Raw genomic sequence first — 118,379 nt, forward strand, 5'->3', positions numbered from 1 at the left:
GAAACATCTCTCAACCGTGTTCCTAGCCCGACATAATCGCCGATCAAAATTTCGATGATGTTCTGCAACCGCTGACCTCCCGTATGGCTTCATAAGCCAAGGTCGCATGGGGTACGCACCGTCAGCAATAACGAGTGGTGGGACCAAGACACCTTCCAAGTTGAGGCACGGATTTCCTGGGACAAGTGACCCGGCGTCCATGGCCAGACAAAAGGCAGAATGAGAGAAGACAAAGGCGTCATGATTTTTGCCGCTCCAGCCCACCTCTGCATCAATGAAACGTCCACTGGCATCTACAGTTCCCTGAAGAAGGATAGATGAAAAGTTTTTGCGGTTTCCATATTGGTCAGGACGACCTCCTGGAGCGCATATCGGGATGTGGGATCCATCGATGGCACCAATGCAGTGCGGAAAACCCAAATTCCGAAATCCTTCCATTACCTGTCAAAAGAACAGAAAGAAAACACAGAAGTAAGCAAATGACAGTGCTTCACATTGATTCCATCCTCGCAGCGACCTTGAGGAACATGGACTCCGTAAAATTTTTAAACGGTTATTTTTGGTGAAATGCCAATTGCTATGAGCCCGTGGGGCCACGGGTGAATGTGTGGTCTGAAATTGAGAATGTAAGTTAGAAATTTGGTTTCTGACAGGCGGGGGCAAAGAAAAGGAAACAGTCAAATCCCAGTACTGCCTTCATTGTGCGCCGAAAGATTCTCTGGCAAGCATGTTGCTTTTTAAAAGAATGCCAACATCGGAAAGACAGCCAGCCAAAACACACTTCAGAGAAAAAACTGATGGCCGTGGACTCGCACAGCTTGCGTCAACCACCCTTTTATTTGTGGCCTGCATATCTCGCCCATCATAAGGAACAGCAAGCTTAGAAGGGGCAAGTGTTGGCCGAAACGATTCGGTGGACGGTATAGCGGCAGCACAGCACAGTGGAAAAATAAAAATTCTAAGCACTCACCAACCCAATGTCGGGACCGAGACAGACGATTTTGGAAAACAGCTCTACCTCCACGGCAAAACAGAATTCCATCAAGGAGGCTGCCACTGTGGAGCGTCCTATCCCAAACAGGTCACTGGCCACTTGAAAGCTGCAGCCATTGGCAAGACACCAAACCGCTACTGCAACTCTTCTTTCTACCGAGAGAGGAGCGCGCATGGTGGTGGTCTGGCGCTGGAGACGAGGGCGAAGAACCTCCACCAGTTCAAGAAAGGTCGCCTTTGTCATCCTGAATCGCATCATCCAAGCATGGTCATCCCACTGTTCCGACACTATTCTGTCCCACCAATGGAGGCTCCTTGGGCATACCCAATGCTCCCTTGGCTCCTCCAGCTCCGCCAAAACATACCAGCGTCGTATCTTGTTCCTAGGAGGAGCACGGGCCAGGCGACGGAATGTAGAACGTCGGTGGCGAAAGAAAAGAAGCATTGCTGCCGCACGTCTACGACGGGACATGTGCCACCTGTGAAATAGCATCATGGATGTGGTGCATCGCAGCATCATCAAAACTACCTGTGCCATAAGGAACAGGATGGTTTCACGAGGAGCCATGATGTGCAATCCGAAAACCCACCTACTACCCACAGAGATGAAAACTCCACGGACCCAATATCAAAAGACATTTCAAAATTGCCCGCCCAAACAGGGGACCAATCACTGCAGACTATCGATGACGGGAGGAGAAAGAGCCAATCAGCGCCAAGTACTGGGGTGCGGTTTCGACAGGATATGATAGTATCGTGTCGGTATACCGACTGCCTAACAAATTTTTTTAAAAAAAAAAAAAAACCCCGACTTTTCAGAGCAGAACCACGCCCCCAACCGTTCATTGCGGGTTTTATTGAGGGGATGTGAACAAGGTGTTGCGCGAAAAAAACGGAAGTCGGAAGGTGATGTGAACACGCGCGTGATTGTTGCGACCTCAGACATGGTGCAATGATATCGGAAAACAAGCGGGAGGTAAGGTAGTGTGGAATCGACCTTAGGCTGATTTCATCCACAAAGTCAAACACACGGGCTTCTTCCCTCAGTACTTCACTAACAGAATAATATTCTTCTTTCATCCTCACATATACAGATTTCCCCACAGACTTCTACATACAAACTCACTGAACAAGACTGACTACTTTCCCTCAGCACTCTGACTAGAACTCCAGTTCACTCTGTCCCCCAGGGTACAGCTACTATCCAATCTGAACACACTGCACTCACCCATCCAGCCCCCTTCCTTCTTACTTCAAGGGCCTGCATTTCAAACAGGAGTAACAAATACTTAAAACCCCCACATTAACCAGCAGAAACAAAACATGAACTGTACATATGGCAAAACATTACACTGAAGTATTAGCGCAAGCTGATAAATGGTACTATATATTTTTTATTTACAAAATTTATACCTTGCCTTTCTACCCTTATAAGAGGCACTAAGGTTATAGGCAAAGCAATCTAAGAGAGGGGGTTGAAAGCACTCAGGGAGTCAACTTGCCTTAACTAGAGATGGGCACGAACCGAAATACAAACCAAAATTAAGCATGAACCAGGCTGGTTTGTGGTTCGCGAACTGCAGTTCGTCAGATCCCATTTCTGCTGAATTACCACGAACTTTTAGGTTCGTTTGGTTCATTTTTTGGTTTGTGACTGAAGACAGCCTGGTGCCAATCAATCAATTTCCTAGGCAACAAGGGATGGATTTCCTGCAGACTTTCTGCTGACCCAGAAGTGACCTTCTGCTGACCCGGAAGTGACGTTTTCTGACCCGGATGTGACATTTTCATAAACCAAATGAACTGGTTCGCAAACTAGGGGCAGGTTCGTGAAAGTTCGTGGTTCGTGAAATTTGACGAACAATGAACCACATGGTTCAGTTTTTTTCCAGTTTATGCCCACCTCTAGCCTTAACTCTAGCATATCTTGCTGTTACTTTGACATAAGCCTGAGTTATGCCAGTGCAGCTCTCTGGCACTGCCCTGCCTGGCTTCTGCTTTGGTTTTGCCATGCTACAGCTGGCTGCCAGCAGACCTTGAGCATAAATCCCTGTGCTGGCATGGGAGTGGGTGGGCCTGTGGCTGGGCTTGGAGTTAGTCAACTTCCCAAGCCACTCTAGGCTGGTTAATGCCCCTAAACTGTGTCAGACAGTTACACCGTGAAAAAAGGCAGCATAGCACATAGGTGCCTACCCACCAGCATGGTCCCACCCAAATGGCCAGGAGGAGCACAGGACACTGACTTAGGGTTGCTAGGTCCCCAGGAGCCCAAACTGGGGAATCAGCCCCGCATGGGGGGCCTTCACTTCCTTGTCGCATCAGGAATGACATCATTCCTGGTGTGACAAGGAAATCCTCTTGAGTATGCAGGAGAGGCTTCTGGACCCATTCCCTGTGCCTTTCCCTCCCACCGGCCAGGAAAGAGATGGGGGGGGGCAGAGGCTGGTAGTGGGGCATACCCTGCTGCACCAGGGGAATGGGATCCCTACACTGATTGTGTAGGGACTGCACAACTAATCACAGCCTGATGGCGGCACCCAATCATGCCCCTTCCCACTCTACATGCTCATGAACTCAGTAAGGAGGGCACACGGCAAGGAGTTCTGTCTCAGAGCTCCCTGAGCACGAGGCACCTCAGTGGCAGGAAAAGCACAGAGTGGGCACTTTGCAAAACTGGGTGAGCACTTACATCCCTAGGGGAGGGCAAAGTTCATAATTTTGACTAACATATCTCATAGCAGATCCCTAACATTTACCCTGTCTCCAGAGGTTCGGCTCAAAGGGTTGAAGACACACTGACAGGTAAGCAAGAGCAGGGGATCTGCCCACCATGGCTCTCTCATCCACATCCGTCTTCCCCATTCCCCTCACATGGCATCAGGTGCTACCCTCACAATGGTGGCCTCCTCAATCAAAGCCAGGAGCATATTGTGGGGGAAGCCTGATCCCCTCCCCTCCCAGGTACCATCGCACACGTCTATCCAAGAGGCAGGCTCCCAGGGAAATTTACTTGACAGAGCCACCCCAGGCAGTGAGGGGGCAGGCATGCTTGCAGCTCCACACAGGACTGTTTGCACACTACATTAACAGGAAGATCCCCCTCAAAAGCAAGGACTGGGGACAACTTTGGGTTGGGGTGACTGTTAGCTGGCTCTGTATTTCCCCGTTAAGCTGTTACCAGATTTCGTCTCCTTGCAAGTAAAAAAATTTGTGGGGGAAATAGCAAGCAAGGAAGACAGCTATGCGAGAGGCCAGTAACTATGGGATCTTGTGCGCCAATGTCTACAAAGATCCATTCCTCTAGAGAACCCTTTCAATAAGCAGGCAGATATTCAATCAAAAGGGGTTTTTGATTGAATAAGCAGGCAGATATTCAATCAAAAAGGGTTTTTTATTTAAAATATTACAGATCAATTGCACACAAAACACACAGCAAACACACACAGAGCTAACTAGAAAAAAACAGGGAGGAAAGTTGCAGAGAGTTGCAGAGTTGGTTTTATAGTTACCAGGTCCAGAAGATTGAGAGTGTCCAAGGGAGAGCAGCTTCAGTGACCAGTGCTTCATGGCAAGAGGGAGAAGGGTTCAGACATGCCATCTGAGGGCATGTGGAGGGTCCAGAACACATACACACTGAGCACATGGCAGGACAGTCATATATACTGTGTAACATGCCCTGAGGCATGCCCTAAAACAATGCCTTAATGGTTCTTTCCAGGGTGAGACAATAAGGCTGGCAAACTATCTCCAAGGTGGGACAATGAACTAGGAAGGTTTGATTAGGTCGTCCTGGGACCTATAGGTGTAAAAAGATTATTTGATGACCCACGATGGCTACAATAGGAGAGTGGGTAAAGGGTAGAATTGGCAGAGTGTGTGAATGGATTCATCCAAGTACCTCTGGAGACCTCCATTGTTCTATGGTTATGCACAAACTCCAGGGGTGTGGGACTAAGTTAGTCTTACTTCTCACATTCCAGTACTTTCCCATCTCCTGCCTAGCCAGGCAGGTTGTCTGTGTTTTAAACACATGAGCAGAGGGGGCTTATGATATTGCCATATTCATAAGCCTTACTATCGTGAGGGCAAGTATGACCACTTACAAAGCAACCCTGGGACCAATTCCCTTGCAGGATGAAAGCCCCAGGCAGGAGCAGCAGCGGGACCAGCAGTAGGAGAAAATAAATCTGTCGCAGTCACACAGTAATTTCTTGCTGGATGGATAAGTGTCATTTGGATGCCAGCAGCATCTACCTTTGTCGGGTCTCCTGGCATGCCCCCCAGCCCCCATATGAGGCTGTGGTTCCTGCTGGGAACCATAGACTTGGCTGTGGCTGACCCCAAGGCTGTGCCCTTTGCAATGCAGCATGTGTCTCTTTTTCCCTTCATGCAGATTGCAATCCAACCACGAGACCTGCGTGCACGGCTATTGCAGTTCTTTTGATTATATATTTTATTTCATTTTCCAAATATGCAAACATACACACTAAAATATACACTATAATCCTATAAATCATAAATAAAAACTACTTACATACATTTAAATGTAGCTTACTTAAATCTACTTTAAATATTTCAATTCTGTTTAAACATTCTATTTTTACCATCTTATTCTATCTTTACCATCTGTCTTCATATTTAATTTTATCAACTGATAACATTTTGATTATAGACATGTATTAGCTAACTCTTTCCTTCTATCATTCTTTTTTAAGATTAATTTTTTCTTAGTTTTCAGCTGTATAAAAAAAGCTTTCCATTTATCTTGAAATTCTAAAGAAGTCTGTTATGTATAGAAGTGGTTAATTTTGCCATTGTCGCATATTCATTTAATTTATTCTTCCATTCTTTCAGGTCTAGGCATTTCACCACTTTCCATTTTGCTGTAAATATTACTATTGCCACTGTCACCATATACTTAAATAGTTCACTGTGTATTTTTGCAAATTTACTTGGTAAAATATGTAATAGCATATTTTTCTGAACCATCAGAAACTTTTATTTTAGTATGTTTTGCATTTCTTCATGTATCTCTGTATCCAATATTTTCTTGCTTCCTTGCATGTCCACCACATGATAAAATGTTGTGTCTGTATTCTGACATTTCCAACACTTCTCATTATAGTTTTTGCTATATCTTTTGGGGTAATATACTATGTGAAAACATTTTGTACAATTCTACCTTAATATTTGACATTCAGTAAACTTAATTTCTTTCATCCATAAATTTTCCCACTGACTCATGTGTATGTTTTCTGCAAAGGTTTGCACTCATTTTATCATACAATCTTTTACTTATTCTGTTTGTGTTATATTGCAATAATGTTTTATAATTTTTCCTGATAAGTGTCTTAAATCTTTGGTGATTGTTCAAAGATGGTTTTATTTCTTAATCATCCCCCTTCTTTAGCTGCTGTTGCAGTTCTGGTCACTCTGCTTAAACTATATTTCCATCCTCGCTGCTGAAGCACCCTTCCTCAGGCAGCAGTTCAGCCTGGGAGTCTACTTTGCTCTCCAGCATGCAATACTAGGAATGGCTGAATCTACCTCCATAAGTTGGCAACCTGGGTCCTGGGACCCCCTTCATTTTATTTTATTCATTTATATTTCAATTTATATACCGCCCATCCCAGGGGCTCTGGGCGGTGAACAGTTTAAAATCGATAAAAACAAAAAAAATACTAAAATCAATATACAAAACAATAATGAAATAAATTAACCAAGTGCAATGGTGGGGAGAACCCTTCCCCACCCCAAAGGTGGGAGGCCGACATGACACCGCCCCCTTCAACCACCGAATGCCTGGCAGAACAGCTCTGTCTTACAGGCCCGGCAGAATGATAATATGTCCCGCTGGGCCCAGGTCTCCATTGACAGAGCATTCCACCAGGCTGGGGCCAGGACTGAAAAGGCCCTGGACCTGGTTGAAGCGAGGCGGGCTTCCTTAGGGCCGGGGACCACCAGTAAACATTTATCCGCTGATCAAAGCAGTCTCCGGGGAACGTACAGGGAGAGGCGTTCCCGAAGATATGCCGGTCCCAACCCGCTCAGGGCTTTAAAGGTAAGAACCAACACCTTGAACCTGATTCGGAATTCAACCGGAAGCCAGTGCAGCTGGCGCAGGACAGGTGTGATATGTAACTGGTAAGATATACCAGTCAGGACCCGCGCTGCCGCATTCTGGACCAGTTGTAGTTTCCAGATTAGGCCCAGGGGTAGCCCCTGCAGTCGGCCTTCTCTATGGCCAGATGTAATGTTTTCCCCTCTATGGTTGTTGGGGGACGTTACTAAAAAATTGCAATGGCAGAGAGGGTCTGTCCCTGCAGAGCAGTCTTAGTTGAGACTATAGAACACACACTGCTTCACCGCAGTTTCTACCAGGAAGCATGCAAGAAAATTTTACATCCCTTCTTTAGGATGTTTCCCCCTGCTCAGATTTGGAAATCACTAAGAAGCTATTATCTGATGCAACTAGAGGCAGGCACGAACTGCAATACAAACCAAAAAATGCACGAACCTGGCCGATTCATGGTTCGTTAACATGCAGTTCATGAGACCGCGTGTTAACGAACCCCCACAACTTTTTTGGCCGGGTTCATGCGATTTACGAGCAGTTTGTGACCCCAGACAGGCTGGCGCTGCTGAATGGTGTGTGAAACTGACAGCCCCGTTCCCCTGCTGCCAGTGAGCAGCAGGAGAAGGGGGCTGTCAGTTTCACACACCTCACGCCCATCGGCTAAACCCAGTGCGGGGTGAGTGAAACTGACAGCCCTGTTCTGCCACCCAAATGGGAGGAAAACGACAGGTGTCAGTTTGACAGACCCTGTGTCGGGTTCAGCCCATGGGCTGAGGCCGGTGCGGGTTGAGTGAAGCTGACACCTTCCCCTGTTCTCTTGCCTCTCAAGGGACAGGAGAAAAGGCTGGCAGTTTCACTTACCCCACAATGGGCTGAACTCAGCACGGGGTGAATGAAACTGACAGCCCTGTTCTCTTGTCCCCTGAATGACAGGAGAACGGGAGCTGTCAGTTTGACAGACCCCACGCCGGCCTCAGATCGGGCAGCAGAACAGGGCTGTCAGTTTCACTCATCCTGCGCCGGGTTCAGCCGTTGTGGGGTGAGTGAAACTGACAGCCCTGTTCTGCCGCCCGAGCGGGAGGAGAACGACAGCTGTCAGTTTGACAGACTCTGCGCCGGGTTCAGCCCATGGGCTGCAGCCAGCACAGGGTCTGTCAAACTGACAGCTGTCGTTCTCCTGTCACTTGGGGGACAAGAGGACAGGGCTGACTGTTTCACATGCCCCTCGCAGGCTTCACTCGATCGGATGAAGCCTGCGTGTGGTGTTTTGAAACTGACAGAAACTTCTCCTGCTGCTTCGGGGCAACAGGAGAAGGGGGATGTCAGTTTCAAACACCCCACACCAGCTTTAGAAGCCAGTGCTGGGTGTTTGAATTCCACGATGTACAAACCATGAATCGATTCGTGACCTGGTAGAAGTTCATGGAAGTTCCTGGTTCCTGGTTTGTGGAATAGCAACGAACCATGAATCAGGTGGTTTGGGTTTTTTTCAGTTCATGCCCATGTCTAGATGCAACTCCACAGTTCACATGGGCTTACGCTAGATTCCTTTCTATAGCACTTAGAACATGCAAGGATCAATTACTGAGGGCATTGGACACATGATACTAGAGTCCTCTATGTTTTATTTCTTTCTCTGAGCTTGGCTTTTAAATTTTAAATTTTTAAATTTTTAACTTTAAATTTTATATTGTTTTTATATTTATATTATTATATTTACATCAGTAAATCCACCTGAGTCAATTCATCGCACAAAAAACAGGGTTAACATACCTGTAACTTATGTTCATCAAGTTCTTCTGTGCTGACACACATGGGGACTGTGCAGGCACAGGCCAGCCACTGGAAGATTTTTTCTATCGCTTTCCTCAGCTCCAAAGGGGCCATTGGGCGCGCGCTTCAGCGACCGTTTCCCGCCCAAACGGTCACCTGTCCAACAGCGACCAACGGCCCCTTCCCTCAGTTCATCCTTGCCGCCGCTATCCCATACACAAATTTAATTCTCCTTGTAATAATTCTTAATTTTTTTTTTTTTTTTAGTAATAGGAGTTCACAGCAGGGCAGGAAGGAGGGATGTGTGTCAGCACAGAAGAACTAAATGAACATAAGTTACAGGTATGTTAACCCTGTTTTCATCTTCGTTCTTCTGTGCCTCCACACATGGGAGAGTACCAAGCTTCACACAATAAGGAAGGTGGGGTGAAATCCAACTCAATTTTATTATGTACCAAAAATATTAGCACAAGATAAATACGTTGTTCAAAAAACATTAGAGTTGTTCAATAAACTATATACGTATATACATATACAAAGTTTCATTCTCCATCATTGGAGCAAGGCATTCAAGTGTATCGTTATGAAAACAAGGAGTGGAGGACAGCCTTGGCCACAGCAACATCTTGCTCAGCATTAACATCCATAGCATAATGTTTTACAAACGTGTCAGCAGATGACCACGTCGCCGCTTTGCAGATGTTAACCAGCGGCACACCCCTGACCAGCGCTGACAAAGCTGCCTGAGAGTGTGTGGAGTGAGCACTGACCCCCAGTGGACAATCCACCCCAGCCAGAGCATAAGCCTCAGTAATGGCCAACACTATCCATCGGGACACTGTTTGGGACGATGCCTTGTGACCCCTGTCCTTACTTCCAAAGCAGACAAAAAGATGGGGGCTGCTATGGAAGTCCTTTGTCCTGTCAAAATAAAAGGCTAAGGCCCTCCTCAAATCCAAAGTGTGAAGGGCCTTTTCCCCTTTAGTAGATGCATTCGGAAAGAACACAGGTAACGTGATCTCCTGCGACAGATGGAAGGTGGACACCACCTTGGGTAGAAACTTAAGGCACGGTCGCAGGACCACCCTATTTTTATGGAAAAGAAGAAATGGGGGGTCAGCCCTGAGTGCTGCTAACTCGCTAACCCTTCTAGCAGATGTTACAGCCACCAGAAACGCTACTTTGTAAGACAGTAAGTCCAAAGGGCATGTAGCTAACGGTTCAAAGGGAGGCAGCATCAACCTAGATAGCACTAGGGAGAGAGACCACTGAGGCACTGGTGGTGACACAGGCAGGTAAAGTTTAAACATCCCCTTTAAAAACTGACAAGATTTATGGTGTGAGAACACCGTACAACCGTCAACCTGCTCGTGAAATGCGGAAATAGCCGCAAGGTGTACCTTTAGGGAGGTAACCCTAAGCCCTTGGTCTTTCAAATGACATAAGTAATCAAAGATGAACCCTAAGGGGCTACTAATAGGCACTACTTTCCTTGAAACTGCCCAAGCCCCAAACCTAAGCCGCTTAGCTTTGTAAGCCTGTCTAGTGGAGAGTTTCCTTGCATTTAGCACGACTTTCTCCACTTGCTCAGAATAAATCACAGGCGGAGTAGAATCCGCCAGACAGACAGGTGCAACTTCTTGGGCTCGTGGTGGAACAAGCTCCTGTTCAGCAGAAGATCCTGCTGGGGGGGGCAGACTCACATATGTCCGATTGGACATCTGCAACAGTTTGGGGAACCACACTTGTCTCGGCCAGAAGGGTGCTACCAGAATGCAATCTGCATTGTCGTTCTCTATTTTGCACAACACCCTTGGTATTAGCGGGAATGGTGGGAACATATAGTGCAACTTGTGGGTCCACGTAAATTGGAAGGCATCCCCAATAGAGAGGGGGTCGCTCCCCGCCCTTGAACAAAATATCTGGGCCTTGGTGTTTGCTGACGTTGCAAATACATCTATGCTCGGTTGGCCCCACATTTGGAAGATCGGCCCAAGGTACTTTACGTTTAGTTCCCACTTGTGGTCCAACATGTGCACTCTGCTCAGGGCATCTGCCCGAGCATTGTCTGATCCCGCTACGTGTATAGCCCGAAGCATCACACCATTCTGGATCACCCATTGCCAAATGAGCGTGGCCTCCCTGCAGAGAATCATAGATGCTGTGCCCCCTTGCTGGTTTAGATAATACATGGCAGTCGTGTTGTCCGTCTGCACCAACACCTGACGGTTCTGCAGAAGCGCTGCAAGGGACACAAGTGCAAAACGAATAGCTCTTAGTTCAAGAACGTTAATCTACAGGTTTCTTTCCCTTTCCGACCATACATCTTGTACGCACACAGCACCACAATAGGCACTCCATCCCTGCAGGGATGCATCAGTGGTCACTGTAACCTCAGGATGCAGATAGCCAAACAGGGTCCCCTTAAACAAGTTGGCATCTGACAGCCACCAGTCAAGGGAGGATAGAATGACCCTAGGTATGGATAACTTGAGAGACGGAGGGTAGCGTATAGCATTGTACCTCCGCACAAACCAATTTTGAAGTGGACGCATACGCAGTCTTGCAAAGGGTACTACTGAGGTAGCAACTGCCATATGGCCCAGTAAGCATTGTATCATGCGCACAGATTGGAAACGATTTCTCTTAAACATGGAAACCAATCCCTTCAGAGATGCAGCCCTTTCCTGTGGAAGTAGCGCTTTACCCTCAACTGAGTCCAATACTGCACCAATGTAAGAGACCTTACGGCTGGGTACCAGTTTTGACTTATCCAAATTTACCAGCAGACCCAAACGTTTGCATGTGCTCAGTACTAACTCCACAGCATGCAAAATCCCAGCCTCAGAGTCTGCCACGATGAGCCAATCATCGAGGTAAGGAAAAATGGCACAGCCTTTCTCCCGAAGGAAAGACACCACAGGAGCCACACACTTGGTAAATACTCGTGGCGCCGTGGATAGGCCAAAGGGAAGCACTCTATAATGGAACACCCTTAGCTTGTAAACGAAGCCCAGAAACTTTCTGTGCTCCTCTAGTATTCCAACATGGAAATAGGCGTCCTTCAAGTCAAGGACAGCAAACCAATTCCCTTTCTTTAGCAAGGAAATTACAGCAGACAGTGTGACCATCTTAAACTTTGTCACTTTTAGAAAAGCATTAAGACCCCTTAAATCTAGAATGGGACGTAAACCCCCATCCTTTTTGGGGACCAGAAAGAAATGAGAAAAGAAGCCTTTCTCAGACTCCTTGTACGCCACCTCCTCCACAGCACCCTTGGCCAAGAGAGATATGATCTCATCCTCTAGCTTAGCCATGGTATTATTCACAGCCCTTGATGGTGAGATACACCTAGGCAGTTCAGTGAATTCCAGCCCATATCCTTTATTCACAATTGGTAAGACCCATGAGTCAGATGTTATCAACTCCCATTCGAATAGGAAAGGCTTCAGCCTGTCTGAGAAAGTCAGGGCTGTGACTGGTTCATTCCATCAGAATTGCCTCCCTGCTCCTTGCAGATCTTTTTGCTGAGCAGGAGGCTGAGATGGACGGGGCTTGAAAGGCCTACGCCTCTTGGGTTGCTGCGCAGGAGTGTAATGGCGCTGAGTAGCAGGATATTGCTGAAAGTAAAGACGTTGCTGGTATCTTCCATGGTACTGATACGGGTTGTATCTCGTAGGGTACCGTGGCTTAAAAGCAGACCTGTCTGCCAAGGTCACTCCCAACGACCGAGCCGTCTGCCTATCCTCCTCCTTCTTCTTCAGCGCTTCATCCGTGGTGCTTGAGAAGAGAGAATCCCCTTCAAATGGCAGATTCTCAATTTTGGTTTTCACCTCTTGTGGGAGAGCTGTTGACCGGAGCGAAGAGTGCCTCCTCAGGATCACTGCTGAAGACATACCACGGGCCGCAGTATCAGCTGCATGGCTCCCTGCATTTATCTGCTGCTTCAAAAGGCGAATGGCTTCATTCTGCAGCAGGGACACCACCGCCTTCTTATCTGCAGACAAGTCAGCGAATAAGACGTCAGCTTCTCCCACAGGTACAGCTGATAGCCAGCCATGATGGTTTGGTAGTTGGCTATACGGAGGGCCAGGGCCGAGATGGAGTATTGGCGTCTGCCCAGGGTGTCCATCTTCTTCCCCTCCTTGTCTGGTGGGACGGAAGAGGAACCTGACCGCCGGTGCTGGATTTCATCAGCCATCAGGGATGAAGGTGGAGGATGTTTGACAAGCGATTGCCACGTGCCTTGCTTGATTTTGTACATCGGCTCAATCCGTTTCGATGTAGCCGGCAGATCCGAAGGCACCTTCCACACCTTCTCCACTATCTCTTCCATGCCCTCCAACATAGGGAAACCCACCGTAGCTGGGTTGTCACCATAGATGCGACACAGGAGTTTGTCCTTCATCTTAGGAGTGGCTGAAGAAATATCAATTTCCAAAGCCTTTGCCATACGGGCCATCTGGTCGGTGTAGATACGGAGATCGTCATAAGGGGAACCCGTATTGGGGGCCACATTGTCATCTGGAGATGGTTCTGACAAGGAATCAGAGCAATACTCATAGTCAACAGCAGCCTCCTCCTCATCAGAAGCAGGAGCCGACACCTCATCAGCTGGAAACGGTGGAGGTAGCCACTCCCGCTGCCTGGATGTTGATGGCCTCGGATCCGAGGAGCCATACCCCACAGGGGCCCCCTTCCATTGGCAATGGTATGCAGGTGGAATATAGGAGGCCTGCCGGTGTCATGATGCCAAGGAACGCTTGGAACCGACACTTTCCACATCGGAGAAAGGGCATCGACTTCGAGTGGAGGAAACCGGGGACACGGACGAATGCTCTCTGGGTGTGCATCGGATCCGACAAAGGGCAGCCGGGCTCGGTTCCAGTGACGGGGAACGATGCTCACTCGAGACCACGACATACGCACCCGGATCCAGCACCTCCTCCTCCAGAGCAGAACAGTCTGGAGAGTTCAGATGAGGTGAAGGCGTGCGTGGAGATACTAGCACCACCTCATCAGCCAACTTGCGCCATGGAGACCGAGAGTGCTGATGTTTGGACTTCTTCGGCTTCTTCAACGGCAGCTCCGAGCTGGCTCTCAGATCCGACGCCCTCTTGGTGGAAGACTTCTTGCCAGCGGTGTGTGGTCTCGGAACTGCAGTAGCCTTCGGATCCGGCGTCGGAGTCGACAGAGAGGTAGGATCCGATCCCTTTGGATCCGATCCCGAAGCCGACTTCTTCGGATCCGACTTCAACGATGCCTTTTCTCTTGGCGATTTTGGGGACATCGCCACCTGTGAACCCGTTTTGAGACTGCTACACTTGCCGGTCGAGATGTTGACACCGACTTAGCAGATGCCACAGAGCCCGCTCGTGAATGCCGTTTGGCCGAGGAGCTAAGGGCAGCCTTTGGAGAGGACAACGGAGTTTTCCCCACCACTGAAGGAGGTCTGGGAGTCTCCTCTCCATCCAACACTTTCTGCCACAGCAATGCCTTCAAGCGCGCAGACCTCTCCTGTCTGGCCTTATGGGTAAACTTCTGGCAGCTTTTACACGCTGGGACATTATGACCCTCCCCAAGGCAAAAAAGGCACAGATCATGCCCATCTGTTTGGGCCATCTTCATGTGGCACTGAGCACAGTGCTTGAATAAAGGCCTTGGAGGCCATTTTTCAGGGGATCAGGCAAAACGTGTCGTCAAATAACAGTCTGAGTCAATACACACCGAGTCCAAAATCCGTCCAAATCAGTCAGAAGAAGAGTAAGCGATGTCCGAAATCCAAGTCAATACCGAAATAATCAATCACTATAAAGCACAGAGCTGCGAAGCAGACGTTCCCTTCTAGCGGCGGCAAGAAGAGAACTGAGGGAAGGGGCCGTTGGTCGCTGTTGGACATGTGACCGTTTGGGCGGGAAACGGTTGCTGAGGCGCGCGCCCAATGGCCCCTTTGGAGCTGAGGAAAGCGATAGAAAAAATCTTCCGGTGGCTGGCCTGAGCCTGCGCAGTCCCCATGTGTGGAGGCACAGAAGAATGAAGATGAACCAAAGATTTTTATAGCCTATGTTGTTTATGTTCATTTCAAGCTCTCTTTGATACTGACATGTTCTTTTATGTACTTTGTAGATTTATTTAGGTTGTTATTGTGCTGGTTATGTTCCGCAATAAACATTTTGGTTTGGATAAAGTCTGAGTTGTTCCATACCTCTCTCCCTATCTTTTTTTTTCCGGAACAAAGGGGTACAGAAAGAAGAGGGGAGGATAACAGGGTCAAAGGAACAATAAGATTTTGCCCTATAAGAGTTATTAAAATACAGAGTACACAAAACATATCTTAATCAGAGTTCATCAGCTTCTGTGCATTTTCACATTTACCTTCATCCTCATCTGTTTTCTTGTCTGCAGATGACACTAGCTCCATGCCCTCTCTGCTCCAACTCCCCCCCCCCACAGGTCACTTCCCCATAGAACTGCTCCTTCACACATCCTAGAGTCTGGGCTCTGGCTCAGGGTTGATAATGGTGGGGTGGTTCCAATAAGTTTTCCAGGTATCACTGGACTTTTGTTCTGTTGCAGTACAGAGCAGTGGTCTAATGACACCTTGGAGGCTGAGCCCACACTTAGGGCCCCACCCTTCTTCCATCTCACATACACTGAAGAGTGCTGAGTGTGACTTGGAGAGTAGCCCAAGACAGTGTGTTGCAGCCCTGCGGTGGGGGGGAGCTGTAAGGGGGTCCCACACTCTCTCACAGCACTGCTAGCATCTGATAAGCCATGAAGATTGTTATCATATGGGAGGGATCCAAAGTGGGATTCCAGGGGGCTACTGCCATGGGTGCAGCAGAGGGGAACTGTGGAGCCACATCCTGGCCAAAATGATGGCTCTCTGAGGTTCCCCATCAGCTAGGCCATCTTGCTTTGTCAGAATGCCACAAACGTGGGGTCTTTCCACCCTGTCAGCTGGCTTTCAGGGGGGGGGAGTGGCATTGAGAGGCAGCACCTGTGTTCGCAGCCAGGGATCAGCTCCACCTGTAGCTGCCACTCACACAGCTGTAGTGTGATTGATGGATGCTACTTGAGTTTCTATGGGGACTGGAGAGCTTGCTCTGTTGCCCGTGCATGGTTGGGTTCATTCATTGGCACATCTCCCTGTCAAAAGTCCTTAGGGAGCAGACGAGTGCCACTGAAGTTATGTGGGTATCTGTACAACTCCGCCACAGCACGCCTTAAGATTGTGTTGTAATAAATTAAAAATATTCCTAGTAAAACTACATCTTAAAAAAACCATTAAAACCAGAAAAAATCATTTAAACAATTTAAATCAAAGCTAAAATATCCATACAAAAACATAAAAGCAACAATTAAAACTTTGGGCACAAAGTAGAAGGACTTCCCTGCTTGAGAAGTCAAAAAGATAGTAGTCCAAATTTTGAGGCCTTTGCAATTTACAATCACAACCAAGTAAGCACAATACAACAATTATGTAAATATGTATAATTTATGCATTGAATTTACAACGGCATTTAGGTTTTGTTCTTCTAACATCTGGGATCTTCAGGAACAGAATTCCAGACCCATGAGATACGGCAAAACATAATTTTTATGTTTTCCTATCTCATTTGCCTTCTTTCTTTTATTTTCCTCACATTGTGAAGAAACTTTTCTGTTGTTACATGCAAAATATAACCCCAAACATTTTATTAAACAACAATTGATGCAACAGTAATAATTTCATGGCTACCAATGATTAATGTTTAATTATTTCTTTGATTCCAAAAAAAATTAATTCAAATCTGCTTGCGTGAAACAAACAATTTATTAATTTTATCTATAATAATCAGTCATAATTTAATCTGTAATAAGTCCAATTTTATCCGTAATAATCAGTCATAATATTCCCACATGAAGCCTCAGTATAGCTGCATATCAGGATGGGTATATTGAAATTTGATTGCGAAGGAAGAGGTTTCCTACAAGATATGACAAAATGAAGATATAACAGCATCCAGCTCCACTGAATTGCTGAATTCTCTGCAGTGATCCAGATATTAACATTTGTCATTCCTTACTGTAGGAAGAAGCTAACTGGTGAATTAAAATAAATTTACAAAGTTTTAGGTTAAAGATCTGATGATAAAAATTTGGGAATACCCAAACATAATACACTAACTAATAATATTATATATTCTTCTTTCTAAAATTGTTTTGGGGCAAATTATGCGGTAGCATTTAATTCTAAGAATGAGAATGCTATTAATATTTGCTGAAATATTTTATTAAGACTTGGAAATATGAATTGATAGTGTTAGGAAGTTATTGCAGTTTATTTTTTTTCAGCTGTGAAAAGTGAGATATCTTGCAATATGCTTTTTTTTCAAAGCTGGAAGGAAGTATAAATCCCAGTGATTCTAATTAGAAAAACAGGGTTGATGAATGTTACTTTTTGTTTTCTCCATGGATGAATAGTGGTGAAAAAATTAGCCTTAAAAACACTATATTGGAATGCAAAATATGGTTTCTGACAGATTCCTCTTCTGTGGGGAAAAAGTTATTATGTGAGAATCATCTCCATATAGCACAGTGTTTCTAATGCCAACATCTAAATAAGTCTTGAGAGTGTACCTTCTTAACATAGGGCTGTGTTTGATGATTATATATATATTGATGATTATATATATTACAAATAGCCCAATCCCACAGTCAGTCCAAGGTGGCTGCCTGAGGAGCTCCTTCTGGTGTCTATGTGTTAGATAGGGGGTACCATGCCAACACTATAAGAAAGGTAAAAGACTATGAAATGCTAGAACAGTACTACCTACTGCCAGGACATTCCTAGCAACTGCACAGGTTCCTTAGCAACTGCAGTACTTAAGCATACTTAATTAGCAAGGTCTCCAACTCGCAATTATTCCTCAGGAGCGCCTATATCTCTGATTATTATGAGGAATAAAAAGTAATAAAAATGTACTTAAAATGCACTGCTTTTTGAAATTGAAAGTGGAATACACTTAAGAGCAGCCTAGTGTGTTTTGCTATAAAGTTTGTTTTCTTATTAATATAGCATCTTGTTCAAAGCATTGTCCTACTGTGTTCTACAGTTTGTGAGATTGACTCAAAGTAAGGATGCTGCAAATTTTGCATCAAACATGTTTAACAGTCAAGTTATCCTTGTTCAACTGTGATGACCAGACACAAGTTGATCACTGAGTCTGTTCAGTTCACACAAAATGACTCAAAGACTTGCTGAATGGTTGCATCTATTTCTCCCCCAAACTGTGCATGTGCTAAAATTCTGCTGATCAAACAGAATAGCGTCCATTAACTAAAGACAGTTTAGACAAACACCATGCAATCTTTTACTCAGTGTGTTTATTTATGACTTGGTTGCTAGGAAAGCTTTGAGGGGGCTTGTTTAAAAAAATGGCAATGGCTATTTCACTAATGTGAAGTAATGTTCTATTTCTATGCTCGAATAGCTTCTCTGAATTCTTCCCTTTAATTTTTTTTTAAAGTAAGCATCTAGCCCTTTTTGTTGCAGACATATAAGGGCTGGAGACTTACTTTTTAAAAAGTGAAAGCTAGAAATTCAGAGAATCTAATAGAGCATGGCTATAGATCATTAGAATATTAGTGCAGTAAGGTAAAGGTGCAAGCACTGAGTCTCATCACTGACCTATGGGGGATGTTGCATCACGACATTTTCTTGGCAGACTTTAGTGCAGTAGCAATTGCCAATTTTAAAAAAGCTTGAAACAGCTGTCTGATGGTAATGGGGAAGCAACCTATTTAAACAATTGCCTGCTGAGCATAGCAGTAGTTCAGCAGGGAGAAAGGAGTAAAACTCAATCAGATTGCATGGAAAAGCACATGCTTGAAAAGCTGATTGTACTGTACTGAGTGGTTAGGAAGGAATTTGGGGGAGCAACCTGTCAAACAGTCACAAATGGCCTGAAGCAGAAGCCAACCCCATAGTTTACCACAGAGTTGGATGGCTCCATAAAAAGCTTTCGCTGTGTGTAAAGTGCTGTCAAGTCACAACTGACTTATGGCAACCCCAGCAAGGGTCTGTCAAGGCAAGTGAGAAGCAGAAGTGGTTAAACAGCTTTCTAAAGATCCGAAAATTAAATGAGGCACATTAAAGAAAGAGAAGGGGGGCTGTATAACAAAGAATGAATATAAACAAATTTGCAGTGCTTGAAAAGAGTGTAAGAAAGGCTAAAGCTCAATATGAGAAATACTAAACACAACAAAAAAGGGTTATTTGGTTATGTTCAAAGCAAGAAAAAGGAAGTGATAGGCCCAATGAAGGGAGAGGAAAGTAAGGTTTGGATAGAGGGCAGAACTGCTCAGTTTCTGCTTTGCTTTGGTCTTCCCTTGCAAGGGGAACTGTGCTCAACCTGACCAAAAGAGAATACATGATAAAGGAAGGGAATTGGAGCCTAGGATAGACATTGGAGTGGTACGTAAACACTTAGCTTCTTTAATTGAAATCAAGTTCTCAGGGCCAGATGAACTGCATCCTACGGTACTAAAGGAACTTGCTGATGTACTTGTAGAGCTTCTGTCTATCATCTTTGAGAATTCTTGAAGAAAAGGTGAGATTCCAGAAGACTGGAGGTGGGCAAATGTTGTCCCCATCTTCAAAAAGAGGGAAAAGGAGGTTCCATATAACTATTGACCTGTCAGCTTGATGTCCATACCTGGAAAGCTTTTGCAACAAAACATCAAACTGTCAGTCCTTCAGCATTTAGAAAAGACAACTGTGATTACTAAGAGCCAGCACAGGTTCCTCAGGAACCAGTCATGTCAGACTGACCTTATCTCCTTTTTTGAGAGAGTTACTACTTTGGTGTATCAAGGGGATGCTGTGACATAGTTTATCTTCATTTCAGTAAGCCTTTTGATAAGGTTCCACATGATATTCTTGTTGACAAGTTGGTAAGATGTGGTTTGGATCCTACTACTGTTTGGTGGATTTGTAACTGGTTTGTTAGCAATCAGACTTGCCCTCACAATATTAAGAAGGCTTCTGATTGTGGAATATCATAAGCCCCTCTCCTCATGTGTTTAAAACACAGACATGCTGCCTAAGCAGGCAGAAATATGGAAGCCAGATCCTGGCCAGAAGACAGACCGTTATTGGCATGTGAGATGATAGGCAAGGCCAGTTCAGCCCCCCACCCCCCAGAGATGTGCTAAGGATCCTGATACAATAGGGCCTTCCCAGAGTTTCTGAATTAATCACCGCAACACACACTATCAATAGATTTCCTATTCTTAGGCAACTCAGGAAACTGATAGCCTCACCCATCCATACTTAATGGGTCATCAATCATTATTGATAACTTTAGTTCCACCCAAGAAGACCTAATCAAATCTTCCCAGTTCATTGCCACACCCTGGAAACAGTTTGCCAGTTCATTGTTCACCAGCTCTCTGTCTTGCCCTGGAGACAACTTCTCAGTCCTTTGTCCCACCTTGGGAACAACCATTAAGTCTTTGTTTTGGGGGCAGAAGATGCAATCTTGCTCTTGGGTATGTCCCACAGTATAATTAGACTGCCCCTCTGCCATAGTTGTGTGCTTGCTCTCAAATGCAGCATCCACCCTCAAACCTTCGTTTGAGTTCTTCCACCTTGACATGCTGGTTTCTCAATGCTGTCCCTCCCAGACACCCTCTTCTGGATGGTAAATATCAATCAATCCCTTAAACTCTACCCAACTTTCACCACAACTTTCTAGTTAGCTCTGAGTGTATGCTGTGTGTGTTCTGTGTGTTGTTGATCTTTGTTATTTTCAATTAAAAAAACACCCTGGCTGCACTGAAAACTGTCTGGTCATTGAAAGAGTTCTCTAGCTGGGATAATCCTAGTATACACAGGTGGAGATACAAGTTACCCCCTCTCACTGCCTCTCCTTACATGCTAATTTCCCCAACTCACAAGGAGACCTTCCCATTAAGTAACAGGTTGACAGATTGTGCCTAGAGATGGGCACGAACCAAAATACGAACCAAAATTCATGATGAACCATGCCGGTTCACGGTTTGCAAACCAGCGGTTCATCAGATCCCATTTCTGATGAACTGCCACGAACTTTAGGCTGGTTCATTGGGTTCATTTTTTGGTTCGTCACTGCAGACAGCCTGGTGCCGATCAATCAGTTTCCTAGGCAACAGGGGGTGGACTTCCTGCAGACCTTCTGCTGGCCCGGAAGTGACGGTTTTCTGCCCTGGATGTGACGTTTTCACGAACCAAACAAACTTGTTCGCAAACCGGGGGCAGGTTCGTGAAATTTGACAAACCACAAACTACATGGTTCTTTTCCCCCCCAGTTCATGCTTGTAAATGGTTCCTCATCTCTTGCAGAGGATTGACAAGTGGCATGCTTAAGGGATCTATCCTGGGCTCTGTATCATTCAACATCTTTATAAATGACTTGGATGAAGGAATAGAAGGGATGCTAATTAAATTTGCAGATGATACTAAATTGGAAGGGGTTGCAAATACAGTAGAAGACAGAATCAAGATTCAAGGTGACCTTGACAGGCTGGAAAACTTGGCTAAAACTAACAAAATGAATTTCAACAGAGATAAATGTAAAGTTCTATATTTAGGTAGAAAAAATCAAAGGTATAATTATCAGATGAAGAAGACTTGTCTTGGCAGCAGTACATGTGAAAAGGATCTAGGGGTCTTAGTAGATCATACACTGAACGTGAATCAGCAGCATGATGCGATAGCTAAAAAGGCAAATGCGATTTTATGCTGTATCAACAGAAGTATAGTGTTGAGATCACATGAAGTGATAGTATTGTTTTACTCTGTTCTGTTTAGACCTCACTTGGAGTACTGTGTTCAGTTTGGGGCACTACAGTTTAAGAAGGATATTGACAAGCTGGAACATGTCCAAAGGAGAGCAACAAAGATGGTGAGAGGTCTGGAAACCAAATCCTGCGAGGAAAAGTGAAAGGAGCTGGATATGTTTTGTTTGGAGAGGAGGCAACTGAGAGTCAAGCTACAAGTGACGCCTGACACAGGTTGGACACTTGTCAGTTTCCCTCAAGTTTTGATGGGAAATGTAGGCATCCTGGTCTTGCAGCTGTAATGGAGAGCCAAGCTGTAAAACCAGGATGCCTACATTTCCCATCAAAACTTGAGGGAAGCTGACAAGTGTCCAACCTGTGTAAGGCGTCACTTGTAGCTTGGCTCTGAGAGGTGATATGATAGTCCTGTTCAAGTATTTGAAGGGCTGTCTCACAGAGCATGGAGTGGAGTTGTTTTCTGTTGCCCCAGAGGGCCAGACCACAAATAAGTTAAAATGAAAGCAAAAGAGGTTTCAGCTAAATATTAAGAAGAACTTCCTGGTAGTTAGAGCAGTCCCTCAGTGGAACAGGCTTCCTTGGGAGGTGGTGGGTTCTACTTCCTTGGAGGTGTTTAAGAAGAGGCTAGATGGCCATCTGACAATGATGATCGTATGACTCAGTATAAATGTATGCAGATCAGGAGAGGGAGGGGATGAAACGATGAGCCAGTGCTAGGCTCCGGTGACCCTTTCTTACATGCCCAGAGTATTACTGATTGCCACTTTGGGGTTAGGAAGGAATTTTCTTCCAGGCCAGATTGGCCAGGTATCCTGGAGGTTTTTCGCCCTCCTCTCGGCAAGGGGTCACTGGGGGAGAAGAAGGTGGGAGATAGCGGTGAATTTCCTGCATTGTGCAGGAGGCTGGACTAGATGACCCTTGGGATACCTTCTAGCCCTATGTTTCTATAGTAAGCTGTTCGTTTAGACTTAATTCAGACTTTTAAACATTTTATATATGCAATGTACTAAGATAAGAATTCTTCCTATTCAGACAAACAATGCATAATTTTAGTCTTCTTCAATACAGCCATTAGCTAAAGCTTCACTTTTCATCACGTGAAACATAAATATTATTTAAGTACCCCAAGAAGCATTTATCAACTGGCCTCTTCTTTGGAAGCTGCTAAGCAAATTAGACAGGTCACTGCCATGATTTGGCAATACAATGCATAATTTTTGAATTGAGATGTGCAGAAGTTCAAACTAGCCTGGAAGTCATCCCCTTTGAGTAGAATACCCTTCCAGATAATCCCAGAAGTTTGCCCTCCCCATGCAGATAATGTTGTAAAGGATTCAGCACATGCTTAGAAGCATTTTTCCTATTGTTTAACTATAAAAGGCTCTTATCAGTTTAATGGGTCGAAATCCCCCCTTGGAAATAATCCCATTTTCCCCTGCATGCACACTTTGATTCTTTACTCTTGCAAGCTCCTCCTTGACCACTGCCCTCTCTGCCTGGTCATCTTCTCAGTGCCAAAGTTTGATCTTCTCTAATGTGGCTCTTGCAGAAAGTATCAGTAGACACTCTGGCTCTCAGCTTACCTGATGCCACAGAATGGCTGGATAGCCTGCAGCCAGAAAACTGAATTTATCAGGGGACTGGGAAGAGATAGAATCTGAATTCCAAGGTCAATGAACTGCTCTTGTCAGATTTAAACACTTCATCTTCCAAAAATGTTGATACATATCAATTTGAGTGTTACCAAAGCCAGTAAATCATAACTGACAGTGAATGTTTGGTACATATCCATAGGATATGTGATATATATATATGAAGACAAGCAGATGCTCCTTGGAAAATCCTTTAAACATTTGTACATTTTGATTTTAATCTGTTTGAGAAATATTACAATTTTATTAGGGCGCGCACTGAAAAAAATTCCATTGCAGTTTTGGATCTAGGGTTTCCAAAGGAAATAGGTACAATTATTGTTTTTTTCCGATTGCAGTATTGCTGGCTCGGATCTAATCCATCTGGGTTTTTTCATTATCATGAGCATCAGCCTTGTTCTTTGCAATGAGGGTTTCCAGGCTGTTTGAGGCAGCTATTTATGCACTTAACTGTACCAAAATCACACAGAACACAGTCCTCCCTCTAAATCAAGGATCCACGGATTTTTTCCTGTGTTACACGACACATACACACAACAACAACAACAACAACAGACCCTGAAGAAGACAAGTGTCGGAAGGTGCAAACTATAGCGGGAAACTGGCTGGCAGAGGGATAGCAGGGCAGCAGCAGCATTAAAAATAATTCTGCTTTATGTTCACTTTTTTCTTTTTCTAAACTGCCAATAAATTCTTACTTTTACATCCTGCCATTTTCTGTTGGTGCCACATTTCCTTGTGTTTTGCAGTTTTGATCCAACAATGAGGGGATGTTCTTGCATTAATCACCCCCAGTATCCATCATACAAGTGTGCACAGGTAGGCAGCATGATTGTCTGAATCCCTCCCACCACCACCAAGCCTAAACAGACATGTATTTTTCCATAAGTTTTAGTTTTCCTTTTGCTGTGGGCAGGCGGGATTGTTTTTGAAAGGGCAGAGCAGAAAAATGGCTTACAGGATAGGGTGGAGGGCAATTGTAAATAGGGCTATTCAAATGTAAATCCCATGTTATTCAATAGAGCTTACTCCCAAGGTAAGCACTCCCAGGTGCTTACTCTCCTAATCTTTATAATTGCAGTCTACAACTGAAGTTTTCCAGGGCTTTTATTGAGTTTGATTGAACAGACCACTTGCATTCCCTGCCCAGTGGCACTTTTCTTCACAATGACTGAATGTCCAAGTGCCCTTGATTGGGGTGGGGGAGACAGACCAGCGCGCCCAGGTAGCACTGCAAAACAAACCCCTAAACAGAGGCAAGTCTCCTGAGTTATTCAATAGTGCTTAGTCCCAAGAAAGTGTCTGTAGAATTGCATCCTATGATTGAAGTCTGCACATTCCCCCTTCCAAACATTTCCAACGCTGATAGGCATGGAGGGGGACTTCCCTTACAAGGAACTGATTGCCAGGGAGATGATGCCATTGCCCAGGTAGTGATGGAGTAAAAAAGATGCACTCAAGCACATTGCACGTATTCCTCCTTGCCACCAACAGAGTTAATTAATAATATAAGAGCTCTCTCCCCTTGAGATCTGATTGGTGAATGCGGTTAAGAACAAGATGCTGCTGTGTGGGCACAGTGCTTACCTGCTGCTGCTGCCACTGTGAAATAAGAACCAAAACACACACACTTTTTGTGGAAGGGTGTTGCTATCATTTGTGTCAGGCTTCGCCATCTGGGGGTTGAACCCTGGGGGAATTATTGCCCTCCAAGATGTCCTTCCTGTCAGGGTTGCCAGCAGGAAGGTCTCAAAAAGGGGAGGAAGAGGGTTTACAGAACCACACACCATCTCTCCCTTCAGAGCAGCCTGGCTTCCTCTATCTGGCTCCCGTTGGCACTGTCTCCAGCTTCCTCCCCAGCCTCCATTGCCTGTCCTCTGTTTATAGAGACTTCCTAGGTGTGGCCCATCCCTCAGGCTCCGTTCCCTCCCAGGCTATTCCTCACTCCTTCTGGGGTCAAGTGGCAGGCCCAGGAGCCTATCCCAGGGCCCTTGTGCCTCCCCACTGCTGCCCTGCAGCTGTTCCTGGTTCCCCTGCAGTGTCGCCCATCACTTTCAAGTCTGCTCTGCGGGCATCAACAAGCTGGTTGAGGCTGGTGTTGTCCCACATTCCTCTGGCTTACCCAAGGCCACCTACAGAGTTCATGGCAGTAGTGGGAATCAAACTAGCAGAGTGCTGATTCACAGCCAGCCACTTAACCACTACATTACAGCAACTTTCTCTTCATTTCATTAATGAAATGACACAGTGATCTCTGGCTGCTTTTCTAGCTCATTTGTTTTGTTTTGCAGACCCATAGATTTTATATTGTTTGATAACAGATTCCCTGTCATTTCTTCTTCCTTTCAAAGAACCTTAAAGATTGTAGCTGAACAAGGTGCTGAAAATTTTTGTTAAGAATTCGTGGTCTTCAAGATTAGATAAGTGATGGTTTCTTTGTCTGAAAATCATAGCACTCAGTGGCTTCTTTAGATGCATTCCAATTTATTATATTCCAAAATGGGCTAACTAAGAATACATTCTTAAATATAATGATAGAGCCATTGACCACATTCCAAGAATTTTGTACATCAGCTTAATCTGTAATCAAGACAAAGTTTTATAAATTTTAATATATTGCAATAGTTAATGTATTAATATGACCTCTTCTTTTCTCAGATAGTTAGAAGAGTAACAGTTTAATTTTCTTCTTATCACAGAGGACTGGAGACTTTAACAGTGCCATCCTACAGGGGTCTGCTCAGAATTCTATTGCACAGATAATGTCTTTATAATATTTGTTTTATATGCAAATATACAAGCAGCAAATAAGGACAGGTAAATAGTCATTCTGCTAATCCCGAAAAAGACTTTGTCCCCCATGGTGATTCACCTTAAATCTGAGGTCCTCCCCAACCTTTCTGAGCCTGTGGGCACCTTAGGAAGTCTAACACAGGTTGGTGGGTTAGCATAACTATAGAATGGCTGCTGCAGGACACCACAAAATGGCTTCCATAAGAGATGTCAGGGAGTGAGATCATGTATAATTCTAATAGTAATTCTTCAGATTTCAGCCATAAATTCTATCAGAATGCATTTTAACATGAACATATTGTTTTAAAATATTTTTCTTCCATACAGACAGCTTACCTTCAATCATGCAACAAAGATCCTTATGCTGTGGTGACAGCTTTTTAAAAAATCTACACAGCCAATCAAATCTTTAGTGGCCAGTCAGATTCTCTGCTGGGCAAAAGCTGTATGTGGCCCCACCCACTCTCTAAAAACACTTGGCCTCGCCAAGAAAGGTGTCAGGAGGTGCCATGATTCCCAAGGGCACCATATTAGGGACCTCTGTTTTAAACTAACTATCAGCTCCCATCCTGTCTCTGACACCATCTCTCTAAATTCAGAACTGTAGAACTGGCCCCCAAACCATTTTCTTCCATTAACTCTGAAGGATGTCACATTTCAAACACACACTCCGCCTACACTCATCAACCAGTCACCTCACTCACTCATCCCTCTCTTTCATCCCCACTCTTAGGGCAAATCCACATGCCCTCGGTGCGTCCCGGCATTGCGCTAAATGTTTGCTAAACACCCGGAAGTATAGCGTCTTTCTAGCGATTTCGTGCTAGAAAGACGCTATACTTCCGGGTGTTTAGCGAACATTTAGCGCAACGCTGGGACGCACTGAGGGCGTGTAGATTTGCCCTTGATCTGTATCTCACTAAACATTTAAAGACACACTTAAAATCATCACACCATCTTTTCTAGGACTCAGTGTGTCACCTGACAACTGAGAGCCAATCATGGCCAAGCTGTTAATTACTGATCGTTTCCACACGTCCCGGCATAGTGCTAAACTCACGCAATGAGGGCGTCTTCCTGGCACAATTTCTGATGTCCTCGTTGAGTGAGTTTAGCGCTATGCTGGGACATGTGGAAACGACCACAGTTTTGTAGGCCATCAGCACCCATTTAGAGAATATTAGCCTATCATTCCCTATCAGTAAGCAACTGACATAATAAAAGGTTTTCATAATATTTGAGGATGACTCATTTGTACTTGTACATTAGATTTCTTAAGTCTTGTCCTTGTTTTCCCTGCAGCACAATATGGCACATTTTGTATTCTGAGAGAGATACTTTGGGTAAAGTAGTGTAAAAACTATACTGCATTTTTATGTGATGAGGTACAGAATACAAAAAGTAGCTCTGTTTCAATAAATCAGATTATTTCAATTTGATGTTATTTACACTAAATTAATATCAAATCACATACGCTACAATAACACTTTTGCTACTGACACCAACAGATGGTACTCAAGCAAGCTGCATTTTATGTTGCAGCAGATGTTACATGCTGTTTTTTAAGAGTAAAATAATAAAAGGTGCAGCTGCACCATCATTCTTTAAACAAAGTGCTACAGCTCTTCAGCTGTCATAAGCAGTTCAAACACACCTTTTTCTCTTCAGTGTTCTAAGAAAGATATGTATCTGATGTTTCCAGTCTTCTCAGTATTTACTTACCACTTGTGTATGTGCCTTTTCTCCAAAGAGTTCAGCAATATAAATGGGGTTCATTTTTTTTATTGCTCAGAGATTGCCTCTCTGGTCAGCTTTGGCCCTGTCTACACTATCAGCTGGAAAGTCAAATCCTGCTTACTGTGGTGGAATGACTAATCAGCAACAAACGTGCACTATCAAAGTAGACAGAAGACAAAAAGCCATGGGTGACTGGCTTCTCAGACATCTGTACCAACCCTGGAATATAGGCTTCTCAGTAGTGGGCAATCCCCCAGAGATTGCCCCATTGCATACCAATTGCTGGCAATCATCACTAGGTGGTAAGCCCTAGAGAACGCCTGCCGGTGGCAGGCAACCTAGGAAAGCACACACCAGGTGAATTCCCAGTGGGGCATGACAGTGTTGTTGTGCCAGGAGTGCACAAAAACAAACATGCACAAGGTACGAGGTGACAGCCCCCGCTCCCATTCCGGGATGATATTGAGGCCTGGCAACCCTACTGGAATATGTCAACAAGGCTGGGTCTGGCATTAGGGTTGTTGTTGCCATAGCAACTGATTCTGGGAGGCTGGAATAGTTTGTGAGGCCTAGAAGGTGGTGGAGTTTCAGAGGGTATATAAGCCTCCTCAGCCCAATCAGGACATCTTAGTTGGCTCCTATAGTGCTCAGAGAGAGAGAGAACAGAAGTGATTTGGAGAGAAGAGGAGGATGTGAGGTAAAGTGTGAACCCTGCACTGAGACCCAAGGAGCCAGGAGTCCAGAACCAAAGGAAAAAACCCTTGAAAATACCTGTATTAATTAAGATATGTATATCTTGCCTTTCTTTGTAGGTCAAGGTGGCTTATAATTCATTTAATGAAAACCCAGCATGTTGACTAAAATCTTTTAAAAAAGGAAACCTCACAAAATGCCTGCAGCTCAATTAATAAAAACCCTAATAAATTTTAAAAAGCCTCCACAGATGGCATCTCTCCCTTATTGCCTTAGCATAGCCATTCCATAAAGTGGGAGCCTCAACAGAAAGGTTGTCCCCAACCACGGCATGGTAACATCGAGACTTGACTACTGTAACACGTTCTACCTAGGTCTCTTCTCAAAGTCAACTTAGAGACTCCAGCTGGTGCTCAAACGCTGCAGCTCAATTATTATCAGGAGCTAGCAGAACATGCATATTATACCTATTTTGAAATCACTCCATTGGCTACCCATCAGTTACTGGACTCAATTCAAAGCGTTGATTATCACATACCTCTCTTCACGTCCTATGCTACACCACAACAGATCCACTCACCTGAACAGGGCTTTTTGTGGGTACCACTCTGCAAATGGACAAAATCAGCAGCTGCCCATACATGCACATTCTCTGTAGTGGCCCCCCACCTTATGAAATGACCTCCCTGAGAGGTCAGAAAAGCTCCCACACCCCTGGTTTTCTGCAAACTGCAAAACTAAATTGTTCTGGAGGGATTTGTTACACAAGTAATAGGGCTGTGCTGTAAGAAAATGGTTCAGAGAGATGCATTGTTAGAGGAATAGGAACTGTAGACTATACTACTGTGTACTGTCTGTTGCTATAAGTATGGTCCTATGGATAGTTCTCTGCTGTCATATCCATCTGCATGTTTTGCTTTAGCATTGTTTTTCAGTTCTGTATGGATTGCTGCTTGTTTTCAAATTTCTGCTAACCGTACTCTATTTTATTGTTATTGAATGTCCCAGCTGTTGATTGAGCTGACTTAGACTATGTAATCTGCCTTGAGTCTCAGTGAGAAAGGCAGACTATAAATAATGTAAATAAATATATAACCATCGTAAAGTAGGTGTGTGATTGAAAGATAGGATTTGTCCAAGGTTATTCAGTAAGTTTCATGGCTGAGCATATACGTTACACTAGATCTCTACAGTCCAAGTCCTCTATTATACTGGCTATTCTGTATCAGAGGAAAACACTACAATTGCATAAGGAGGACCCACAGTGCACCTGTATGTTTTTACCCATCAGGTTAGTAGAAGTTTGAGAGGGGCAACTTAGATTAGGAAAACAGTATGAGCAGAAAAGTAAACACACAAAGACACACACACCACAGTGTCATTGCTCTGATCAAACTAGAAGCCCCTCACAGCTGCAATAAAGGGATGGGGGTGGGGAACAAGCACTGAGAGATCGCCTGCATAAAGACGTTTAGCCCAAGATTTTGGTTTTCTGTTCTATAGACAGATATAAACTGAACAGACGTGACTTCCTTATGCTGAGTCACTGGCCTATCTAGTCCAGCCTTTTCTACTTCGACTAGCAGTAGGTCTCCAGAGTCTTGGACAGGGATGTTGTTGTCCTACAACCTAGGCTATTTTATCCGGAGATTCTGGGGACCAGATCCAAGACCTTCAACTAAGGTATGTGCCTTCTTTCCTAAAGTTTTCTAGCTACAGGCAGTAGCTCCCCCATGGCCAAGAGAGCAGTGAAAACTGAATGTAAGCAAATTACAGCAGAAAGATAAAAAGCATTTCCAGAAACTGATAAATGTGCACATTTTAAACATTTTATTCTAAGTATTTATTATTTACCATAAACAGTTTATAAAACAGCATTTACACTTCAAGATTCAGATGTCATGAACACACCACCATTTGTTTGTGGCATACATGAGCCTGAAGTCCTTGGACTTGCACATTCCCTACCAGGAAGTCTTCAGCCTTAGCAGAGAGTGCAAGTGGGGTCTTCCACTCTGGGCCAAGATTGAAGACTTTCCAGTTTAGTAGGGTCCCTAGGCCCCTATACCCTCCCAGCAGGAGGGTTTTTTTTTACTGTTCTTTACTAAGGATCTTCTCTTTGCACAGGTGTGCGCTTCCAGTGCCAACACAATGATGTCACTTCCAGAAGTGACATCATCATGCTGACTGCAGGAATGCTCCTGTGCTCTGCACAGGGCAGATTCTTTGAGAATTGGCCCCAAACAAAGTGCAGGAGCACTCCCGTGGCTAGCACAATGACATCACTTCCAGAAGTGATGTTATCATGTCCACCAGGATTGCCCACTGTGCATGTTCCTGCGGTGCCTACCGGTGACATGCAATTTCCAGGCGGCCTGAATCCTCAGATAAACTGTCAGGAGCTTGCCCACCACCTGTGGGCACCTGGTATCCCTACAATTTAGGAAATCTTTGATCTAACAATAATTTGTTGGGATGTCCAAATTCATGCACTTTAACAAGTTGGAAGTTACTCCATGGAAGGATTCGAAACCATTATTTATTTCTGATACAGAATCCCAATTTGTGGTCGAGAAACAAACTGCAATATTTTTAATGAATTCAGACATTGCAACAAACTGTGGCTTGATCAAAGATCTCCTAAACCAAGCCACCTTTAGTCTTCATTCTACATGTGAGAAGAGAGGGGACATACAAATCTTGGAACTTCATGTTCAACCATAATATTAACAAATTGTGGTTTGTTTGTGACATCTGACTGAAATCTTTAGGATCATCCAAACATTCCAACAAATAATGTTTGCTAACCAAAGCAGAACATTTTATTTTGTGTAGAAGAATAATATAATTCCCTTGACTCACTATTGTTTTTAGCACCATAAAACAGTTTCTGCTAGCTGCTCTTTTATATCTGCATTGTCCCAATAGCTGTAGACCTGCTTGCTGAATCTTGCAGAAGCAAACTATTCAGTAATAAATTCAACCCCAACAACAAAGGCCCTGAGGAAAATTAAAAAGATGATTTACTTAAATTTCACAATTATTTACAGAAATAATACACTGTGCTAGCATTATTATATTTCATAACATAGTCTTGGTAACCTTTTTCATTTTTAGTTAATAATGTACCTCCGTGAGATAAACTTTCAGAAGCTTTTAGGCAAGATTAACATGGTTGTTGTGGGTTTTCCGGGCTGTATTGCCGTGGTCTTGGCATTGTAGTTCCTGACATTTCGCCAGCAGCTGTGGCTGGCATCTTCAGAGGTGTAGCACCAAAAGACAGAGATCTCTCAGTGTCACTGTGACACTGAGAGATCTCTGTCTTTTGGTGCTACACCTCTGAAGATGCCAGCCACAGCTGCTGGCGAAACGTCAGGAACTACAATGCCAAGACCACGGCAATACAGCCCGGAAAACCCACAACAACCATCGTTCTCCGGCCGTGAAAGCCTTCGACAATACAAGATTAACATGCTTACATTAATGCACTCATTTTGTTATTACTATGTTCTCATGCATGTGTGTGAATAATATCTGTTTCCTTAATTATAGAAGACAAGTAAATTGCTCGTATTATAAAATGTACATTGCCCATCATCTAATAGCAAGTGATTGCAAAAAAGAGGCAATGCAAAGATGAGAAACCTGAATCTAAGGATGTTCGGGGCCAATAATTACTTTCAGAAATACTGCTGCTGCCTCATTCCCCCCGCCCAAGTTGTAAATGTTCCCTGGTGACTGTGAAACATTTAATGAGTCTATAAATCCCTCTGATACTAAGAGTATGTCAAACGAATAATCAGAATTTATCTTTCAAATGAAAAGCCAGTAGCATTTGTGTTAAACTCGCAATGATAACTGCTCGTCATTCTAGAGTCGAAAATGCTGTTCCAGTGCTTCACGCTTGTTGGGTATCTGTGGTTAGATTCAAGTGACTGTTATGTTCCAAATACATTAGTAGCGACTTAGTATTTCAATATCAAAGTGACTTACGATATCATTCTTCCCTCCTACATTTTATACACTGAGGGGGAGTGACTGGCCCAGTGAACTTCCTTTGTAGAGTGGCATTCCAAGCCTTGGTCTCCAAGATCCTAGTTGGACACTCTCTAACCACTACATCACATTGGCATGTGAGCATTGTCAAATCCACGTCTTTTTGTACAATAACGTTCTTTCCATATTAAAGGATGATGGAAAGGGAAGAGTGTCAGCAGCCTTATTCATAGCAACCAGAATATCAATAGGAGGAAGAAACACAAGTATGGCCCATAAAAGAAGCAGAACATCCTACTAGCCCATGTTTGCCCACACAGCTTTAGATGTGGTTGTCATTTAGAGCTTGTAAGGTATCCTTTCACAGATGACACTGGCACATCACCTTTCTATGTAGTGTTGCCAGATTTTTTAAAAAATAAAGCCTTGGCTTATTTATATACAAAGAAAAGTGAAATCTGAATTCTTTAAAAACAAGAGGTCAAACAAACAAACATAGCAGACTGTTTTAAAATAAGTTAGGTGGCCACTCTACCTGTTCTTATGTGCAAGTGCTACTGAAGTCAGCTGCACCAGACAATGTGCTCATGCACGTACAGGAACTAAAGACCATGCTCCAGTGTGCATGTGCTTGGAGTGTTGTAATTAATTCTCTCCAGTCACTTGGCTATCAAAATACCAAGACAGAAGTAATCTTAAAACTGGATTCAGAGCATAAGGTGTAAGAGAAGGCAGCTTTAGCCGTGGATTGAATAGAAGAGATTAAAGATGGCTCAACTGCTATTTTTTCTGGCTTGAATAGAAATGAAGGTTTAATGAACAGAGGAGAACGACAGTGAGAGAAGGCAGCAATGTGGTTACTGAGGAAACTTCTCAGAAATTGATTCTTCTCCTCTTTTGTCACATAAACCAACAGAACTTTGGCTATGGTGGGCCAGGCACTCTCTGTTATAAAAGTGAGCACACTCACTGCAAAATCACTGTTCAGGCCTAGTAGCAAAAAATGTCCAGACCCTCTCATATGACACTTTGTCTGGAAAGGAATTGAGGTATGCAGTGAAAGGTAAATTATAGGCCCACATGTCCCTACTTCAGATTGTGGCTGTGAGGGGAGGGGAAGGAAAGTTAAACCCTGCACTACTCACCCAGTCAGAATTTCACTAAAGCCAAACCTCTACATTCAGAGATGTGCCAGAGGCAGTAAATTTCTAAACCAGTGCTAGGAGACAACTTTAGGGGAAGGTCTTGGCCTTTCTTTGTTCCTCTTCCAGAATAAAGCAGGAGCGTTGCTTTTCAAGAGGCACTGGGATTCAGAAAGAGAAGGCCTATGCTATCTTGGCTGTTGAGCTAAACTTGCTCCTTAGCAACTGAATCCCTCATAAGGAAATGAGGCATGTTCAGAGCCTCCCTCCTCTTTCTCAAGGCACAACCACAGGCCCAAGTACCCATACTTCTCTTGCATCTTTCATTTAAAAGAACCCTTCAAAGTACTTTACAAACAAGACTTCCAATGCAGAACCACACTTTCTAATTTGTAGTATCAGAGAACAATGTGAATTGTTGCTGCATGTCAGATTTCAAGACTTTTTTTCTGGGAAAAGAGGTGGTGGAACTCTCAAGAGGGAAATGAGGGAGAAACACAAAATGGCCATTTCCTCCAGGGGAACTGATCTCTGTCCGGAGATCAGGGGGACAGGGCCATTGGACACAAGAGGTGCCGGAACTCTGTTCCACTGCATTCCCGCTGAAAAAAAGCCTGTGTGTTACCATCATTACCAGAAAGAAGATTAAGTACATTGATAGTAGTTTAGAACTGTGATTCATATACTCAAGCCAGAGCAAAGAATTTTAAAATCAACAAAAAATTGTATAATGGGCAGCCTTATAAACAGACCCCCCCCCCCACACACATACACATGATTGATCAAGGGAAAAAGAGAGCTGCTCTGAGAGATATCTGAAAGGGTATTCTTTTCCGCACATGCCTTCTGAATTTCACAGCAATAAAAAATCACTTCAGGACATTTGTTCTGCAGAACTGAAGCTGTCATCACAATGAACGACACTAACAGGAACAGCCAAATTCATTCTCTTTGGCGTCTGGTGGAAACAGAGATTCATGTCTTGACCACCCAGGATCTCAAGAATCTAAGTTGATATAGCTCTCAAACCATGTAGTGCCATCTTCATGATTCACAGTCACTGTGTAAATATAATTTAAAAATAATAAAAATAATATATTGTAACTTTTGAGTGAAAAAATTTCTAGCAATTTATTCTATGTAGTTATTCTTGAACTAGACAGTTTTGATGCCATATTGGTTCTGCAGAATGAACAAGATAATGTGTTTTTATTGGACTACATTCCATTGATATATGAATATACACATACTTGCGTTGTATAGAATTCTCTTTAACAACAAAAAAGGGGTTGTTACATTTCTTCAACATAAGTTGCCCTAATCATAAAATGTCTTTCTGCTGCACTTATGATTTTGTTTGCTTATACAATCCTGAAACAGCACACACTGGCAGAATAACAGTGTTCCCTATCCAAATCTGGTTTTTCCCATAAGCTCTTTCCAATTTTGCCAACAGCAATGGATGATTCACCTTTAGTCCACACATAGCTCAGATCTCAAACGCATAAGGCTGCTTCTATTACCCAGTCAAACAATTAGCTGCTCAGCACACCAATGGCAAGCAAGAGGCTAAAAGCTTATGGACTTTAAAGACAGGGAGGTATGTAGGGTGCTTGCTTGCTTGTGTGCTGTACTTGTTTATGAGACCTCACAAGCTGTGCCTGGGCAAGCTGCAGTCTCTCACCCTCACATATGCAATATGGACTTGCTTTGTCTCCTTGAAAACTAGGTTATGTTTCATGAAACAATTTGTGCTGTTCACGAGTGAGAATGACAAAACTGTACTTTGCTTGAGGTGGCAAAATACCTTGAAATGCTACTGCTGTTACAATGTAATGTAATGTAAGTGATTATATGGTCTGAGGAGCTGTTGATTTTTTTGTGCCCCATTCAACAACCGTAGAAGCTACAACCTGGACTTTATACAATTTTCCTTCATGCCTCCTCCATATTCTTTCTCCTTCTCGCCACTTGCCTCTTTCTGTTCCATTTGATTTCTCCTTGGACCAGGTATGCCTCCTTCCCTTTCCCATAATCAACTTAAGGTCAATATTTCCTTCCATTGGATACTTGGCCATGGTCTCAAATGGTCCCCCCACCCCAATTCTATTTTCAAAGGCTGGAAAGTTGAAATTCTCCAGATTTCATACTGAAGCCTAAACCCCTCTCGACATTCCTACCACCAAACTAATTAGACCAAACCTTGCATGACAGTCTATCTCCTTATTCTATTTGTTTCTTATAACTAATAGTTCCCTCTTTCCATACTTTTCTACTATTAAATGTTTCTGGGGAGAATTTTATTGACTTCTCACATGGAATATCGGTGTGACTACAGAAGAGCAAATGGAAACTGCAGGTTAAAATTCCCTATATGTAGCAGAGACCTTTGTTTACGTGATATTGTCTGTCTTAGCACAAAACACCTAATCCCAGTTTAATGGAATAAATGACACAGGACTAAAATATTGTCATCATTCATAATAAAGGAGAGCCACCTAGTGGTAACAATAATTCTTCTTCCCATCCACCCCCTTGGCCCTCTTATCTACATAGTGCATTTTCCAGAATGATTTATCCAAGTTGTGCATGTCTCTTGGAATGCTGTAGCTGGAAATGTGTTAAATGGAAGGTAAATTCATGGATCCCTCTTTCCCCTCAAAAACATGGTGGTGGTTTTAATCACTATAAGAACTTTTATGACTTGATGGAGTTACATTGAAAGGGAGAATTTTGAAGACGAGATTTAAAGGGCAAGGCTCACAGTAAATTTTCCTTACAGTAGACTAAATCAGAGTATGGGACGACCTTTTCTTTTTTGGAGCGAAACAAAAGATATTTGCTTTTGGCATGTATACCTGTTTGGGAACCAACTGGCTGGCAAGAAATGTAAATACTCATGAAAAATAATCTCTTAAAAGAAGAGATCTTGAATTTTCACAAGAGCTCTGTCAGTGTGAATCTCACCACAGAGACGTAACAAAATCTCACGGCACCATAAATATTAAGTGATTTATTAAGGACTATGTATGAAATATGAGATGGGAGTTTTCTGCCTCCCTGACACACATGGCCCCTTCTCTACTTATATGACTCTGTTGAGCAGGGGGAAGCAGCTTCTGCCGCCTTCCTTCTGCCATTTTCACATCCTCAAAACTACTTGATGGAGCTGCTAATCACAAGCCAACAACAGTTTCACTGAGCAGTTTAAGAATATGAAAACAGCACAGGTGGAGAGATGAAACAATCCATAGGTTGCGGTCGCAAGCAGAAAAGGGCCAGCATGTTCCTGGTAGGTGCAAAACTCCTATCACATGACTGATACAAAGTCCTTGTGTCATACAAGGACTTTGTAATGTGAAGACTGGCCCCAGTGGGATTGAAGTTCTTATGGGTATCTAACCTGTGTTAAGAAGATGGTTGTGTCGTAAAATATAATATAAATATAATATAGATTTTAGAGTCAACAGTAAAGCAGCAGAGACCATTGTTCAATTTGAGATGTAAAGCTGCCTGTGACCTTTTCAGAAATACAACTAGAAGATTGCAAGTACCTGGTGTTGGCATTCCAGTCTTTTTCTTCTTTCACAGGAGGCAGATATTCACATTCAGCTAAGAAAAGATTGTAGACAGTGAAACTATTAGCCTTGGGAATTTTCAGAATATGGATTTGATTTGAATAGCAATGACTGCATGGCAGACTCCTGGAGGACATCATTTTTTATTTTTAATATTATGTCTGCAGCCATTAGCCCATTTAAAAGTCTTTGTGAATGTGTCGGAAGCCATAGTAACCTTTGTTTTATTTATTTTAGTGCATTCTGTGTATATAAACACCACTCATCTCTAACACTTTGCCTTTGTCACAAGCTAAAAATAAAATGGATAATAATAAATGACCCATCATACAATTGTTTATTATCACATCTGTTATTCTGCTGGATTATTCCAGCTGGCAAGTATCTTTATTATTATCCTTTTAATGCTGTTGCTGGGTAGCACCCATCAAGTAGCGTCAACTGAGTATTGAATGCCCACTTTGAAGACCACTGGCAAGGTCAGTGTCCCTGCCCGTCATTCACCACATATAAAGAGCAGTTTGAAGGCTTTGGCCACTTACTGGGGTCCTTTGTAGCATTTAAAGGGTATTATGGTGAAAATCCTAAATGCCACTGGATGGATACTGACATCATATGAAACAAGGGTTAATTAACCATTAAACTATGGTTAACTTAGGCTACACCACTATGGTTGGTTAAAATGCATCCGTCCAGGATCTGAAACCAGAGTATGAAGTTGGTTTGTTAACACAGGGCACTTTTAAACAGGTTTTTTAATTGGTTTCACTGCCAAAGTACAGTAGCAGAGGTTTGTACCCTTCTCACACAACTTGCCTAATCACTTTTCTTTCTGTGTGTTCTCTGTTTTTTCCAATGCTTTTTCAAACCACATTGGATGCAACATACCTGTTGTCTGACTTCCCAGACTGTTCCCTTATGTAGCATTGCCTCTGCTAACCTGAGCTCTCTTTGTAGACCTTGTCTCCTTCCGACAAGTAAATTGTGTGAAGGGGCTGCTTTGCCTCTGCAGGAATACCTGGGACTTTTGCAGGGCATTCCTTTTAAGGGCTTACTCCCCCTATCCCTCAACCTTCTTTGGAATGCCATCTGAAATTTCCATTCCCACCTGGCTTCAGAGAAAGAAGAGGCAGCAAGGAGAAAAATTGGGATAAGGTAGCAGTGTTAACTCTTAACTATGGTTTCACATAGGGTTGCCAGATGGGAGCATTTGGGGAGTGAGAGCATTTTAGGGCAGAGACTGGGGGAAATAACATCATGGCATCAGCAATGTGCTAGGAATTCCTGCAATATCTATGGTAAAAGAAGAATCCCTACAGTATCACATTATATGCCATCACCTCCCCCTCCCCCATTTTTGCTCCCACTGCTTCATTGAGCACATGGATAAAAGGTTGCCTGCTCAGTGGGGAAGATGATAAGGCTAATTTCACATGATGTACTGAGTGGGATTTCACCTTGTCCCTTGCCACAATGCAAAGTAATTTAATTTAACTTATTAGATTTATATTCCGCCCTCCCCACACCAGCAGGCTTAGGGCGGATCACAATTTACACACAAATTTAAAATTACATCAGATAATACATACTGTTTAAAACTATAAATTATAAAACATCCAAAGATTAAAATACATATACATATACATATACATATACATATACATATACATATACATATACATATACATATACATATACATATACATATACATATACATATACATATACACAGGTCATTTCATAGAAAAAGAGCTGTAGCAACTCATTAGCATAACTCATTAGCACAACTCATTTGCATATGCCCCACCCGCTGACATCACCTATCCTGGCTATTTTAGACCCAATCCTGGCCATACAGGGCCGAAATTGGGCCCATAATGGCAAAAAGGGGCTGAAAATGGCCCAAAATGGGCCCAAAGTGGTCAGGATTGGGCTGCTGCTGAACGGAAGAGTGATCCACCACCACCGTCAGAGGCCCAATCCTGGCTGTTCCGGGACCAGTCCTGGCTGTTTTGGGCCTGATACTGGCCATTTTGGGCCCATATTGGGCAAAACGGGCCCAAAATGGCCAAAAATCAGGTGGGTGGAGCCACCTGACATAAGACCTTTTTTGGAGAACTACCGGAACTGCGTTCCTGCATGTTCCCCTTCAAAATGAGCCCTACATATACATATACATATACATATACATATACATATACATATACATATACATATACATATACATATACATATACATATACATATACATATACATATACATATACATATACACAGCGGCACAATAAAATACATTATACATATGCACAGAGAACAATCCTTTAACCAGCACCAGAGCATTAGGGAGGATTCAACAGATGGAGGTTGTTAACCAGTGAGGAGGGCACAACCCATACTTGACCAGACTGGGGGGGGCCTCCGCCTAGCATCAACCATACACCTGGCAGAACAGCTCTGTCTTACAGGCCCAGCAGAAAGATAACAAGTCCTGCCAGGCCCTGGTCTTGTTAGATACAGCATTCTACTAGGCTGGGGCCAGGACCGCAAAAGCCCTGGCCCTGGCCGATGCCAGGCGGGCCTCCCTGGGGCTAGGGACCTTCAACAGATGTTTACAATTAGAGCGAAGAGTCCTCTCGGGTTCATATGAGGAGAGGCGGTCCCACAGATATGCCAGTCCCAGTCCGCATATGGCTTTATAGGTTAATACCAAAACCTTGAATCTGATTTGGTACTCCACTAGTAACCAGTGCAGCTGACACAATACCAGCATTATGTGCTCACACCTTGGTGTTCTAGTGATGACCTGCACCGCTGCATTCTGCACCAGCTGTAATCGCCGGATCAGGTTCAAGGGAAGCCCAGCGTAGAGCGCATTACAGTAATCTAACCTAGAGGTGACCATTGCCTGGACCACTGTAGTCAAGTCACGGGATGAAAGATAAGGGGGCAAGCTGCCTGGTCTGTCGAAGGTAGAAAAAAGAAGACCTGGCAATTGCAGTGACCTGGGCTTCCATGGTCAGGGAGGCATCCAGGATCACCCCCAGGCTCCTAACTCTCAGGGCCAGTGTAAGCATTGCCCCATCGAGTATAGGAAGCCGAGGTCCCAAATCCATGTTTTCGCGACTCGAGTACAGGATCTCCATCTTCACAGGGTTTCGTTTCAGCCGACTTTGCTTCAACCATCCAACCACAGCTTCAAAAGCACACTCCAGGACATCCAGGGCTGATCCAGGGTGACTGTCCATCAGCAGGTATAGCTGGGTGTCATCACATATTGGTGACACCCAAGCCCGAAACTTTGCACCAACTGGGCAAGGGGGCTCATATAGATGTTGAACAATAATGGGGAGAGTATCGCCCCCTGTGGCACACCACATATTAGTGGCCTACAGGATGATAACTTCTCCCCCAGCACCACCCTCTGTCCCCGGCCGTGAAGAAAAGAGACTAGCCACTGTAGTGCCATCCCTTGAATTCCCTTTATCAGCAAAAAAGCTCACAAAAGCCTCACAGCTTATAATCGAATTAAAATTTTGGCAGTCTTCACCTGAAAGGGAGACCAATGAACACACCACATTAAACAACTCAGCTGGGCGTGAGCTAGCTGATGCAATGGAAGCTGCATAAAATTCCTTCTTCACAGCTTTCACTGCCATCTCATAGGACTTCATAAGCAGCCTATAAGATGTTCTTGTAGGAAAGCAGTTGGGACTCTGCAGCTGAGGGAGGGGGAAAGAATGAAGGCAATAAAACCCAGCATTTTTTTTGAGCTAACCAGGATATAAACGAGCCAAATTTTGCTTCACAAACTAACTATACTCTCCAGTTATGTGCCACTGAAAGGCACATAATTAATTCCATTAAGTCTTTCTTCTGCACTGTTGAAGAGTGAGTACTTCTAAGCAGGACAGTTGTTGGTGATACTTAGTTGGTTTATGTAGTGGATTTCTACAGCGTTGTGAAGGCTTAGAGTTCAGCCAAATATATCCAGTGCCACATTAGCAGGTCTCCAGACCTCTCAAAATCTAGATCTCTTTTTCACGCTTGATGTGATTTTAGACTTCAGTGTGGATATTTATGGTGTAATTCTAAACAGACCTACATGTTCCTAAATCCATTCAAATTAATGGACTAAGAAGGCTGTAAGACTTCTTTCTGATTTGTATATATACCTTCCCCCAAAATGCTAATCATTTTGTGACCGTTTTGGACAAACATATCAACAGCACAATCCACAGTGTCAAAGAGCTTGCATGTAATATGCAATGAATGTGGCAAGGAAGCAAGGAGGTCAGGATAAGGGACCAGGAGTCACTATAAGCTTTAAGAATTATTGGGCAGGCAGAATCATCGCTCAAACTGGACAATAATCACAATTATCCATCTGCTGAACAAAGACGCAAACAGTTGCATCATAGGTAATGGAGGGTAGGGGGCCAATGGAAAGACTGAGAAAAAGGAATGGTGGTCATAGCAAAATGCCTGTAGTATCATCCTGGTCACTGAATAAAAAATGCTATGAGGTGTTAGTCAATTTTTTCGACCAACACCGTATACCACGAATTCCTAAATACTAAAACATGCAATGGCATTGAAGAAGCTACACTGTACATTTAAAATAACATCAAAATATCCTGCAGTATAACAAACAGTCATCTTTTCTGATTAATACTTGCCTTAAAATAAGTATCCTACATAATATTTAAAAAAAAAATTCCTTTCCTGGCATTTGCTTCTGTAACTATTTTAGTATTTCAAACTAAATTATGTTTTTGAAAAACCAAGCCAAGCCAAGGCAAAAAATTAAGACGATTTCACTAGAAAGGAAAAAAGGACTGCTAGTAAGATAGGATACATACCATTTTGTTTCAAGCTGTTCATCCATTTATCAAGTTCTTCCATCTCTATTTCCATTACAGAAGGAGTATCTTCTTCAAAAATAGGACTGAATTAAAAAAACACAGCTACGTTTTGGATCATGTAGTCAGAACTATTTTCATTCAGACAGGTATTTTCAATATGGTTTTTATGTCATCTACATATTTAGAGTGAATCTTAGCATTTGGCTGTTACTGCTAGTTTTATAAGAGTGCATCAACTGTTATGCAAAGCATAATACAGCCAATGAACATAATTAGGCTACTAATGAAATGAACATGAGACCCAGTAGGTCTCTCAGTGGAGCAGCAGGAGCAAAATTGGGGGGCATCATACCAATGTGGTTAAAAACCATAGAGTTTGGGGGTGAATCCTAGAGCATCACTCCAACATGGTGCCATCACTTCAGAGTTAATGTCTGAAGTAAAGTTGTGTTGTTGGCATAGTGCTAATGATCAGGAACCTCCCCCCCCCCAATCTCTCAGGGATTGCCATCACTGGACTGGCAACCTTAGGCCCCAGCTTTACCCACAGTCCTTGCCACATGGCACAAGCTTCTACTAACACCCCAAATGGCACCCTGTACCAATAATTCAGAGCAGAGCTGAACATCTCTTTTCAGTTGACCTTTAGTGTAGGCTTACAGTACTGTTCCTTGCCACTACATGACTGAACCTGTACTAGAGCTATATAGGGCAAGAGTAGGTCTCCCAAACCAGTTAATGGTTTCTGTAGTTTTCCTGATTAAATTTTAGCCTGCATCCATATAGGGATTTTCCCCCACTATGGGCAGGAGGAAGCTCCTACATTAAACAGGAAGCTCCACATGGTTTTGAGCCCGAAGAAAGCATGATTCATTTGGCTCCTGCGCTTTCAAAATGGCATGGTGTCATGGACCAACCCAGCCCAGCAGAGCAGAGAGACACAGAGGACTCTTCTGAGGAAGAGGCAGCTGGTGAACCTGACCCAGATCCACAGCCAGTGGCAGAGGCACTGCAGGAGGAGGCAGTCTCTGAAGGCTCAGACATAGATCCACAGATAGGTGCCAGCACATCGGCCCCTCAGCTTCCCAGCCCTGGGCTGGCAACAGAAAGCCAAGCACCAGCCAGCTCTCTCCCTTCATCACCAGAGCCTTGGGAGCGCCATCAGAGGAAGGCTAGGAGAGCCCTCCAAGCCAGAAGGTGCAGTGCCAGGCTAGCGGCACAGCACCAGCCCAGCATCAATAGTGATGATGAGTGCTTGCAGGAGCAGGACTGAGACAGCTGGCAGGTGCATGGTGCAGCACAAGTGGCTGAGCAGTGTGAGGCTTAAAAGCAGCAGAGAAGGGAGCGACTGCATGGAAGCAACATGTCTGCTTACTACTGTGTTTGGAACGGATTCGCTTGTCTCTGACCTCAGCCTGTTATTGTGGACTTGTTTCTGGAATACCCCTTTGGACTTGAAGCTATGAGTGTTGTCTAATCGGTGCCTGAACCTTGGAACCGTGATTTGTCCTACTCTGACAACTTGGGAGTTTCCCCTTGCCTGCTGCCTGTGTGAGTCTGCATCGGACACATGCAGCAGTTTGGCAGCATGTGCCGTTTCTCACCCCTTTCTTGCTGAGGCTCTTCCCCTTTCCCTGCTGAGCCACACTTTAGCCTTATAAAGTGGTACGGTAGGGAAACAGAAAGTGAGAAGAAAGGAGGGTTCCAGGCCATGGGGGGGACCACTGAAAAAGCCGCTGTGTCTGCAAAAGGTGGGTCATAGAACAGGGGAAGGAGCAAGGATGGGGGAGTGGCAGACAGTGTGTAGGATGTCGTTCTTGCCCTGTCTCCTGCTGCCGCCACAGCAGGGGCATGTTTTTTCACTCCTGTGTACATACAGTTTTACATTTTGCCCTGCAGTTCCTGCATTCCACAGCCCCTTGCCCTGCTGGCTGTGTTTTTGTTTCCTACCGCCTACATAAAATTACAGGACAATGAGGGTCCACTTGTGGCATCCAAAGAAGGGGGATCAATCCTACAAAAGCTTAATGCTGTAACAAAATTCAGTCTGAATATCTCTGGACTATACAAATGATTCACAAATTAACAAGAGTATATCAAATACTAAAGAACAGAGAGAAACCTATACATCTTACCTTTTACAGTTTTCACTTCCTAGTTCATCTGAAACAAAATGAAAAAAGGAAGAACCTGTAAATAATTTTTTATTTAAATATGGAAAAACAAAGAATTTCTAGACTGATATGTAGGCATCACACTCCAGACATGAGTTCATTCCAGGGGCCAGTGATTCCATTTTGCCTGGAATGTGTAGTTTTCAAAGACAGAGTTGCCCAGGCTCACTGGTGGGCGAGACGTTGGACCTGTGGCTGCCATAATGTCTAGTTTGGCCCTCAAACAGGTTAAAACCATTGGGACGTGGGTGCAATACTATGGATGGGGAAGTCCCATAGAACTCAATACAGGCCTGTTATTTAACACACACACCCCTGCTCACTGATCTGAGTACATGGTTAAGCTGAGCATTGCAAAAATAGGAAGTATGTGCATGCCTCTCTTACTTCCAGAGAAAGGAGTGGTGGGATTAAACACACATGCGTGGCTTTCAGGAAAGTGAACCCCCCTCTCTCTCTGGTCTTGAAATCCTGACAGTGCATTCCTAAACAGAGCTGCATCCTTCAAATTACACTGAAGTCTATGCATATAGAAGGGCATGACTTTGCTTAGGATTGCACTGTGAGTCTATGTATTCACTGACACCTTCTTGAGGTGATATTTGAGGAAAATGGGAGGCGGGGGAGAGAGAAGTTCAAATGTAACTGAATCAACCTTCATTGAGTATAGCGATAGACAAAAATGGAAGAAAGCGGGGTCAGTTTCAAGAATGCAATGCAATGAAATAAACATCACACAAACCTGAAAAATACAGTTGAAAATTATTAAACTATTCCTCATGGTAAGTGGTTGCATTTGACTAAATATCTCCACCCACAGCTAGTCAAAGCAGAACCCTCCCAAAGAAAAGAAAAGAGGGAGGAGAGAGGGGAGGAGACGAGGGGTTACAGCAGAAGCAGTAAAAGGGGTCAGACTGACTGGACAAGGGTGGGGAGGGGAGAACTGGCCTGGAGTGAATGGAAAACAGCAAAAGGGGCAGAATGACTAGGCTTTGGGGAACTGTAGGAGAAACAGACTGGATGGTCAAACTAGGCTAGTAAGAAGAGAGCACGAGAGAAGCCATACAGTGTTGGCCAAGACCAAAAGAGAGGCGGGTGGGGGGACATATTGCTGATGAAAAGCAATTTCCCTGGTAGGTCTATATTATTCTGTATGTTCCCTAAGTAGAATGGGAGGTCAGATTATTGTCCTACAGGCACTGGTCATTCACTTTGGTCTGGGTGTGGGGAGATCCCCTGGAATCATAACACAAGCCCTTGATGAAGGTGTGTGGCAGTTTTTCACAGCAACCTGCTTGCCATGAGATAACACTTTATTGCATTTAATTGTGATCAGTCCTTGGCTTGATCCAAACTGGAGTCTACCTATACCTTCAGAGGCACCTAGAGTGTAAGGGAGGGAGGAGAGAGAATGCTTTCCATATGCTGACCCAGTTCTCCTTCCTACTCATACTCAGAAAACAAGAAATTTGAATGGTGAGCTGGATGCAGATGTGGAAGGTACACATGGACCTCAGTGCTCTCTCATGCTGCCTAAGCATGCACCAGTGAGTTCACTTTGGTGGGGGCTGAGGAAAACAATGAGGGACTCCTCTCTGCAGAGGCATTAATTTTGAACATTGTCTGTACTCTATAATATGAGAAAGCTCTGATGATTTTTACATTTTCTTGGGCGACTATTAAGGTCAAAGAACATAAAATTAGGCATACAGACAAGAAGCCAGGAAAATAGTGAACTGAAATCCAAAAAAACATTTAACCCAAGTAGAAATGAGTTACTGAGGTAAATTCCATACTGCAGCTCTTGTGCATTAATATTCACAGCAAACAGGAAACTGCAAGCAATGAATTCCTTGAGGCTACCCAGTTCCAACAGCGAAAGCAACATAATGAGAAGTCAACAACTGCTATAAAAATTGTTTACTTCAACATAGTCTTATGCTGAACATGTGCAGTGGACCTGTTTATGAAGAGATACTGCAGGAGATTGCCGAGAAGGGGCAAGGCTTTAAAAACTTCAAAGTCTGGAGAGGATTTAAAAATAATTGATATTGCACAAAAACCTGATTAGAGATTAATCGCCAGGGGAAACATGAGTGGATGAGACACCAGATGAGATAAACAGGGGCAACCACATTCAGTGTTGGTTAGGACATGGCATTACAGATGGTCACTGTCTTTGAAAGAACAAAAAGGAAATTATTTATACCTAACACTGTATAAAACAAGAAGGAAAGAGGAGAATGTGTCACAGGTGACGATTGAGTACATCTTTTCCTAGCTGATACAACTGATTTAATCACATATAAAAAGTTCCACTAACGATGCATGGAGCTTAAACCGCTCTAGTAGTGTAGCTGGTCCTGCAGTGGGAGCAGAGGATTCCCCGCTTCCAGCCTCCACACCCCGCCGCCACTCACCTGGCTAGTGGGGGTGGGGTGGGAGAATGGACATCCTGGGATGCACTTCCCACACAGTGCAATAACATCACTTCCAGAACGAATAATCCAAGCTGCAGGAGTGCAATTGGAGGTTGCAGCCCTAACTACCATTAAGACTCCCTCTGAGAGCGGAACTACAAGTGACAAAAGACACAGGTTGGACACTTGTCAGCTTCCCTCCAGTTTTGATGGGAAATGTAGGCAGCTTGGCGGAATGTTGGACAAGTGACAGTTAAAAAGTCCATTGGACAGCAGTCAGAGAGCCAAGCTGCAAGACTAGGATGCCTACATTTCCCATCAAAACATGAGGGAAGCTGACAAGTGTCCAACCTGTGCCTTTTGTCACTTGTAGTTCCGCTCTGAGTCTCTGATAGGTCAGTGGATCCGTAGGACTCCATTGACCACAGGGTTGCCAGCCTCCAGCTGGTATATCACACAAGACAAGCCTCCCCCAAACAAAAAGCTAGACAAGCTAGACACCCTGCCTTCTCCAGGCTTCACCTCCCAAATCTCCAGAAATTTTCCAACTTGGAGCTGGCAACCCTAATTGATCAGGCTTATCAATCATTCTTTCCCAGGAAGGAGGTAGGGAAATAAAAAAATGACCAATCACTGACTTTTTAAGATGGAGACATTTTTCTGGCTGAGGAGGCCCTAATGAACGAGAGCCAAAACACACGTTAAGAATTACACGTGGTTGCGCGAGTGTCAGCGCTCCTGTCTGTTTTGGCCCACCCGTGCCCATTCCAGGAGTTTTGCGCGTGTCCTGCCCCCACCGAACCTGTGATTGTGTGTCCGCATCTAATGTACTGTTTCTTTAAAGCCTCTTACACCACCAACACCCCTCGCATCAGACCTGTACAGTACAATGAATCCAGGGTCAGTGTGTTTTTATTATATAGGCCCATTTCACTCAGGGCATTTAGTCATGCCCCTCCAAACCCAGGAAGAGGAAGGCAGATATTTTCTGTCAGTAAGAGAGGAAAGCCTGGAAGGAAAATTCACACTGGTATATATCTTGTAATGAAATCTTGCTGCTATAGAATGAAGAGAGAAGCTTCTCTCTTATTGAGAGAGGAAAAATATTTGCAGCGTTCCCCCTTGCTTTTATAGGTTCAAAAGGAAGGGTTATGGAAGATAACCTTCTCAGTAACTTAGTTGTTGACTTAATGTGTACCTAAGGGCAAAGGCTGAAGTTTCCTTTCTCCCAAGATAAGCTTCCTTGCTCAAAGAAACCTCTTTCAGGCTTCCTATAATCATTGGCTTGGGAGTGAATCTTATTGCATATAGGAGGGTTTGCTTGACCATGCATAGGATTGCTCCATTAGTGGTAAATTAAAGGCACTCTGCACATGTTCTCAGTCTTTATTTTAAACTAGAGCTGCTGAAGGATGTTACCTTCAGAAAGAAAGCTGCTGGGACTCCTTGAAGTCTCTTTTCTGAAACCAGCAACCCTTAATTTGGTTGGGTTGCCTCTATGTAGTCAATTACCCAGTGATGAGGGAAAACCTTGACCTCTACATGTGGCCTTATGCCTCCTTGCTTTATGTTATTTTACAACATAGAAACTAAATTCTTGAGCTAGGGATTGAAGAGTGGATAAAACTGAGACCTTCCGTGTTCTTATTCTTTGTCTCATAAACCTTCTGACTAGTGGGTTGGGCATGGGGTTTTAGGAAAGGGGGGACATGTGGCAGGATTATTGTTCTTTACTGGGTATGCCTACTGTTATAAACACAGGTGTAAAAGGAAAGGTTGCATTAGATTGGTGCCCTTGCAGGGACTGGTGTTCTTCTTTTGTACAACTGGAGAAATGTTTCTAAAATGCTATCTTCTTCAGTGTTGCAAGGAAGGAGGATGGGCACAAAACTAGAATTAGTTGAGTCCATCTACTGTTGATTCTAGCCTCGCTGATCACCCTGCCCCGCCAGCTCTAATGGGTACTAGCGGCAACTGAACACAAACTCATCCAATGAGTTTTGTAGCCAAGCAGGGATTGGAAGCTGTCTCCCCCCCAGTCTTAGCTGAACTCTCTAATGACTGTACCAAACTGGTTCTCAATGCCACCCTGAAACTATACTCACAGGCACTTCCCAACAAGGGAAAAGTTTCATCAGCTCACTGTTTCTTTAGTGTTTGACCCTTGTGTTCACTTGCAGGCTGTCTCATTTAAAATGGCCCTTTTATGCTTCACTGCATACTTTCTAAAGGCTCTGCTTGCATTTGCTTTCTTTTGTATCACATGACAGAATCATTTGAATGGGAAACTTGTGGTTTCTTTGGCTGTATTCTTCTTCAAGTAGATTGCAGGCACACAGTCACATGATTCTCATTTAATATTATTTTGATGGTAGCAAGTAGCAATGGCAGTCATCACAGTTACCCTAGAAGACCATTGTGAAAATGTTAAGAATAAATTTATTCTAGTGAGAATCTAGTTTTTGCTTCTTTCTTTATTGAAGAAGCCCTGCATAAATCCAATATTTACTTAATAAGGACAAATCATGAAAAATGGTCAAAGTAAATTATGTATGGCCCAAAACCTTTAGCTGAAAAGCCAGAGAATCCTGGTACAGCTGTCCTGGGTATGAGAGATAAGCAGACAGCAGTAAGAAGCACAGTCCAGCCAGGTTCAATGAGATCTTCTGTATATACTGGAGTTATGTTTAGCCAGATAATTATTGCTAGAGGGCTGTAGGTGGGACAAATTCAGCAATGTGTTTGGCTCTAACTACACTGCTCTGCATATAACCTTCTAGGCACTGAGGATCTGGGAAAGATTACAAAGTTCAACAGAAGGCTGGGAGCATCTACTTATCTCCCATGGTGAAATCCTAAGCAGAGTTACTCCCATCTAAGCCTATTAGACTGTGGTAACTTTGCTTAGGATTTCGCTGTTTGTTGCTTATCTTCTTTCCTTACTACAGTCAATGTCCAAGTCTCTGCCTTTCATGTTAGGGTAATTAAAGAGAAACCCATAATGGAACATTGCTTTCTTTACTTCTGGGGATCAGAAGGTGGCTGTTGACCATGGAATATTCATGACATGCTATAGGTGTGTGCAAAACCATTCAGAGGCAGTGCTAGAGCTAGCATGGTATACTGTTTAGAGAATCAGACTAGGATCTGGGAAAGTTCTGGTCTGCCATAGAAACTTGCTGATTGGCCTCTCTCTTATCTTAATCTACCTCACAGGGCTGTTACTATGAGGATAAAATGGATGAGAGGAGAATGCTGTTGTAAGCCACTTTGGGGAGAAAAGCAGAGTATACATATATGTAAATAACTACATTTTAAATTTGGGGAGAAGCACAACTATTCTAAAGGATCTGTGACAGAGGGTACTCTTCTAAGAAAATAAATATACCTGTGAGCTGGAGAGAACATGAAGCAAATAACAATCGCAATATAAATGGTTAAAGACAGAGGAGAAAGTGGTGAGGATTCTCTGTATGGCAAAAAGTAGATCCAATTTAAACATGATATTGGATGGATTTGAGCCTGCTTTTCCCCCATGTATGGTCCTTCTCATGCCTCCCAAACATTTTACCTTGTTTGCATTCTTTCCGTTTGCGACATTTTATAACGAAAAAGATCAGAAGAACCAGCAGGACTAACACCAGTGCTGCAGGGACTCCAAATATCAAAGCAGGATGAAGACCTCCAATTTCCACACCACTCGCATCCTCTACTTCTGTGGCAGCAGAGCTTCCAGTTTCAGTTTTTGTTAGTGTGGTGGCAGTTTGCAAGAGCTGGTCACCATTTGTCAACAACGCAACAGTTGTAGAGGGTCCCAGTGTTACCTGAAGAGTCAGTGTTAACATGCCATCACCTGAAGGTTCATCATCTGCCAATCCGGTGGTAGAACCTGCCAAAGAGATGTAAACAATTTACTGCATTTGGCGGCGGGGGTGGGGGGTTACTTTTAATAACATGCTGTGTGTGCAGTCAGGAAACCCAGTGCATGCAGCATACTGGGGGAGGGGGGTCCCATGCTGCCCTTCCTCCAAAAATGTCACCAACACTTGTAAAATGATTAACTCCATTTATTCTGTGTTTGCTTACAGGTCTTCCATTTCTGCAGTCTTGGTCCCAAAGTTGAGGAGAACAGTTCCTGACACTTCTTCCTCATCTTTCATCTTCAAGCCCACTGCCTCCTCCATCCACCCTAGGGTCTGCCTGACCTGGCCTTTAGAGCCCTCCTCAACATCCAGACCTGTCCCCATGCTTCTGTCTGTTCTTCCCCTCCTTTCCACCACCAAGCCTTTCTCAGTTCTTCCCTTCACCAATTGTAGCTGCTACTGTCAGGCAACTCCACTCAACCATGTGGATCCCTGGCCATGCCATGCCTACCCTCCTGCCCAGTCACCCTACACTCTTCCCCTCTCCTGTCATTCTGGGCCGCTGGGTCCCTTCTTCCCACTGCTCCATGCCACTCCCAGCTAGGAGGGTGGGGACCACAACCACCCCCCCCCCAGCTACCCATGCAGTTTTTCAAAATTGGCTTTTTCTTATTTTCTGCTGAAGTGCCGAATCTCCATGTCCACTTGGCCGTCTGAGAACAACAACATGACCACAGCCTGATTGTCCCCTTGCCACTCTCCAGATTCTATCATCATTTGTCCCTCATCTTTGGAGCTAAAATTATTTCCATGAAGACTTGTATTGGGACCATTAAATATATACATAAATAACCTTTAGAAATAGGGAAATCATGAAGAGCCCAGGGCTGTAAATTACGTTCTAGTATTTACAATAATTAAGTCCAAAACAGACAAGGCAGAACTCCAAAGGGCAGTGGCGCAGTTGTCGCTTGAACACTAGTAAGAGAGTGGCTGGGGGCTTTTCTGTTAAATAACTACAAGGTTACATAGTGAGAAAGAGTATCCCGACAAGTCATATGCAGAGCTGTTTCTGGACTTAACTATTTGGGCAATACTTAGATAATGGAGTGATGGCGTACAATTCACTGAAAGTATCAGCCATAGAGACCCCGAAGTCTCTGAAAAGGGTTTTTTCCCTAACATCTGAAATCAACCTGAGATGGCCTATCTTTTGTACCGCAGGTATTTTTGATATATGGTGGGAAGCAGTCTTCATCAATTTGATCTTGGGCAAGTGATTGCTTGCACTTGCCTGCTATCGGACTGCTATAGTGCTATGTCTAGCACACAGTGATTCCAGAGGGATCCTCAAGATGACTGTTTGGAGACTAATTTCTGCTTTACCCCTGCCGCCTCTGCTGGTCAACGGGCTTAGCAGGGTGTAGCTCTATTTAAGACGGCACTGAGAATATACTGACACCTAACTAAGGTAGGGATGTGAGGAACTCTTGATGGAAAGGCTAAAGTTAGGTTTGTAAAAGAGAATGGCAGATGTCTATGGGCTTAATTACCGTTGTAAACTTAGTTTCTTCTTCAAAGGGTTCTGAAACATTGCTGCGTCTTAGCAGGGTATTTTTAGGATAGCCTAACATGTCATACAACAGAAAACCCATTCTTGTTCAGGAAAGCTAGCAGTATGCTTCTGACTTTATTTTTAGCAGTATTCCTGTATATAGAAAAAGGCCATAGAGAAAATGCAAGCATTCCATTAATACAAATGTATATGTTGTAGATTGTCTTACTAGAAAATTATTGTTTCTTGTTGCGTTTTCTGTGCACTTGTACAGTTCATGCTGAAATCAGGCATCTTTTGGGAAATTTTTTTTTACACAATTGGTTGTATAGACCAGTTCCCTCTCAAGTATCGTGTTCAGAAGGCATTCCAAATGCTTGATGCAATGTTGGCGAGATGTAAATATTTGTTCCTGCCTTCAAGAGCACCACATATTTGGGACACTTTATAAATTAATTGCTCCCAAAATAACCTCAGTCTAAACCATTTCACTCACCCAGTTGTGCTGCCAGACTCCTAGAGAGGGAGGGACATAGGAGGTATTAATAAACAACAGTTGGCCACAACATGCCAATATTATGGTTAAAGAGCTCAGAAGTCTGCAGTCTGCATGCCTATGCTGGCATCTTTCTCAGCCTTTATTGGACAGTGATGTCATTGTGTCAAATGAGGTCACTCAGAAGTGCAAAAAATTACTATAGACTCTTTTATTGGGGCTCACTCTAGTAGGATTTTGTCACAAACCCTCATCTAACTCAGGCTTGGGCTGACCTTCCTCTACCTTGAGGTAAAACTTCTCCTCTCTAAGCCTATGAAGCTGAATACTGGGCTGGGAAATCTTTAGTAGTGTGGTTGAGATTTAGCTTCAACTTTCATTCTTGTCCCACCCTTCAGGAACATATAAGTGGCATGATTACCCAGCCAAGTCCAAGTAGGGGAAAGATCAGGGGTTTGTGCTTCCCTTAAACAGAAACTGGCACACAAGGCTTGTGAAGATTCAAAATGAAACAGAAGGTTTATTTGCAAATAGGTAAAATAAGAAGGCATGTAGGCAGGTGTTTAAAACTGAAGTAACTTAGTTTTATAAACTGAACACTTCATTGGTGTGAGGCACAAAACACTTGGTATGGTTCTTAAGTTGCTGGCTTGTATGAGAGATGTTGGAGTTATCAGACTTAAAAGTTGATACAGTAAGCTCTTTCTGAGGTTGGCACTCCTTCAAGTTAGGTACTCCTATTTTCACACACGCACGCACATGCACACACGCACAAACATACACACAGCACGACTTCCCCTTTTCTGCAGACCTTAGGGTACTCCACTGAGTCAAACCCTTTCAAGATACTGGGCAGGTGTTATAGTTATGCTCCAGCTATAACCCTGTTCCTGTGGCTGAAGAGGAGACTCCTTTCTTCCCAATGCCTTCATCCACTACAATTCCCAGATCTCTTGTGTCTACACAAAAATTAGTGCTGTCTTTCCTACTTTAGTCCAAGGATAACAAGTGCTTCATGAATGTAATGATTTTTCCTTCCCCTTCCTTCTTCACACAGAGGACACTCTGGCTGACCCTCTCTGGGGGGGACCTATCAATCGTCCTCCTCTCTTTACTGCCCAGCAATCCCAGCATTTGAAGCTAGGTCCGTCATAGATACATTAAAGCCTGGTTTATACTTACAGCAGAATGAGGAGATAATGAAGAGGCAGAGTGCTGGACTCTGCCATTTCAGGCAGCAAGTGAGGGACTACTCCTCTATCAATAATTCCCCCTCAGCACAGCTTACAAAGGGCTAAGCTAGAACCCTGATTTGCTTTATAGGGTGGGGGAAGCATCAGAAATCTGAATCCTAAACCCACAGGAGTCTTACCAGTCTGGTCTATCTATTTAAATAAGTTTAAGCTTTGTAATGCAGTATAAAGCAGTTGGGGGAAAGGACTCTCTCACAGTCAGAGACAATCCCAAAACATTCTTGCTTGCCCTGAAGCGATCAGTTAATCCTATACTGTAAACAACCTAATACACACACATGTTAATATCCAAATAAATGACATGGATATTCCATGGATGACATGGAAGATCATGAAGTAACAGGAGTAATACCCTTTTAAAGAGTATTTTGTGATGGATAAATGCTGACTAGATGTAGGCCAATGTATTTACAAAACAACCAGAGACTATAGGGCCTTGCTCCATCATTTTTAACATCTCTCCCAGACAGAAAGTTTGCTGTTGTCTTGGGAGAGACCTTGAATAAAGTCTTGCATTAGCATAGGGCCAGGTAAAAAGTACTGATCATTCCCCAACTTTTTTGTGGGAGTTAGCAGGACAGGCTGCAAAGCAACTAATAGCCTAATACAATCTGTGGAAGTAGCAAACAGTTTTCATAATAGGCAATTTCAATGCCCATACTTGGGGAACAAATTTAGAAACACTTTTTAAAAGAGACTCCTTGTGCTACCCTTACTCTAGTTCCAAAATAACACTGGAATCTGAAGGTATACGTCTAAAAATATATGGTGTTATGTAAAAGTGAAAGCAGTATAAGGTTTAACTATCACTCCACAGGTTCAAATACATCAACAGTGTGTTTTTTCCTACAGGCAACATTTGCTTTCAGCTTCTGTTGTTAATCTTGTTTTCAATTCTACTTCCCATTTTTCTTTAAAGATTTTCTGCTGTCTTCTGACAGACTTTTTCTCACTTTTAGACGTACAAAACTCCCAAAGTATTTCCATGTAGCAAGTTAAGACCTGCTTCAGAAAATTGACTTTGCAGCCTTACCAACCCCAAATCATCTGAGTCACATTGTTGAGAGGTAGAATGGAACACCTTTTTTATTGCAAGACCAGCACAAGAATATAAAGTCTGAAACAAGAGAGGGAACATGGGTTACAAAGAATGAGCTTTGCAAACCCCTAACTGGTAGAAGTTTCACTCTGAATTTAAGTGGGTTTTACAAAACAAAACTTAAAATAATTTATAAAAAGTTAGCACAAAGAAAAATAATTAAATAATTTCACAGTCAAAAGCATGAGCTGCTGGAGTCTGACCTCATGCCTTCCGGTTATCAGCCTCCAAGTGGAGTTCTCCTGGAATTACATCTGATCTCCAAACAGCAAAAATCCATTCCCATGAAGAAAATGGCAGCTTTGGAGGGTAGACTCTATAGTATAGTACCAATCCCTGCTGACCTCCTCCCCAGATACTAACCCTAAATCACCAGGAATTTCCCAGGGCCGTTCCCAGACGCTATCTTCTGCATTTTTTTCGCGACATTCCGTGGCGTTCCGGATGAAGGTGAGTAGTGTGGAAACGGCCCAGGCTGGAAATTCTATGAGATGAGCTAAAATCACTCTGTGAGCCACATCTTTTTCCTTGCAAACTTCCAAGATTGAACTAGCTGTGGGCCAAGCTACACATGACGAATGACACTTGAACGGCAAGTGTATTTCTCCCTGTTCACTTGCCCTCCACTCAATCCACTTGCCGTTCAAGTGTCATTCATCATGTGTAGCTTGGCCCTGAGAGAGCGCTGGAAGAGCTGTGAATGATCCAAGGTCACCAAGCTGGCTTCAAGCGGAGGGATGGGGAATCAAACCCACCTCTCCAGATTAGAGTCCTACTACTCTTAATCACTACATCAAACTGGGTCTCAGATTCTAAGACTGCTTCCACATAGGTTTGTCTCCACTTAAGCTACCAAAGTGCAGTGCTGTTAAGGGAAGCATCCACACAAAGCATGGTCTAATGGTGTTCTGGTTTTCTCGTCCCTGTCGACAGCATGCTCTTTACCAAATACTATCTTTTTGGGAAGGTGCAATCTAAACATATTATCAGGTCTGGATGGGAAAGGGCACATTATTTAATATCCCACCTGTATCAGTACCATTTTCCTTCTTTCATTCCCATGTGACTGCCATTTTTCCACACTTGGTTTAAATCTTAGTTGCAATTGGCATTCCTAGACAGTGTGGCCGTTTCCACACTACTCACCTTCATCCGGAACGCTGCAGAACGTCGCAAAAAAAATGCAGAAGATAGCGTCTTCTCGTGCGAGTTTTGCGCGATGTCGTGCAAAACTCATGTGAGAAGACACTATCTTCCGGGGGGGGGGGTTTGCGACGTTCCACAGCGTTCTGGATGAAGGTGAGTAGTGTGGAAACGGCCACTGTTAAGCTATGATCCTAAACTAAGCATCATATGTGGAAGTATAGCCCCTATGAAATTGGCAGGCTCTACTTCCAAATCAATTTTTTTAGGAATGACCTGCATGTTATTTTTTTAAGTAGAACATCCTTAGTAGGAGGTATTTTAAGAGTTTTTATCTCTGAGGAGTTAGGTGTCTTCAGTTCAGTCTTGACTGATAGTCTGGATTGTTTGGTTTTCGTTGTTATTATTTTATATGGTATGTTTTAATTGTTTTGAAAGGAATAATATTCATAAGCTGCCATGGCTGAAACAGCAGAGTGCAAATAATTTTAGATAAGTATTCAGAGATCACCTAAATATTGTCATGCTTCTGATCATCACAGTCAAGGTACACAGAACATCAAAAACATTATCCAAAACTATAGTCAAGAGACCTACTTCGGACTTCCCAGCATTTGGCTGCTTCAAAGTGAGACATTTGTTTGCAGTGCTCAAAAACTATTTCTGTGAAAAAAGCTAATCTGTTTTGTCCAGAAGATGAAGCTTGCATCAAAGCCAAATACATTTATATTTTGAAATTCAGTAAAAACTGTCTTTTTTTGGAACTTGTCCCAGCAAGAACCCTTTTTAGGGCTTCATTTGCCTTTAGAGCATCTTTCACAATAAATCCTTTCAAAAGTTTTGAAAGCTTAAATTGTGTCTGAATAATTGCCTGAAAGTGGTGATAGCAACACACGTAGGTTATTGACCTTCACAGCTGAGATCCTATACCTGATGAGCTGCTTTGCAAATGCTCTCTGATTACTAAATGGAGAAATTCTTCAGTGATAGATTCCATAATTATTAAATCGTTTGCTGTAGCTGGACTGTCCTGTTGTCAAACATCCAGAAAATAGGAGTGTTTATGCTGCAAAGCCATTAATGGAGACTTTGTGACTGTTGATGGTTTAAATGCCATTCTCCTGGAGCAGTTCTTCTTGTGTCTCTCTTGAGCTTGCAGGATTTTGTCCTCCTAGCCAGTTTCAGTTTTCATTAAGAGGTTCTTATCACCTAAATATATTTTTTCAATATGCAGCTTGGTGTCACAAGAATTCTACTAAGATATACGTTATATTCATGAAATCTCCAAGATGGCTTGTTAAGTCTCAGGTTCCATTTTATATGTCATGTACTCAGTTTACACGGCACAAGCAGCATTTACATGACTACAAATGTTCCATCTATCCAAGCATGAGCAAATATACTTTGTAATCAGGGGCTGGCTTGTTTTTAATTTAAAGCAGTGAAAAGCATGGTGATGATTGGACTAGGAATCCTTTTTAGCACAACCTCTTCTAGAAAAAGCCTTTTTGCAGACATCATAACAACCAGAGATCGGAAAATTTATTGTGAAACCAAAGTTCCTTCTTCATTAAGAGGCACACTTGCTGGATTGAATTGCAATATGTTGAAGTTAGTCCTTGAACAGGCAACTCTTTTAAAACTAAAAGCAAGCAATAAATAACTGCCAGACTCTCTATTGTACAAAATGTCTGAGTTAACATGCCATCCTAAATATACGAGATAAAATTAGGAATGAGGAGTTCCCCATTGTTTTATATGGGGTGATCACATCAAAATACATTTTCTGTTGTGCCTTTGCAAACAATACATTATTTGGACTATGCTGTATTTTAAATAGGATATATATTTAATGCTTTTTTAATGCTGCCTTTCTGCTCAAATAGGACCCCCAAGGCAGCAATTGATTCTTTGTGGTCATCTAATTATTTAGCTATGGTTTTCACAGATCCTTAGAATGCCCACTTTTCAATTTTCCCATGAAGTATTAATATTACAGTCTGATCCTTGCATTTCCACTTGGAAGCAAATCCCACTAAGTTCAATGGGATTTATTCCCAAATAACTGCCTCTAGGATTGCAGCCTTAGAAACACAGGTCTTCAACAATTCAAACATATCAAATGACTAAAATCACAAGCACTGGGACAAAAAAGAATGATTCATACACATCTTAACACACCTTGAGTTTGCAGCTTAAACTGGAGATCCATGAAAAGGAAAGCCAGCAAACAGTTGGAAAGTAAAGCTGAAAGAAACACATCAAAGTTTGCACAAACTGCATTTACAGGGACCAGATTTTCTGGGTGTAACACTTCAAAACAGTTCCTTTGCCTCGAGCATAAAATGCGTCTGTATAGTTCCTCTTAACAACGCAAAAGGCATGTTACTACTTACCACAGCAGGCAAGTGTTTCACTGAGCAACAGAAACAAAGACAACATGAAGTTGCGTTCCTGCATGTTAGCTTCTCTGTGAGCAGGTATGAGACTGCTGTCATTCTTCTTCAGCTTAACAGTACATGTACATTTCCTGTTTCCTGCATTTGTGGTGGCTGTGTAAGATGCCTTAAGGAGATGCATGATTGCTTTTAGGAAGTGATGTAATTCTGTTTGGGCCTGTCAAATGAGCAACGATTGCAAAGGTTGCTTTTAAGGCACTGATTCTACTGACGCACCAGTGAAATCTGTCTGGGAGACTCTCGCTATCCTCTTCTGTTTTTAAGGACAGATCATCTCTTTCCCACTATACTATCATAGCCAAATAGCTTTCTGTAACAGAAAATAAAAGAGATTTGCTTAGTGCAGCAGACATATCATGAACCAGTTGAGATATAACTCATAAGTAAGAAGCACTTCTAAGAGCACACGAGGGATCCATTGTCCTTTCTAGCTGTAGCTCTTCACGCCACATCAAATATGTGCTGGAAGGTTGCCTGACCTTCAGAATCAGCTTTCGGATAGGATTAGGATCCTGGCCAGAGGTTTTTTTTTCCCCTTATGTCATATTAACTACTTCTATGGTTTAATAATATGTAGCTTTTGTATCACACTTTTGAGTGTTCAGTGGCCTTTGAAAATATTCACGCTGATACTCATAACAATCCTGTTAGAGGTAGGTGAAGATTATCCCTATATGCAGTGGGAAGTATGAAAGTGAGTGACATGGTTCAGGCATCGTACAAAACCTTGGATGAATTAAATTATGGTTAGCATGACTGTCCAAACTTGGGTTAGGTACATGCATCTAGGATCTGAAAGAATGTCTTGGAATTGATTCATTAACCATAGTAAATTTCAACTATGGTTTCACCCAACATACAAATACAGACATCCTGGCTTAATATTGGCATGTTCCCTGGTGCTGTCCTTGCCATAATGCAGTGTGCAATACCAGGGTTTCAACGGGGAAGGTGGGAGAAAGGCCAAAGGTGACACAGGCAACATTTGTCAAGTAAAACCAGGATTTAAATAACTGACTGTGAGCTGAAAACCTATTTACAGTTTAACTGAATCTGAAATATACCATGCTTTAGTTAATGCCTGCATCAAGCCAACTGACTTGCTTGACACCTGATTTCATCCTGGAGGTAAACTTTGAACCAGTTTACAATTTAAGCAGTGTGTTTTAATTTTGGAAGGAACATTATCTTTTTAAAAAAAATTGTGGTAGCATCCATCACTCTTAGAGGGAGGGCAGAACTCGTACTAAAAAGAAATTACCCCAGGCCAAACAATGACACTGTGGCAGATGGTAAGGTCTAAGCTACAAAACTATTTACCAGAGGCAGCTTCCTTCTCATTTTCATCAGGTCTGGTTTGCATTTACACCCTTATTACAAATCAAGCTTGAAGAAAGTAGGCATGCAGAAAACTTCACATAAATATGCTGTTCACCGGGCAAACAACCCTTATGTAGAAATCCCAACCCCGGCCATCATGCACCAGGACCCAGTTTGGCTTAAGTGCCTTCCTTTGGCCTCAGATGGTGAGACTTGGGGGTTGGCTACCACAGCCCTAACCCGCCTCGTATCCTCTAGCTCTTCTCCATTTTGAGCTGGGGGCAAGTGCTAGAATGTTCTCCTTGACCTCCTCCCTTAAGCCTTTTGTAGGCCCAAGCCAGGCTGGGGGCATGCCCAATAGTCTCCATCTACCCAGAAGCCTTATGTGGGTGGGGCCCAGCTTGTGAGGGACCAATAGTGCCTTCTGAGCAACTTCTGACCTGTTGCTCCCCTTCCCTGCTTCCAGGGTAGAGCTTCCCAACAGCTGATTGTCACAACAGTTGGCAGTCAAAGGGGCAGCTGTCAGTGGGGGCCTGACTCTTAAAGGGTCAGCTGCCATTGATCAGCTGGCTGGTGTGCAGCTCTTTATAAGGTGCCTCAGCCAACCTGGTGATCCTGGTGGCTGTCATGCTTGACCCTGTGGGGGGGCTGAGCAAAAGGGGGCATGGTCTCAACCACCCTCCCAACTCCTCATTTAAATTTCTTCAGTCTGATCATTTCCTCAGTAATCTGGTCAGGAGCAAGGCAAGCCCCTTTCAATTTTCCTCAGCACAATTAAACTCAGAACTGTGCTGAGCTGCATAGCCGCTCTTGCAGCTTGTGGCTGCTTTTGTCCAGCCCAGGAACTGATCAATCAACTTCTTTGTCAGCGAGAAGCTAGTATCCTCTGTAGTCATGGTCATTCAGGTCATTAAGTAGATGGACTTGTATAAAGCACAGAATCACGTAAGGTCCATCACCTTTTTGCACTTGTTCTGCTGAGTGCATTCTTTAAGGACTGACATCAGACAGAAAGACGTTCATCTGCATCTATTCAAGAAGTGATAACAAGAACTGATTACAAGATTAATTCCTAGACAGATAAGGCAGGCATAGACAGAAAGCAGTCACAGCTCAAAAATCTCTAACTTAATTTTATTTTGTCATTTTAATATATGCCTTTTAGAATTGGGAGGCAATGGTGGTTGATGAGTGACAGAGGTGGCTACTACAGAAAATCCATCTAATCATAGAATAAATAAACATAGATGCACCCAAACTGCTCACTGAATGGTCAGTTCCCTGCCTACAATTGACAAAGAGGGCGTAAATTGAATGAATAGACGTTTGAGCATAATTAAATCAAGCACACACACAAAGAAGCGTAGTTTCAAGGTTTTATCTTATGTATTAAAATATTTATATCATGCTGACTGCCAAAGTCCCAAGGTATCCTCCTCCCTTTGTTAGGGCTCTGCTTCTCTGGTTTGCCAGAGAACTGGAAGACACAAGGTAAAATAGCTACAGCTTCATTGGTAGAAAACTCAAGCTGAATTGTGCAGAAGACACTTCAGAAATCATTTGCAAGTCTTTGAAATGGTGGAGGTGACAACAAAGAACATGTTCTTCTGTGCTATTCCACCAATAAAACACATTTAGTATTCAGGGTTGTTTGGGGGATTGTTGTTAATCTGATAGCTCAATGAACTCTAATTTGGAAATTAGTTGTGATGATTTTGCTAGATCCTGTAATGATGAAGTCTTTCTCCTTCACTCTGACTTAGAAGTCATTCAAGAGTAGATTCTAGGAGCTGATTTGCCATTAAGCCAACTAGGAAAATTTCTGGTGGGCTGATGATTTACAGGGCCACTCCTCACTGGGGCAACCCCAGCCCAAAGAGAGTGGTGGGCATGAGTCCCCACCGCCATGAGCAAGAACAACAGGAAAGGAGGTGCCCAGTTTGAACTCACTCTGCCCAGCCCAGGGCCTGGCTCTGGCCTTACCACAGTGAAAGCTGTCAAGAAACTGGCCTTGTTTAATCCGTTCCTTGGTTTTTTAAAGTGTTTGGTTTAGGCTTTGGGGACCTAGTTAACTCACAGAAGTCTCCTCTCTGGAAAATTACAGTCACTATGGTTTTGCATTTCTCAGAGAAATAAAGATGGGATGGAACTGAAGGACAGGTGTGTGATCAAGAGCTTCAAGGCTGAGAGCTAAGAGAGAGTTTTGTATTCACATTCCATCTCATTAACACAAGGAACCCTGGAAATGGGTTGAGTTGCTCAATAAATATGTGCCATCTACAGAGGGACAGGATCTAGACGTGCCAGCCTCCAAGTGGTGGCTGAAGATCTCCTGGAATTACAACAGATCTCCAAGTGACAGAGATCAGTTTGCCTTGAGAAAATGGCTGCTTTGGAGGGTGGACTTTATGCCATCATATCTCACTGAAGTCCCTCCCTCCCCCACACCCTGCCATCTTCAAGTTCCACCCCCCCCCCCAATCTCCAGGAATTTCCAAGACTGGAGTTGGCGACTCTAATATGGTCACAAGGCTTAGCAACACTCACTGATTGGTCAAGCAGAATGTTAAAGGATTTTTAATAGAGAAGCCAAATCTTCTCCATTTTGGTTCACTTAGCTACAAATTAGAATTGGCCTTGGGTGTTACTTTCATTCAAATACTTTTGCCCTCTATTTATAGTCTTTGTGTAATCTAAAGGGGATTGTGTGACACAAGAAAGACCACTCTACAGAGACAAAAGGGATTGTTTAGGGTAGTCTGTTTTTAGCAGATTCCAAGGATAAAGCCTTGAAGACTATGAATTCTGCATAACACTTTCTCTTATCCTTGAGTGTGTTTTCTTAGAGTACTTCAAGATAACAGGCAGAGCCAAGCTGGTGACATTAGCCTCCTATTGTTTCTATGACCTGTTACAATTTAAGACTGATCCATCACTTTTTGTATTAATTGCAAATCTTTGAAATTCCATTGATTTCTGGTTTCTTGTTTTGTGCAAATTCTCTACTGCTATAAACAAGTTTGTTTATCTTGTTCTGTCTAAGAAGGTATATATGCAAGTCCATCATCTTTTATGGGCATGCACTTTTGATGTAAGAGTGCATCAGGTTTATGTGAGGATATCTCTCAATAAACTTTTCCTTCATTATACCACCAAAGTGTCAATTGCCTAAATGAATTAAGAAAATGATATTTAGAGGGTTCTCCACAATTGGAAAGAAGGGATCAGGCTATACTGACATGGCAATAAAGCAAGAGTCTTCATTCTAGCTTGTTCCTTCCTTTTCTCTGGTTGTGGCTGCTGGTATAGATACCTGCCACTACATTCCTTTTTGCGCTCTGAACTTGGGTGTCAGCCCAGGACTCTGTTTCTGGATTTTGGACTTTGAAGTTCTACTTGGATTCTTTGTGCTTCTAGCCCAACAAGGTAAAATCAGTGTCATAGAACCAAAGCTTGTATAGTATGTTAGGCGGTAGTTATCTACAGTGCAATCCTAAGCAGAGATACTCCAGTCCAAGCTCACTGAAGTCTATAACAAATATAGTTTTATTATATTATTTAATAAACTTTATTAATTATTCTTCTGTGGTGTTATTTAGCTTTGGGGGCTTCAATATAAATCCAGATCTTTGGCCTGTTTTCCCTACAGCTACCCAAGCAGTTGTTTTGTGGAACTCAACCTCTAGGCGATCTACCTTGATGGGCTGACTTCTTGTTTAAATCCCAGTAGGGCTGGAGACTTGTCTCTTGGTCTCACACCGGAGGGTTAGTCAGAGAAACTGGAGGTAGTTCCCATTACCTTGGGAAGTGAGGATTCACTCCCCAGTTTTGAGTGTTTTTTTTCTCTTGATCCCCCAGTCCAACCTCTTGTGAGACAGGGGTGGGGGCATCACGTGTACCCAGCCCAGCAGCTGGCCATGCACATCCCGCTCAAGGTTGCCAGGTCCCCTGGATTTGAAAGTGCATTTGGGGTGCAATGGGGAAAGCTCATCTTGTGTGTGCATGCAGCACATACTTCAGAGCACTTCAGCATTTTCCTAGGCCCATTCTTGCACCTTTCCCCTTCTCTGATGGCTCTTTGAGAGATGACAGGAGCAGAGGCTGGAAGTGAGGGATCCCCTGCCTCCACTGGGGAGCTGGTAACCCTATTGGCCAGGCATAGCCTCCCTCCCTTCTTTGGGGAGCACAGCAAAGACCCGCTGAGGGCAGGATAGGTTTTAGGGTCACTTCCCCCTCTTCAGACTGCTTCTGCCAGGTAAATTACCATCTGCATAATAGCTGAATTTGCATTGAAAAAACCTCTTTTGAATAATAGAAGAAATGCATCTTACAGAAATTTTACTTCAAGAGTGTAGCCCTGTGCATACAACATAGCTACAGAATCATGTGTGTCTGTGGGAGGAGTTTCAAGATCATGTCACTGGAACCATTTACTATCCTTGCATTTATTTGACTTGGACATGTATTTGATTATTTGTAGGCTCCTTGTAGGGTATAGATTGTGTGGACAGAGCCTACATACCAGAGGCAGATTGGCCATTAAGGCCACCTGGAAGAGTTCCGGTCAGCCAGAGATCCTGCCCTCAAGCTGCCTGTGTGAAGCTGCTATGAGCCTGGCCCTGGTGGCCCCTTTGCAGGGATGGAAAGGAAGTGCCCAGCTGAGCCCTCTATGGCACAGGGCTGGGTGGGCAGGCTCTTTTCCCCTTTTCCAGTGTTATTTTTCTCTAGGGTTCCCAGGTCCCTATACCCTCCCCCAATGGGAGGGGGACCCGGTACTTAATTGGATGCTCCTTTTCATGCATGCAATTCTTTGAGAATCAGCCCCTCTGGGGCCAAAATTGGCCCCAAATGAAGCATGGGAGCACTCCTGTAGCCAGCATGACAACATCACTTCCAGAAGTGACACAATTGCATCAGCCACGGGAACACTTCCACACTCTGCCAAAATCAGCCCTAAATGAAGTGTGGGAGCACTCCCGCAACCAGTGCAGTTGTTGCATCCACCAAAAGTGTGTGCTGTGTGTGTTCCTGGGGTGCCTGATGGCGGGTGATCTCTGGGTGGCCGCAAACCTCCCACTGATTGCCAGTGACTGGCAGGCAAGCAGGTAAACCACTGGGAGATTGCCTGCCACCAGCAGGCACCTGGAATCCCAATTTTCTTCCCAGTCCATGCTGGTAGAATCTGTGCTAAAATCTTCTTTTCAGAGTTCTGTGTATAATTTCATGTTTGTCTCTCTGACTGATGTCAACAGAGTGCTTGGTGCTGTCCCCAATATGGCATATTTAATTATACCTTGAGAAGCTGAGAATTCCTTTGGTGCAGATTCATTATATATATGAATTCATTATATATATATATATACATACATACATACATACATGTATGTATGTATGTATGTATGTATGTATGTATGTATGTATGTATGTATGTATGTATGTATGTATGTATATGTATATGTGTATGTATGTATGTATGTATGTATGTATGTATGTATGTATATGTATATGTATATGTATATGTATATGTATATGTATATGTATATGTATATGTATATGTATATGTATATGTATATGTATATACACCTTCTTGATAAGCTATCTCTGGACAAGGGAGATGCCTTCCAGTTTTTGTTAACAGGTGGTGCAGGTAGTAGCAGGATAACTACAGGCATATCTGGATAACTGCCTCATCTCAATCTAGTGTTAGGCCTCATTTTAGATCATGTTTGAGCCACTGGAATCCATGGTAAGTGTGAGAAAGGCAGCTCTCTGCTGGTTTTCTTCTTTTCTTAATAACTAGGAATAAAGCCCGTTGTGTGAAAAAATACCATGGGCTCTAGAAAACTGTTGTTGGTCGCGTGGAGAGGCCAGAGCGGGAAGGTGCTGAGAGGAGGTACAGGAAGGAGTGCTTAGGCTGTTGATTCAGCAAGCCAGTACTTCACAGCGGCCTCAAGACCAGAGTCATCAGCAATGCGCCTGAGCAAGGATAAAAAGTGAGTTGTCACCAATATAGTTTGCCTTTGATATAGTAGGATAAGAATCAGAGAGGCTCCATTAGAAATCCAGAGTCAGCCAGCTGGGATCTGATTTGTGGGGATTCCACAAGGGTCTCTTCTGTCCCATGTGCTCTTTAATACTTATGTAACACCTTTGGTGAGATCATCTGTAGATTTGGAGTGGGTTGTCAACAGCATGCAGATGATACCCAACTCTTAGGTTATTATCTAGGCCTCCAAATGCTGCAGTGACTGTTATTGGCCATTGTCTCGAGGTCATGGTCAGATGACTGAGAATAAACAAGCTGAAACTGAAAGTAGACAACATGGAGGTGATGTTGGTTAGGAAGGCAGAGATCTTGAATGGGATTGAGGTACTGATTTTAAATAAAGTTAACTTTTCTTTAAAGGTTAAAGTCAAAAATTACACCTACTCTTGTTGATGGAAAGACAGGTTTCCAGTGTTTGTTTATTGAGCAGAACTCTGTAGACGTAGCATAGAAATATCCTAAATAAATATTTAATCATTTCTTTAAAATACTTACAGGCCTTCTGTTCTGCTGAGCATCTCGGGGTCCAAGGTGGTTGCTCAGAGTTCCTTCTTTCAGTTACTTCTTACTCAAAAAGTAGCGTCCTACCTGGATTCTGTCATCCTAGCCATCTTGATCCATGCCACTGAAATCTCTAGACCAGACTACTGTAACATGATCTGTTTGGAACTGACATTATCAATTCATACTAGGCCAAAAGAAATTATGCTTGGGTCTGGTAGCAAAGAACAGAAAAAATGAGAGATCCCATGATCACTGGGTACCTCCTAATACATCAAAATGATCTTTCACAGATATTGTAGAAGATGAAAAGTTGTCTTACAGTAGATGACTACATTTGGGCTGTAGAAAATTATGTCAGTTGACGTTTACCACATGGGCCAACAGAAGACACAATTCAGAAGATTACATATAGAAAAGTATGTTAATATGGAAGTTTATGAAAATGATCATTGTATTACTCATTTTATAAAGTGGATATTAAAAGGATACTTTCAGATGGTATACCACCAGGCACTGGTTTGCATTCTTTCTATCCCTCGGATATGCAGCAAATTCTCCCAACCATTTCAAAATCTGGCATTTTTCAGGCTGTGATAACTAACATGTGGGGTGCTTCTAATTCAACAACTGGCTTACATGTTACAGTCCTCATCTGGCTGCCATTTTCAAGTGCCACAGCTGTTATCACATGACTAATGTTAATTGTGTGAGTTTCGCCAAATGTTCAAAACAAAAAAATTGTGGATAGTACAGGAAAATATTCCACATAAATGGTTCACTATGATATAACTGCTGCCAGTTTCTCCAGACTAAGCCCACTGACATCAAGCAGCGTAGACTGGCATAAGTCTGCATAAGACTGCAGTATTAAAATGTCATCCATACAGTGTAAACAAGCTCTGATTTTAGAGGTAACTTCTCTTTCCTAAGAAATCAGTTCACAGGGTAAAAGTGAACAATGTGTCTGATCCATTCATACCCAGCATTTGCACACATATATTCAAATATACGAATAGACTCCAAGAACCGTTCTGTGTCCAGAAATAGTAGCATACAAGTCATTACTCTTGGTGACGTCACACATAGCCAGGGTTATCAGAGCATGAAGCACAAAATACACAACGTGTGTATCATACACACTACAAATCTGGATCAAAATACATTGGCTGACAAAGAGCCAGTGAGAGCAGGCTGGACCACCTTGTTTTCCGATTGGTAGAAACCCAGGAGGCAGCTAATCTTTCTTGGCTCGGCTGCTGCAGCAATTAATCTTTCTTAAGCCCATTGCTGCTTTTATAGGTCATCACTTACAGTTTCTCAGCTATTATCTCTGAGAAGTAGGTCAATGATTCATTTACTGGCCAGCTTGTTAATGGATTTACAATGCTAGTATTAATCTGCTAGCTAACAATTGAGCCAGTTGTTTGTTTATTAGTGGTTGCGTATATCAGGGCGCTTTACTTGACAGGCGAAAGCCAAGCACCATGCTAGAGGGAAGTAAGCACAACATGGCAGTGCTAAAAAAGAGGTGACAAATGGCCTAATTTGAAACATGGTAATTAGAATTTAGTTTAATTCCAAGTATTATTAGTTTGCTGTCAAAACTGCCTAATAGTCAAATCTCCCTACAGCATGCTGCTAAATTTTATTTGTTTAGTACATGTTTATCCTGTCCTTCCTCCAAAGAGCTCAGGGTTGCATACATCAGTCTTCCTTCCTTTATTTTACCCTCACAACAGTCCTGTGAGGTAAGGTAAGTCAGAACTTGTTCTGTGCCTGGTTATACCAGATCCTGTTCTCCATGCTAGGTTCAGCCTTGGAGCAGGTAGATACTAAAGAAGAAATGTTCTGAGTATATGCCTTCCACTATTTATTCATTTATTAACCGTGCTGCATCATGGAACAGGGTTTTCACATCAGAGATCTCCCTTTTTAGAAATTAAGCCACTTTTCTTGGCTGATGAAGCCAGATTCCTGGCTCTCTAATTTCCAGCGATTTCCTGCTTTTTCCTTTGAAGGAAGGTGCTTAAAATTGTTGTTATTATAGCTGTTACAGCTGTTCATTTTTTTGTTTGTTTTCCATTGGTTTCAACAGGAAACACATTTCTGGGTATAAGAAGACAGTGCAATGTGGAAATGGGGTGCACATACATGCATATCAAAACTTTCTTCTTTGTTGGAAACAGTAGTTAACTCATCTTGTTGGAAGATGCCTTTTATGCTTTTCTGTTCTCTGCTGTCTGTCTTAATATCCTTGCCTCCTTCAAATGTGAAAAGCAGACAGCAAGGTACCAGAATAAGAACCATTTCCAGAGGTCATTATCATGAAATAGCAGACATTTGCTGTAAAAAAAACCTGTTTTCATATTACACTCTTTTCATTAGTTGGTATTCTAAGAATAATCAATCTGTTTCAAAACCATATTTTAAAGCAAGGCCTAAATAGACTTTGTTTTTTTATTTGTCACAACTCTGTTTACTAAGATGAAGATTTTTTTTAATGGTCTGTGTAGTAGTGAAGTGGCCCCCTCAGCTTACCATATTAGAAAGGTCTAGAACTCAGTGTCTTATCAAGAGCAGTTTCACTTTCCAGTTACGTTCCTTTGATTTATCTTTGTGATTACAATTACATTACCATTGGTTATCTTCTGTGCGGCCTTATCTTCATGATACATAATACTGTAGGTTGCCAAGTCCCCTAGAGTCCAACCCAGGAGATGGGGAGTGTCAGGGGGGGGAGACATGCACTCTCCAGAGCCTTTGTTGTCACCATGGGAATGATGTCATCACCAGGACAACAACCAAGAGAAGGCCCCCATGCGGGGGTATTTTCCTTAAAATCAAGCTGATTTTAAGAAAAATACAACCGCATGTGGTCTTTCCCTTTGTTGTTGTGCCAGGCATGATGTCATTCCCATCATGACAAGGAAGTGCTTCAGAGTACACAGGAGTGCGCTGTGGGGATCACCCAGACCTGTTCCACACACCTCCCCCCACCCGCCAGCCAGGTGACAGGTGGGGGGGGGCAGAAGCTGGGCCCAGGAGATCCTCCACCTCCACTGGGGGAATGGGATCTCTGTGAACAGCGGATGTTTTTGAGGCACATAGTGGCTGAAGAACAATGCATGAGTTACAGAAGCTTGGCATAAGCAAATGCCCTGGGCTATGTGGAAATCACTTCAGAGCATTTCAGGTCAATGGAGCAATCTTTTGAGAGATGACTAACTCAGGGCCCATTGAACAATTTAACCCTGAATGCCCCGGCAAGGAGAAACACTAGATGAGTGTTACTTAGTGGCCAGTGGCATTACTTGCCCAGACAGGAAGTGTGCTGTATTACTCAGTCTGTGCAGCAGATATCTTTGACTTAGCCCAGGCTCTCCTAACTGCATCTCAGCTTCCTTGCACTCCTTATGGGTGAGGGGGGGGGGGGCGGGTTCATAATGACCTTAAGAGAACTTTTATCCCCACAACCCTGTGGGACAGCCCGTTTTAATGCTTCTACAAGCGTAACCTGGACCCACCAGTAAGTGTTTCTTCATATGTTGCTGAATTTATGGTACCTGGTACAGCCTTGCAAGTTTCCCAAAGTTGGAGGAGATGGCTTGCCTGTGACCTGCTCTGCAGAGGTGCCTGCATACAACAACAACAATGAACCAACTCACTTTCCAAAATGCACAGAAAGCAGAACTGGCCGCTGAGGAAGTGACAGTAAGCACCTGTGAAATGTGCTTGGCTTACTCTGAGGCTAATCAACCAGAAATCCTGATCTGCAACCACTGATATTCTTAGTATCCAGCCCCCTCCCATCAGATCAGTTGCTGTGGGGAGTGTGAGGTGTGCCTCTCACACAGTGGGAAGGCTGTAGAGGAAGGTGTGTACAATGGGCCTGCCATTTTCGAAATTTACAGTGCGGATGTGGTAACTGGATCGAACTGACTTGAGCAGGTGAGTCAGGCCAGGGTGAGACTAGCCACTCCATGGAACAATAGAAAAAAACTTAGCTTTAGTGCCGCAAAGCAGGTTGACTGGGTGCTCTGACTGTACATTCCAGAGTGTGATGATGCAGTAGATATTGTTAACCATAGTTCCTTCCATGCATTGTAGAAGTCTGTTCTGGATTAGGGTTCTCCATCATCTCATCAGAGCCTTGCCAGAATTTTTTTCCACAGAAGGGCCTAGCCTCTTTCCATAACAAATCTATTGAGGTTGCCAGGTTGCTGTTTCCAGGGTAATTGGATACAAGTCGCTGTGAAGTACAGTACCAAACATTCAGTGGATCCTTAATGCTTCTGTTAGGGTTGCCAGGTCCCACGGGGTCCAAAACAGAGGAAGGGAGGGCATGGGGGAAACTTACCACCCCGAAGTCTTCATTGTCACCCTGGCAACGATGTCATTCCCGGCACTACAAGGAAGGAGAGGCCCCCACATGGAGGGTATTTTAAAGAAAGAATACTTCTGCACAGGGGCCTTTCCTTCCTTGTCACATCAGGAATGATATCATTCCCAGTGCAACAATTAAGGCTCTGGAGTGTGCAGGAGCGTGCTCCAGAGCTCCTGTTCCCATTCCCTGCACCTCCCCCTCCCCCGGCTAGGTAAGAGGTGGTGGAGGGCGGGGGCTGGGAGCAGGGCATCTCCCACCCCGACTGGGGATCGGGGAACTCTAAAGCTGTCCCACTAGAAATTTGGCCCACACTGATTTGAGTAATTGGTTATCACACTCACAGTGTCTGGTAACCTTCAGACTGAGTTCAGGACTATATTTGCTGATGGACTCAGATAATACAAAGGTTTTCCTTTATTACTGGTACTGGATTCCTACCATTGCTCCTGTCCTCCATTCTGCAGGCTCAAGTGACTTTGCACAAGGTCATGGGATTACAGACTGATACCTACTTTCTGCCTAGCAAATCACTTTCAAATTCCATCCAGGCAGAGATGAGTGTGATTCACATTCCAAGGGCTGGATCCATCAACTACTTATTACAGTGTCTGTTGTCTCCAAGATGCACCACACCTGGGGAGAAAGCCATTGTTCTACTGTGCATAACAGAACAGCATGATTCATAACACAGTTCTATAGAAATGCTGGTTGCACTTGTAACTTCCCAGCCCTGCCCCTCTTCAAGCAAAATAACCTCTGTTACATATTCAGCTGACGCTACTCATCACCACAAGTGTCTGAGGAACAGAATTTTACTAAACACAAATTGTGAAAATACATGTGTGCTAAAGTGCTTCTGAATCATCCTGAGAATGATCCATTCATGTCCATACAAAGCTTTGCACTGCACCACTGGGGGGGGGCAGCATCTTGGGCCCTTTTTTCCCCTCCCACAATACTGTTCCAGAATGATAGTTTAAAGGAAAATAAAAGCTCTTTAGCAACAACCCCAAACAGCCCCAAACAGACCACTTTGTTGGTTTATTCATTTTATATTTATTATTTATAAACGCTGAATTGTGTTTTGGTGAGTTTAGGACAGAATTAAATATTTTGATGAATGCAGGGCTCCAGCCCAGTCCAGGGCTGTTCAGCATAATAGCTTGGGCCAGGGCTTTTTTTCAGCTGGAACGTGGTGGAACGGAGTTCTGGAACCTCTTGAAAATAGTCACATGGCTGGTGGCCCCGCCCCCTGATCTCCAGACAGAGGGGAGTTTAGATTGCCCTCTGTGCTGCTGAGTGGCACAGAGGGCAATCTAAACTCCCCTCTGTCTGGAGATCAGGGGGCGGGGCCACCAGCCATGTGACCATTTTCTCCAAGGGCAACCAACTGAGTTCCACCACCTCTTTTCCCAGAAAAAAATCCCTGGCTTGGGCTAACTAGCAGGACTGGCCTGTGAACAACTCCTCTAGATTTGTCCCTAGAAACCCACCTGACAAACTAGGTAAATGAAAGAGCCCTCAGGTTTCCAGCAGGAAATAAGCCGGTGGCATATCTGTGTTCTGATATAATCCAAATTTTGAAGTGCTGTATTGGCTCTTCATTCTGTCCCCATCCACCCCAGCAGAGCATGAAATAAAGGCAGAATCATGGTATCTTCACTACCAACCCCAAGGCATTATAGGTTATGTATGGAAGTGAATTCAGCTAAATCTGGTATGTTTGTGCTTTTATTTCTTGTCACTGTTAATTCGGTTTAGAAATGAACTTACTCCAAATGCTACCTATGCTTTTCTACTTTTGTTTGTAAATGAACTCTCTTTATTTTACCTGGAATAAATTGTTGCTTCATTTCTTTGAGTATTTGGCTTGTACAACTCTGTTAAGTATTGCTACCTCCAGGAAGGAAGGAAGGAAGGAAGGAAGGAAGGAAGGAAGGAAGGAAGGAAGGAAGGAAGGAAGGAAGGAAGGGCCAACTTTCCTTCAAAGGTGTTTCTTTTCCTACTTGAAACCCCTCAGACTAGGGTTGGCAGGGACTTGGAGTCCCTTGATGGGAGAACCCCAGGTCCCTGGGCTCTCCTGGCAGGGGATTGGGAGCTGACACGTACCCTGGCTTCTTTCTTTGTGTGTGTGTGCTCCTGGCTCACATGATGACATCACTTCCTGGAGTGACAGCATCACACGGGGGTCAAAGGGTGCCCCTGGGTCAAAGGGGCCCTTGTCCTTCGCAGAGTGGGCTGCTCTTGCAGCTGTGGCTGCGGCCTGCTCTCGTTTAGCACAAAGGGGCCATGGCGGCAGCAGCGGTGAGAGCAAGCAGTGGTGGCAAGAGCAGGTGGTGACGGCAAGAGCGGGTGGTGGTGGTGGCAGCAGCCAGGGCTGGCACCAGTGTTCCTGGTGCCTGAGGCAGCTTCATGGGGTGTTGGTGCGTGCACGCTTTGCGCACACGCGTGCACACCCGGACTGTGTGATGACATCACTGCATGTGACGTAATCACGCAGGGCAGGAGCGGCACACAGGTGGCTTCCCAGCCCTCCCGTTCAGTTGTCCCATGCCGTCCTGGCTGTCTGTTGTGCCTGGCCCGCAGGTGTGTGCTGGTGGCGGCAGCGGCAGCACAGAGCAACTGAGCGGGAGGGCTGGGAGGCTGCCCACTCAGCTGCCCCACGCTGCCGCCGCCAGTGCACACTCCTGGCCGGGCACAGCAGCTGCGGGCCAGGTGCGGCAGGTGGCCAGGGCAGTGCGCGTGCATCCTCCCTCCAGCTCAGTTGCTCTGCACACCGCCCTGCTGCCTGCCATGCACCTGGGCCAAAGGTGTATGCCAGCAGCAGCGGCGGTGGCAGCGGCAGTGGTGGCAGCAGCACATGGCAATTGAGCTCCGTGGCGCACGCCCCTGCCCCCGGTGCCCCCTCCCATGCCCCCTCGGTGCCTTAGTGCTCAAGGAGGCTGCTGGCCCAGCCTCAATGGGTGTGCTGGCCCTGGCGGCAGCGATGAGAGCAGAATGGGAACCCTACCTTGGACTGCTTAGGTGACTCATTGCCTAAGTGACAGATAGGGCTGCCAACTTGGGATCGGTAAATTCCTATACATTTTGAGGCTGGAGTTTGAAGAGGGACTAGAGCTCAGCAGGTTGTAATGCCATAGAATCCATCCCCAAAAGCAGCCATTTTCTTCTGGGAAATTGATCTCTGTCATCTGGAGATCAGTTGTAATTCCAGGAGGTCTCCAGGCTCCATATGCACATTGGCAACCCTAGTCACAGCTGATAGAAGAACACCTTATTTCAGTTGCTCCACAGTTCCAGTTTCAGCTGAGTAACAGTACCTTTCCCAAAGCACCTGTTCATGATAATGGTGAAAATCTCCCCTCCCCCTTATAGGAAGCTTCCAGCCCCTTTTCCTGCACACATTTCTCTTAGGCTACCACAGTGTTCTGAATAGGGATCCCAGGTCCCCCATTGGAGGTGGGGGATCCTCACTTCCACCCTCCATCCCCTGCCACCACTCACCTGGCTGGCAGGGGGGAAGGCAGGGGTACAGACTTCCTGGGCGTGCTCCTGGGGCAGCACAACAACGCCACTCCCAGAAGTGATGTCATCGCACCATCCTGAGAGCACGCACATGCTTTGCATGTGCATGAACAGACTGAGGAGGGTAAATGTTGGGTCTTCCCCCTTCCAATAGGAGGGTGAGCTTGCAATCCTAGTTCTGAACCAATTTGTTTATTTTACAGACACAAAAAATGTAAAATACAGACATTCAGTACAAAGGATAAACTAAATTTTCATGTCAAAATAATGGGCCTACAACATTTAGAGCGTTTGTAGTTCAAGCCAGAACACTCTGCCCACAATCTATGTGCATTCTTTGGAATATATAGAAAGAACCGACCAGCACAGAAATGCTCCACATGAAGGAGCCCCCCAAGAGTAGGTTTCCTGGTAGTATGGAGAGAGTGCCACACATATACATTTGTGCAAGTCAGTCTCTTACTGCCATAATTGCACTTTCCCCTCACAGATTCATTCTCCCCATTTAGAATATCTGAAAAGAGCTGTCAAGAAAAAGCTTCTGACTTCAGTTTTTACTAGCCACGTTGTAACAAAAAGATAAGGGAACAGTTAAAAATGTTTCTTTACAGTTCATGTCAAATAAAACTGTATTTTGTGGGAAGTTGTGGCTGTGTGACCTTGTCTTTCCTCACAGCTCTACCCTTTCCAAGGTATTTACCTGCAAAAAAAGCACTGCAGCTATGTAGAGACACACATGAAAACAGTGCAAGGGTGAGATACGAGGCTGCACAGTGGGCTCGCTGTTTCTCACCATTTTTCTTCCTCAAAGAATGCCTGAATGTAGTACAAATATAATGTGGATTGCCAACCTTCCCCAACCTTCAGACAAGCCACATCTGATTGTCTGCTCATCATTTTTTTAAAAAAGTTTTGCAAACCCTTTAACATTTAAGTGTCAGACATGAAAAGTGAAGAAGATGGCTTCATGACTGATACAAAGGCCCATCAACGTGCAGAGTCCTGATTCAAGAAGGTGGGGGAAGCTGCTTCATAACTGGAACAGGGGTCAGCCAATCAATGCTGTGTAATTCCAGTTGCCCTTGCAAAGATTTCCCTGAGCCCAGTCTGAGAAAGAAGATGGTTGTGTCTGTGTCAAAAATGCAGTCATAGTTCTATAGCAGGCTTACCACTGAAACTATGGTCATTTGTGCATACTCACAACTTCTTATTTAGCCTGCTAGCTGATTTTTTCTTTAGCCCATCCAGCTAGCATTTAATTCAAAGCCCACTATGAAGGTACATTTGTCTGCAGAGTAGGGGCCAGTGCCAGTTCTTAGCCCAATGCCCCAAGCACTCACTGGGATGTCACAATAACATGAAGGTCCCAGTGTGCCTCAGGGGCTCAGCTTCTTCTCAGCTAGCAGCGGCAGAGGGTGAGGTTATGGAAATGGCTTGCACCCTGCATTTTTTTTTCTTGGCCTTGCACTGCCTTTGACTGGGTCCATGGTGAGCCCCTGAGGCGCTAGATTGCTGCTGGGCCTCATCTTGCTCCTGATGGTTGCAGCACACGGAAGAGATGTGTGTCCTCCTGGATTTGCACTGCCACCAGCCAGGTTCAAGGTAAGTCCCTAAGGCACTTGCAGTGCTGTTGGTCTTGCTGGCTCCCAGCCACCAGTGATACATGGGGAGAGGTGACAGGCCTAGGTCACATCTGTTGATGATGCCCATACGTGTGCTACTGCCAACTTGGTCCTGCTTAGATTGGCAAGATATATTAGACCAGCCCTAGCAGGGGCTAAAAGGAACAATCTTGAATTTAGCCATTAAAAGAGAATCAGGTTCCCCAATGAAGACTGAGGAGACTCATGTTCAAATGCCCATGAAGGTCACTAAACAGCTCTGGTTTTGTCAATGTCTCATCTTAACCTACCTTGCAGGATTATTGAGAAGATAATATAGGATAACTTCCAAGTTTTCAACCCTGGCTCCTGAAAAGACCGTAGCTGCTATCCCTGGGCACATTACTCATCTCTGCTACATTAAATCCCTTTGCATGTGCATCTGCGTAAGTGATGGGGAATATGAACCATAAGACTGCGAACTTCTGTGCACCAAGTTAATGTATAAATCCTCCAGTATAATGTATAATGTATAAATCCTCCTCTTTCCATAGGCGGTGGGTGCATTCATATGCATACCCTCTGCAGATCTTAAAGGGCTCAGTGCCAAAAACCAAGGTGTCTTCCTCAATCATTTAGCTTGTTAACAAAATTTCCAGTGGTCCCTAAGTACACAAAATTGGAATGAGCCAGAGAAGCATGCAGAGCAATGGCATGTAATTGTTTGCACCCAGCAACAATATGCTTATAAGATGTGTTGTCTGGGTGCCTTTGTGGCAGCAGTTAGCAATTTGGCAGAGAGTCAAAGCATACGGCATGGGCAGGCCGAAAGCCTCATGTGCTGTTGCTGTATCTGCTTTGAATGGCTGAATAAGTGGACACTGGCCTGCAAGATCATCTGTCTGAAACTCAATACAGCCAAAACAGCTGCAGTTTGTTTCTTTTTGGCTTGTTGTTAGGACTAAAGTGTAGCAGCAGGAAAAAAACAACAGCAAAACTAGGGTTGCCAGCTCCAAGTTGGGAAATTCCTGGAGATCTAGGGGGTGAAACCTGGAGAAAGAGGGGGTTGGGGAGGGAAAGGACCTTGGCATGGCATAATTCCATAGAGTCCACCCCCCAAAGTAGCCTTTTTCTCCAGGTGAACTGATCTCTCCGGCCTGGAGACTAGTTGTAATTCTGGGGGATCTCCAGCTACTACCTGGAGGCTGGTAACCCTAAGCAAAACATCTTGCTGTATCCATGACTTTTCCATGACAGGAAAGTGAGCTTGGGAAAGAAAATAGAGGCCTATACATGCTCCGTGGCTAGAGACACCATGCTTCTTCTCCCATTTGTAGGTTATATCAGGCCTTCTGCTATATGTACGCAGGATTCCACAAAAGTGAAGAATGTGGCACTTTCTTTCTTCTGCATCATCTTTGTCTTTATGGGGGCAGAAGGCCACATGTTGGCTTCACACCTCAGGCAACACAGCCAGGTCAGAAGGGATGTGGGGCTGGAGCAGAGGGGACAACCATCCCCATGTTTCAACCTGGTAAGAGTCAGGACCAGCTGTAGATGAGGAAGGAGGGTCAAAGCACTTAGGAAAAGCAGATTTACTCCCTCCAAGAGTCCACAGGCTAAAAGGCTGGGGAGGCAGATTAAGCAGGCGGCAGATCTAGGGAGGAGAAGGCAGGCTTGAGCCAGGGTGAAGGAGCACAGGGGTCCACAAACCTCTGTAATGGGGGCTAGAGATACCAAAGTGTCTTGGCTGCTTCCCCAGTCAAATAACACTCTGCTGGGTAATGCAGAGGCTCAAAAACAGCAAGGTTCTACGCCTGGAAAGGAAAGCTACTGACAACATTTAAAGCTATATAACTGCCTAACTTGCTGAATACTTACTTCTCTAAATAAATATAGCTGCTTACCTCACAGCCAAAGACTGAAGGCAACTGGGGACCCCTCCTACAGATAGCCATTTACTCTGACTCTTTACCTCACTTGACCAGAGGCATATGCGGGCTATCTTTTCCTTCTTCGCCTTTTCAATTGCTTGATCTTTAATTTGGGAAGATCTCTGTGAAAGTGGGGGCAATGCCTGGTAAAATGTCAGCAGTAAAAGAGATACTTGAATAATATTTGCCACAGTCAAAGGATAGACTTCAGAGCACTGCATAGGTCATCATAACTGTCTGACTAGAAAAAGCAAAATGGAGTTGAGTGGCCCAAATGACAGAATAAATTACGCAATATAAAAGCAAATATGCAAATGTTTATACAGGTAACAGAACTGAGCTCTTTTTAACAAAGAATTTGAAACCTTGGCAAAAAGTCTCAGATTAACCCAGAGGATGCATTTAAACCCACCACACACAACATGCGAGAGACTAGAGTCAGGTTTGTGCTGAAAAACAAGCTATTCTTATTTATTATAATTTATTTATACAGCATACATATTCATGGAGGCCTTACAGAGTCACATAGGTAAATTTTTATATATGTGTAAAGGTTTTAATTATATAATTATTGTATGGCTCACCCAGCTTCCTTGAGCAGTGGAAGCTCCCAGGGTAGCGCTTACTTGGGTTGGTTCCCTTTGGAGAAGAGAAAGTACTGAAGAGAGTTTCTGCCCTATTAACAAATACACAGGAAGAGCACAGGCGGCATCACAGAGGCACGTCTGCAGGGTACTACAGATCCATTACCCCACCTCAGATGTCCACGAGAGAGCTCCTGCACTCTCAAGGTGTTCCAGCCAATGCATTGCTGTATCTGCTCTTCTCCATCTCTGAGAATCGATGGCCCTTTCTTACATGCCCAGGGCAATGCCAATCGCCAGAAGGAATTTTCCTCCAGGCCAGATTAGCTGAGTATCCTGGAGGTTTTTTGCCATCCTCTGGACATACAGCACGGGTCACTGGGGGAGGTAAGTGAGGTAAGATAGCTGTGAATATCTTGCATGGTGCAGGGGGTTGGACTAGATGACCCTTGAGATCCCTACCAGCTCTTATGTTTCTGTCTCACACATAGCACATAACAAGGCCAAGAGACAGAGGGGAGCAAGCTTTAAAACTAAAGGGATTGTGTCAATTTCTGCATCTCAGCTCTGGGAGTCTTTGCCTGTTGTGGGTCATCAAAGTCCAGGAGTTGTAAGACCTTTTTATTCTGTTTTGTTTTGAAAATGTTTTATATTTTCATAAAAATAGCAAACTTTTTAGAAGTTTGCTATTTGTTCTGATTTCCTGTAGACAGTTATAAATTGAATCTATATACCCAACCTGAAAAGAGTGGATTATAAATGCAATTGATCCTGATATCTTCCTAGAGCGATCGGGATTCTCCTGCTCAATTCTCTTTCTCCATCTGTTGAAAAAGTTGTGAACACCTCCCCACCCCAATGAAGAATAAACATTTTTGTTAGCATTGCTCTAGTATTTTAAAAGTAAACTTTTTAAAGGGCTGAGTCTATTTAAGCAAGAAACATCTGTATCAACAGCATGAAAAACTCAGTAATGTTTAATGCTTAAAGATGGCTAGGGATTTGTGTTTTCTTCTTGATTAACCATAGTTACATTGACTGTAACAGATTACTGTTTACATGGCGTCCTCTAGTGTCCTTCATGTCTTGACACAATTTACAGGGTTCCAGTGCAGCAGCAACAGCTGTGCAATTAGTTAAACTGTTTGGAGCTTTACAATGGTTTTTAAAAACTGAACTGCAGTGACAGAAATTGCATGGGGAAAGTGTGCTCTTTTCCGGGGGGAGGGGGGGACACGAAAAAAAAAGTTTTCCCCATGGTTTCAACATTTCTGGAAATCTTTCCTCTCTAGTTGCAAACTGAAATTTTCTTATTTCAATGTATTCACTGAGATTTGAACCCAGATGAGTATGTCTAAATCAGGATACTCATTTCAGTTATGTCTGATAGCCAAAGCAGCAGTTCTATGCACAATAATTTGGGAATACACCCCACTGCATACAGCAAACTTGAAGTCTGCATGTCTCATCGATTTCCATTTCCCTTGAAATGGTTGTTTAGGAGCTGGGTATTAGTATGCCATACAAAGAGTTAGTAGCTTACCCCAACTGTAATGGAATAATATGTTTTCTCTGCCCTGATTTAACAGCAGAAGATAAAATTTTATGTCCTACAATGATAGTGCTTAACTCTTAACCCCCTTTCTGTATTGTGTCTATTCTCTGCTGACTCTCCCATGTAATATCTCCCCCCATCTTCTCTATTAATGAGCTCAAACATGCGTCTTTCCCCCGACAAATAGTTTCAGATTAAATGCCAGGATATAATTTATATCAACATATGCCTGTATATAGTTAGGCACCGAGGGCATGACAGCTCCTACACGTGGATAGGCTCTTAATTTACAAGCACAGAAGCTCTCCCTGCAAATTTATATTTTGTTCTTGCAAAAACAACCATATAGCATATAAATGGCCACATTGGATATCACTAGGCAAGAATGATGCCAAAAATAGTTACATACTGCAACTGATCCAAAATGGCAAAGCAGCCACTCCCAACATTTCAAGTAATTAATTTTGCAGCTGTAGGGCCGGTTGTTTCTTACTTCCTCTGAGTGTTACATCATGATTCCTAGATCTGTGTCAATAATACAATGTTCCATCCTGGGTGCGATTGGACATCCTGGATCATATGCTAAACTAATCTATACTGCTACCAAATTAGATCTAGGGGGAGGTGCTGAAATTATCCCAGCCCTATTCCCAGTTCGTGTTGGCTTGGTCTATCCAGCCGGCCCACTGTATGCTGTTTGGACTATGAGAGGCTGCAGTCCTTTGAAGAAGCCAGAGAAACCATGGAAGGACAGGGCTCCCTAGAGAGGAAGACACTGGCTTCTGCTTTCAAATAACAGGTGCAAAACAAAGAGTAAATCCCTTGCAACATGTTTGGCTTGTGGGAATCAAGTTCACTAATCTCCCCCTCAAGCCAGAGATAAATTAATATGAGTGATGAAGAACTGTAATTGGAATCCATTGGTTCTTCCATATTACTATAGGAATTCACTGGCTTTCTTAATGGCCACTGAAAAGCATTAAAAGCAAAGAGGATTGGTTGCTTACAATATAATCTTTAGGGATGGTCTCAAAATGGCTGACCAAAATAACTTTTTTTTTTAATAAAATTTTTTATTGGATTAGATTATAATATCATTCAACACATACATTACCCCCTTATAAGTCTATTTCTAACCCCCTCCCTTTCCTCCCCCCTTTTTATTTGACTTCCAACAGTTTTCCAACCCTTAGTCTATCTTATTACTTAATTACTTAGTATCTCATATATTCTGTTAAACACACTTAATACTCTTTTCTCTAAGCTTGTTAAATCTCTACTAAGAATATCTCTGTAATAGAAGTTTCCCTTTAAATACCTCATTTAAACCATATATTCTACATAAGATAATGCTAGCATAATAATATATATTAGCAATCAAGATATTAAAAATATAACATTGTATCCGCGCACTTTCCATTTACTTGAGCTCTTTACTTTCCACAATCATCCTGATTCTGATATTAGCTTAGACTCTAATATTCTATTACACACCCATCTTTTACTATTTCTTATTCTAACCATACTTTAACTCCCCCTATTGGCCAGAGATTCTTTCTATCATAACAGGAGGAAGAGAAGAAAGGAGAGAGGCAGGGAAAAGAAGGTAAGGAAGGAGGGAGAGGCAGGCCCCCTGGAAGCAAATTGTGGATGAAGGTATATGAGACACTGGAATGCCAAGATCTGATCTCCCATCTCTTTAAGCCTCTATAAATAGCATGCCTGTCTCAATTTAGATTAGTTGCTGGGTGAAGTATTACGTGTTCAGTACTCACTGCAGGTTTTTATGGCCCCTTGTGAAACTCCAACTCTATCCTCTCGCCCCCCCCCCCAACTAGGGTTGCCAGGTTCCTATACCCTCCTGATGGGAGGGGGACTTGGCACTTACCTTGTGCCTCTTGCACACTTCTGGGAAGTGATGTCATAATGCCAGCCAGGGGCTTGCTCCTGCATTTCACGTTCCATGCCAAAAAGCTCCCGGAACAGCACAAAACAGCCAGGAACGGGCACTAAAGAAACGCCAGTGCTACAAAAAACAGTGGGATGTGTTAGAGACACTCCAGAACAATATTTTAGAAATGAAAACTCTGGACTGGCACCCTTCAATTAACCCTTTCTATGCCAATATGCTCACAGAAACAGCACAAAACAGACTGCAGTTTTCTGCAGACTCGGGACTGAAAGCACACCCAGACCATGTTTTTCGCTTCCTCCACCCCAACAATTATCTGTTGGTAGCCTGGGACTTAGCCTCAGGTGAAGAGGAGTTACCTGGCTGGATGCTCCAAGTAACAATAAAAAAATATGTCCTATTTTTTCAGTTATTTATTTGTTTATTTATTTGAAAAAAAATTAAGAGATGTCCGATTAATATATATAATAAACCAAAAAAAGGAATCCACTTTAAGGATTGCTTCCCATAGACCAATTCATTCAAAATGAAGGTGAGTGCAAAAATGATGCGAAGGGTGTGTGTGTTTGTACAGTGAACAGTGGATTAATGTGAACAAAATCAGTGATGCAAAAATTCGTGACAGCTTGGTTGGAAAGCTGCATGAAGTATTGGTATCTGAAGAGGGTTTTGACTGAAGTGTCAGCAGGTGCTTGGAGAGACGGTTCAAGCATACAGGAGGGAAGAGCTGATTTGAAGAGAAGGAGACTGGGTAAGGTTGCAACCTCCAGATAGAGCCTGGAGTTCTCCTGGAATTACAGCTGATCTCCAGATAAGAGAGATCAACTCCCCTGGAATAACTGCTTTGGAGGGAAGACTCTACGACATTATATGCCACCGAGGTTCCTTTCCTTCCTAAACCACACCATCCTCTGATATTACCCCTAAATCTGCTGGCACAAGCAGGAGTCAGCAACTGTAAGACTGGGGAGGCTGAGGATGGTGAAGCAGCAAATATCATACTCTAGAATGTAACCGATAAAGGGCTTCTAAGCAAGATCAGGTTTGCCATTATGGCCTCTAGGAGAAAATTTCCTATGGGATGGTGGTCTGGGGTACCACTTGTCTGCACACAACACACACACACGTCAGTGCCCAGGCAGCCAGGAGGGCCAATAAGGCTGGCTAGGGAAGAATCAGCCAGTGGTCTAGTGGTGCAGAAAAGCCTGGTGCTGCAGCTGCTGCCTATCCTCCTCACTTGGCTTGCCTTTGCCTCAGTTGCCCCATCAGTGATCCCTGCCAGGCCACAATACTTGACTCTACTCTTCAATGTTTCACAGATAAAATTAGAGATCTGCTTGTAACCCTTCAATTTTCATAAAATGGATTACAGCCAGAGCCCCAGCCTTATTCTGCCATTACACATTGTGGAAGGTGTTCTGCCTGCTATTTATTCTAATTGGTTTTTTTCTAGTGGACCATCTCTGATGTTCATGAAGAACAAAAATTCATTGGGGGGAGGCATATGAATCAGGGGACAGGGTAAAAGCCGGAACGAGACGGGACAGGCCGGAACGGGCACTAAAGAAATGCCAGTGCCACAAAAAAGAGGGGGATGTGTTAGAGACACGCCAGAACAATATTTTAGAAATGAAAACTCTGGACTGGCACACTTTTATTAACCCGTTCCATGCCAAAAGCTCCCGGAACAGCACAAAACAGCCCGGAACGGGCACTAAAGAAATGCCAGTGCCACAAAAAACAGTGGGATGTGTTAGAGACACTCCGGAACAATATTTTAGAAATGAAAACTCTGGACTGCCCCGTTTTTATTAACCCATTCCATGCCAAAAAGCTCCCGGAAAAGCACAAAACAGGCAGGAACAAGCACTAAAGAAAGGCCAGTGCCACAAAAAACAGTGGGATGTGTAAGAGACACTCCAGAAGAATATTTTAGAAATGAAAACTCTGGACTGCCCCGCTTTTATTAACTCGTTCCATGCCAAAAAGCTCCCAGAACAGCACAAAACAGCCCGAAACGGGCACTAAAGAAAGGACAGTACCACAAAAAACAGTGGTAAGTGTTAGAGACAGTGGGAGGCGGGGCGGGGGGCGTCGGGGGGAGCGGCGCAGCCGCGACCCCCGGGGGCCCCCGGCCCGCCGCAGGCGGGGCGGGGGGCGTCGGGGGGAGCGGCGCAGCCACGACCCCCGGGGGCCCCCGGCCCGCCGCAGGCGGGGCGGGGGGCGTCGGGGGGAGCGGCGCAGCCACGACCCCCGGGGGCCTGGCTGTCTTTGTCTTTGTCTTTGTCTTTGTCTTCGTCTTCGGCCCCTCGGCCCCTCGGCCCCTCGGCCCCTCGGCCCCTCGGCGTGGTTGGGAGGGGGAGATTTTATTTTTGGCAACCTCTTCTACATGCAAAACTTTTTTTGTACAAAGTTGTAATGTTATAAAATGGTAAAAATTTCATAAAATTGTAATTTTACTAACAATCCAACTCAAATAAGTTTATAGATAATTCAAACAGTATTGCTTCTATAATCATATTAGGCATAAATATTAAACTTAACTTTTAAACATTAAGTAAAAAGTATTAACTACTCGGTAGAGATGGGCTGAAGGTTTTATCTTAAATCCTGAGCAGCTTGAAACCTTCAAGTGAGAACTGAAAACACGTTTCTCTGTTTTACAGAATATTTACAATGTGTACATATACAATTACATAAATACACACATATGTCCCATAATAGCTGCAAAGAGACAATGATAATTCTATAACTTCCTATACAAATTTGCTGGAGTAATGACAGTTCTTGGAATGATTCTTCCTCGTGTCCTCACACTCCAAATATGTGGTGATGCCAACAGGATGGTCAGTATAAGGTAAATGTTCAAAAACAGCAATCTCAGAAGAGCCTGATAGGATCCCTCTCGATCTCCAGGTAGGTGGCAACGAGCCCGCCAGCTTAGAGTTGCTCGTTTCGGTTTCCCTTCATCCTGGCCTCCTCTATGCACATAATAGTCCTAGTCACACTCTCCAGATAGAAACTTTCCAATTCCAATCAACGCTAATTTACAGCAATTGTCATATGGGACATATGTGTGTCTTTATGTAATTGTATGTGTACACATTGTAAATATTTGTCTAATTGTATATCTTTTATTCACATGGTGAGCAAGACACAAATAATAATATTTTGAGTAAATAATTTATTAATTTACTGGGTTCCTAGGGCATCTTGCCCTTGGTGGTAAAAGAAAAGTTACATGACCGGATCATCCTTGGTCTCTGCTAACAATTACAGAACATGTATCTGATACTGTTCACTATTTTTAATTGGCTGTCAAAGATAAAGCACCAGTTATACACCATACTAGAAAAAGAACTACAGTGATGTTCATACAGCATTATTTAGAATGCATATGTTTCACGAAGTATGTGTTCTAAACCATAATCAGCAGTCTACTGGTTTGAACCCCACTACTGACATGAGCTCAGTAGGTGGCCTTGGGTCAGCCACTCCTCTCAGCCCCAGCTCCATTGTGGGGATAAGAATAACACTAACTTGTTCACTGCTCTGGGTGAGGCACTAATATGTGTAGAAGAGCGGTATGTAAGCACAGTTATTATTATTATTTATATTTCCATGACACCATCCCTTGACCTGTGAAATCAAGTATTTTGATAAATATGAAAGTGATACAAAATATAAATGCATTGCATAATGTGTGAGTGTGCATATACAAACTTTAAAAATTGTATTGGATAATACCGCAAAGCATGATTACTGAGAAAGCTACTTTCACTGCTTTCAGTGTGGAGAGCTGCTTGTAGATCACAACAACCTGACGAGCTGTCTTCATGCAGAGTACACTTGATTCTCTTGGCTTTCAATTCTGCTTTCGTTCAGCATGGGTAAATCAATGTGTCAGCAGTAAACATTTGTATCACTCCTCTCTGAAAGACCTTTTAAATTTTACTGCCTATCGTGTCAAAGCAATTAAAATTAACAATACAGTTACTAAGCTGCTAAGATCAATTGATGGCTCTTAGGCTTTATCTATGGATCTAGTGACATCTTCAAAACCCACTGGTAACAGACTATACATACTTCTCTTCTATCCACAATATATACACAAGGATTGATTACATATTCTTATCTTCTAAATTACATATTTAAATGACATATTCTTATCTCCTAAATTAATTAGTCAAACTCTTACATCAAGGACTGGTGACAAGTTGTGGACAGACTATGCTTGGACAGAATGTACACTGAGAATAAATGACATCAAACAAATTGGAAACTAAATAAATCACTTTTATCTAACAAATACATTTCTTCTGAAGTCTCTTTAGAAATTAAACAATAGAAACAAACTATGTGGCATTCCTCAAATCCACGTGTAGGATGCTATGGAAGTGGTACTTAGAGGGAAATTAATCTCCGTTGCCTCCTGTCATGAAGAGCAAAAAGAAAACATTAGAAATGAAATGATATCTAGAATAAGAAAACTAGAAGATGAACACAAAAAAGGCCACCCAATCTATAAACTTGCTTGCATGAAAATTAGAGGAAAAAAACCTCCTCACATTCTATACAAGCTATTAAAGGCACCCAGGAAAAACTCAAACTAATTCTGTAAAATTAGCCGATGTATTTGCTGAATACTACCAAACCATTTGTACATCAGACAGTCCTGACACTAATCATATTTTAAATTATTTATCATCACAGGAAATTTGGAAAAAAACCTCACAAGAACATAAACAATATCTGGACCAACCAGTCACAACAGAAGATGTTACAGTCACTATCAAATCCTTGAAAAAAATAACAAAGCTTCAGACAGGGATGGATTCCCTGCCAAATTTTTACAAAAAAATACATTCACCTACTTTCAACTCCACTAACTGCCACATGCAACTCTGTTATGTTGGGAGGTAGCATCCCTCTATCTTGGTCAGAGGCTGAAATAGTAGTTACTCCAAAAAAGGACAACCATATTACAAATACTAAATCTTCTCAACCAATACCCTTACTGAATCAAGACCAAAAGATCTTTACAAGCATATTTGTCAAAACATTGTCTAAATTTAAATAACCAACTACATTCACCTTGACCAGACAATACACGTAACACTTTAACTATAATTAATTTCTGTGAAGCATACAAAACCCCTGCATTACTTCTGGCCTTTGATATAGAGAAGGCATTTGATTAAGTGGAAATACCATATCTAAAACTTTTACTCCAAAAAATGGGTTTTGGCGACCAATTCTAAAATGCCATTAATGCTCTTTATCTTTCTCCAAAAGCTACAGTTAGGACTAACAATGTACATTCAATAGATATCCATATAGCAAGGGGAACTAGACAAGGCTGTCCCCTTTCCCCATTTCTGTTTGCCATAACTATAGACAGGGCCAATGCTACCGTTAGACCAACTAGGCAGCCGCCTTGGGCGCAGACCTCAAGAGGGGCATAGTTTTAAACAGATTACTTTCTTGAAAAAAATGCAACTGAGAAAACCTATTGAGCACCCCCTAAATGGTCCTGTCCACAGACATCAAGCAGCTCAAAAGCTCACCGTAACTGTTTTATTTATTTATTTATTTATTTATTTATTTGATGTATACCCTGCCCTCCTCACAGATGCGCTAAGGGTGGCTAACAACATTAAAAAATACATTAAAATCACAGAAACATAAAATCAATCATATTTTTTAAAAAATAATTAAAATAGTCCAGGAGCAGGCTATTTAAACAAATATTGGGAGTCCGTATACAGGCATGGCAGATGGCTGAGGGCAGCTCCGGAAGAAATGGTGGCCTTAGATGGAAGAAGAAGGACACTCGCTGGCACTCAGCCAAAGGCCCAGCAGAACATCTCCGTTTTACAAGCCCTGCAAAACTGTAACAGGTCCCACAGGGCCCAGATCTCCAGCGGGAGAGCATTCCACCAGGCCAGGGCCAGGGCAGAAAAAGCCCTCGCCCTGGTTGAGGCCAGATGGATGTCCTTTGGGCCAGGGACCACCAGGAGTTGCTTGTCTGCAGAGCGCAACACCCTGCAGGGGACGTAATGGAAGAGGTGGTCCCGCAGGTATGGAGGTCCCAGTCCATGAAGGGCTTTAAATACCAAGGTTAACACCTTGAACCAGATCTGGAACTCCACTGGAAGCCAGTGCCGCTGGCACAGCACATGATGAATGTGCGCTTGGATGGGCGTTCCGGTAAGGATGCGTGCCGCTGCATTCTGGATCAGCTGTAACTTCCGGGTCAGACCCAAGGGCAGTCCAGGATAGAGTGAGTTGCAGTAGTCTAGCCTGGAGGTGACCGTTGCATGGATTACTGTGGCCAGGTCCTGTGGTGAAAGATAGGGCGCCAGTTGCCTGCCCTGTCGAAGACGAAAAAAGGCAGACCTGGCAACAGTCATGACCTGGGCCTCCATTGAAAGTGTAGCATCCAAGGTCACACCCAGACTCCTCACCATCAGGGAAGGTTTCAATTGTACCCCATCAACAGCTGGGAGCCGGTTCCCAGCTCGATTGCCCCATGATCCAGACACAGAACCTCTGTCTTCAGGGGATTCAATTTCAGTCGACTCTGATGTAACCATACCGTCACAGCCTCAAGACCCTTGACCAAGGAATCCAAAGCAAGATCGGACTGGCCATCTGTAATGATTCCAAGTAAATGTGTGCAAGGAGATGGATGAGTGAGTGATATGTGTCAGGCTATGGCATTCCAGACTTGATAGTCTGTTTCACTCCCTTCTGCAAGAAGACGAGGTCTTTTGATTTCAAAAGGTTTATTGTGAAAGACAGCATTCAAGCCCAGATGTGCATATTCCAGGATTAGAGATCCTGGCCGAGCAAAGCGTTGCTAGGAATGAATCATAGAGCAAAGGTTGTTACATTTCACACTCCCGGAGCCCAGCCTCCCCCCCGAGTTCATACAGCAAATCTTCTCAGAGGTGCGCTGAGCTGGCCAAGGTCGAAATAGCAGATAAGACAGGATCCTTTCCCATGGAATCGGCTCCTTGCAGGTGTTGCCTGGAGGGAAAGAAGTCTAAACACTACACGATTAAATATGGCGTTACTTAGGTTAAAACAGTTTCTGACAATATGATTGGTTGAGGACTGAGAGGGTGGGTGGAGTGAATGCAGTTTGAGACTGAGAGTAGAGAGAAAATTTTTAGTCAGAAGAAAGCAGGCTAGCTGTGTGCTGCCTGAATATGTTGAAGTGTTTATGAGAGAAATATAACCTGTGTGGAACCTGAACTGAGCGTGTTTGTGAAAGGACACCCAGTCAGGGAAAGAGAGGCCAGCTGTGTGAATGAGAGTAAATGAAGTAACTTTAAGAACCGAGAACTACGTTTATGAAACCGATACGCTTCTCGAATAAATAAAAGCTTATTTTTGTTTTGCTATATCCCAGTGCAGCTCTCATTGCTATATCCCATTCCTATCTTCAGGGCCACATAGAACCACGAAGGAGCCTGACGCTTAGGAACGTTACCAAAGGGAAAATTTAAATAAAATATCTTGGAATAAAATATTCCGGGTGGCAGCAGACTACCCAGAGGGTTAAGGGATAGAAGAAAAATCTACCCTAAAGAAAGTAAAGGTCATAACACCATCCATCAGCAGATAGAACTGAGTGTCATCCGCATAGCAGTGACAACCTAGCCCAAAGCTGCGGGCTAACAGGGCAAGGGGGCACATATAGATGTTAAATAGCATCGGGGAAAGAATCGCCCCCTGAGGGATGCCACATACCAAAGAATGGTAAGCAGACATCTGTTCCCTGAGTGCCACCCTCTGTCCTAGATTGTGAAAGAAGGAGTTCAGCCATTGCAGGGCTGTTCCACGAATCCCCACATCGGCAAGGCAATGGGGTCAGAAGATTATGATTGACCATGTCAAATGCTGCTGTAAGATCTAAAAGTATCAGCAGTGCTGACCCACTCCGGTCCAGGTGTCGCCGCAGATCATCTGTGAGGGCAACCAGAGCCGTCTCTGTACCATGGCCAGGCCTGAAGCTGGACTGGGATGGATCCAGGATAGAGGCATCACCCAGGTATACCTGCAGCTGTTCTGCTACCGCCCTCTCAATTACTCAAAGTTATCTCAGAAGTCTCAGTCAACTTGAGAGGAACAATCCTTAGCGAAACTACTCCTTTTTAGCTCTCCAGAGAGCCAGCTAAAAAGAACAAAGCAAACAAATTAAGTAACTGCAGACAAAAGTATCTCCTTTTCAAGTACAACACAATTCTCTCTCTCATTGTCTCACAGCAAACATGAGAAGGGGGTGGGAGTAGAAGACACTCTGTTGTGCCAGCCAGGAAAAAGGTGGGGAAATAGCTTCCAATGCTAGAAAAAGAAACTTTTCAGCAACTTGAGGAAGCCAAGCAAGAAGTGAGAAGGAAAACAAAAGGGGAAAGGTGGGAAACTGCCTCCAGAGCTAAGAAAAAAACCCACTTCTTAGAGCAAACTGTATCCCAGCAACACCAAGAGAAGAGGCAGAGTGGAAAACACTAAAATCTTCACAGCTATTCTGCTGTGTCTGGAAAGAAATGGGCAGAAAGTCAGCTTCATGGCTGCAATAAAAGGGAGGAAAGTAGGGAAATTCTGCTGTAGCAATGCGCATAGCATACTTGCTGCAGAGGAACAAGTGCAGGGAAAAATACCTCTGCACTAGAACCTACAACTATATAGCCAAGCTTTTAGGGTTTCCTCAAAATCTGAAAATCCTTTAAAGAGTTATGATGACCTCGTCCAATCCTTAAGGCCACTTTTGGTAGGTGCTCAAGAGGGAAAACTGGTCAAGACCAATTTGTCATCTAAACCTTGGTTTGATCAGTGACAGAACAAGAAATAAAAGAAGCTATTCAATCAACGAAATTGGGGAAGGCGCCAGGCCCGGATGGACTAACGGCAAAATTTTATAAAATAATGGGCCAAGAATTGGCACCTCTCCTGAAAGAGGTGATGAATGGTGCTATGCAGGATCAAGGGATTCCTGATTCTTGGAAGGAGGCTAACATATCATTGATTCCAAAAGAAGGACAAGATTTGACTAATGTTAAAAATTATAGACCAATTTCATTGTTGAACAATGATTATAAAATATTTGCAAAGGTGTTGGCGGAAAGAATTAAAGGATGGAAGTCGGAATTCATTGCAGATGAACAAGCGGGATTTTTACCTAATAGACAAATTAAAGACAATCTGAGAACAGTAATAAATGCTATTGAATACTATGATAAGCATTGTGATAAGGAGGTTGGTTTCTTTTTCGTAGACGCAGAAAAAGCATTTGACAATCTGAACTGGGACTTTATGTTCGCCACCATGGAAAAGCTGCAAATGGGAGAAAAGTTCATACAAGCAGTTAAAGGAATTTATAAAGACCAAAGTGCAGCGATTGTAGTGAATGACGATTTGACAAAAAAAACTGAAAATAAGCAAAGGCACAAGGCAAGGCTGCCCATTGTCTCCATTGCTGTTCATATTGATTTTGGAGATATTGATGATTCAGATACGAGAGGACGACACAATCCGAGGTATAAAGATAAGAGAGTTTACCTACAAGGTCAGAGCATTTGCGGACGACATAATGTTGATTGTAGAGGATCCAATTGACAATATCCCAAAGGTAATAAAGAAGATAAAGGAATTTGGAGATCTGGCTGGTTTTTTTGTAAATAAAAAGAAGTCGAAGATACTACGCAAAAATATGACCAAACAGAAACAACAAGAACTGATGGAATTAACGGACTGCGAGGTAACAAATAAAGTAAAGTATTTGGGAATTGAACTAACCGCAAAATAAGTTGTTCTTATTTAAGAACAACTATGAGAAATTGTGGATACAAATAGAGAGAGATTTGATAAAGTGGAACAAGTTGAATTTATCATGGCTGGGCAGAATCGCGACAATAAAAATGAATGTTCTACCTCGTGTGATGTTTCTGTTACAAACGATTCCGATTATTTGAGACTCTAAACAATTTGAAAAATGGCAAAGAAAAATTTCGAATTTTGTGTGGGCAGGCAAGAAACCACGTGTTAAAATGAAAGTGTTACAGGATGCGAAAGAAAGAGGTGGCTTGCAACTGCCCAACTTAAGACTGTATTATGAAGCAATTTGTTTGACATGGATAAAGGATTGGATAACGTTGAAAAATCGCAAGCTTCTGGCATTGGAAGGTTATAAGAAAATATTTGGATGGCATGCATACCTATGGTACGATAAAATAAAAGCGGACTCTCTGTTTCTGCATCACTATATTAGAAGAAGCCTCTTCACAATCTGGAAGAAATATAAGATATATCTGAAAGATCAAATCCCCTCTTGGGTGGTCCCGTATGAAGTAATAGACCCGAGAACTGTCGAGAACGAACAGCAACGTTTAACTTACAAGGAGATAACACAAATACAATATTCAACATTAAGAATAAAGTCACAAGAAGAATTGTCTCCTTGCTATAGTTGGTTTCAATACAGACAGATAAGGGATCTTTATAAATCGGACTGTTCAAGGGGAGGAATAAGAATGGAAAATACAGAATTGGAAGAAGTAATGCTACAAGAAGGCAAGAAACAAATCTCAAAGATCTATAAGATACTTCTAAAATGGTACACTGAGGATGAAACAGTGAAAGTACAGATGGTGAAGTGGGCAATAAATTTTCATAAAGAAATAGCAATGGAGGCATGGGAGCACTTGTGGAAGAATACAATTAAGATTACAACGTGTACGAATATTAAAGAAAATGTATACAAGATGATATACAGATGGCACCTAACACCGAAGAAAATTGCGCTGGGGAACGCTAAAATGTCAGATAAGTGCTGGAAATGCAAAAAGCACGAAGGATCATTATACCATATGTGGTGGCCTTGTGAAGAAGCGAAGCAGTACTGGGGAGATATAATAGAAGTAATTAATGAGGTGTTACAAACCCAAATAAATAAGAACCCAGAACTGCTGCTACTAAACTTGGGAATGGAGAATGTTCCAGTGCAAAATAGAACATTGTTATTTTATATGACAGCTGCAGCAAGATTACTGTATGCGCAGAAATGGAAAGTGCAAGAAGTACCTACTGTAGAGGACTGGATTTACAAATTGCTGAACATGGCAGAGATGGGTAAAATGACAAGAAAACTTAAAGACCTAGATCCGGGACAGTATTTGGCGGACTGGGCGAAACTGAAACAATTTTTGGAAAAAAAATGGGATGTGAAAGGAGAACTGTGGCAGTTTGAGAACTTTTGAAATAAGACATTTTAAACAGAAGAGAGAAGTGACTTTACCATTAAGAATTTATATCTATTTTAATCTAAGCTTGGATTATAATATAGCAGAAGAGGGGTGAAATTTAGAACTGATTTTTTAAAGAATAAGATAGGGAGGTTACGATAAGTAATACCTTTATCAGAGTATATGAATAAGGGAATAGTTAAACAAATATACTGATGGGGCATACTATATATACTATTATGTTGGTAGATCAGATTGTATATTATATAATGAATGTGCAGTATGGTGCTGTGTGCGGTGCCACATTGGTGGCAGGGTGCGCAGTAGGGGTGTTAATACATATTATAATGACAATAGTATATTTGATAGAATATACGTTTAAAAGAAATAGAATATGTTTAAACTAAGACTTTTGTTATATATTACATTACATTACATTACATTACATTACATTACATTATACTGGTCTGCTATATTGAGGGGTATAAGATTTATACTATATTGATAGTATAATTGATAGATGTATATTATACTGATAGAATATTTGATAGTATAATTGATAGAAGCATGCTATATTGATAGGATATTTGATATATATGATAGAATACCTGGAAAAAAAAACTAGAATGTGCTTAGACTAAGGGAATTATCAAGTAATAAGAGGGGGTAAGGGTTGGAAAGCTGTTGGAAGTCGATAGAGAGGGGGGAGGAAAAGGGTGGGGGATAGGGTTAATTAGATATTGAGGGAATGTATGTATTGAATTTGAAAAGTATACTCACCAATAAAAATTTTCTAAAAAAAAAAATAAACCTTGGTTTGATCAAAGCTGTATTTGTGCTAAAAATGCTTTAATCTATGCCTATAAGCTAGCACTGAGAGCTGATGAAAAGACCAGACAAGATGCATATCGTTCTCTTTCATTTTTAAAAAAGAAGTATAAATCACTGGTTGCCCGCTGTAAGAAAGAACATACCAGAAAACTGTGGGCCAATATAACTGAAGCAGCTACGAGCAAAAACTCAGTGGTGTTCTGGAAACTAGTGTCAAACCGCGCCTCCACAGCCGCCTCCCCCTTGGCTTTCGCTATCCCCCCAGATAAATAATGGACTTCTTTTTTCCAAAAAATGTATGATGATCCTATTCAACCCCCTCCTGCCCTAACAATAGAAAATCTGGCCAAATGCTCCCCAGTTCATGCCGAAGAGGTAAAAGCTTATATTAGCCAGTTAAAGAATACAAAAGCCCCTGGGCTTGATGGAATATCTCCAGAATTACTAAAAACAAATAAGGACTGGTGGGAAACTTTCCTAGCCTCCCTATTTACTTATGTTGATGAAACCGGCTACATCCCCAATGATTGGGGAATGGCTATAGTAGTCCCCTTCCATAAGAAGGGAAAGAAGGAGGATCCATCCAATTATAGACCAATCGGCTTACTAAGCATTGTAAGCAAGTTGTCTACAAAACAACTGCTGAAGAAATTTTTAGACTGGCTAGAACAGGAGGATATAATTGCTGATGAGCAAGCTGGGTTTAGAGCTGGCAGGTCAACAATAGATCACTGCCTAGTAATGCAACACCTTGTAGAGAAATACGCTACAGGAGACCAAGCATCACTTTACCGGGCATTTGTTGATTTAAAAGCAGATTTTGACACAGTCTCTAGAAATAGACTTCGGAGGAAACTGCAGGCCTCCTCTATTGATAGGCGACTGCTGTCCCTTTTGGGGGCTATGCACAAGCAAACTGCCCTGAGTAAGGTGCAGCCGAATTGGGCATTTGACTGACCCCGTTCAAACTTACAGGCAGGTGTGCCTTCTGGCCCCCTTTCTGTTTATCTTCTACATCAACAATTTGGTAAACCTTTTGAATGACCCTGGATTGCACCCTCCCAAATTAGCAAATAGGCACATTCACGTACTGCTGTATGCAGATGATGCTGTATTACTTTCTAGGACCCCCATAGGGCTGAAACGAGCCCTAAAAAAATTCTCCCAATTCTGTGATACTGAACACCTTCTAACTAATTACCAAAAAACTAAGATCCTGGCTTTCGGTAAAAATCCAAAGATCAGACGATGGGAGCTTCAGGGGCATCAGTTAGAACAACTTACCAGCTTCAAATATTTGGGTGTAGTTTTGCAAGCCTCAGGTACCAAAACAACACATAGCAGCTTCATTGCTGATGTGGGAGAAAAAACAGCACACGGTATACTGAAATTCTATCGATCACAAGGGGGGCAGTATGTACCGGCTGCACTCAGTTTGTTTAAAGCCATTGGCCCAATTAGTATACGGATCATTCTTGGGCCTGCCATCCTCCTCTTTCTCTCAACTTGAGAGAGTGCACTCCAAATTCCTTAGAGCTCTATTACAAGTGCCCAAATGCATGCCTAACTCATGGGTTAGACTGGAAACAGGAATGTTAAGGGTAGAGGCCAGAATCACCATCCTTTCAATTTTCAAATGGCTGTCAGGACGTCTAAACCCGCAAGGTCTGCTCCCTCTGTTATTCCAAGACAATCTAATTGGCAAAAGGCGACTCTGAAATCCCTGGGAAAATTGGGTCTTTCCCCTCAAAGTTTGCTAGTCATGGGGTTAGACCGAGCAAAATCACTCATTAAGCAGAGAGTGACAGACATTGAAAGACAAACATTTTCTTAGAGCACCAGGTTTTATTTCTTCAGATACTACTAAATATATTGCCGCTCCTGCAGCCTATTTTTACTTTCTTGAATCCAGTAACTCCAGAAGGGCATTTGCTTTAGCTAGAAGTTCAACTCTACCCTCTGCCGTTCTGGAAGGAAAGTTTAAAGCTGTCCATTACTCTCTTAGGCTTTGCTCCTATCCCCTAAGAGAAATTGACTCAATGGAGCACATCTTCTTCAACTGCCCAAGTCATAGTAAAATTAGAGCGGAAACCATCAGTCCATTAGTAGAAAGATTCCCTGGAAGTTCAAATAAAATCAAACTTGATTATCTTTTGTCTGATCGGAATCACCAGACACCATGTCAAGTAGCAAGATTCTGTGCCCAGGTCTACAAGCAACGTAAATCACATAAGGCAGCTTAAACAACTAATTTATGATGATCTTATTTTTTTACTCTTATATTTATTCATCGTTCTTCCCCGGTATCGAGTCTCAACTGCTTTTAAACTGATTTGCAAATGGTTTTATATGTACTGGTCGCAGACTGTAATAATAAACTTGACTTGACTACCTCTGCACTAAGAACAGCAGAAATACCTGAACCTACTTCATGGGGTGAATTATCCTAGCTACCACCAGAAGAAGCTGAGAAATGGAGAAAAGCGGAGGATGTGGTGTCAGTGTTGAAGAGAATGATAGCACTTTGAAAGAGCTCCGTCTCTCCCATGCCTGAAATTTAAAATTTATGTTGAAAAGGTAAAGTAAAAATATTTACCCTTCCAACGTAAAGATACGCTAAGAGATCCGAAAGGCAGATTCATATTTATTAAAGGCACTATAGAAAACCAAACTTACACATTTGGCTCAATTTATGCCCCAAACCAAGACAGCCTAATGAAATTCTAAAACAAAGTTCATTAGAATACACATGTATCACTTAGTATAATTGGCTCTAAACCATATTTTCATGACAAACCCACAGAAACAGCAGCAACATAATCTAAGAGTATAATGAACCGAAGAGCTCACCAACAGCCAGGTCCAGAATACCACCATTGTGACTAGCTAATCCCATGCTAGCGGCGGCCTTATAAAGGGAGTTTCTCCTACAGGTGAGGCTGGGTTCATTAAGCTTCTTTCTCCAAGCTGACTCATCTCTGCTACTCACGAGGAGTAGATCAGATCCTGTACTGGCTCTCCTGACATTTCCTCAGCAGGGGGAAGGCCGTGGGCTGCCAGGCATGCGCTCCTGTGCTTGGTCCATGCCTCTGCCCTTACCCTTAGCCTTCGCTGCTCCTGGGGTTCTTTGGGAGACAGTGGCAGTTCTGGCAGCAGGCAGGTCCATGCTAAGGCCGCCTGGCTTGATGACACTGTGGTTGTCAACCCTCCTGGAGATCCCCACAAATTACAACTGATCTCCAAATGACAGGATCTGATCTACTCCTCGTGAGTAGCAGAGATGAGTCAGCTTGGAGAAAGAAGCTTAATGAACCCAGCCTCACCTGTAGGAGAAACTCCCTTTATAAGGCCGCCGCTAGCATGGGATTAGCTAGTCACAATGGTGGTATTCTGGATCTGGCTGTTGGTGAGCTCTTCGGTTCTGGCTGCCTGAGCCTTGGTGGGTCACAGTCTTTGATTTTGGAATCTTTTACTTGACCATGGAGTTTGACCTGAGAATCTTTGTTGTTGGCCCTGTTGTTGGCCCTGTTTTAATCCTTCTGTTTCTATTTGTTGCTTTCCATTATACTCTTAGATTATGTTGCTGCTGTTTCTGTGGGTTTGGCATGAAAATATGGTTTAGAGCAAATTATACTAAGTGATACATGTGTATTCTAATGAACTTTGTTTTAGAATTTCATTAGGCTGTCTTGGTTTGGGGCATAAATTGAGCCAAATGTGTAAGTTTGGTTTTCTATAGTGCCTTTAATAAATATGAATCTGCCTTTCGGATCTCTTAGCGTATCTTTATGTTGGAAGGGTAAATATTTTTACTTTACCTTTTCAACATAAATTTTAAATTTCAGGCATGGGAGAGACGGAGCTCTTTCAAAGTGCTATCATTCTCTTCAACACCGACACCACACCCTCCGCTTTTCTCCATTTCTCAGCTTCTTCTGGTGGTAGCTAGGATAATTCACCCCATGAAGTAGGTTCAGGTATTTCTGCTGTTCTTAGTGCAGAGGTAGTCAAGTCAAGTTTATTATTACAGTCTGCGACCAGTACATATAAAACCATTTGCAAATCAGTTTAAAAGCAGTTGAGACTGGATACCGGGGAAGAACGATGAATAAATATAAGAGTAAAAAAATAAGATCATCATAAATTAGTTGTTTAAGCTGCCTTATGTGATTTACGTTGCTTGTAGACCTGGGCACAGAATCTTGCTACTTGACATGGTGTCTGGTGATTCCGATCAGACAAAAGATAATCAAGTTTGATTTTATTTGAACTTCCAGGGAATCTTTCTACTAATGGACTGATGGTTTCCGCTCTAATTTTACTATGACTTGGGCAGTTGAAGAAGATGTGCTCCATTGAGTCAATTTCTCTTAGGGGATAGGAGCAAAGCCTAAGAGAGTAATGGACAGCATTAAACTTTCCTTCCAGAACGGCAGAGGGTAGAGTTGAACTTCTAGCTAAAGCAAATGCCCTTCTGGAGTTACTGGATTCAAGAAAGTAAAAATAGGCTGCAGGAGCGGCAATATATTTAGTAGTATCTGAAGAAATAAAACCTGGTGCTCTAAGAAAATGTTTGTCTTTCAATGTCTGTCACTCTCTGCTTAATGAGTGATTTTGCTCGGTCTAACCCCATGACTAGCAAACTTTGAGGGGAAAGACCCAATTTTCCCAGGGATTTCAGAGTCGCCTTTTGCCAATTAGATTGTCTTGGAATAACAGAGGGAGCAGACCTTGCGGGTTTAGACGTCCTGACAGCCATTTGAAAATTGAAAGGATGGTGATTCTGGCCTCTACCCTTAACATTCCTGTTTCCAGTCTAACCCATGAGTTAGGCATGCATTTGGGCACTTGTAATAGAGCTCTAAGGAATTTGGAGTGCACTCTCTCAAGTTGAGAGAAAGAGGAGGATGGCAGCCCCAAGAATGATCCGTATACTAATTGGGCCAATGGCTTTAAACAAACTGAGTGCAGCCGGTACATACTGCCCCCCTTGTGATCGATAGAATTTCAGTATACCGTGTGCTGTTTTTTCTCCCATATCAGCAATGAAGCTGCTATGTGTTGTTTTGGTACCTGAGGCTTGCAAAACTACACCCAAATATTTGAAGCTGGTAAGTTGTTCTAACTGATGCCCCCGAAGCTCCCATCGTCTGATCTTTGGATTTTTACCGAAAATCGATTTTTATCTTAGTTTTTTGGTAATTAGTTAGAAGGTGTTCAGTATCACAGAATTGGGAGAATTTTTTTAGGGCTCGTTTCAGCCCTATGGGGGTCCTAGAAAGTAATACCGCATCATCTGCATAGAGCAGTACGTGAATGTGCCTATTTGCTAATTTGGGAGGGTGCAATCCAGGGTCATTCAAAAGGTTTACCAAATTGTTGATGTAGAAGATAAACAGAAAGGGGGCTAGAAGGCACACCTGCCTGTAAGTTTGAACGGGGTCAGTCAAATGCCCAATTCGGCTGCACCTTACTCAGGGCAGTTTGCTTGTGCATAGCCCCCAAAAGGGACAGCAGTCGCCTATCAATAGAGGAGGCCTGCAGTTTCCTCCAAAGTCTATTTCTAGAGACTGTGTCAAAAGCTGCTTTTAAATCAACAAATGCCCGGTAAAGTGATGCTTGGTCTCCTGTAGCGTATTTCTCTACAAGGTGTTGCATTACTAGGCAGTGATCTATTGTTGACCTGCCAGCTCTAAACCCAGCTTGCTCATCAGTAATTATATCCTCCTGTTCTAGCCAGTCTAAAAATTTCTTCAGCAGATGTTTTGTAGACAACTTGCTTACAATGCTTAGTAAGCCGACTGGTCTATAATTGGATGGATCCTCCTTCTTTCCCTTCTTATGGAAGGGGACTACTTTAGCCATTCCCCAATCATTGGGGATGTAGCCGGTTTCATCAACATAAGTAAATAGGGAGGCTAGGAAAGTTTCCCACCAGTCCCTATTTGTTTTTAGTAATTCTGGAGATATTCCATCAAGCCCAGGGGCTTTTGCATTCTTTAACTGGCTAATATAAGCTTTTACCTCTTCGGCATGAACTGGGGGGCATTTGGCCAGATTTTCTATTGTTAGGGCAGGAGGGGGTTGAATAGGATCATCATACATTTTTTGGAAAAAAGAAGTCCATTATTTATCTGGGGGGATAGCGAAAGCCAAGGGGGAGGCGGCTGTGGAGGCGCGGTTTGACACTAGTTTCCAGAACACCACTGAGTTTTTGCTCGTAGCTGCTTCAGTTATATTGGCCCACAGTTTTCTGGTATGTTCTTTCTTACAGCGGGCAACCAGTGATTTATACTTCTTTTTTAAAAATGAAAGAGAACGATATGCATCTTGTCTGGTCTTTTTATCAGCTCTCAGTGCTAGCTTATAGGCATAGATTAAAGCATTTTTAGCACAAATACAGCTTTGATCAAACCAAGGTTTATTTTTTTTTTTAGAAAATTTTTATTGGTGAGTATACTTTTCAAATTCAATACATACATTCCCTCAATATCTAATTAACCGTATCCCCCACCCTTTTCCTCCCCCCTCTCTATCGACTTCCAACAGCTTTCCAACCCTTACCCCCTCTTATTACTTGATAATTCCCTTAGTCTAAGCACATTCTAGTTTTTTTTTCCAGGTATTCTATCATATATATCAAATATCCTATCAATATAGCATGCTTCTATCAATTATACTATCAAATATTCTATCAGTATAATATACATCTATCAATTATACTATCAATATAGTATAAATCTTATACCCCTCAATATAGCAGACCAGTATAATGTAATGTAATGTAATGTAATGTAATGTAATGTAATATATAACAAAAGTCTTAGTTTAAACATATTCTATTTCTTTTAAACGTATATTCTATCAAATATACTATTGTCATTATAATATGTATTAACACCCCTACTGCGCACCCTGCCACCAATGTGGCACCGCACACAGCACCATACTGCACATTCATTATATAATATACAATCTGATCTACCAACATAATAGTATATATAGTATGCCCCATCAGTATATTTGTTTAACTATTCCCTTATTCATATACTCTGATAAAGGTATTACTTATCGTAACCTCCCTATCTTATTCTTTAAAAAATCAGTTCTAAATTTCACCCCTCTTCTGCTATATTATAATCCAAGCTTAGATTAAAATAGATATAAATTCTTAATGGTAAAGTCACTTCTCTCTTCTGTTTAAAATGTCTTATTTCAAAAGTTCTCAAACTGCCACAGTTCTCCTTTCACATCCCATTTTTTTTCCAAAAATTGTTTCAGTTTCGCCCAGTCCGCCAAATACTGTCCCGGATCTAGGTCTTTAAGTTTTCTTGTCATTTTACCCATCTCTGCCATGTTCAGCAATTTGTAAATCCAGTCCTCTACAGTAGGTACTTCTTGCACTTTCCATTTCTGCGCATACAGTAATCTTGCTGCAGCTGTCATATAAAATAACAATGTTCTATTTTGCACTGGAACATTCTCCATTCCCAAGTTTAGTAGCAGCAGTTCTGGGTTCTTATTTATTTGGGTTTGTAACACCTCATTAATTACTTCTATTATATCTCCCCAGTACTGCTTCGCTTCTTCACAAGGCCACCACATATGGTATAATGATCCTTCGTGCTTTTTGCATTTCCAGCACTTATCTGACATTTTAGCGTTCCCCAGCGCAATTTTCTTCGGTGTTAGGTGCCATCTGTATATCATCTTGTATACATTTTCTTTAATATTCGTACACGTTGTAATCTTAATTGTATTCTTCCACAAGTGCTCCCATGCCTCCATTGCTATTTCTTTATGAAAATTTATTGCCCACTTCACCATCTGTACTTTCACTGTTTCATCCTCAGTGTACCATTTTAGAAGTATCTTATAGATCTTTGAGATTTGTTTCTTGCCTTCTTGTAGCATTACTTCTTCCAATTCTGTATTTTCCATTCTTATTCCTCCCCTTGAACAGTCCGATTTATAAAGATCCCTTATCTGTCTGTATTGAAACCAACTATAGCAAGGAGACAATTCTTCTTGTGACTTTATTCTTAATGTTGAATATTGTATTTGTGTTATCTCCTTGTAAGTTAAACGTTGCTGTTCGTTCTCGACAGTTCTCGGGTCTATTACTTCATACGGGACCACCCAAGAGGGGATTTGATCTTTCAGATATATCTTATATTTCTTCCAGATTGTGAAGAGGCTTCTTCTAATATAGTGATGCAGAAACAGAGAGTCCGCTTTTATTTTATCGTACCATAGGTATGCATGCCATCCAAATATTTTCTTATAACCTTCCAATGCCAGAAGCTTGCGATTTTTCAACGTTATCCAATCCTTTATCCATGTCAAACAAATTGCTTCATAATACAGTCTTAAGTTGGGCAGTTGCAAGCCACCTCTTTCTTTCGCATCCTGTAACACTTTCATTTTAACACGTGGTTTCTTGCCTGCCCACACAAAATTCGAAATTTTTCTTTGCCATTTTTCAAATTGTTTAGAGTCTCAAATAATCGGAATCGTTTGTAACAGAAACATCACACGAGGTAGAACATTCATTTTTATTGTCGCGATTCTGCCCAGCCATGATAAATTCAACTTGTTCCACTTTATCAAATCTCTCTCTATTTGTATCCACAATTTCTCATAGTTGTTCTTAAATAAGAACAACTTATTTTGCGGTTAGTTCAATTCCCAAATACTTTACTTTATTTGTTACCTCGCAGTCCGTTAATTCCATCAGTTCTTGTTGTTTCTGTTTGGTCATATTTTTGCGTAGTATCTTCGACTTCTTTTTATTTACAAAAAAACCAGCCAGATCTCCAAATTCCTTTATCTTCTTTATTACCTTTGGGATATTGTCAATTGGATCCTCTACAATCAACATTATGTCGTCCGCAAATGCTCTGACCTTGTAGGTAAACTCTCTTATCTTTATACCTCGGATTGTGTCGTCCTCTCGTATCTGAATCATCAATATCTCCAAAATCAATATGAACAGCAATGGAGACAATGGGCAGCCTTGCCTTGTGCCTTTGCTTATTTTCAGTTTTTTTTGTCAAATCGTCATTCACTACAATCGCTGCACTTTGGTCTTTATAAATTCCTTTAACTGCTTGTATGAACTTTTCTCCCATTTGCAGCTTTTCCATGGTGGCGAACATAAAGTCCCAGTTCAGATTGTCAAATGCTTTTTCTGCGTCTACGAAAAAGAAACCAACCTCCTTATCACAATGCTTATCATAGTATTCAATAGCATTTATTACTGTTCTCAGATTGTCTTTAATTTGTCTATTAGGTAAAAATCCCGCTTGTTCATCTGCAATGAATTCCGACTTCCATCCTTTAATTCTTTCCGCCAACACCTTTGCAAATATTTTATAATCATTGTTCAACAATGAAATTGGTCTATAATTTTTAACATTAGTCAAATCTTGTCCTTCTTTTGGAATCAATGATATGTTAGCCTCCTTCCAAGAATCAGGAATCCCTTGATCCTGCATAGCACCATTCATCACCTCTTTCAGGAGAGGTGCCAATTCTTGGCCCATTATTTTATAAAATTTTGCCGTTAGTCCATCCGGGCCTGGCGCCTTCCCCAATTTCGTTGATTGAATAGCTTCTTGTATTTCTTGTTCTGTCACTGATCAAACCAAGGTTTAGATGACAAATTGGTCTTGACCAGTTTTCCCTCTTGAGCACCTACCAAAAGTGGCCTTAAGGATTGGACGAGGTCATCATAACTCTTTAAAGGATTTTCAGATTTTGAGGAAACCCTAAAAGCTTGGCTATATAGTTGTAGGTTCTAGTGCAGAGGTATTTTTCCCTGCACTTGTTCCTCTGCAGCAAGTATGCTATGCGCATTGCTACAGCAGAATTTCCCTACTTTCCTCCCTTTTATTGCAGCCATGAAGCTGACTTTCTGCCCATTTCTTTCCAGACACAGCAGAATAGCTGTGAAGATTTTAGTGTTTTCCACTCTGCCTCTTCTCTTGGTGTTGCTGGGATACAGTTTGCTCTAAGAAGTGGGTTTTTTTCTTAGCTCTGGAGGCAGTTTCCCACCTTTCCCCTTTTGTTTTCCTTCTCACTTCTTGCTTGGCTTCCTCAAGTTGCTGAAAAGTTTCTTTTTCTAGCATTGGAAGCTATTTCCCCACCTTTTTCCTGGCTGGCACAACAGAGTGTCTTCTACTCCCACCCCCTTCTCATGTTTGCTGTGAGACAATGAGAGAGAGAATTGTGTTGTACTTGAAAAGGAGATACTTTTGTCTGCAGTTACTTAATTTGTTTGCTTTGTTCTTTTTAGCTGGCTCTCTGGAGAGCTAAAAAGGAGTAGTTTCGCTAAGGATTGTTCCTCTCAAGTTGACTGAGACTTCTGAGATAACTTTGAGTAATTGAGAGGGCGGTAGCAGAACAGCTGCAGGTATACCTGGGTGATGCCTCTATCCTGGATCCATCCCAGTCCAGCTTCAGGCCTGGCCATGGTACAGAGACGGCTCTGGTTGCCCTCACAGATGATCTGCGGCGACACCTGGACCGGAGTGGGTCAGCACTGCTGATACTTTTAGATCTTACAGCAGCATTTGACATGGTCAATCATAATCTTCTGACCCCATTGCCTTGCCGATGTGGGGATTCGTGGAACAGCCCTGCAATGGCTGAACTCCTTCTTTCACAATCTAGGACAGAGGGTGGCACTCAGGGAACAGATGTCTGCTTACCATTCTTTGGTATGTGGCATCCCTCAGGGGGCGATTCTTTCCCCGATGCTATTTAACATCTATATGTGCCCCCTTGCCCTGTTAGCCCGCAGCTTTGGGCTAGGTTGTCACTGCTATGCGGATGACACTCAGTTCTATCTGCTGATGGATGGTGTTATGACCTTTACTTTCTTTAGGGTAGATTTTTCTTCTATCCCTTAACCCTCTGGGTAGTCTGCTGCCACCCGGAATATTTTATTCCAAGATATTTTATTTAAATTTTCCCTTTGGTAACGTTCCTAAGCGTCAGGCTCCTTCGTGGTTCTATGTGGCCCTGAAGATAGGAATGGGATATAGCAATGAGAGCTGCACTGGGATATAGCAAAACAAAAATAAGCTTTTATTTATTCGAGAAGCGTATCGGTTTCATAAACGTAGTTCTCGGTTCTTAAAGTTACTTCATTTACTCTCATTCACACAGCTGGCCTCTCTTTCCCTGACTGGGTGTCCTTTCACAAACACGCTCAGTTCAGGTTCCACACAGGTTATATTTCTCTCATAAACACTTCAACATATTCAGGCAGCACACAGCTAGCCTGCTTTCTTCTGACTAAAAATTTTCTCTCTACTCTCAGTCTCAAACTGCATTCACTCCACCCACCCTCTCAGTCCTCAACCAATCATATTGTCAGAAACTGTTTTAACCTAAGTAACGCCATATTTAATCGTGTAGTGTTTAGACTTCTTTCCCTCCAGGCAACACCTGCAAGGAGCCGATTCCATGGGAAAGGATCCTGTCTTATCTGCTATTTCGACCTTGGCCAGCTCAGCGCACCTCTGAGAAGATTTGCTGTATGAACTCGGGGGGGAGGCTGGGCTCCGGGAGTGTGAAATGTAACAACCTTTGCTCTATGATTCATTCCTAGCAACGCTTTGCTCGGCCAGGATCTCTAATCCTGGAATATGCACATCTGGGCTTGAATGCTGTCTTTCACAATAAACCTTTTGAAATCAAAAGACCTCGTCTTCTTGCAGAAGGGAGTGAAACAGACTATCAAGTCTGGAATGCCATAGCCTGACACATATCACTCACTCATCCATCTCCTTGCACACATTTACTTGGAATCATTACAGATGGCCAGTCCGATCTTGCTTTGGATTCCTTGGTCAAGGGTCTTGAGGCTGTGACGGTATGGTTACATCAGAGTCGACTGAAATTGAATCCCCTGAAGACAGAGGTTCTGTGTCTGGATCATGGGGCAATCGAGCTGGGAACCGGCTCCCAGCTGTTGATGGGGTACAATTGAAACCTTCCCTGATGGTGAGGAGTCTGGGTGTGACCTTGGATGCTACACTTTCAATGGAGGCCCAGGTCATGACTGTTGCCAGGTCTGCCTTTTTTCGTCTTCGACAGGGCAGGCAACTGGCGCCCTATCTTTCACCACAGGACCTGGCCACAGTAATCCATGCAACGGTCACCTCCAGGCTAGACTACTGCAACTCACTCTATCCTGGACTGCCCTTGGGTCTGACCCGGAAGTTACAGCTGATCCAGAATGCAGCGGCACGCATCCTTACCGGAACGCCCATCCAAGCGCACATTCATCATGTGCTGTGCCAGCGGCACTGGCTTCCAGTGGAGTTCCAGATCTGGTTCAAGGTGTTAACCTTGGTATTTAAAGCCCTTCATGGACTGGGACCTCCATACCTGCGGGACCACCTCTTCCATTACGTCCCCTGCAGGGTGTTGCGCTCTGCAGACAAGCAACTCCTGGTGGTCCCTGGCCCAAAGGACATCCATCTGGCCTCAACCAGGGCGAGGGCTTTTTCTGCCCTGGCCCTGGCCTGGTGGAATGCTCTCCCGCTGGAGATCTGGGCCCTGTGGGACCTGTTACAGTTTTGCAGGGCTTGTAAAACGGAGATGTTCTGCTGGGCCTTTGGCTGAGTGCCAGCGAGTGTCCTTCTTCTTCCATCTAAGGCCACCATTTCTTCCGGAGCTGCCCTCAGCCATCTGCCATGCCTGTATACGGACTCCCAATATTTGTTTAAATAGCCTGCTCCTGGACTATTTTAATTATTTTTTAAAAAATATGATTGATTTTATGTTTCTGTGATTTTAATGTATTTTTTAATGTTGTTAGCCACCCTTAGCGCATCTGTGAGGAGGGCAGGGTATACATCAAATAAATAAATAAATAAATAAATAAATAAAACAGTTACGGTGAGCTTTTGAGCTGCTTGATGTCTGTGGACAGGACCATTTAGGGGGTGCTCAATAGGTTTTCTCAGTTGCATTTTTTTCAAGAAAGTAATCTGTTTAAAACTATGCCCCTCTTGAGGTCTGCGCCCAAGGCGGCTGCCTAGTTGGTCTAACGGTAGCATTGGCCCTGTCTATAGTTATGGCAAACAGAAATGGGGAAAGGGGACAGCCTTGTCTAGTTCCCCTTGCTATATGGATATCTATTGAATGTACATTGTTAGTCCTAACTGTAGCTTTTGGAGAAAGATAAAGAGCATTAATGGCATTTTAGAATTGGTCGCCAAAACCCATTTTTTGGAGTAAAAGTTTTAGATATGGTATTTCCACTTAATCAAATGCCTTCTCTATATCAAAGGCCAGAAGTAATGCAGGGGTTTTGTATGCTTCACAGAAATTAATTATAGTTAAAGTGTTACGTGTATTGTCTGGTCAAGGTGAATGTAGTTGGTTATTTAAATTTAGACAATGTTTTGACAAATATGCTTGTAAAGATCTTTTGGTCTTGATTCAGTAAGGGTATTGGTTGAGAAGATTTAGTATTTGTAATATGGTTGTCCTTTTTTGGAGTAACTACTATTTCAGCCTCTGACCAAGATAGAGGGATGCTACCTCCCAACATAACAGAGTTGCATGTGGCAGTTAGTGGAGTTGAAAGTAGGTGAATGTATTTTTTTGTAAAAATTTGGCAGGGAATCCATCCCTGTCTGAAGCTTTGTTATTTTTTTCAAGGATTTGATAGTGACTGTAACATCTTCTGTTGTGACTGGTTGGTCCAGATATTGTTTATGTTCTTGTGAGGTTTTTTTCCAAATTTCCTGTGATGATAAATAATTTAAAATATGATTAGTGTCAGGACTGTCTGATGTACAAATGGTTTGGTAGTATTCAGCAAATACATCGGCTAATTTTACAGAATTAGTTTGAGTTTTTCCTGGGTGCCTTTAATAGCTTGTATAGAATGTGAGGAGGTTTTTTTCCTCTAATTTTCATGCAAGCAAGTTTATAGATTGGGTGGCCTTTTTTGTGTTCATCTTCTAGTTTTCTTATTCTAGATATCATTTCATTTCTAATGTTTTCTTTTTGCTCTTCATGACAGGAGGCAACGGAGATTAATTTCCCTCTAAGTACCACTTCCATAGCATCCTACACGTGGATTTGAGGAATGCCACATAGTTTGTTTCTATTGTTTAATTTCTAAAGAGACTTCAGAAGAAATGTATTTGTTAGATAAAAGTGATTTATTTAGTTTCCAATTTGTTTGATGTCATTTATTCTCAGTGTACATTCTGTCCAAGCATAGTCTGTCCACAACTTGTCACCAATCCTTGATGTAAGAGTTTGACTAATTAATTTAGGAGATAAGAATATGTCATTTAAATATGTAATTTAGAAGATAAGAATATGTAATCAATCCTTGTGTATATATTGTGGATAGAAGAGAAGTATGTATAGTCTGTTACCAGTGGGTTTTGAAGATGTCACTAGATCCATAGATAAAGCCTAAGAGCCATCAATTGATCTTAGCAGCTTAGTAACTGTATTGTTAATTTTAATTGCTTTGACACGATAGGCAGTAAAATTTAAAAGGTCTTTCAGAGAGGAGTGATACAAATGTTTACTGCTGACACATTGATTTACCCATGCTGAACGAAAGCAGAATTGAAAGCCAAGAGAATCAAGTGTACTCTGCATGAAGACAGCTCGTCAGGTTGTTGTGATCTACAAGCAGCTCTCCACACTGAAAGCAGTGAAAGTAGCTTTCTCAGTAATCATGCTTTGCGGTATTATCCAATACAATTTTTAAAGTTTGTATATGCACACTCACACATTATGCAATGCATTTATATTTTGTATCACTTTCATATTTATCAAAATACTTGATTTCACAGGTCAAGGGATGGTGTCATGGAAATATAAATAATAATAATAACTGTGCTTACATACCGCTCTTCTACACATATTAGTGCCTCACCCAGAGCAGTGAACAAGTTAGTGTTATTCTTATCCCCACAATGGAGCTGGGGCTGAGAGGAGTGGCTGACCCAAGGCCACCTACTGAGCTCATGTCAGTAGTGGGGTTCAAACCAGTAGACTGCTGATTATGGTTTAGAACACATACTTCGTGAAACATATGCATTCTAAATAATGCTGTATGAACATCACTGTAGTTCTTTTTCTAGTATGGTGTATAACTGGTGCTTTATCTTTGACAGCCAATTAAAAATAGTGAACAGTATCAGATACATGTTCTGTAATTGTTAGCAGAGACCAAGGATGATCCGGTCATGTAACTTTTCTTTTACCACCAAGGGCAAGATGCCCTAGGAACCCAGTAAATTAATAAATTATTTACTCAAAATATTATTATTTGTGTCTTGCTCACCATGTGAATAAAAGATATACAATTAGACAAATATTTACAATGTGTACACATACAATTACATAAAGACACACATATGTCCCATATGACAATTGCTGTAAATTAGCGTTGATTGGAATTGGAAAGTTTCTATCTGGAGAGTGTGACTAGGACTATTATGTGCATAGAGGAGGCCAGGATGAAGGGAAACCGAAACGAGCAACTCTAAGCTGGCGGGCTCGTTGCCACCTACCTGGAGATCGAGAGGGATCCTATCAGGCTCTTCTGAGATTGCTGTTTTTGAACATTTACCTTATACTGACCATCCTGTTGGCATCACCACATATTTGGAGTGTGAGGACACGAGGAAGAATCATTCCAAGAACTGTCATTACTCCAGCAAATTTGTATAGGAAGTTATAGAATTATCATTGTCTCTTTGCAGCTATTATGGGACATATGTGTGTATTTATGTAATTGTATATGTACACATTGTAAATATTCTGTAAAACAGAGAAACGTGTTTTCAGTTCTCACTTGAAGGTTTCAAGCTGCTCAGGATTTAAGATAAAACCTTCAGCCCATCTCTACCGAGTAGTTAATACTTTTTACTTAATGTTTAAAAGTTAAGTTTAATATTTATGCCTAATATGATTATAGAAGCAATACTGTTTGAATTATCTATAAACTTATTTGAGTTGGATTGTTAGTAAAATTACAATTTTATGAAATTTTTACCATTTTATAACATTACAACTTTGTACAAAAAAAGTTTTGCATGTAGAAGAGGTTGCCAAAAATAAAATCTCCCCCTCCCAACCACGCCGAGGGGCCGAGGGGCCGAGGGGCCGAGGGGCCGAGGGGCCGAAGACGAAGACAAAGACAAAGACAAAGACAAAGACAGCCAGGCCCCCGGGGGTCGTGGCTGCGCCGCTCCCCCCGACGCCCCCCGCCCCGCCTGCGGCGGGCCGGGGGCCCCCGGGGGTCGTGGCTGCGCCGCTCCCCCCGACGCCCCCCGCCCCGCCTGCGGCGGGCCGGGGGCCCCCGGGGGTCGCGGCTGCGCCGCTCCCCCCGACGCCCCCCGCCCCGCCTCCCACTGTCTCTAACACTTACCACTGTTTTTTGTGGTACTGTCCTTTCTTTAGTGCCCGTTTCGGGCTGTTTTGTGCTGTTCTGGGAGCTTTTTGGCATGGAACGAGTTAATAAAAGCGGGGCAGTCCAGAGTTTTCATTTCTAAAATATTCTTCTGGAGTGTCTCTTACACATCCCACTGTTTTTTGTGGCACTGGCCTTTCTTTAGTGCTTGTTCCTGCCTGTTTTGTGCTTTTCCGGGAGCTTTTTGGCATGGAATGGGTTAATAAAAACGGGGCAGTCCAGAGTTTTCATTTCTAAAATATTGTTCCGGAGTGTCTCTAACACATCCCACTGTTTTTTGTGGCACTGGCATTTCTTTAGTGCCCGTTCCGGGCTGTTTTGTGCTGTTCCGGGAGCTTTTGGCATGGAACGGGTTAATAAAAGTGTGCCAGTCCAGAGTTTTCATTTCTAAAATATTGTTCTGGCGTGTCTCTAACACATCCCCCTCTTTTTTGTGGCACTGGCATTTCTTTAGTGCCCGTTCCGGCCTGTCCCGTCTCGTTCCGGCTTTTACCCTGTCCCCTGATTCATATGCCTCCCCCCAATGAATTTTTGTTCTTCATGAACATCAGAGATGGTCCACTAGAAAAAAACCAATTAGAATAAATAGCAGGCAGAACACCTTCCACAATGTGTAATGGCAGAATAAGGCTGGGGCTCTGGCTGTAATCCATTTTATGAAAATTGAAGGGTTACAAGCAGATCTCTAATTTTATCTGTGAAACATTGAAGAGTAGAGTCAAGTATTGTGGCCTGGCAGGGATCACTGATGGGGCAACTGAGGCAAAGGCAAGCCAAGTGAGGAGGATAGGCAGCAGCTGCAGCACCAGGCTTTTCTGCACCACTAGACCACTGGCTGATTCTTCCCTAGCCAGCCTTATTGGCCCTCCTGGCTGCCTGGGCACTGACGTGTGTGTGTGTTGTGTGCAGACAAGTGGTACCCCAGACCACCATCCCATAGGAAATTTTCTCCTAGAGGCCATAATGGCAAACCTGATCTTGCTTAGAAGCCCTTTATCGGTTACATTCTAGAGTATGATATTTGCTGCTTCACCATCCTCAGCCTCCCCAGTCTTACAGTTGCTGACTCCTGCTTGTGCCAGCAGATTTAGGGGTAATATCAGAGGATGGTGTGGTTTAGGAAGGAAAGGAACCTCGGTGGCATATAATGTCGTAGAGTCTTCCCTCCAAAGCAGTTATTCCAGGGGAGTTGATCTCTCTTATCTGGAGATCAGCTGTAATTCCAGGAGAACTCCAGGCTCTATCTGGAGGTTGCAACCTTACCCAGTCTCCTTCTCTTCAAATCAGCTCTTCCCTCCTGTATGCTTGAACCGTCTCTCCAAGCACCTGCTGACACTTCAGTCAAAACCCTCTTCAGATACCAATACTTCATGCAGCTTTCCAACCAAGCTGTCACGAATTTTTGCATCACTGATTTTGTTCACATTAATCCACTGTTCACTGTACAAACACACACACCCTTCGCATCATTTTTGCACTCACCTTCATTTTGAATGAATTGGTCTATGGGAAGCAATCCTTAAAGTGGATTCCTTTTTTTGGTTTATTATATATATTAATCGGACATCTCTTAATTTTTTTTCAAATAAATAAACAAATAAATAACTGAAAAAATAGGACATATTTTTTTATTGTTACTTGGAGCATCCAGCCAGGTAACTCCTCTTCACCTGAGGCTAAGTCCCAGGCTACCAACAGATAATTGTTGGGGTGGAGGAAGCGAAAAACATGGTCTGGGTGTGCTTTCAGTCCCGAGTCTGCAGAAAACTGCAGTCTGTTTTGTGCTGTTTCTGTGAGCATATTGGCATAGAAAGGGTTAATTGAAGGGTGCCAGTCCAGAGTTTTCATTTCTAAAATATTGTTCTGGAGTGTCTCTAACACATCCCACTGTTTTTTGTAGCACTGGCGTTTCTTTAGTGCCCGTTCCTGGCTGTTTTGTGCTGTTCCGGGAGCTTTTTGGCATGGAACGTGAAATGCAGGAGCAAGCCCCTGGCTGGCATTATGACATCACTTCCCAGAAGTGTGCAAGAGGCACAAGGTAAGTGCCAAGTCCCCCTCCCATCAGGAGGGTATAGGAACCTGGCAACCCTAGTTGGGGGGGGGGGGCGAGAGGATAGAGTTGGAGTTTCACAAGGGGCCATAAAAACCTGCAGTGAGTACTGAACACGTAATACTTCACCCAGCAACTAATCTAAATTGAGACAGGCATGCTATTTATAGAGGCTTAAAGAGATGGGAGATCAGATCTTGGCATTCCAGTGTCTCATATACCTTCATCCACAATTTGCTTCCAGGGGGCCTGCCTCTCCCTCCTTCCTTACCTTCTTTTCCCTGCCTCTCTCCTTTCTTCTCTTCCTCCTGTTATGATAGAAAGAATCTCTGGCCAATAGGGGGAGTTAAAGTATGGTTAGAATAAGAAATAGTAAAAGATGGGTGTGTAATAGAATATTAGAGTCTAAGCTAATATCAGAATCAGGATGATTGTGGAAAGTAAAGAGCTCAAGTAAATGGAAAGTGCGCGGATACAATGTTATATTTTTAATATCTTGATTGCTAATATATATTATTATGCTAGCATTATCTTATGTAGAATATATGGTTTAAATGAGGTATTTAAAGGGAAACTTCTATTACAGAGATATTCTTAGTAGAGATTTAACAAGCTTAGAGAAAAGAGTATTAAGTGTGTTTAACAGAATATATGAGATACTAAGTAATTAAGTAATAAGATAGACTAAGGGTTGGAAAACTGTTGGAAGTCAAATAAAAAGGGGGGAGGAAAGGGAGGGGGTTAGAAATAGACTTATAAGGGGGTAATGTATGTGTTGAATGATATTATAATCTAATCCAATAAAAAATTTTATTAAAAAAAAAAGTTATTTTGGTCAGCCATTTTGAGACCATCCCTAAAGATTATATTGTAAGCAACCAATCCTCTTTGCTTTTAATGCTTTTCAGTGGCCATTAAGAAAGCCAGTGAATTCCTATAGTAATATGGAAGAACCAATGGATTCCAATTACAGTTCTTCATCACTCATATTAATTTATCTCTGGCTTGAGGGGGAGATTAGTGAACTTGATTCCCACAAGCCAAACATGTTGCAAGGGATTTACTCTTTGTTTTGCACCTGTTATTTGAAAGCAGAAGCCAGTGTCTTCCTCTCTAGGGAGCCCTGTCCTTCCATGGTTTCTCTGGCTTCTTCAAAGGACTGCAGCCTCTCATAGTCCAAACAGCATACAGTGGGCCGGCTGGATAGACCAAGCCAACACGAACTGGGAATAGGGCTGGGATAATTTCAGCACCTCCCCCTAGATCTAATTTGGTAGCAGTATAGATTAGTTTAGCATATGATCCAGGATGTCCAATCGCACCCAGGATGGAACATTGTATTATTGACACAGATCTAGGAATCATGATGTAACACTCAGAGGAAGTAAGAAACAACCGGCCCTACAGCTGCAAAATTAATTACTTGAAATGTTGGGAGTGGCTGCTTTGCCATTTTGGATCAGTTGCAGTATGTAACTATTTTTGGCATCATTCTTGCCTAGTGATATCCAATGTGGCCATTTATATGCTATATGGTTGTTTTTGCAAGAACAAAATATAAATTTGCAGGGAGAGCTTCTGTGCTTGTAAATTAAGAGCCTATCCACGTGTAGGAGCTGTCATGCCCTCGGTGCCTAACTATATACAGGCATATGTTGATATAAATTATATCCTGGCATTTAATCTGAAACTATTTGTCGGGGGAAAGACGCATGTTTGAGCTCATTAATAGAGAAGATGGGGGGAGATATTACATGGGAGAGTCAGCAGAGAATAGACACAATACAGAAAGGGGGTTAAGAGTTAAGCACTATCATTGTAGGACATAAAATTTTATCTTCTGCTGTTAAATCAGGGCAGAGAAAACATATTATTCCATTACAGTTGGGGTAAGCTACTAACTCTTTGTATGGCATACTAATACCCAGCTCCTAAACAACCATTTCAAGGGAAATGGAAATCGATGAGACATGCAGACTTCAAGTTTGCTGTATGCAGTGGGGTGTATTCCCAAATTATTGTGCATAGAACTGCTGCTTTGGCTATCAGACATAACTGAAATGAGTATCCTGATTTAGACATACTCATCTGGGTTCAAATCTCAGTGAATACATTGAAATAAGAAAATTTCAGTTTGCAACTAGAGAGGAAAGATTTCCAGAAATGTTGAAACCATGGGGAAAACTTTTTTTTTCGTGTCCCCCCCTCCCCCCGGAAAAGAGCACACTTTCCCCATGCAATTTCTGTCACTGCAGTTCAGTTTTTAAAAACCATTGTAAAGCTCCAAACAGTTTAACTAATTGCACAGCTGTTGCTGCTGCACTGGAACCCTGTAAATTGTGTCAAGACATGAAGGACACTAGAGGACGCCATGTAAACAGTAATCTGTTACAGTCAATGTAACTATGGTTAATCAAGAAGAAAACACAAATCCCTAGCCATCTTTAAGCATTAAACATTACTGAGTTTTTCATGCTGTTGATACAGATGTTTCTTGCTTAAATAGACTCAGCCCTTTAAAAAGTTTACTTTTAAAATACTAGAGCAATGCTAACAAAAATGTTTATTCTTCATTGGGGTGGGGAGGTGTTCACAACTTTTTCAACAGATGGAGAAAGAGAATTGAGCAGGAGAATCCCGATCGCTCTAGGAAGATATCAGGATCAATTGCATTTATAATCCACTCTTTTCAGGTTGGGTATATAGATTCAATTTATAACTGTCTACAGGAAATCAGAACAAATAGCAAACTTCTAAAAAGTTTGCTATTTTTATGAAAATATAAAACATTTTCAAAACAAAACAGAATAAAAAGGTCTTACAACTCCTGGACTTTGATGACCCACAACAGGCAAAGACTCCCAGAGCTGAGATGCAGAAATTGACACAATCCCTTTAGTTTTAAAGCTTGCTCCCCTCTGTCTCTTGGCCTTGTTATGTGCTATGTGTGAGACAGAAACATAAGAGCTGGTAGGGATCTCAAGGGTCATCTAGTCCAACCCCCTGCACCATGCAAGATATTCACAGCTATCTTACCTCACTTACCTCCCCCAGTGACCCGTGCTGTATGTCCAGAGGATGGCAAAAAACCTCCAGGATACTCAGCTAATCTGGCCTGGAGGAAAATTCCTTCTGGCGATTGGCATTGCCCTGGGCATGTAAGAAAGGGCCATCGATTCTCAGAGATGGAGAAGAGCAGATACAGCAATGCATTGGCTGGAACACCTTGAGAGTGCAGGAGCTCTCTCGTGGACATCTGAGGTGGGGTAATGGATCTGTAGTACCCTGCAGACGTGCCTCTGTGATGCCGCCTGTGCTCTTCCTGTGTATTTGTTAATAGGGCAGAAACTCTCTTCAGTACTTTCTCTTCTCCAAAGGGAACCAACCCAAGTAAGCGCTACCCTGGGAGCTTCCACTGCTCAAGGAAGCTGGGTGAGCCATACAATAATTATATAATTAAAACCTTTACACATATATAAAAATTTACCTATGTGACTCTGTAAGGCCTCCATGAATATGTATGCTGTATAAATAAATTATAATAAATAAGAATAGCTTGTTTTTCAGCACAAACCTGACTCTAGTCTCTCGCATGTTGTGTGTGGTGGGTTTAAATGCATCCTCTGGGTTAATCTGAGACTTTTTGCCAAGGTTTCAAATTCTTTGTTAAAAAGAGCTCAGTTCTGTTACCTGTATAAACATTTGCATATTTGCTTTTATATTGCGTAATTTATTCTGTCATTTGGGCCACTCAACTCCATTTTGCTTTTTCTAGTCAGACAGTTATGATGACCTATGCAGTGCTCTGAAGTCTATCCTTTGACTGTGGCAAATATTATTCAAGTATCTCTTTTACTGCTGACATTTTACCAGGCATTGCCCCCACTTTCACAGAGATCTTCCCAAATTAAAGATCAAGCAATTGAAAAGGCGAAGAAGGAAAAGATAGCCCGCATATGCCTCTGGTCAAGTGAGGTAAAGAGTCAGAGTAAATGGCTATCTGTAGGAGGGGTCCCCAGTTGCCTTCAGTCTTTGGCTGTGAGGTAAGCAGCTATATTTATTTAGAGAAGTAAGTATTCAGCAAGTTAGGCAGTTATATAGCTTTAAATGTTGTCAGTAGCTTTCCTTTCCAGGCGTAGAACCTTGCTGTTTTTGAGCCTCTGCATTACCCAGCAGAGTGTTATTTGACTGGGGAAGCAGCCAAGACACTTTGGTATCTCTAGCCCCCATTACAGAGGTTTGTGGACCCCTGTGCTCCTTCACCCTGGCTCAAGCCTGCCTTCTCCTCCCTAGATCTGCCGCCTGCTTAATCCGCCTCCCCAGCCTTTTAGCCTGTGGACTCTTGGAGGGAGTAAATCTGCTTTTCCTAAGTGCTTTGACCCTCCTTCCTCATCTACAGCTGGTCCTGACTCTTACCAGGTTGAAACATGGGGATGGTTGTCCCCTCTGCTCCAGCCCCACATCCCTTCTGACCTGGCTGTGTTGCCTGAGGTGTGAAGCCAACATGTGGCCTTCTGCCCCCATAAAGACAAAGATGATGCAGAAGAAAGAAAGTGCCACATTCTTCACTTTTGTGGAATCCTGCGTACATATAGCAGAAGGCCTGATATAACCTACAAATGGGAGAAGAAGCATGGTGTCTCTAGCCACGGAGCATGTATAGGCCTCTATTTTCTTTCCCAAGCTCACTTTCCTGTCATGGAAAAGTCATGGATACAGCAAGATGTTTTGCTTAGGGTTACCAGCCTCCAGGTAGTAGCTGGAGATCCCCCAGAATTACAACTAGTCTCCAGGCCGGAGAGATCAGTTCACCTGGAGAAAAAGGCTACTTTGGGGGGTGGACTCTATGGAATTATGCCATGCCAAGGTCCTTTCCCTCCCCAACCCCCTCTTTCTCCAGGTTTCACCCCCTAGATCTCCAGGAATTTCCCAACTTGGAGCTGGCAACCCTAGTTTTGCTGTTGTTTTTTTCCTGCTGCTACACTTTAGTCCTAACAACAAGCCAAAAAGAAACAAACTGCAGCTGTTTTGGCTGTATTGAGTTTCAGACAGATGATCTTGCAGGCCAGTGTCCACTTATTCAGCCATTCAAAGCAGATACAGCAACAGCACATGAGGCTTTCGGCCTGCCCATGCCGTATGCTTTGACTCTCTGCCAAATTGCTAACTGCTGCCACAAAGGCACCCAGACAACACATCTTATAAGCATATTGTTGCTGGGTGCAAACAATTACATGCCATTGCTCTGCATGCTTCTCTGGCTCATTCCAATTTTGTGTACTTAGGGACCACTGGAAATTTTGTTAACAAGCTAAATGATTGAGGAAGACACCTTGGTTTTTGGCACTGAGCCCTTTAAGATCTGCAGAGGGTATGCATATGAATGCACCCACCGCCTATGGAAAGAGGAGGATTTATACATTATACATTATACTGGAGGATTTATACATTAACTTGGTGCACAGAAGTTCGCAGTCTTATGGTTCATATTCCCCATCACTTACGCAGATGCACATGCAAAGGGATTTAATGTAGCAGAGATGAGTAATGTGCCCAGGGATAGCAGCTACGGTCTTTTCAGGAGCCAGGGTTGAAAACTTGGAAGTTATCCTATATTATCTTCTCAATAATCCTGCAAGGTAGGTTAAGATGAGACATTGACAAAACCAGAGCTGTTTAGTGACCTTCATGGGCATTTGAACATGAGTCTCCTCAGTCTTCATTGGGGAACCTGATTCTCTTTTAATGGCTAAATTCAAGATTGTTCCTTTTAGCCCCTGCTAGGGCTGGTCTAATATATCTTGCCAATCTAAGCAGGACCAAGTTGGCAGTAGCACACG

At 42.9% G+C, this 118,379-nt stretch overlaps 1 protein-coding gene across 1 annotated transcript; it reads right to left on the reverse strand.

Moving 5' to 3' along the window:
* Positions 1–410: 410 nt before the first annotated feature.
* Positions 411–58,608, reverse strand: TMEM154 (transmembrane protein 154). Its single transcript, XM_054989557.1, has 6 exons — positions 58,517–58,608; positions 50,283–50,600; positions 44,253–44,280; positions 42,115–42,200; positions 37,232–37,289; positions 411–441 (listed from the first exon to the last, which is right to left on the reverse strand). Exons 1-6 carry the CDS (start codon positions 58,578–58,580, stop codon positions 438–440), a joined length of 558 nt encoding a protein of 185 aa, XP_054845532.1. The 5' UTR covers positions 58,581–58,608; the 3' UTR covers positions 411–437.
* Between the last annotated feature and the right edge of the window lie 59,771 nt (positions 58,609–118,379).

This window comes from Eublepharis macularius, chromosome 10 (assembly GCF_028583425.1).
Source record: "Eublepharis macularius isolate TG4126 chromosome 10, MPM_Emac_v1.0, whole genome shotgun sequence".
Taxonomy (NCBI): Eukaryota; Metazoa; Chordata; class Lepidosauria; order Squamata; family Eublepharidae; genus Eublepharis; species Eublepharis macularius.

Bases quoted from the DNA above. Each gene is read 5' to 3' on its own strand.
- TMEM154 (XM_054989557.1), bottom strand. From the start codon at position 58,580: ATGCAGGAACGCAACTTCATGTTGTCTTTGTTTCTGTTGCTCAGTGAA. The intron at 50,601-58,516 runs GTAAGTAGTAAC...TCTCTTTGGCAG, and splicing joins TGAAACACTTGCCTGCTGTG to GTTCTACCACCGGATTGGCA. The intron at 44,281-50,282 runs GTAAAATGTTTG...ATTTTGTTTCAG, and splicing joins ACGGAAAGAATGCAAACAAG to ATGAACTAGGAAGTGAAAAC.